This window comes from Anopheles moucheti, chromosome 2 (genome assembly GCF_943734755.1).
Source record: "Anopheles moucheti chromosome 2, idAnoMoucSN_F20_07, whole genome shotgun sequence".
NCBI classification, from domain to species: domain Eukaryota; kingdom Metazoa; phylum Arthropoda; class Insecta; order Diptera; family Culicidae; genus Anopheles; species Anopheles moucheti.
In genome coordinates this window covers 100,059,289-100,202,296 of record NC_069140.1, presented here as the reverse complement: position 1 = coordinate 100,202,296, position 143,008 = coordinate 100,059,289, and the positions used below count along the sequence as shown (strand labels likewise).

The window sequence follows — 143,008 nt, the reverse complement described above, 5'->3', positions numbered from 1 at the left end:
TCGTTAGTGGTACAAGCATTAAGGATGATGGGGATGGGACGCTTTATGATGTAACCGGTAGCGAAGGTACGAACGAAATCGATACCCTCGGCGAGGACGAAATGCTTACGCTAGATGAAGCAATTTACATGGAAGAGCATTAGACCAAGATCAACGAAGCGTAGGAGCGCAATAGGACATTATTCACAACTATGTTGTTAGGTATGTAAGTAGTAACATTCAAATTCCCAAACATGTACAGGAAAAATCAGAGTATGGAAGTCATAAACTAAGCATGTAAAACCTTTTGTTTGAATTTTGATTTTATACTGTGTGAATTGAGAAACAGTTGTATTGGATTGATTGGATAAAATGAACGGCAAGGGTTTTAGTATGGCACTATGAAATGGATCAATACATGTGAAGGCACTATGAGATATCCTAAAACAAGAAGAAAATCAATTATTTGACTTTACAATAATTTGTTAAGTGTTGAAACCTGTGAGTTGTGAAATTGTGTTAATTTCACATTAAATTGATTCCACAAAATGTCCACAGTCAAAATGTCACCCTTTATGTTGTCCCTTTGATGACACGTTGCATACGTTGCGTTGCATCATTCTTCCAACATTTTTCGCCTCTCTCTCTCTCTCTCTCTCTCTCTCTCTCTCTCTCTCTCTCTCTCTCTTTACCAACGTTTTTCTCATTTTCCGTATAATTGTGTGTCCCTCACAATGCATCTGTTTTTTCTTGCAATTGGACACAAGCATAAATCACGTTACACTTTACAAAAGCCCACCTACAATGGTAAAGCGCCATTTGACCCCCGAGGGGGTGAATAGTTCCATACACCGCAACCCCGCGTGGCGACCCGTTTCCCCGTCCAATTCTCGATTAGAAAGCGGTTCTAATTATGTAAATTTTTCTCCGTACAGGATAAATTTGGAAGAATCGAGTCGAAAACTGTAACGAGAAGACGTAATGCCTGTAATCTGATCCCGTACGGACCCGTTCATCCTTCATCCTTCCGAGATGTGCCGATCGTGTTCTGGCTGTCGGTCTGAAGGGAGGATCTACTCCTTTTGTGGTACATGTAGTTCATTATCCCGTTTTTCGTTCGGACGAGGCTAACGAGATTTCCCACCGAACAAAAGACATATTGAGTGCCGAAGGAGGGAAGGCACGGCATGTGCAACCCGCCGGATCATGTGGCGTTTCGTCGGTGTAAATTCATGAGCAACCCTTACGACAAATGGCTGAAAAACTGAAAAGTGTCACACGTTTTTGCTGGCCGGTTTGCTGAAGTGGTTTAAATATCCGGTCACCGTTGAGAACCATTGATATAGCTCCCATTTAGCAAAGCTATCAATTCCAGCCGTAAAAGCGAACAGAAAGGAATATAATCGGTGTAATATATTATTATCATCAAACATAATCACACAAAGGGAGGGGTAGAGCATCCGTTTTTTAGCATTCGCACAAACAAAATGCAATAAATGCAGCAAATGTGTCCGGAAAACGTGCAACCAATGCAGTGCCGTAACTTTATTGACTGCTCGCAGCGTGCTCTAGTGGTACGAATTTATCTAGCCATGTTCGCTCTCGTAATGTCGAGGATAATCACATCGAACATCCTCCAGTATCCGGAGCCTCACTCGTATATGCAAATGATTGCATGCCGGTGGGGGGAAAAAATGGCGGAAAAACATTCCCCTCGCACATGCACAGCACCCAGGACACATGATCGTCATAAATTACCGGCGTCCTTCTCATAACATCGGTGGAGAATTCGTGCGAAAACCCCGTACCCTTTGGAGGAAGTTTTGGGTCCCGGTCTCATCAGCATACTCGAGTACCGGGCCCAACCGTACCCACTCCCTTCTCGGTGACCCAGGATATGTATGTATGTGTGTGTGTGTGTGTTTGCATGTTCGACCCGGTGCACTTCCGACTCTTGTTCGGTTCGTACGCATCAATACAAACAGGCACGGCAGGGACAGACAGAGCGCCGTTTAGCTTTTGTGAGGTTAATGTAGCGTAGCAGTCGGATGTCGTGTAGTGGAAGTTTAAATCACTCGGCTCTACACTCGATTAGAGAGTCTCCGGAGGGCTTCGGGCGCGTCGATTCCTTCTGCACTTTGCACCGAGCAAAACGCATGTAATACCGACCGACAACCGTACCGGTTCCATTCAATGTTGCTGCCGGAATGGACGGGAAAGACACTCGGATTTTGTACGCGTGGGTGTGTACTCCATCTCCGATTCGCTCGGTAATGCCAGGACAGCATTTTAAGCAGTCGTGTTTGGGCACCGTGCGTTGCACTCGCACGGTTTGTCGGCCTTCTCAGCTGCAAACGGTTCCGACATGAGAAGAAGAAAGTCGTCCACGCTAGCGGCACCGTTTATTTGCATACTGATTTACTGCTGAATGTACTAAATGCTTCATCAGTGATTTCATTCTGCAAACCAAACTTGGGTGTGGAGGCCGCACGATGCGGTGCGGACGTTACACCGACGTACCGACGAGCAAACAATCAGCCAAGTGTGGATGTTCGGGTCGGTGGCAGCCATCAAGCAGAACTGTCCTGGGAACTCGTCCCCAGCTGGGATGGGATATTTTTGAATGATTGCTAAGATTAAACTCTTTGGAGGCTGGCAAAAAGCGTTCCATTATCACTCACTCGATTTTACCGCACCGCAACTGGACGGCCATAGGCCGTAGCAGTCGTAAGCATCCGGTAACTTCGAGCGCAACTTTTCCACCCCAGGAGCTGGGCAGGTTACGTAGGAGGGAGGTGTGGAATTTTGAGTGAGATTTATGATGACACGATAATGACACGGCATTTCATGCATCATTTAGAGATTCAAGCACATGAGCCTGCCAGAAGTCCCTCAGAGTAGACTTGATTATTGTGTGTGTGTGTCTAAGGAGGAGGAGGAGCGAGTGGAGAAAGGACTCGCTTGACATATGAGGTTATCTATCCCAGGCGTTAGTTCCCGTAACAATCGGCAACAGCACGAATGGTCGATTTAACACGTGCCTTGTGCCGTTTTGCTCCTTTCCGTACGGTTTACACTGACTACCTGTTCTTCAATAGTTGTGCTAGAGTTGTGGGAGCAATCCAGGATTAAATTTGGATCTGCATCGTACGCAGGACTGTCTGTCGACTGCTAAAGGATAACTAGCTAAGTAGAGCTAAAGGAGCCGGGTCAAGAGCTTCTCGATGTCGTGATGCCGAAATGAAGAATTACAAAGTTGCTGCAATAATAGTTAGCGGTACAGAAGGCTTACTTCGCTGGTGTCATTGGTTGCCTTTTTTGTTAGCAGCAGTATGGTCTTCAAGGCACACTTTCAGCTGTATGAGTTCCACATGTATGAGTTGCACTCACGTCGAGAAAGTTTGATGCATCACAAACCCGGAAACCCGCCAGTAATTCAACAATCAACCACGAAAAAAAGCTTCATTGCGAAGGCTATTGTTACGCCCATACACAGCATGCTAATCTATCCCAGCAGTGGCCCTGTCCGCCTGTCAAGCTTCCTTTTGATGATGTTTTGCAACCTCAAACCACCGGTTGTCGTTTCACCGTGCAACCGTAGAACAATGGGGCTTGTGTGTATTAATGAACGAACAAGCTTCACCGATTATAGGATCGAAAAGTTTTCGCCCACAGCAAAGGACGAAGCCAAAAAATAAACCAAAAAAAAACAAAGCTCAACCTGTGGATTTTCCTTCAGTTCGGGCCACTTCAGGTACGCTGGCTGCGTACGATCGGCCACCGTCGGAGACATTTCCAGGAGGTGGGCTAATGCACTTCAAAAGGATCCGGATGCGTTTGATGTTGCGCTTTGCCGGAGTGTGTGCTCTGTACCCGTTGGGAGTAATGTTACAACAGAGCGGTTTGCGGGTGGTCAGTCAGTTTGGTAGGCAATCAGCCCACGGTTCGGCATTCGTTTGTTTTATCTGTCCCGTGGTGAGATGAGATATTGAGTCTATTTGCCGATTACATCGAGAAGTACACGCACATGTCCGGGAGGTTTGAGGTTTTGTTGGTACAGAATCAAGCCTCCGGTTGTTACGTTTCGATTGGCCAAACTATCTTCACCGTTTCGCTGTTTGGGTCTTAGAAGAACACTATGGATCCTAATTGATACGGAATGGTTTAATGTCCAAAGGGTAGTTTAAAGGCTATTCAAACGGAAACAAAGATTCTGTTAAACGTTAGCACATTGGAACTGCATGCCAGAACCTCATTGTGTGTGATAAATAAACCCGAGCGCAAAAAAAGGACACTCCTATATAGATTAAGGGACAAGACCAGTCCTCTGAGGCTTGGGCGCTACCTGGAAAGAAGGGGCCCTTCCTGACGAATTCTCCTCGTTTTGTTCCGCCGTCATTGTGCCCAAGTGTTGATTTGAAAGGAAAAACCTTTTGTATCACTTTGGAAAATCGCTGCAATTACCTCCTGAAAGCGATGGCGCACTTTAGTGGTGCTCTTTGGGTGCTCTTTTTTTGGACAACACAACACGGCAACCCGAACTGTACCTCGCTGCAGCAAAAGAGCGCTCCTATGTTTTTGTGCCCAGTCTGTGCCATCTGTGGCATCTCTGGGCCATTCGAGTGCATTCAGGTACTGGCAGGCACGGACGGTCGATCAGTGCGGATGGAAACCGGGCAAGGTTAGACGAGACGCGCCCTGGCATATTGTCGGCAAATTAAATCAAATTAAAGGCACGCACGGCCATTTCACCCTTGGAGAAGGAAGAATGGTTTTAGGGCAAATCTCGGCAAATTGCAACAGAGAAGTCGATCGGATCGGTTTTAAAACTTCCAAGCAAGCGGACCCTTTCGTTTTCCGTCCTCCGTTGAGCGTGTTTCGTTACGGTAGGGCAGCTCTAAAATAGGGATCCGTTCCGTTCGGCCATTGTTTTCCCGGGTGCTTTGTGCGGGTGACTGCGCATTCTGTCCGATATACGGCCGTCCCATGTGAGTCCGTGTGTGTGTGTGTCATGACTTTCGAATGCGAATCCACCGGTGCATTGATGCAGTCGTGTATCCGATTCCGATTCGAATGCAATAAATTATTCAATTAGCTAATGTGAACTCGTGTGTTGCGATACCGCCACCAGCTTAGTACCAGCTTTGGAGACGTTATAATCCGATTGAGTTGTGGTCGCCCGATATCGCCCGCGGGCGTCGCGAATATGTTTTTGTTTTATTTAACCACTTTTCTCCCTCGGTTTTAAATCCAACACGGCATTTTCGGGTCATTCTGCGAGGGTTGAAGGTCACGCGAGTTCCTTCCAATATCTGATAAGCACGGGACGAACTTGATAAAAGAGGGGACTTAGTGAGAGCGCAGAAAGTGAAACGCTTCAAATTGAAAAACAACAACACCGCTAAAACCTTTGCGATGTCATCTACATTCTCGTCATGGTCACGCCAAACTCGCCCGGTTGGGTCGGTACCGCCTCCGGAGATGCGGCACGTGCCGTGTTGAGGTTAACGTATGGGCGGCCGATCGATTGTGGAAGCGATTTGTAACCGTTTAGGGGTGGTGCATTATGCCACGGCACGATAAGGCACGCGATCCGTCGGGCAAATCATCGAATTTACGGTTAATTTTATTTCCATTTCAATCATGTACCCGAAGTTATTCACTCCAATGTGGCTTCCCAAATAGACATAATTTTCCGCTGGCGGGATAAACGGATTCCAATTTCCGAATGCGTCCCATGTCAGACATTTCCACATTGCGGGGAGCACTTTTATTGGCAATTGGCGTACAGCGAGAAAGCAGTTTGTTTTTCGCGTGCAATTCAACCGACCGGCACAAATCGGACAGGAGTTACGCCCTGGGAACCGGGAAACACCAGCGGTCAGCAGAGTGGTGCAAAAGGTGGGAATTGTTCGGTGTTTTAATTGTGCGTCATTGTCTTGTTTGTTAATTTGTTCTGCGTGTTTGGTGTGTTTTATAGTCGCAAGTGGACAAAAATGTGTAATTCGCTACCAATTATCACCATGGTATATGGTATCCGAAGCCGAATGTTGCTAGGCGGCCCCACCCACATAACACGTGAATGGTTTTATATCTGGACACAAAAAAAAACGACAGAGAATGGAACCATGAAACACCCGCTTTATGATCCCCGAAAGCTTTCCGCACATGATGATGATGATGATGATGATGATGGAACAATAAATGGTGCACGGTGCACATCACATCCACACATGCTAAACACTTGTTTTATCGACACCCTATAGAATTTGCCCCCTCCCAGATATCAGAGATTTGCTCAGCGCCGGTAGCCGGTAGAGAAAGACCGGAATTTCCAGCGTAATGCGTTCTCGCATCCCAAATTGACGATCAAGTACCAGAATAAATGTTTGCATAAGTGAGGTTATGGGAGGTCCCCTGTGGTGACGATACGACACCGAATATTGTCATGGCCTGCTACGAGAACGATGGATTGACAGGGAGCAGCGGATAATGAAACATGCCAACTTGATCCAACATCGACAGTCGTCTCCAGTTGGAAGATAAAAGCGTCCCAAGGTGCTGATGAGCATCGTAAACTTGTTTTTTTTTGTCGTTGGATCTCTGTATCTTTTTCCTCTGTCTCCCCGTGTCTCCATTAAAGTGGACAAACTTTTCCCGTGTCAAAGGTGACTGAAACCATTTTGCTGGTGGAGTCCTTTTTTTGCGTGTGACCACATAACGCGCCGAGGCGAAAAGATAACACGCAAAGACTAGAGGCGCTGGTGTCGCCCGGAGGGAGCAGCAGATAAGCTGCCTAGACATCATCGTCGTCTAAGTTCGTCTCCCTTCGCTGTGAATCATCTTAACGAGATCAACCTACCGGAGGTCAGTTACTGTGGATATGTAAACATACGACGAGACGTACACGGGTGCGTTCTTATCGCTCAATGCCAGTGACAACAGACGGATGAATAACCGGACCGGGCATACGGTGCCATTTTTGCAACGAACAAAAAAAACGGACAACCTCTATTTGCAGTACTAGTCAGCGTGTATGTCCAAGCCCCACGTCCCCAAAAATGGTATGAATCATGTCTGGGCAGCCGGGCATGATTGGATTAAGATTGCATAATATGTTCCCACGTAGCTGATTAAAGATCGTTCACTTCGGTGGCTGCGTTTCGGCAGAACAAAACCGTATCGCGCAAGATGTGCGTCACAGCGTGTTCTAGAACTTTGCGTGCCCAAAAAAAGTGAGTCGGAATCCCCCACCAGATGCCGGGCGGAGTGGAAAAATACCACAGCCAAGTAAACCGAAACCGCGACGTTAAACGATTTCTGCTCGAGGACCGGCAGGGTAAAATATTCAATTATATTAATGCAAATGCGCAGTAAATCACTCCCCCGAGGTTTTGTTGTTCGGTGCCCCGTAGGTGAAGTGGATCGCCGTCGGATTGTACTGCGGTGATGTGATGATGTTTAATACTAGCACGTACCGGAGAGCGTCCTCTGGCGGGAAACGTGGGAGAAAATCATGACGTTCGGATTCGGATGAAAATGGCTCGTTTTATCAGAATCACCTGTGCTGTAATTACATCAGCTACCGCGGAGACCAGTTGGGATTTTCCCGCACAGCATCCGCGGGCTCTCTGCCTCTCTATGTCGCTCCTCCCCCACCCTGTTCTGTGCTGTGTACACGGAAGTAGTATTTGCACGATGTCTTTTCAAGCCCCCTCCAGCTCCGCTTCCGGCTGTGCCAGATTCCACTTATCTCACGCTCCCATAGGAATTACTCATTCCAGCGAAACAAACATTGGACTGATGAGCAACCTGGCGAGAAATGGCATGTGATAATGATGGTTGTCACAGCTTGTGCGCTTGGGATTGCGTATTTCTGAACAAGCAACACCAACAAAAAAAAACAGTCATTGGATAGAAAAATCAACGGATCGTCTCGGATAACAGCTCCTTTCAAGGATATGCGGTGGGACAATACACCGACGGTAAATGGATTGATTGTACCGTTAAGCTGTCGGAAGGCCATCCAGCATCCGGTTGCTATGTTGGCAGTGGTGAGATGTGCGAAGAAAACATAGCAAAGGATGCCACCAGCGGCAGCAGCGATGGTATGCGCGCGATGTGCGTGAGCGAGAGGCATAAATTTATGAATGAACGTGCCCGGGCTAGAGTGGGACGGGTGCGCTTTGTTTACCGGTTGCTCGTGAGGACGACAATCGGGTTTGTGCCGGCAATTGTGCCAGGGGTTGGAATGCACACACATACTTCCGCAACCGGACCGGCTGATTGCTTTTCGTACACCGCTTTCTTATCGTTGTGTGCGTGCGCATTTTTCCGATGCAATCGTGTCAAGGGTGTCAAACACCGTGTGTGGTTGCTCGGATCAGAAATGCACAGTACGTACTTACGCTGGGTAAATATGAACTGAATCGCAATATTCGTTTGCGGCTTTGCGGCTAGTATCTTCTTGTGTGGTTTGCCAATCGGTTTTGGTTTTAAACTGGCTTCCTTAATAGTATTAGGTCCCTTATTATTGACTGTACTACTCAGTCTCCCCTTTTCTCAATAAATATTAATTGTCATAAATTGTAGTTCTACTAATAAAACACTCAATCTGGACCAGAATCAACCTGAATCAGTCAACACCTGGACTTGGTATGTAAATTGAAGAAATATTCAATTGAACTGAAGAAGAGAATATAAGAAATATTAAACAGCTATCTTTTTAATAAATGCCGCACAATAACAACGGAAACGCAGCTTTGAAAGCAGATTTATGCTGAGACGGTTTCATTTTTACACACTTCATACAAACCTGAAAGCGAAACCCGCGTGTTAGCGGGCGAGTTTGACAACATTGCCATTACGCACTGCACGGTTCCGTTGCGCACAGCTCTCATCGGGCGGGTTTTCCATCCATCGTGTCAGTACGAAAAAAGCCTTGCGATCGAACGGACGCGCTCGCACGCAGTGAAGCTCCCTCATACACTTTCGTATCGTTGCTCACCATCAGGGAGAAAACATACGAAAAGGACGACCGAGTAGTCTTACCCGATTTGCCGCGCAATTTTTAAGTGTGAAGAAAATAAAAAACGCGAGTTTGCCTGCCAAGTACGAACGTATCCAGCAATATCCGACTACCGGTAGAGTGGAAAGTGTGTGAATTCGCTGTTAGCGTAGCAAAGGAGTCATCCCTTTGACGTGTGCTGGATGAAATTCTTATGCAAACGTGTTGAAACCCGATAACACACATTCTTTTCCCTAAAGTGGTGCGGTGCGCTATGCGTGCGGTTTCTTGTTTTGTTTTGGTTGGGTTTTAGTTGCCTGCGAGTAAAATAATCTGTGCGTAAAGTGTCCTGTAGCCGCCGCCAAAAGAAACGCACCAATTCGCTGTTATCAGAAGTGGTGGTGGAAAGCGTAAAGAAGCGATAAAGAATCATCGCCACTGTGTTGGTGTTCGCATGTGAACGAATATTTCGAATCCGCACGCAACGCGATAGATAATTCTCGGTGCGCGACAGTGGTGTGTGGTATGTTTTGCAACGGATCCTGTCCGCAATCGTGCTATCAATCTATCACCGTTTAGTAGGGGGTGCGTGTGTCTGCGTCAAAGCGTCTCCGGCACGGAGGATACTTGTGGATAACTTAGAAAGGCCGAACGAAAATGATCGAAAACTTCGAATCAAAGATAACGTTCGAAATACCGACGAATCTCGACTTTGACAAGCTGATCCGGGGCAACAATTACACGCTGTTCTGGCAGAACCTTCACCAGCAGCAGCAGAACGCCGCCAGCGGCGCAGCGGCTAGGCTAGCGGCGACGGGGACATTCGGCGGGATGGCTGACAGTGGTGGGTTCGGTGGGTTCGGCTCGTCCGGATCCAGCCTGTTCGGTGGTATTGACTACAGCAATGGAAGCAGCGACTACGGTCTGCTAAACAGCCTGCAATCGTTCGCTAACCGGGGCCGGGATGGGCTCGGCAGTGCCGGCACGGAACAGATGCTCGATCCGACGTACGAGCGGTTTATCGGTGATGTGTGGGTTGGCATCGTGCTGACGCTCATGATCCTGTCGTCGATCTTCTGCATGTGTTCCTGCTTCCTGTATCACAAATTTCGCCAGTGGCAACGAAACGGTAAGTGTAATAAATCAACCCAGTTTGGGCCTGTGGATCGGAATGCAATAACTGGGCAAGGTGTTTTACGGCTGGAAGTTTGGAACTCTATCTATCTACGGTGTGTACCTGCGAGAGTCACATTCCGTAGTCCGTGAGTTTTTTTTTTGCAGCAGCAGCAATGTTGGGAAAGTAATACAGCCTTCCGTTAGAGAAAAACTTCATCCCAGTAGTGGTTGGAAAATTGGGAAATTCTATCTATAAACTACCACTGCCTATTGCCAGCAGAAGGAACAACATGGCGATAAATCCTGCTTCTGCTGCACAGTGAGCTGTTTGAAACAAGCATCTGGACAAAAGTCCCCGAAGGCAGTTATTTCTATGATAATTTATGCTAAAACAAATATTTTCGTCTCAGGCTCTCGGAACTTTAACTCTCTATCCTCAAACTTCATCATCGGTGGTTGATGCCCTGGCAATAATGCAGGAATTTAATAAACTAACATGCAAATTGGTACATTCTGAGTTCTGCCTAATTTGCCTCTGTCACAAGAAGTTTCGAACTCTGGACTGATCAATTCCCACCGTGTGTACATTGAGGGCAAGTTGGACAGCGCTCGCACAGCTATAGCGTGTGGTCCATATGGAAGTCTGTATCCTAACCTCCCAAAAAACCCGTCCTCGTTGCAGGAATGTTGATTGGAATAGTATTATGAGTTTCCGAGGGTGGATTGGAATGGAAACACAACAGCAGGAACAACTGATAAGACGAGTTTGTCCTTTTTATCTCCGCAAAAATGGGCGCTGCACGATGTATGGGGTTCTATGGGGTTCTGTGCAGCGTCACAGAGACACACGCTACTCTTGGGAAGTGTACCTCAAGATAAGGTCCCGAAACTAACCAACAATTTGCTGTGGCGCAACACTCTCCCGGAGCGGAGCTTTACGGGTGCCGGGTTTTCCGTATTGAGTAGCGAAAAGTTGTTCGTACAAGGTACGCTTACTAGCCATGGTCCCTCCTCGTGGCGGTGGCTTATCAAATGTATCCTCCCAATGTCGGATGTGAGCAGCAACTGGAACCGTTTCCAACGCTCCAGTACGGTAAAGCCGGAAGCCACCGGAACAAACGGAATGACAAACACGAAACAAAACCTCAGAAAAAAGGAGCACCAGAACTTGATTGACATTAATTTAAGATAAACTCTGTACCCTTTAGAGCTATTGCCGGAGGGTGCTCTCCCTCCCAAAGCTCGGTATTCCGACACCGGTACACTATAGTGCGGAACATGATGCATGTCCAATAGCGAGAGTGGCCAAAAAAAAATCGGGACAGTCGAATCGGTTGTATGTTTTTGAGGTTACGCTTTACTCGATTACTATTTCGGTGTGTGGTGGGGGTTGCAGTTTATTTTTTGCATCTCTCGATCTTGCGGCGGTTTGCAATCGAACCCATTCACTCGCCGGTTCAAGTTGAGGTACTGAGTTTTGTTTTCCGCGCGAACGAACGGGAACAGGATTCAGAGCAGCACCTTCAGGCGTCAGATAGCGCTTTCGTGCGGAAGGCTCCGATAAATATTCGACGGCCAGGTGAGGGTTTTTGTTTTGCTCTCGCGCGCGCACCACAATCGCATTGCGAGTACGATCATTCAGCTGAACCACATCAGCTGACGGTGGTGGGCCACACCCAAAAAGCGACTGCGGGGCTGGAGCTGGTGGTGGCTAGGCTGCTCAATTATGCATTCGTATCGCATCCGTCGATGCCACCGCTGTTCCGTCTCGTCCGCCGCAGGATAAATATCGAAACGGCCAACCGGGTTGGGCAACGGATTTCGGTGTGGCCAAAAATTTTATTGATGAAATTTATCTCCCCCGTCAGGGCAGGGATGGCACGGCGTTGGGGTGAAATAGCAGCAACAACGAGAAACTCTTATTCGTATGCGTCGCGTATAACTTCCGCGTGAGTTCCGTTCGCCCACCCGCCCACCGGCGATCTCACACATGAGATGTTGTGCGAAAAAGTGGCAGCAACAAGAAAAAAAAAAGGTCAAACCAACCTGTTTCCACGCAACTAACCTTGGACACGGGGGTGATTTGTACGCTTTATCCACCCGTTTAGCGTCCGTCATTCGATAACGCAAAGCCGCGCAAAGTCTAATCGGTTCCCGTTTGCCTTGATGGGCGGCCACGTACGTGCGCGCGCGAACGTTATCGATCGATCGGTGGCGGCCACACACGCTAACGGTTCGAGCGTTTCGCGCCATAAATACTAATCGAATGTGTCAATTATCCTTCCGGGCTTGACGGTTTCGGAGCGTGCGGAAGTGTGTGTGTGGAGTATCCTTCGAAACGTCACACATTCCGGCCCAGCAGCCGGACATGCGTGGGTTGCGATTATGTCGCAAATGAAGATTGATCTGGGTACTCTGGAGCAGCATCTTGCCGGCAATTCTTTCGGCAATTCGGCACGATGCTGCCGTTACTCAATTTGTGTGACGCTTTTTGAGGTTACAGCACCGGTGTCCATTAGCAAGCAGAGCAGGCGAAAGAGTGACTCATCCTCCAGGAATTGGGCAGGACTCCGGTAGGTCCGGGACCATTACCGGTGTTCCATCACTCATTATTACCGTTGCCGTAGTGCCGTGTAAGCTCTGGTGAACTTCCAGTCACCATTCTTGAGGTTCCATTGCTCGCCAGCCCCGAGAAAAAAGACAATCCAATAATTCCCATCACTGGCCTGCACGTTTTCGGGCCGGGCCTGTCCTGGGTCCTGTGTCTCCGCAGTAAGAGGATGCGAACGATCTTCACCACTCAGCCATCTTGGCACTATCAAAACGAGAGGGTCTCTAAGCGTTTTGCTATCGCTTTATGTTCAGCCCGTCTGCCCGTCTTACCTTATTTTAATCCTTTTATCTGCCCGGGTCCATATCTCTCGCTGGTTGTTGGGCCCTTTTCTTCCAACACCATCGGTTCACGTCGTTTTTTTCTGTGTGTGTGTGTGTTGGTGTGCCTTTTTTTTGCTTCATCTCATCTCAAAGCGACGATTGCTCAAGCATCTACGCCTTCTCCGGAATGGTAATTGGAACTAATGGATTCCGTTCTATTTGGATTAGCTGCTTTTTTTGTTGTTTGTGTGCTGCTCTGTGTCCGTTTTCCACTCGCTGGCGTTTGTCCCAGGATTATGTGTGTGTGTGTGTGTCTTTTCCGGGCCCACGTTATCGGACAAGGTAAAATGCCTTCGGGTGGTTTCTTCGTTCTAGGCTGAGGTTCCTTTCCTTTCTAGGGTTTCTCGCATTGTTTGAGTGTGTTTCACCTTTCTTCGCGTGTTCTTCTCCACTTAGCCTTATGAAAGGGGCTTGTAATAAAATGTAACAAAATGTTATAACCTCTCGCTGCGTAATGGGAGGAAATTGATGGGCATGTAACCGCGTTCGGAAAGGTGTGTAAACGATCAAAGTAACAAGAGACACACAGGATGAGATCCAAGTATCCAAGTACTGTTGCGAAGGATAATGGTAACAATACCCCTAATATGTTTATTGGCTGTGTAGGGGAATATAGGGCATGAATTCTCTTTCTTTTCGTTCAAATATTATCTATAGTAAAATAGATAAATAAGTATATCCTTTAATGACAATCACAATTCCAACCTCCAGGAACTTTTCAATCCACATTCGGTCAAAACGCTCGAGTAGCTCGAGAGAGATGGCGATTGCTTCGATTCTTATCGATTTTTTTTATGCGAAAAATGTTCGAAAGACAAGAAATCAAATCAATTCGAGGGCCTTGCCGTTTCCATATCAGTTCGTGAGGGATTCTAGGCGTAGAATCTGTTACGCCCTGGAAACAGAGCGCGTTACAGTGTTGGCGCCATCGGGTGTGCTATCAGCCGATGGAGATTACAATCGGCAATCAGATCGATCGGCATGACGACGACCAGTAACAACCATGTCCAGGTACGTGACTATTACCACGTAGCGTGTGTACATGCCTTTCGACCTATTGGAAACCCATTTCGACCAACTGCCCAAATGAAGTTGCGTCACGGGGAATGGAGTTTGGACCCTGCACCCTTTGGTGACCCGGTCGAGGGGTTCCTCTGTGTGCTGCTACACCCTTGACCTTCGGTGGCGCAATAGGGCAAATCGTTTGGACATATGTTGATAGTTCGATTCGATCAGCTGTCTATTGGGGTACAAACAAAAAAGTACCTCGAGTTCCTTCATTCTCAAGGCATCTGCACACGTGGCGGACTCTAGCTGGTAGGGGTTCGCCGGAGGCCCATAGCCTACTGCTATCTGTTACTGTTACTTCCGGACTCTTTCCTATCCCAGCAGCAGCAACCAGCAACAATGACCGTAAATAATAGCAATTAGAACCGAATGCATCGGTGGGTCCCCGGGTGGTTAAATGACCTCTGGTGCGGGGTGTGTATGCCATTAGTAAGCAGCAGACTTCAACCTCATGAACAGGAAGTGGGTCATTAATCATTTCGCTGTGCACTAACCTACCTCAACCTCGGCCGGCGAACGCGTGCGCGAAGAAAGAAACAGTGTCCGACCAGCATTTTTGGTCTAAAGTATTTTGTGTGTGTGTTTGTTTGAGTTATGATCGTTTTTTTTTGTAGTTTCTCTCAAAAAAAGAGCTTAAAATAGTAGGGCGCCATCGTCGACGCGAACCATTTTCGGGTGATTAAGCAAACTTCAAATCAAACTACTCGAAACTTATCGAACGTCAGGAACGACGTGAAGGGTTTTTGGGGTGCCTAGGAATGTGCAGGGCGTTAGCGTTAAATAGGTGAAGGATAGAACAAAAGCCATTATGAGAAACTCCCTCCCCGCAAAAAAAAACCTAAAAAATAGGAAACTTCTCTGAAAGTTTTAATTCTGAAAGCGAGGGGTTTGTTTTTCTTTTTGGGCGAGCATTTCGTCCAAATGTCCTGCTGTTGCGTGAAAGGTGGATATGAAGAGCCCACTGAACGCAAGGGGGAAATACAACGAAATATTAACTTTCAACTTTATTAGTTTCGAAACAAAGCGAACCGGAATTTCGGAATGCTACCATTCCATCCCCGGGACACGACGAGAAACGTGGCGCCCGTTTGTCAAACGTCACCGATGCACGATCGAACGCGGCTGGGTGCCTTCCGTACCCTTGGCCATCATCAATTACTCATAATTTGTTTGTTATGATGAGCGAATATGTTTCGGATTCGCTTCCCTCTCCATATGAAACAGCGTCGGGACGGTGTTTTATTTTTTCGATTCCCTTCATTAGGCGGTGGACTTTTCGTTTTTTTTTTACTTTTTCCTGGTTCGTTTTGGGTTCGGACCGGACCGGAATTGACAGTGTGTCCGCTCTTCCTTTTTATTTTTTTCTTCTCAAAATTTCGCTTCTTTCCGGTGTTCTGTTCGGAATGCCATAGGCATTAACCTGGGGTTTAGGTTTTGTTTCGCTTTTTCCTTTGTTGATTCCAACCCACTTCCCTTCGTTCCAGTCGCACCGGAACGGCGAGTTGGAATTTTTCATCATTTTCCAGTTGACTTTCCGAACGGTAAGGACCCACGGCAGAACGGACGGGGGGCAATAAAAGTGGAGCACAGAATTTCATTCACAGTTCGAGCGGCAACTTTACCGCCATACCTGTGCGGACGGAAACGACGAAACATTTAATCCCACCGTGGTACGGTGTACCAATTTCTCGGTTTGTGGAAAATTTGTGCCAATTGTACTCTCGCGACAGCACGAGGGAACGTACTGCGGTACGGCACACTACTTTGCCAATAATTGAATTTGAGAGCTCAAATTGAGTCCCTCGAAGCGGGAAGAATGGAACGTAAACGATTGTGATGCAGGAAGGGAGCAGGCACTTGGAATTCGGAATTCGGAAATCAATCAATGCCAGTTCGGGGGGTTTTTTTCGCACATTTTCTGATCTACGAGAAAGTAATCAGACGTGGAAAGAGGAATTCCTCTCCAGTTTCCAGCGTTCACGTAAATTCGCGCTGTAATTGTATGAAAGAAACAACTAAAAAAACAGTCTCGCTAGTTGTTGTTTGTTTCCTGCCCGTTAGAATGCTTGTCGTTGATTTTTTGGTCCGTTTAGAACGACCAGTGTTAGAATGTTGTCAAGGCTTCCTTTGACTGTCACTCATCCGTTGCTACGGTGAAAAAGGGACCGAAAAAAAAATGCGCGATAAGAAAATGTTGGCAATCGGACGCGGTAAATTGCTTTCGAGCACAAATCGAGCGAAGAACGTTCGACTGCCGGATGGGGGGGGGAGGGATGGCCCGGTAGCCTTGGGTACCACGTAATCAACCACTGATGTTCGAATGGTGGTGGTATTTTGGATTTGTCCATGGCTTGCCGATTGTCCGGGCTTTGAAGATTTTGGATGAGCTCACGAAAGCTTGGCCTCAAAAAGCACTGCCCAACAAAGGTGTAGACAAACGAGCAAATGGCACCGTACGGCCAACGCTTCAAGTCGCCGGTTTCTTCGGGCAAATTGTTCCAGAACTGTTCCACCCGTTTTTGGCAACGAAAACAGACCGGAGTAGCCTCATGGCTACTGTGCCAAAGTCTGCCAAAAAGCGAACCGTTCGAAACGGGTCGACCGGGTTCATTATCGGCACACATACACACACACACACACACACACACCGGGAAGGAAGTGACCGGAACATATTTTTTGGCCGCACACCAGCCACAGACTGCGACAACAGTTCGCTGTCGACCGGGGGTCGCACCTCGGGATTGCGAATGCGCCAAACTTAAGTAATGACTATTGAACGGCCCTGCCCAACACTCGTTACAGACGCTCGTTTAATGGAACCGTCGACTGGGGAGAACCGGCCAACCTGGTCTCTGCTCCCAACGGAGCGATTGTGTTTTCTTTAAAGGATAGCAATTTAAAATTTTGTCGCAACGAAAAGAAAAAAAAACACTACCCCCCGAGCCTTCTCATTTGTGGCAGCGCTACGGTGCTGCTCTATTCGGTGGAAATTGATTGGCATGTCTGCATGTCCTTCTGCTGGACCGCGGAGTGCGGGTGTAGAGGTGGAGTCCATACAACCCTAAAGAATTCTCTAACAAACTTTCTTGGTGCGTTTCTTTTCCCTGCTTTAAAATGGTTTGCCGGGGAGGGTACTTTTAAAAAGGATACTGCCGCTGCGTCCTCCTGCTCTACGATGATGAAGCCGTGAATTTTATGGACGCTTTTTTGGGGCTTCAGGCCGGAAATTGCCTGGTTGGGTAACTTGGTAAGCTTGTCCCAAGTAGTCAGAATGCCGCTCGTTTTTTTTCTTTTTCTGTTGGGTGGCTAGGCACCCAAGCACAGGAAAAACGGAAACATTCCCACGGTGAAAAACGAGGTGTACTTCTGTGCAACGATTCGGCGAGTTCCAAGGAACACGCACACAGCGTGAAGAAGAGAAACTAAACCCGGCCCCGTGTCGGGTGACTTTTGGGGGGTAGGGAAACTTTTTCGACGCTGGCGCAACCTCCCGGTGGATGCCGTTCTGAGACGGTTTCGTCACGTCCGTTTTTATGGCCAGGGTGATTATGATTGACGTAGTTTTCTCCGGCCGTAGTTCGAAAGAAAGCCGTTCGAATGAAAAATGGCAATCCTAATTAGGCTCGTATGCCCAGGGCTTAGGGGCGCCAGGATCATGGTTGATTGAACTGAGACCCATTCGCCTCTGGGAAACGCTCCGGAAGTTTGGTACGAAAGGTACGTGTAATTTTTCGCATTCATTCGCTTCTCAGCCCCATAACAAAAAAGAAGGAACTCATATTACGTGTAAACCTGTGTATGACACCGAACCGAAACCGATTCGAAAGAAATGGTCCATGGAGCGGGCAACGAAATTTGGGATCATTCCGAAACGATTTTTCCCCAAAGCGACTCGCCGAAGCCTGCGTTTCGGTTAGTCCGGCCAAGAATGCCGGCCGCACTGAGAAAACGAGCCATTTTTGAGGTGACATTCCGGAGAGACATTCTTCACTGGCCCTTCTTGTTCCCGTTTTTTTTGTTTGTTGGTCGGAAACGAAGAGATCTTTTGCGTTGGCATTTTAACTTGACATTTTTCTTCATCCGTAGGCATTGGGAAACTGGGGACCAAGGTTGGGGACGCTCCTGAAACCTTGGACCTTGAATCCGTGAGATGCGCGGCACGTAATGATGGAACCGCTCCGTTGGGCGGAGGATTATTACGAAATGAATTCCTATTAATCCTCGCTGCTCTGCTGCTGCTGCTACTCGGCGGAACTCCGGAGGTGTCTGCAGGTGACGATGGAATGGAATGGAATTCGTTTAGTCCCGTGTTTTCGTGTCTACCGAGGCACATCTTAACCTATTAGTCACGGGCGTCACGGGAAGCGTCACAAAATGGTTGACGCTGAAGGGCAGTAGCTTTGAAGCCCCGCAGCAGCATCATTTTTCTCCGCAGACAGATGAGAAAAAGTAGTTGCTGGTCGCCGTGCTGCGGCGGCGCTCTGTTTGTCTGCCCTGATTGCATCTTTCTGCTGCTCAGCCTGAATCCCTTTATTATACGACACGCTACGAAGGTTTGACTGATTACACCTGAGCATCGGGAAAGATGCGCTGGGGATTAAGCAATCTCCCGCCGTCGTTCGTTCCGTGAAGAATGCACCGGTTGCTTGGATCGACTAGAGGCAAAGGTTTTGAATACGTAAGCCCTGCTTTTTACTCACCTTGCAGACGAACTCTAGCTCTTCGTGCCACCGCGTCCAAGAATCGATCAGTTCGTGTTGCGGTCGTTCAGCAATCCATTAGATATCTCGTCCGGTGTACACCGATGGATTGCTGCTGCAGGGATCTCCGTATATTTGCATTAATTATTGCACTCTCTGCCCGCCCCAAATGCAGCACCTCGCGATCCTCTTTTCTACTCCCTTGGGGGGGCGGGTGGGTTGTGTGTATGTGCGGTTTTTACGGTGATGGGTATCGCGCTCGAGCGCCGAGAATATCCGGACAACTTCGTTCCCGGGGCTTGCTTTTGTGAGCTGCGAAAACCACCAACTACCGGAACCACAGTAGCTGGGTTGTGTGTTCCCTTGTGCAGTGGTTGTTTCGTTTTCTGTTATTTCCCTCGCACACGGCCCAGTGAGGACGCACGGGAATGCACAGGATGTGGTTAACGGGGAAGCGCAAAACCCAAGCCGAAAATGGCGTTCCTTCGGTTTAGTGATGTGCCTTCATCTCCCCCAAACCGGAAGCATGTCTTGAGGTTTGATTCCATCGACCAGCTTCATTTCTTGCAAGTTTTTGCCCAGATGCAAAATAGAGTCGTACCGAGTCGTACCCTTTTCCCGGATGGGGAATGTTGGGGCAACGGTGGGGCGGCGGTGCTCTGATGAGAAAGTTTTGCATCCGTTTTGGTGCGATTCGAATGCCATATTCCGGGTGTATGGGTGAAATTCGATGCAATCTCTGCTACTCCGTCCGACAATGTTTACTGAGCAGGGCCGATCCGTAGTGTGATCGGCTGGTGTCGGAGGAAATAATCATGGCCGAGTACACACAGTCGTCTGGCGCGAGTGGTGATGATGATGATGATGATATCTGCTCATCATACGCTGTGCCATTGCGCTGACCAGCATCGTCCAGCATTTCTTCACCGTTCGCCAGATTACGGGTGTGTTCTGCACTTTGATTAACTTCTTTCTGCTGCCGGGAAACCCGCCGCTTCACTTCACCGCGTCACACACCAGGCCCAGATGCTGGGAATGTAATTTTCACCCAGGGTGATACCATCCGGAGCCATGGCCACGGGATGAGATTTTCTTTTGTTGAAATCGAACGAGCGAATAAAAAGCGCACAGCACAAAACGGACTTCTTTCTTTCTTCTACGATTTGTTAAGCGCCTCATCGCCGGATAAGAGTCCTGCTCGCTATCGTGCACTACATTTCGATGCGAGAAACACGATACTTGAGCACAACATCATCGGCACCGATCGGTCAGGTTGCCGGTCGGCGACGGTGGTGACGATGAAGATGATTCCGTTCCGTGCCGTGTGGCGAGATCTTCCTGTGGCCTCGAGTTACTACCGGTTGTGTTCGATCGATCGCTCATCGTTCGAGATTGGAAAGGCTTCTCGGGCGCGTTGGAACCGAGAAAGATTAGGTTTCTCCATCGATGATTCCTGCCACAAAGATTGGAAAGAGCATCGCTTCGCCACCCATTCGCACTCATCGCGATAAGGGAGGAGAAAGAAAGGAAAATTTCAAAATGTTCGGTTTCGATTGCGTTCGTTCTTTTCATCGTTGAGTTGGTTCCTTCTTTCCATCTGTGTCAGCAGGTTGCGCCGGTTATCCCGCGCCATCCGAATGCATTTTTCATGTTTCGTGTCGTCCGGGTGCAGTGTGTGTCCCTGTGCATGAGCAAAAAAACAAACGCTTGCGGTCTTGGTTGGAAACACAGTTGTGAAGGAGATCTCCGAAATTCGATTGTTTGATAATCTTCACGTACGGCGCAGCATATCGATACGGTCCGATCTTGGACCATCCATCGTACGGACGGGCAGGCGAACAGCTGACAGCAGATATAGCCGAGAAACAAATTAGAACACAGATGCACACCACCATCAGCACTGGCTGACAGTGCGATCCCTTTAGCCGAGGCGGGATCTTGTGTATCGAATTACGGATTAGGATTTGGCAGGAATTGTGCTTCCCCTTTGTGTACCCAATTGTTCCTGAACCTTAAAATTGAAAGCGTTCTGCTGTAGGTGAAACGATGGGTCATACGATGGCTGTAATCCAACATACGAAGAAATGGGGGTTGGGTTTGATGGGTTTTTTGAGTTCTAATCGTGCTGTGTAAGGTCGTAAGTGGATCTCAAAGCGGTTTAAGTTGAGTTTTAAAGAGAGCATCCTTGGAAAAGATAGGTAAAACTCTCCTCAAAGCGATTTATACAATTCTTAAAATTAATAGAAAGCCATTGCTCGGAGAAAAGGATCAAAATTGTAGACTTTGCTATAAAGGGATCGATTCCGTACGAAGAAATACGGTTCACTTAGTCTTAAAACACACTCAAAATATTCCAACATTAAGTGATTTATAGTGCCACTTTAAAAAAACACACGAAAAACGTACCCTTAAATCGCTCATTCCCAACATTCCCACCAAAAATCCGACTCGGGATATACGAGGAGGGCTGCAATCGTTCCGTGAGACAAACGAAACAAAACGTTTAATTCATCACGCAAGACAAAAGTATGTGGGACCATTTCTTTCGCTTGCTGTCCTCCCGATTTTCATCCTCCCCCCAAGGTTGGTGGCCATCCCTTTGCTCTCGTCTCTCTGCAGAAAACATTTATTGACGATGCACGGCACGAATCGCAAATTTATTTCGCACGTCCGCGACCACAGTATGTTGATGTCCCGATGCCTTGGCCTCCCCCATATATGATGGTGACCGGTTGGTCTTTCCCCACTTTTGTAACGTGCTATAAAAGTGCCATAATCCTGGAGGTAAATTGCGAGGCGGCTCCGGAGGATGTGTGGTGGAAAAACTATTTGAAATTCCAAATTGGTACCATCGAACGTCGGAAAGGGGGAGAGGGGAGGACACAATAGGTGTGTGTGTGTATGTGTGTGGGTTTATAAAATGAAAATTTGTCGAAAGAAATTGCCGGTGGTACGGGAGGTTTGCAGGGTGCTGCTGGACGCTAAATCAAACACATTGCATACCGTCCTTATTGGCTGGCAGGGTTTTCGGGAGGAAGGCGGCCCGATGACGTATCTGACGGCTGTGTTGAATCACGGCAATGGCCCGCACGGAACGATTGGCGCTGGCGCTAGCGGTCGCTGGTGATGAATTGGCGCGAAGAAGCGGGGACGAAATTTATGCTTTATGAATTTTAATCAACATTGTTTTCGAACGTGTATGTGGCAGAGGGCGCTGCTTTCGTCCTGTTCGTCCTGCTCCTGTTCATTGCCCAGTAGCTCCAGTTTTGCGGGATTGGAGGTGGAACTATGGGCGCAAAAGTTGGCAATAGTTGCAGGAGGACACACAGGACACAGCTATGCACAATGGCACCAGCAATCTCGAACGTTCGGTTCCGATGTTTCGACGGCTGCTAAGTATACACAGGACGGCCCACGACGACGAGCTCGGTCGGCGTTTGCTGTGCGCGCTGCTGTGTAAAGTCGCACCAAAAAGACACAGGCCCACAACAGGCCCTGAAGCTTCTGCCAGGCCTTGGCAAAATCAAACAGAACAGAACAGAACAACCAAAACGAGAACGCGCGCTAGCCGCAAGGAAAACGAGCCTCAGCTGTGTGTTGACTCCTGCAGAACCCGTACCCGTGAGCCCCCCATGCCCTGCGAGTGGCATGCCTTGTGGGAGGCTTTACCGAGTGGTTGCAAAAGTTTTTTATTTGCACACAAAAGTTGTCCTGATAAAGCAACAAAAATCAAAAGTTTAAAGCGCAAACGAACAAAGATACAAGGAGCCGCAATGAGAGAGCTCGTTGAAACGTGGAAAGCGAAATGTACAGGCCGAGATGGACGGCAAGCGAAGATGTTCAAGATGCTCCCACCGCTGCACGGCATCGGCAGCCACCCGAACGTCATCGGAATGAAATTATGCGCTGGGAATTATGGCCCCAGAATGGGCGAAAGACGGACGGACGGCATTCGCAGGAGGATAATAATTTGATTCATAATAAGAACCGCTCGTGCAACACCCGCGATGCCGATGAGTTTTGTGTACCTTGCCGTGCACGGATGAAGGCATCCGAGTTTTCTGGAAGACATCAAACTCATTGAAGCCTCGGGCGCGGGCCATCCAAGCCGGCACGAAGCAGGAGCACGGGTGCAACAGGTCGAATGCGTGTGAGATAGTGGCTGGAGATGGTCAGCTTCTTGCGTCTTGCTTTTTGCACCTTTTTAGTTCTTTTGTGATTCAACTTATTGGGTGATTTAATAAGTTGTGGCGCTTAGAGCTGTTGTGAGTTGTAGCTTTCCATTATAACAGCAGTAATTAGGAGAAACACAACGTAACTATTTTCGGTTTGGGATGTCTTAGGGCAGCCTCAAAATTCCACGGGCAATTAAAGTCAATCGAGAGTTGATTTGAGACCATCCAATCTCCTGAGACTAAAGCTGGAACATAATTCTCAATACAAATTCCTGAGTAATGTCTCAATTCCTGCGAGTTCTTCAAGGGTGCTCAACAAATTTCAACTCTAATTTAATTGAAACTATTTGCAAAGATTAACATTATCGATGCGATATTGTCAGAGCTCTTGTTATCAAGTTGGAATGCCCCAATAAAATATATTTCCCCATCAATGCAATGCTCCTACGCGCTTTCCAAAGCACCTAACAGGCTTTTCCACCATTCTTTCTCCATCCACGGTCTCCGATCGCGGAGCAGCTGCGAATCATTTGAAACATTTTTTCGGCCGATCCGTGTGTACATGTGTACGTGGGACGTAATGGAACAGTAAAAACACATCCCCACGATGATGATTATTATGAGTCCGGCAAACGAGAACGAGCGAACGGGCGATCCTTCGGTTGATAGGCACGCGAAACAATAAAGCCTAGGCAATCAAACTTTCCACCGAGCGATGAAGAAGGCGGACGCAGACGTTTAAGCCTGCTGCTTGGCCCGGGCCGTTGTCCGGTAAACAAAATGGTTCGACCTGGAAATTAATTTAATTTTTTCTTACACTCCAAAACGGAAAGGAAAACATCCGGAGCTTTTGGACGTGGAAGGGCCCACGTGCCGGTTCATCGTGGTGATGATGATGATGGACACTCGCCATCGGGAAGGACGAAGTGTTTTTTTTTGGGTAAACAGTTGTGGAAGCGGCAGGGTCGTCCGTCAACGGACCGATCGAGCAGGTTAAGATTGCAAACATTAATTTATTCTTGTTTGCGCCTCGTTTGTCCCGTGCGCCTCGGTCAACCTTTGCGTAAGGATAGTTCGTCTTTTGTGTGATGTAAGGCGCATCGGTGGAAACTTTGAGGCGCAATTCTTTATCAAATTAAAGCGATCGATTAGTGGATGCTGGCGATGCTAATTTTAACTGCTAACAGGCCGCCACATTAACACGCCGCGGCTTGAAAGCTGTTGGAGTCGCACAGTCGCCCAGCACGGTGCTAATTCGCATCGCCTAGATAATCCAACCGTCACAAGCGATGACGTCTCCGCACACATCTTGACAGGGTGTTCTAGATTCTAGCGTGCCCACTATGCAAACGGCTTGTGCAGGACGGTTTGCTCTTCGAATCACTTTCCAATTCCCAGCCCAGCGCGTACCTTCCCATTGCGCAATGTATGCGAACGAGTGACCCGTCTCCGCGTACGGCGCGGCGGTGAGAAGGATGATGATGGAAGTAGCGATGAGTAGCGGACCTAATCTAACTAGGGCCCTGCCAATCGGCATCGGAAGGCGCGCAAAACATGACTTCCTTTCGCCACCACCGATAAGCGACCGATCGGCCCATACGTGTGTTTACATGGCCGGCACTGGGAAGGGTCTGTTGATTTTAAAAGCTTTTTTTTGTGTTATTATTTGCTTGCTTACAACCCCAGTGCCGGTGGCCTTTTTGCGACGATTAGCTCCCAGCTGCGCTTGCGTCAGTGATTTTGCTTCTCGAAGCACGCGGAATATGCGCGGAAAGGCATCGTGGCATCCGCGTATGCCGCCACCTTTCACCTGGGCGCTGTGTAAAATGTGGCACTAAAACTAAGTAATGCACGGTAAAGTTATTTACTGTTTTTGTAATTTGATCCGATCGTCTGTGAAACCGTTAACCGGTTAACGAGCAACCTTTTGCCAAAGGCCGGCTGTACGCCTACCCAAACGTCAATGACTTACTGTTGAAAGTGTGTGTGTGTGTAAAGGGGGTGGTAGAGGGTGTTCGTCAATCGTCAATGCTTTTTTTATATTAAATGCACCACTGTTCATAAATAATGCATAAAGTTTTATTGACGCACCAAACAACGCAAACTCCTTACTTGCAGGGTGCGGGCGGATGTGCTGCGCAGGTGAGTGCAACGCATCGCGAACATTTATTCTTAATGCCTTTTTGAACCAACCGCAATGGGTCCTTGCTAAAAATCATCCTCCAATCAGCAGTTGCAGTATAAAGCGGACCCAGAACGAGCGATATGAGCTTTAAATTGTTGAATTTTGCCGTAAGTTCCCGATGCTTCCGGATAGACACAGCGATTATTCCGATGCGGTACAATATGGCCAGGATCGTTAAACAACGCGTTTGCGTACGATGCACGCACAAAAACCTTGAGCGTGATCCGCGTATGCATTTCCGTGATGTGCAGATCGGCGATGGCGGTGGTTTCTGTTTGTTTATTTTGCACCCGATTCACGCTACTGATCTCACATCACTATTAACCGGCTCGTAAATGTCGCTCGGTTTAGGTTTACATAATAATTTCCGAGACAAGACAGTAACAGGAAGCCAACCCGCTTGGTTGCCCCTAGCAACAGGGGGAAACCAGAGATGCAGAGATCCCGATGATGCTTGCCGCCAAGTGAGCGAGTAATTCTACTGTTTCTGTTTATGCGGTTATTGCGTGGAACACGGGTTGCTTTTTTGTTCTTTTTATTCTAGTGCGTCTTGACAGCTGTTTGTGGGTAGATTCAGAAGTGACAGACCTCGCTTAATGGCTCTGGAGTTAATGGAATGTTCGGGGAAGTGGAGCTGAGATGAGATAACTTTAACTTGAATGGTCGATTTTTCTTTTGTTACTACATTCGAATTAAATATCACTAGCTGGTTTATGAGAATTAATTACACAAATGTCTACTGGCTGAAGTCCTTACAACTTGAGGTATATTAGATCTTTCGACTATGGAACTGTACAGCTCTAATACTGTACAATTAGATAATACTTTTTTCGATTAGTAAATTCTTTTCTTTAAGTTAATATCAATGATATAAGTTGACTAAGCTGACAAGGCTCTTTTAGGAAATTTCCTGAGGCTATCGTGTTCCGGATACTGATCAGGTATTCCAAGTATATGGATTTTGGAGAAAGAGGTCTTGACTCTTGTCTCAACTCCCTCATTCAGAAGCTTACTTTTTCTGTTCCGACTTCGACCAGCTACGGCCATATAATGCATTCCTAATTCATGTTAAACGACGTATGTTAATTGGAAATTATTCTCATTATTATCAATCCGTAATGTTGATGCATAGACCTCTCCTCCAAGAAATCCTTGAAGAGTTCCAGGAATTCTGTCTTTGCTTGGCCAAGGCTCTCGAAATATTCGTTTCCAAATCGAAGAGTTCATAAATTACGCTAAGATTACATAAAATCTTCAATAATGAGATACGTTTTGGCAAATTCTTTGACATTTGACAAGCAGGAATGTCTATGTACCTCTATGTAACTCAGTGAAAACTATGTTCGTCTATTTGTTTGACCAGTTCAAGCTATTTTAACTTGAAGCCTCTTCTAGGTCATCTAACCTTTGCACAACTGGTTGTTTTTCCTTGTTCTACACGCCTTCAAAGCCTGTCAGCACAACACAAATGTTTGGCATTTGGCACAACTGTGCTCCAGCCACCAGCCACCAACCACCGCGTCATAATGAGCCGTGAGTGAGAATGTGGAGAAAATGGAGCGTCCAGGCGGTATTTTTTTTTTTCGTCGCTTTCCTCAGTTTCTGGTCGCGTCGTTGAAGTGAAAGAACGATTCGCAAGCACTCATTAGACATCGGCTGGAGAAGACTGGAAGGCGAGTGTGCATACGAAACGGTTAGCCGTGTTCTTTTGTGTTCAGTGTGTGGTTTTTCTGTCGCGCTAGATATACTTTCGCCCTTAGGGCCCTTAGGGCGAAAGTTGAAAGAAGCGGCCGTATTCTTAACCGTGCACACCGAACCGACCGACACCGAGCAGGAGCGTACAAGAGCTGGAAGCGGAAATGGAGATAAAAACAGAAGCAACCGGGAATGAAGTGTAGCAAATGACATATGCAAAGCTGAGGATGAGTGCATAAATGCATAAGTGGAGTTTGGGAGTGTGAGTGGGAGTGTGCCGCAGGAAGCGAGTGTGCATAAATGCAAGTTTGAGAGTAAAACAACAAGCATATGCATGCGAAACATGTAACATTGGATGGTGGCCCTAACAGAGAGAGAGAGAGAGAGAAACTTAAATGCAAAAAATACCATAAATCATTCAACCCCAGCAGCGCCGGACGGGGTGAAACGGTTACGCTGCTTGCAAAGTCACAAATCGTTAGTGTAATTGCGGGCGTCCCGGGTCCAGAAGCATCCACCGAAGCACGTGTGATGCATCTCAAGAAGAAGTGCAACGAAAACGCAACAACAAGCGCTTCCCAAGCGCTTCCGCAGAATTCCGTGCGATGAATGATCCATTTCGGAGTGAAATTGCTCCTCCCGTGTACTGCAGGGCGCGGTTCGGTAATGGGTAAAGGCACCGGAGACGACGGAGTGAAGTGCACAGTTGATGGCTTTATGCACCGAGGTTGTGTGTTCTCGCGGGTCCTCCGCAGGATGGAGCTAAAGTTTTTTCTGTTGTTGAATAGCATCCATCGTGTGCCATGCATACGCGAAAAGTTGCTCGGTCGGATGTTGATCATGACGATGATGACGATGATGATGATGATGTTAGCATCTGAAAGGTTGCCTCCTAACGCAATCTGAAATGTTTGTAATCATTCCCCCATTTTTTGGCGGACCCTACCGCACAGGAACATTCCGGGGATGCAAATCCGACGGTAAACATTAGTGACATTATTTGTCTAAATTTGCTACAGCTTCGAGGTTGCTCTTTTTTTTTTTGGGTTCTGCCACAGCAACCTTCTAACGCGCTTTATGGTTATGCTGTGCAATTTCTTTCTGCACAGTTGTGCCAATTCTTTCTGCCCGTGCCGTTTGATCCTGCCACCCCACCGAAGGGTCCGGTCGGTCGGTACGGACGGGTATTAAGGATTATGCGCTCGGCACCGAAAGGCAAAACATGTGTTACAATATTATTATTCTGCACAATAATAGCGCCAGGCGTGTGCGCGTAGGGCCGGTGGGCAGTTTTATTAACCATTATTTCGGTCACAGCAAACGGCTCATTTACCGCGAGCCTTTGATGCGTTTGATGCATGCGGACATATTGTGCCATACCGCACTGTGGAATTGTTGCTGTTGTTTGGTATGATCGTTTTTTTTCGTGGCTTTTTTGAGGAAAATTCACCGAAACACACAATCGTCCGGATGTGTGGCTGGTTTGGATGTGTGTTTTAGGAGAATAAGAAAGTGTTGTAAGTTTTGCGATTTTTGTAAAGAAAAATATTTGAAAAACTGATACAGATTGTGTTCTATAAAGTGCAATAATATTGCTTTTAAAGTTCCTGACTGTGTTTAGTAAAATAATATTTTCTTCAACTTCTGAAGCCGGAATTCGTTATTAAAGTAAAACTTCAAATGCTTGGTGCTTAAAGAATGAACTTCAAGTTTCAAGAAGTGTTTGTGTGTTATTAAATTATCTGATTATGAATTACTAAAATTACTAAAAATCAATTATAAAATTTGGTAATCAAGTTTTATACTGTGAGGCATGTAAAAAGATCCCACGTTTTCTTTGTTCTCAGGATGGACTCAACAATATCCACAAATTATCTGGGTGAATGTGTTATAACAACCACAATTCCTGCATTCAGCTGACGACTGAACTTATGTATTTTGCCCTTAAATTTGTAAATTCACTCAATTTTAATACAAAACCATTACTAATAATGTTTTTTAAATATGTTTTTGCTGTAGCAAACACCTAAACACTTTCCGATCCACCTAACCCACACATATCAATATCGGCTTTTAATAATCAAATTAAAATTGGGCCTTGTTTCGGGTGATGCGTCCCGCTGTTGTCCTTCACCACCCTCTCTTGGACGCCCTTCACTTTCCCGGTGTGCGAAAAATAAACATGCCAATTCGGACATGAAATGCCATCAACGCCATCGCGTGGTATCGCGTTTCTGGCACATCGCGTCCGGTTTTTGTTGACGACCTGGGCGACCGTTTGCAAACGTGTCCCGCAAAGGGACGAAGAGGCCACCTTTTTGGGTGAATTAAAAACAGCGGGGCAAGCGACAGTACGGGAAGGGTCATCGATTTGATTGGACCTGAACATGAGCGGGGGCATTGTGCCAACGGGGCGCGAGAATCATGGTGATGAAAATGGAGATGACCAAAATATTGTTGCACACGGTGCCACACGACCACCACGACCATCAGCGCCAGGTGTCACGGGGGTTCGCCGTAAAAGGGTTTTGACTGACAGTAAGTGTTTTGATAAGTGAGATTAACTGCTGCTGTTGCACGTGTGATGCCCACAGGAGTACCATTTCCGCCGTAGGGCACCACTCTCTGTGATGGCCGTGTTGACTCCCGGAATGGATGTCCGGTCCGTTTGGCAACTCTCGGCCCTCCGGTCCCTCGCTGTTTATTGTGCCCGGGCAGGAGATTGTTTTAACGCTTTTATTTGATCAGTTTTTGGGACAGTTATTTGACGATGACAGGACATCTGCACACATCTGTTCCCACATTGCCATGGAACACTTACAGCACGGCAGCAGCAGGACGTTTGATGGTGGGAACACACACCTGAGAGCGAATGTGCCACGGGGTTCTGTTTCGTCAAGTTCTCATTTATATTTAAAATCCATCAAAGCCCCCGAATATCCCACCATAACTGGGGAACGCACGCGATTTCCAGCGAAATTTAGCTCTCACAAGCAATATTGGGGAATTGGGGTTTGCCGTGTGTCCTGTCCTGCATCCAAAGTAATTGGATGCTCATGAAACGAGCAGTGTATTTCGTGCTTGGTGGAGGATTTATTCCAACTATAACTAGCTCACCAAACGAGCAATCTCTAATCGTTTTTTGATTGTACAACCTGTGGAATAAAAAGCACTCCGCGATAGCTTTAAATCCTGAATCTGTTTATCTGATAACAGCTCTTTACCGGATCCCAAATCCCGTCCCATTGATTTCGCTAGTGAGGTGTGATTCAATTACGGTTGTTATCTTTTGCATTCGCGCTGCACTGGTGGTCACGGATGGCAATTTGCAAAAATAAGCCTCGTTTCGTTACACTGCCGTTTATTGTAATTCAGTAGCCTCATCAGTGTTTGTCCGGGTCCGGGTGGAGAATTATAAATAAAAAAAACTTAAAAAGCACTTAAAAACTAGGTTACCCCAGCGACTGGAATATTTTGCAGAGTGGTGTAATTAAAAAACGGGCTTATTGAACAGGAAGGCTAGGGCGCAGGGAGCGCAGATGGGCTGAATTTGATGGCTGAGTGACACTCGCTTTTCAAAACGGTAATTGGAATATCATCAAACGCGATCGGTACACGGTACACTGCGCGGTCCCGTTTGTCTTCATTAATTCAAGCGTCCAGCCCGGGTCCGGAACCATTTAACCGAAATATTCAAATGAGATCATCCGCCGTGTTGCTGTGGTGGAAACCACAAGAGTCCCCCGTTTTTGAGGTTGGTGAAAATGGGAAGCAGCACGACGGTGTCCCCTCCGTGTACTACACGCTACACGTTAATTTACTCTTTTCGCTTGCCGCATGCTCAATTTGTTGGGTTATGGAGGAAAATTCTTCGGCACCAGCCCGAGAATCTTCAGCATTTTCCTACGCTTTTAGTGCTTTAGTTGCATTTAGCTGCGCCCCAGATCTCCCCAGAAGCGTCAGATGGAACCCTTTTTCCGGATCCAAGGTTTTCCCATACGATCCGCCCGCCACTTAAATCCGAACCCCGAAAATCCCAAATTCCAGACTCCGTGCGGTCAGGGACGATGGATGGGCTATAAATTTGTCTACCGTGAGCCGTGAGCAAACGAAAAATCGGGCCCGGCTGCTACACACGGGGTAAAATAAATAAAATAAAAACCGATGAGGAAAATCAGTTTTTCCGGCTGCGGAAAATGGGGACGGCACGGGAACGCGGAAACCCCGATCAACCCGATGCGTGTTTGTACACGTGTGTACCCTTTTCGTAAGCTCCCACGTGAATTTTCCGCCCGGGCGTTGGGAAAAGTTGAAAAGAATTTTCTCTTTTTCCACGCTGAAGCTGAATTTTCATGCTGAAAGCGGGTGGGCAAACACTCCGAATGCTGCCCCAACACCTAATCCCATCGCACCGAGCGTAAAGGTGGTGGCCGCGTTTGCTTCCAAGCAAAGCCCACCCTTAATCGGAATAGAAGATCATTTCCCTGCCTGCCTTGTCGCGGTGCAAAGGTTAACCGGTGGCTCAGACCCCCCCCCCTTTAGGAAGGTCCGTTGCGATTGCGGGCTACGCGGTGACAGTTTTAAAGCTGTACCGTGCACAATTTGTACCATTTGCAGGCTCTTCTTACGCTTACCGAAGTTAGTAGCGCTTTGGCGTGTTCTGCGCGGTTGGAGCAACCGGTGGATGGGCACGCGCCTCCATCGCGCCTATTAATAATGTCCCTCCGTGCCTTTCCCACCAGTTGGGAACGATGAAAACGAGACACCAAAAAAAGGAAAGGAACGAACGAACGCCATTTAGAAAAGGGGTTTTTCAAGAGATTCCTCCGAGGCCAAATGTAGATTGCACGCTTGTACGTTAGCGCGCCGGAGTTGTTGCGTATCTGGATGGAATTTTTTCGGTGCTAACGCGTCTTTGAAGTACCGCCACCAAGTGACATTTGGAGTTTCGCTTTTTTTTTTGGTTTGGTATTCTCTCGTTCTGGGCCGTGTCCTTGCGGGACATACCGTCTGGTGCGTTTGTGTGTAATGGCAGACGTTGCCGACTTTCTTTTCGAGGTGGTTCACTCTAATTTGATTACTTCTAGCCCCTCGCCGGATGGGCGGAAGAGATGATACGCGTATCGAAGGCTTCACTGGGGTGTCTACTTTGCGGCTGCTGCTGCTTTTGTTCTAGGAGTTTACCGTGCCGAACGGTGGCAGTACGACATAAAGTTTATCATATTTTGTGGATCGTACTGAGCGTTTCTTTTTTGTTCGTTGCGGCTTGTGTCAATGTGGGAAGCAACAGTGGCGTAGGAAATTGGATTACAGCGTGTACGCAGCAGCTGGCGGATAGACCGGTGTTCCGAGAGTTCCGACTGATCCTAGCCCACTAGGTGCGCTCTTCGTACGCACTCCGAGTTCTCGGGGCTTCGACATGATAAGGAAGCGAAAAATGGGAAAATAAGATTAGGACTGCAAAACCAAGAACTCACAGCCAAATGGGAATCATGGTTAAATGGTGATTAGACGGAGAGACATCCTGGTGCTCTCGAACAAAACACTCCGGTGATAAGAAATCCGGCATGGGCCAGTACATCAGCCCAAGGACCTATTGACTCCACGCGGGTCTGGCAAGTTATCAACAGTGTTTTCTTATTCTGGAATGTCCGCTGCTCCAAGGATGAATCATGGAAGGTGTTGGTGTTGATAACAAGATGTTTATTTGGAAGAACTTTGTGCGCCACACGAGGTGCGCAACCTTCATGCGTGTGTGCGTTTTTTGTCTACCGGAAATGCCCATGTCACCATGTGGAGTACTCCAGTATCTGACCCACTATCTTGTACCACCTTAAGCGATCTGTTTCTGTATCGTGACATCTGCTCAATGTCAATGCTGTCTGGGGACTTATTTACATAGAAGCACTGGCGCGCGCACACACAGAGCGCAAAGCACCCTCTTTAAAGGAAGTAACTTTTCTGGAGTTCCAAAAAAACGCACTCACACACACACACGGGACGGGAAGTTTTCCATTCAAGAGAAAAGAGAAACATTTTAACGAAATTAAACATATCCTTGCAGCAGGAGGAGCGCAATGCAGGTGGAAGTCCAGGGGGGTGGGTGGGCTTGATGCTGGGTGTTGATCCTTCCGGCACCTAAACCGTCGTCACATTCCCACTCTCCGGAATACGGGTAGTAAAGAGTAATAAGCCGAAAAGCCGAAAAAACCAGCAAGCAATTTGTGACTAAGTAATTTGGCTTCCATATTTTACAACTTTGTTTCGGTTTTATTTTATTTTTTGTGGTGTCCTCTCCGGGTGGTTTTTCTTTCCGTTCCTCTCGGTCCCTCTTTCGCCTGAAATAAAGTATTGCGGTCTTGTGGGTTTTCCTTTGTGTGTGTGTTCCTAAGCAGGTTCGGCACTGGCTGGTAAACCAAATACACTTGAGGTAAGCAGGGCTTTTGCTCGTTTTTCCATCGCCCCGACGCACCGCATCCGATGCAGTTTTAGGGTGGATAAATATTTAGAATGGAACTGAATAAAAAAAAAACTCCCAGCACTCCCGCGGCCCTTTGCGTCACGAGCACCAGACCTCTAATCCTTCGTTAAGGGTGGTGGTGGTGGGTACCCTTTGATGCGTTCAAATGAAACGGGAGGAATAAAAATTTCTTGCACGAGACTCGTCTTTTGTCGAATCTGTCGCACGGTGTAAGCGGCTCAGACGGCTTCTGGGGGTTGGAAATGGGGAAAAAAACATGGAACAGGGACAGGGAACAGGGGTCGCCGTTACATATCATAAGTGTTTTTTTTTCTTCTCTCTTCTGCCACTACTAACTCCCATTCTCCCGTCACCAAGCAGTCCGCTAACAGCCTTGAGTTCCAACTGGAATTGAACTACTTCTAGGGTAGTTCCTCGGGTCGCTACGTAAGGTAAATAATGGTCCCATGGACTGGTCCCCACCCCCTTTAGCAGACTGACTGGAAAGTGCCAGATGCCCTGCCGTGGCGTGTTCTTGCATAATCGTTCAGCTTATCACCTGAGCCCAACCGCAAACCGTTTTTCCTCCTACACAAACATGCACTCTGGATGCCACGCCGGATTGGAATATGAATGAGGCACGCGAACGGGTTATGATGCGAACGGTGGGTCATAGGAACATTTACCGGAACGAACTTTTCGGGGGTTTTCGGGCTGAACATCATCAGACACGCGCTGTGTTGACTTATCTCCTGTGCAGTAGTGTACGTTGTTGATGTTGTACACGTGTAGAATTAAAGGGTGACGCCGAGGAAAAGACACACGCGGACAGATTCGTGTTGACAGCTTTACATCTCATCTCAGAAAACAGAAAAAAGTACCTGGGAAATAGTCCCGCTGTATCACCCCCCATCCTATAATAGGTTTAAATCCTTTCGGGGCGGATAGACGACGACTCGATAATCGATCGCGGGTATGCTAATGCGGGAGAGATCTGGCGACCACGGTACCGAGAACCGCGTTCTCGGTTGTTTACCTCGCTAGTGGTTACGGTAAAGTTCAATTTTTTGCCGCCGTTAGAAATTACAACCCCCGTGTGTAATTACAGCGACGGACCGTTCAAGCCGCCTTCAAGCTGGACGTCCTTCAGCGCGTGCTTGCAGGTGCCAATGCAAGGGAGAACCGTTTATTTGTCATATTGCTTTTTAATAACGGACCCGGACAGCACATCCATCACGGAACTATGTACGGTGCCCATACAGTGCCGGATAGTGATAGGGGGGGGGATGGAAAAAAGTGCCTCCTTCTACTTCTGATGCGTTTACACAGCATCTCTCACGCTTCCCAACCCACTGTCAATACAGTCCGCATGATTTATCGACCAGAGTGTTCCATCCTCCGATCGCCAAGTGTATTTGCGTACGGTGAGGCTTAGAAGTTCGCGGTAATACGGAGGCCTCTAAAATATGGCCGTTCTAACGATTTTCCCCCCTCTTTCTGCACCACACCACCATTATCGATCACAATTTATCACAATGGCTCTCTCGCGATTCGGTCGGGAAGATCGTTCCGGATGGCGCAGCTTTCGGGCTTCCCGGAAAACCCGACTGTTGTGTTTGATTAAGCGATGAAACGCATTCAAAGACGTAGCCGTAAGTAGGCATTTACAGGATAATTGTTGCTGCTAGACAATTGCCCGCTTTGTAAACATGGCGCTCCGCGGCCGGAGGAGGATTAGGCGAAGCGATCTCATCCGGGCCGCTGCCACGGTCCATTTGTTCGAATTGATTCCGGTTCGGTTGACCTGGTACGGTTTACGGTGAATTGTGTTTTTTTGTTGTTGTTTGCTCGAGATTATCGATAAATTATACGCGCGTTCGCTGTGTTTGGCGGTTTGAATGATTCATTTATCTTTGATGGGGCGTGAGCTACTCATGGGCATTACTCAAGATTCTGCTGCACAGTGGGCGACGCACTCTGAAATTGGCTGTGGCCAGAAGTGAAGCATCCTTTTGATAGTAATGGGAATTATGCGGCTGAATATAATTTTGTAATAAATGTCCAGAAGTCTTTGACGTTTGATGATACGAAGTTTGCACACTGTGTGATCACCTGTTTGCTGTCCATGTAGTTCAGCGGATTAAATCCATCCAGGCACCAAGAATTATGCTGTCACATTGGAAAAGAAATGGTACTTATCCTCTGAATGCACCAATTCCCTGGAACACATTCCCGACTTAATCCTTGACGGTGTTAAGCTTAATTAAAAATCACCACCACGTACAAGACGCGGTACAGTTTAGTATCAGAACTTGCCAACCAACCACCACCAAGGAACGCACCATCTGGTGCGAATGAAAAGATCAGCTCCTTAAAGCGGGAAACCGCACCGGCCCGGAATCATCGGATGTCGGTGTACCATCTGTGACTTCCAGTGGCCTCGTTAAGGTTTTCGCGGTCAGGCGCTGGCGGAGCACGCAAATGTGAGTCATGCAATTTGTACTTGCGGCTTTCGTCGTGCGTTTTTCATCCGTTTCATCCAAAAATTGCCCCTGCTACCCTTCGCTAGATGGATGGCATGGAGGGGCCAACAGTGACCGTCATCTTTCGGCTATTTGGAACCGAAAAACCCTCCTAACCGGGGGTTAGTTTTGCGGTACACGCTTGCATGGTTGGTCGGGAAGAAATGTAATAAAAATAAAATTATGATCATCCATCTCCACACACGGAGGGAGAGGAGGGTACGAGACCGCAAGAAGCCGGCCAAGGAAAAAGGGGAAGCAATTTTCCCACTTTGCTTCCCAGCAGCAACAGCATTAAGGGAAAGAGAGCCCCTTTTGCCTGATGGTTGTTTTGTTTACCGCCTTGGCCGCTCGAGAAGCAATCACAAACTTTGTTGCTTTTTCCCCCTAAAAACGCACCGCACGGAAGCTGCTGCTGCTGCCAAGAGTCAGGCCGTGCCGTGCGAGTTTGTGTGTGTCAGCAAGTAATTTCTATGACCCATGAAATAGCAAACGCGTTTGCCTTCTCGGGTGCGTGTTCGCAAGCAGTTCGAAGGGATAAGATTCCAATGGCCTTACGAAGATTCCCAAGGAACGGCCAGACCGGCCGGCACAAAATTGGAAAACAAAAAGCCATCTTGTCCAAGGACCGTCGATGGAAGTGTTCAAGAGGGACGACGATTGCTATCCTCTTGTATCGATTCCAAAACGAGAGGGGATAAATGCTGTTGATTCATTCTCATTATGGAGTTCTGCCCTAACTCTAAGAGCGACCCTGGCGACGATTTCCGAAAGAAGGTGCGATGATGAGGTTTGTCACACATGCACAACAGGCAATCGATGAGGCGTTTCTTGAATAATGCATGGATCCGATCGATTGATTAGAGGAGGGATTGGACATCTTTCCATCCCTAGAGGTTCTTCGGGCGGCTCTCTACCACAGCGCCCGGACGCTTTCCGTCCCATCAATCAGGACGCGGCACGGTTCGTTGGTTGATGCAATTAAAATCTCTCAAGGAAACTAATTAATCTCCTCTTTTCAACCACACTTCACCAGGGTGAGGGGACCACAAGAACACGTCCGGCAGTGGACGTACCAGAGCCCCAGCTGGGCGGCAGCATGACTCAAGCCCAATTTAATATCCCGTATGGGTGGTGTTTCCGTTCCAACATCCCGTAAGGGTGCCGTTCCGCAGCGTAGAATGATGCAAGAGAAAGTTTTAAAGTTTCGGTATCGTAACTCATAAAAACACGCGAAAATATCTTGCCAGCGTACGAGATGACGCAACATCGGAAGGCTACGGGAAATTCGATCCACAGCCAGCATGAAGAACGCTTCTCTCGACTATGCCTACCCCACTTGGTATCATATTTTAATTTCAACGAATTTGGGCGATCTTCCAAAGCGCTGTTGCGATCCAGAACAATGTTGAAATAGGCCTCGTGCGTGAGAGAGAGATAGACCGATGGGACCGGAGTTTGCCCTTTAGTTTACGATTGTTACGGTGGTATGTATACCGTAGTTCCTTTGTAGTTTGTATTATTTTATTGATTACGTTCCGGATTTGGCGGATGATAGGAGGTCCGCTTCGGCCAACCAGAATAGCCGATCAGCTTCACTGATGTTCATCAATTGATTTGACCAACACAATTAGTGAAACTCTCCGGAGGGCTCCAGAGGGCTTTCAGTTGCTGCCGGTCTCTAAATTAACCACGTCCTACGTCCCGGTTCGAGGCAATCGACCATTGATTTATAATTAGAAATATGTCAACACAATCAAATTATGTAGATTTGGACTGGACTTTATTGGGATTTGATTGCTATCGATGGATTTACGCCACCGGATTCGGTTGGCTTTCGGACACTGGGTAGACCCTCCGGGGAGGATGATACTCGGCCGAGATTGTTCCCAGAAGCGGTGGCGATCGTTATCGTTTACGGATGTTTGGGTTTTGTCCCAAACACCGCGGGCACTCACAGAACCGTGTAGATCCCAAAACCACGTCCATACCACTTTCGTCTACGTGCCACAAGGCAGCGAAGTCAGCAAGCGATTCCCGTCACGACGAACGGTTACAGCACAGAACGGTTGTTTGGCGTTCTGTCCATCTGTGCCACTCTAACCGATCGTTTTGTGGTTAAACCGTGCGGTCTCTACCCCGCGATTCCATTTCCTAAGCTTTACCCGGGTACGTGTTTCCGGTTCCTCGATGCTTTTTGATGTTTGATTTATTGGCGCATACCGATGGTGACCGCTCCACCTGACTGTCGTTGTCTGGCAACGCGCCAGTAGGGATGGCTCACACGCGGTGCGTGCTGGTAGAGATAATGATGACTCTAAATTATTGCCGACAGTTATAGCCCGTTGGGCGCGGGCTTTTTGCGCGGCCGAATGAACACTTTACCCTCACGCACGTCAGCTGCAGTTTTGCTGCATCAAAGCGAGATGTAATTAACTTTGTTGGGGATTTTGGGGTTTTGTATCCTCCCGCTGACCCGGTTCGTTCCCGGCACTGCGAGCGAACAATTATGAGCGGGCAGTAAATTATGATGCTGTAAATTTTGTGCCTCACGTAGCACCAACTGTACAACAACGGGACAATGCACGTTCGTGGAGATTAGATTTACAGATTGGAAATAAATTTTACGCCAGGTTTGGTTTGGAACCAACAGGGCGAGGAAGCGACAGGGCTGAGCGAGGGCCCGGTTTATGCCCGGTTTCCGATGTACAGCCCCCGGAAGGATTTAGTTACACGTTTAATAACAGTTTCGAAGGAGTAACGATGCCAGTGCATAAAGTAAACAACTTTGTTTCTACCAGATTCATGATGCTTCGAGCAGAAAAATATCAATATTTTACTTACAGCAACTACTCGCGCCGCCTGTAACCGAAGATCTCGCACTGCTCTTCACACAAGTGGACTCGGTCTGTCTAAGATGGCTCGTATTCCTAACGACCTCTTATGCGTCTAGGGAGCGCAACCCGGGCTACATGTATCGGAAACGATGTTTTGTTTACAGCAGCCAGACTGCTGCAGCATCGTGAGAGTGGTTCTCACCTTCTCAAGTTTCACCTCACCCCCATTTTTGGTGTCCATTTTCTCACACTCACCGCAAGAAAAACACGCTTCCATTCCATTTCACTTGAACGTTCTCACCACAGGTCCGTCTTGCGAAAATTGTCCTCCCGGCTCCCAGGTTTTGTAAACAACGGATGACATTTGTGTCAGACACGAGGGCGATCTAAATCGAGGACCATCTAAGTCTGAATGGGAAAAAGAATCGTTCTATCGATTTTTCGCCCGTCCGCTGGAAGACACTGTGTGAACATATTTCCCAAGGCTTGCTGTGATGCTCGCCATGGCGGGAAATCGAACACCATCCATCTTGAAGTTCACAGCTCACAGCTCACAGGTGCCAGGAAAGCTCAACCTTGGTCATTAGTGCGATAGTTCACGTAGCTGGCCAGAAACGTGAACCTTCGCGATCAACCGAGTGCACGCCATTTCCTGTTCCTCTGCCGTGGAGTGCTTTTTAAGTCAATTGGGCCCTGCTTTAGGCTACAAAACGGTGACCGTTGGTAAAGAGGGCTTAAAGCAAAGCGTGGAATAAAAGAAAAAAAAATACGCAGGAAATAAATCCATCGCTACTGATGGGGTCCCTCTGCCCACAACAACTGGCCCAGGCTGTGTTGGTACGTGTCGGCCGGGCTCGGAAAGGATGGGCGCGTAGACAGATTAAATTAAAATAAAAATTAAATCCATCATAAAAGGCAGCAAACGTGACCAGCACCGAAACACGCGTTCACGTCCATCGTTGATTCTCATCCCTTTTCGCAGCCAGCCAGTGCCCCCGTCCTGCAAGATTAGCCCATAATAACAATATTGGCTGACGACGGCAAAATTGAGCGTGCCGGAGAAAACGGTGGACGGGAACGTTCCGAGGCGCAGCACCGAGGCAAGATTGTAAGGAAAATTATTTATTACACTTGATGTGACGTGAATGTCAAGCAGCAGAAGTAGCAGGTTCAAAGCTACCAAAAGGGACACTGTATGTTGCAGGCACTGTGTGTGTATTATTATTATTCATCGGAAGGATCGCAACACAACGGAGCGATGTAAAATGGGGGATGTTTTCGGTTGGGATGTTCGTGCCCGGATTGGGCACAGCAAAAGCAGTTCCGGCAAGTTCGCCCAAGAAAACAGAAGAGCCCCGTAAAAACGCTTGTTGGTTTTCTCGAGGATCAAAGCGTGTTGAAGCTGTAGAGGGAGGGAGGGGGGGATGCCATCGGTGGCACGAAGGTTAGGTCAGGCCAGCATAAAACGCGCGCGAAGAAGTAGCTACTTATTATTATGGCGCGCTCGATGGGGTTTGTTATCGGCGCGCTTGTATCGGATGTTACAACCTTCCCGGGGGACTAAATGGGTTGAATTTTCGTGGACAAGAGTAGGAGGAGGTAAGTGGTGTCGGAAATAGACGGGCAGGGGGTAAATATTCGTCATACCTTCCGGTTCGCTGTGCAAGGGGAAGTACTCGGAGGGAGGAGTCCTTGTGGAGATACATCCGGATATAGCTCGATAATATCCATTAATGGAACTCTGCTTCCGTGTCTGGTTCCGCGATGGAAGGAAGTCGGACCGGACCAGATTCAGGTCACCTCCAGCACGCACCTTCCCCGGAATGTCGGGGTAGCTGGTTGATGGGATGATAAATGAATTCCAGGTTCCGTGAAATTAAAAACGAAAATACTGACAGTCAACTCATTACGACGGGATCTGTACGCTCCCTAGTGGGGTTTTTGCATAAATATTCATGACCACTCTCCTGTACACCGACGGCTTCTCGGCCCGCTTCATCACCCACCTATTGTCCCTTGCAACACCACGGTCAAGGATGGGAGAAGGTTTCTTCGACATCTTCCGAAATTTATTTTCATCCCCTCTTTATTTCTTGTTTTTCCGTTTCTTTTTTTGGTCCGGAAAAGCCTTCCACAGAAGTCCCCTTAAAACCCCGGTTACCAATGTTCAGAGGACAAATATTTCCACCGCCTTGCACTGCTGTCACTTTTCGCGCCGAAAACGATGGCGTTGATGTTGGGGTTGGGGTGATGCTGCGTAGCGTTGGCGTGAAAAACAAAAACCTCATCCACGCGGGGTTTCCAGCCGACCCTAATCCCGTCGGGCGGTTGCTATGCGATGGAGGTACCTCCGGGGGTTCCGAGACGCTGCACACGAAACCTGTTGTGTGCAGCATTGGCCAACTCGAAAAACCTGTTACCCCTCAGCGTAACTTATGGTAACCACGCGAATAAATAACGCTTCGCTCCCCCAATTGTTCTATGCCAAGCGGGAAACTGTAGTAGTAGGCCATGCTCCTCCTATTCGTCGCGTCATTTTGCACTGTCAACAGGCCCGTCAGGCGCGTCAGGGTGGCACACACAACGGCTAAAGTCGAACGAAAATTTATTTAATTCCACAGCCAAGAAGTTGTGCGTCGGGGCAAAGACAAGGCGCTGCCGAGAGAAGCACTGCTTCGAAGCTACCCAAGCTGCCAGCCGTTGTCCTTAATTCTCGGAAAGACGGCATCTTTGCGTGCACAATACGCGCAATACCTTAAGCCACCCCGGTAAGCTTAAGACACAAATCTTGAACGAAAATGCGACCGTTGAGTAATCTCACCTTTTTACGTCATCTTTAGCCCACTGTCGGTTTGGTGGAAGTGGCTCGAAAGTTCCTTCGCCAGCCAACAATGTCGGGCCGGTCGGTGGGTTCGGTTGAAAGTTTTAAGGGTGGGGTTATGGGGTGCAGAGGACCGAGGACGTCCTTTTTGTCTGGAAACCCTCCTGAAACCGTGTCCTAAGTCGCGTTTGTTTACAGGCGGCTTCAGAAATCGGAAAGTTTGTGCCCCAACTCGGGCGATGCAAAAACAACAGCACGTGGACAATGCGTCCCCATCGCTTGCTTGTTTCCCGATGTGCTTCTCGCCCGGTTACTATGTTTTTTTTTTCGGTGCTATAAATATCGCTACATAATGGACGACGATCATCAGCAGTGAAATTTTATGGTAACTTCATGAAAAATAAAATCCCACCAGCCCGCTAGTGCTGCGACAACAGTCCAGCAACAAAGAAACTTTCGCCCTCGTCAGTCTTTGAGGTTTTGGGGTGAAGTTTGGAGCTGAAGGGTGTCCTTCGCAATAAGGATTCGCGTATCCCAACAAAGTCCCCGACGATGGAATATGGACGGAGTTTGTGGAGACGCCCCACAAAATTAAATACAAGATGAGTTGTTTTGTGTGTGTGTTTTTTCTCTCTCTTTCATTTAACATTTCCATTCCTTCAAGCATAGTTTTTTTTTCTCCATCTCTAGCCAGCTGTCTAGCTTTTGTTTTTGTTTGCAAAAAAAAACAATGGGGAAAAAGAAGTTGTTCTCTTCTTTATCATCTACCCGGGAAGAAAAATATTTCGAAATCGTTAAGCTATTTTTCCTTTCCTCTTCGGTTTTGTGGTTTTTCCGTGATGGAATTATTTGTTGAGTTAGGTTGTTTCATGCTTTTCTTGCGATGTACCAACAGTGCAGGACAAAACAAGCGCAACAGGTTGCTTGTGCTGGAAAAAGAAAGTTAAAATGTTCCGGTTCAAAGCGCAAATGTTAGCAGACAATTAACAAAAAAAAGTTTTAAATTAAGATTCGGTATTAAAGAGAAAGTATTACAATAAATCGCACACTTTTCATTACGCACTGTGTGTCCAATTTGTGTTCAAGCTTCAAAACTGCGCTGGAAGCATAAATTTGGCTCATCATATCGTTTCGTATTGGGACACAGTTTTCTTTTGTCCCCCGCCCCGTTTCCGTTCCATTCCATTTTCTTCCGGCCCCGAAGCACACGCTCCTCGGACATACGTCAGGGAAATAATCGGAAGCGTGTCATAATCCTTGGGATGTAATTTATTTACCTCCTGCTACTGCTTCGTGTACGCCCACACAACACGGCCATTTTCTCACACACACACAACCTCAGGTGGCCAGTGGATGTATGGTAGTGGTTTTTCCGTTTTTAATTTCGATGAATGGTGCAAAAATTAATCCGAAGCTAATCTAACAACCGAGGGGTGGACGACTTGAGACTTCGAAGGCTCCGGACCGTTCGGTTCGATTTCGGGGAAGATTGTATTTTCCGCAATTTTCAACACGCCACGGAAGGCAGGCCCAAAATTTATTAGAAGAAATTAAATTACAGCCAACCGTGCGATAAGCTGGAGTGTCCCCAGCCTTGGGTCTTGAATTCTGGCAGGGGAACTGAAATCTAAATTACTCATTATCTATTTCTAATGTACGGATTTCGGGGGATCGAGGGATAGATTCAACTGGCCCGTAGTAGGTTCGTGGCACTCCGGAAGAATAGAAGACAATTTAACAATAGAACCTCGGAGCACCAATCTAGATTGCGTTTTCCCTGTGCAATCATGACTGCCGGATCCGGTTTGGTACATTCGCAAGGATAAATAACGATCGAATAAAGTGAGCGCACAAGGGACGCACTTGTACGACAGTAAGGAAACATTTTACGTGACCGAACGGTGTCGGTGCAGATTTACACACCAGCGTGGAAAGGACACGGCACCAGAGGGATGGAATTTCGCTTCTCAAGCAGCCAACCCTGAATGCCACCCGATGGGGGTTGAGGGAAATTGTTTTATTTTTCATCATCACGTACATCATCGGTGGTGTGGCACCCACTCGAGCTTTCCTTGCCTTTCGCCAAGCTCGATTGCCATCCTACCGGAACTACAACTCTTCCGGTTAATTACTCACCGGCACTCACTTGCCCTCGTTGCACGGGAAAGTGGCATCCGTTCTGCTGCTTAAAGGGGGGGTGAGAAAATGTATTTATACACCCGTACGAAAGGCGTGAGTCAGGCATTTCCGGGGAAGCGTTAGCTAAAAACCTCCAGCAAACACCTCCAGTGCTGTGTTAAGAGGGTTTTCCAAAGGTGAAACCCAGCCGGGTATCCGATGTCAAGCGCTTTATAGGTGGGGTTTGCTCTGTTTTTAGAAAAAAAAGTGTTCGAATTACCCAACCGAATAAAAAAGAGAGAAAAATATCATTCGTCAACAACAACCCGGTGTACCGGCAGAAGTATTGGAATCAGACAATAGGCGTCTAACAAATTGATGGTTGAGCTGACTTTCTTTAATTGCAATTAACTGGTGAAACCGTACACTGGGTCCTTAATTAAAATTTACCACTTAAGAGACTTATAAAAATGTAAGAAATCTTCGAAGTGGTTTTTTTAGAAAGATTAAGAAAAATGAGCAACAATTGTTACGATGTTATTATAATTTATTCAAAACTCAACTGCATTCGTATAATTCTTACAGCAAAGTTATTAAACATCGCTTTTAAACTGTTTGTGTAAATTCATTCGGTGGGACAATTGAAGGGAAGTGTATTATGAGCAACAACTGTTTTTTTTATAGAATCATTAAGACTTGATTTTTTCTTTCGAACAAAATGTAGAACAATTTTATAATTCCCATAAAAAGGTACCTACCTACCTTTCTTTCAAGAGAAACATAACACAATTATAAATCATTAGCCAACACACCGACTGTGTGCAGAGCTGGATGGCTCAATCGTAAACTATCCTTCCCGGTGTCGTTTGTACCCGGGGGGAATATATTTGTTTAAAGAATTACGATTCCATTCCACAACCGTACATTACCCTGTATCGGAAGTCTTAAACTCAACGTGTTTCATTATTTTCGGTTATGCTAGGGGACACCGTCGCTGGTTAAAGTGTGGAGGGCCATAAAATAGAAAAACACCTGTTTTTCACGCTACCACTCCGGGAACCAGACTGTACGGTTTCGTACCTGGTGGCAATGAAATTGAAAAGTTATTGCAACAATGACGCAATCATAAGACACACACACACAAGGTGCCAAGGTGACGTCAGTTCCGAAAGGACGTTCGTTTCGCGTTGAGTCGAAAAGAAACAGGGAAAAACCATGGAAGCCTTTAAACTTTTTCGCTCAAACCGCTCTTTATAAGCGGGCTGTTTATGGCTTCCGGGATTGTTATTTTTTTTTGTTTGATTTCCTTGTAGCCGTTCCTTTTTGATGGTGCTCACCTCAATGATGTGTGATCGACGGAACCGTTTTTTGGTGTGGGCTTTTAAAAATTCAATTAATCCCGTTCCGTTCTTTCCGGCTTTTACGGGTTTCGGTAATGAGTCTTAAAGGTAAGCGAAAGGAGTTGAGGTTCCTGTGCGGTACGGTAGCCGGTTATGGGCCAGGTGAAGGTTGCCAAGGTGCTTCCATTGGACAATGAAACGAATGAGTGGGATAAACTAATGGGTGCTCCGAGAAAATGGGTTCATTTCCTTAGTTCTTTCCTCGACCAAAATGTCGGAGATGTGGAGCACGTGAGAGAGCCTGCCAAAATCCTTACGTTCGGGAAAGGACAATTCCCAGGGCGGAATCGGGGAGCTCAACTCAAGCACGGAAGTCTCCCCGCTGCATTGGCCGTGTCAGGATGGCATGCAAATGTAAAAGGAAATTAAACGCACCCGACCGTGGAGACGATTTAGATTAGATACATTAACCTAAAGGGCAGGTCGGACGTCCAACTTCCCGGCGCTGTGGTGCTCATAATGGTGAAACATTTGTCTACGACTCGCCCCGGCCACACTGTGTGGACTTTCGTGCCAACTTGTGCCATGTTGCGTGTGTTGTTTGGATCCAGCAGCACCGGATGTGATATGCAAATCAATGAAGTCAAACAATCCATTAGTGCGTGTACGTGAGTGCACAAGGGAGGGTCACGCGTAAACTAGAAACTTGCTCATTTTCCGCCCATAACATAACCGTATCCTGGGTACGGGAGGTGTTTGTTCACTATTATTGTGTGTTCAATTTCAGCAGCATGCATACCTAATCCTTCCTTCGAGGGTGATGTTTCGTTACGTTGATGAATCATTTAAGTGTTTGCACCGAAATTTCGGTGCGAAGGATTCCCCCGAAGCGCACACTAAATGAATAAAATAAATCCTCCGAACATGGGAAGATTTGTAGCACCATCAAGATCGGTAGCCTGCCCTGTTGTCGGGTTGCCAAATTCAGCACCGGGCACTGGGGATCGATGTTTGTGCGCAATAGACATCCATTAATCTTCACCCATCATACCCAATCAGCCGACCTCGTCTTCCACACCTATTCGCAATCAAGCCCGTACTCCGCTTCGGTCGAGGAATACAGAAAAAATTATTTACATTCTCATACTGCAATTTCAGCATTCTCCCCTGCCCGAGGCTAAAAAATGCATTTCGATAGAAATTCATTTCACTCGTGCAAATAGTCGTCGAATTTCGACGAAAAAGAACCCGAAAAAGTAACGAAAAAAAGGACCTCGTTTGAAGCCCGTCAGGCATTGGTAAAATTGGGAAAAGCACCATCACCACTAACAAAAAAAAACCTTCCGTTGCCAGGAAACCTTCACGAATTTGTTTGCACGAGAATTTTTCCCTTCCAAGTTCGATTGCGGATTCTCTTCGTTTTCCCGCCGAGAAAAACTCCACAGGAAGAGAGAGAACGAGAGAGAGAGAGAGAGAGAGAGAGAGAGAGAGAGAGAGAGAGAGGGGGAGAGAAAACCGAAGAAAAAATGGTTTCGAAACTTACATTTCCGATCAAAGTAGGCGAGAATGATTGCTGCGATGGTGGTGTATACGTGTGCGGTGCGCTTGCAATACATTTCGGGATTGAAATTCACCCAACGATATAAGAAGCAAAATGGGTGAGAAAAGCAAAAGAAAAGGGAAATAAATATTGCCTCGGGGAATCATCGGTATCGGAATCAAAATCCATTCACGGGATCTGCACACGCATCGCTCCTGCTGTTAAGGAATGGTGCTGCTGCTGCCGTTGTTGTTGGTGCGTACAGCTGCGTGCGCGTACGTATTCGTCTGTCAAACCATTCATTGTCATCTCCGGCAGCGCGGTCTGTTGAGTCTGGGTAGGATTCCTTCCATATCGCAGGTTTTTCCGAATTCGCCACGGCAAACGCCAGGCTCAAAATGATACATCCATCCATCGGTGTTCTTTTTTCCATTTCCAGAGTAACCACATCTAGCGCAATGGCAGGACAGACTTTCAGGGCTTTCCATTTGCTCTACACACACACACGCACACCCCACGCTGGGGTTGGTCTCCGTTTTATTCGATCGAAGTTTCGCGATTCGATGTGGATTAGAGATGTCGAGGGACGATAAATATTGCCTAGGCTGTTTTATCAGCCGTTCCCGCTTTCGATACCACCCGCAGCCTGAGATATGTGAAACTATTTTCCATTCCTAATGGAAAATTCAGCAGGGAGGAATCAGTAGTAACACTCAGTGAAGGAGAAGAAGAGCAAAAAAAAAACCAGGACCCCATTTCAAATGTTACTTCCACGGGCTATCAGACATTCGGGGTTTGCTCCGTGTGTCCTCCCTGACAGTGGGTGATTGAGCTGGAATCAGCTCCGGGGATGCGGGATTATGAGCCGAAAGTAAATGATGGTTTGATAAGAAAGACAAGACGTGCGCCATTGCGTATGGATGCGATAGGGGGCTTTCCGTTCGGGTTGTGGAGTTCGAGGCGGTAAGGAAGATGAATTGCGTACAGTTTGTTGAAGCTGACAAGGGCGCAAGGACGGCTTGGATGCTACGCAGACCTGCCTCTAGACGGAAGAGATGTCTCCATTCGCTTGGGTAGCCTTTAAAATTGGAAACTTGAGAAAAGCACCTGCACTGATGGGAATCCTGCCTCCCAAGGCTGCAGACGAATGCTCAGTGAACCGAAACGTACCACCAGTGCCGGAGAGGATTGGGAAAGAATGTCGCATGCCAGACAGCAAACCAACCGGAAGCCCCTGCCTGGCAGGCGCCCGTGGCAAAGACGATGGATACTGTGGTTTGAAGTTTTCGATACGCTTCCCCTTGAGCGCCGTCGTCCTTGCGGGTCGGTCGGTAGGCTTTGGTCGCTTCCATTTCGTAGACAACATCCTGTAATTATACGCTGCCATTGTGCCGGTGTCGTATGTACGTGTTTGCATGGCAGTCAGCCCACCAGTTAGGGTCTCTCAAACATCTCGGCAGCTCGTGCTCGGGCGGGAAGATGCTGGAACGTAACTACCGGAGTCTATTGATTGCATAATTTCACGTCTCAGTGATCAAGAATGATGCTCCGTAAAGAAAACCATCGGAGCCTTGATTTGTTCCAAAACGAGGAAGGGATTTGAAAACGTCCACTTGACAGGTCGCCGGAATCGGAAGTCGTTGAACTTTGCGCCGCTTTGAAGATGCAATGCAGCAAATTGCACATGGTAACGCTTCGACACAGTTGTCTCCCTCACCTGGTTGAATGTAATGCCTTTTGAAATGTTTTCGAATGTTTTCCAACAAATTCTTACCAAATGAACAACTAGTCCCTCAGGGGGTAACAAAACCCAACCCCTGTTCGTGTTATATCAAAGCAGGCCAAAACCAACCTAAAAAGCGTCACCAAGGCGATCCCAGTTGTTACTTGATTTAGCACAACTCATCTGCTTTTTTGTTTTGTTTGTGTGTCACCTTTCGGAGACCTTTTTGAATGTGGCAGGGAAAATGTAAAAAAGCACTTGTGTCATATTTGTGTTTTTATTTTTCCAGTTATTTTCCAACCGCCCATCCCAAGAGACTTATTTAATGGAGTTTCTATTCGGTTTTGATTTGTATCCATCGGTTGGAAGGTGGCATCCTAGAGCATCCTTTCAGTTTTGGGTCTTTCCGGGGTTGTTTTTTGGTGTTAGGTCGATAACCGCACGAAGCACGAAGGAGCAAAATAGGGAAGGTGTAATCTCGACAGCAAGTGCGTTGAATGAGAGCTTTTTTAACAGAAAAGAGATCATCAAAAGAAAGGGAATCCCTCTCGAGTTGTCGAAATGCGTGTGTGTGAATGGGCACGAGATTTGAAGTGGGTGTTTATAAACCTGTCGCCCAACCTGCGCGTACCTTTTCTGCCGAAATTCTGTGTGTGTGTGTGTGTCAAGGAACATAATGTTTTCTTCACGGTGAAAGACGTGGTTGTTTGTACCTGTCTTTCGAAGGGTTGGGGAAAAACACACGCCAACCCAACAAAATAAACGAGCAATGCTAATCGTTATCCCTTTCTACGGTTAGGTTTTTGATCACATAATCACGTCCGTATGTATGGCGGGATTTGGTGGTTTGGCTCGGTTTGGCCCGAAACGATACAAAAGAAGATAAATAAAGAGAAACGTGCGTAATGATCTGTACCGCATGTGTTTTGTGATGTTTTTTTCTGGGTTTGGAAAAGCCCAGAACTCCCTCCCCAGAACAGTGAAGGTCCCCTGCCGAGCGCTCCGGTCCCGTGCACGCAACCTGTCTCCCTGCCGTAACCTTATCCCATTGGGCGGGCGATTACATTTGAAGAGAAAAATACCATAGAAAAAGAAACACAGAAAAGGATCAAATCACAACCACGAAGGAGAGACAAACAACGTTGCAGCGGAGCAACTCGTAAAAAACCGTGTAAGTCCTCCGAACATCAACGGACGGCACCGGGCCCGTTTGCAGGGGTCGGTTAAACTGTCACGTCATCAAACTTTCAAATTATGGGCCAAACCATTTGCCGGCAACGGTCATTTTCATCGATAACGAATCGGTTTTCCAATGTTTTCTTTGCCGAGGCGAAGGATGGATGCCGCAGTTCGTGTTCGACCGATGGGTTCCGAGAAGGCCACGGTCCCAGTGTGGAAACGTCCAAGGCACACAGGGTTCAATTCGCGCATCAATGGATGTGGGTTTGACCATTGAGGACCTTCCATTGCCATCCGTTCTATGGCAAAGCGAGTCCCGCACCAAACACCAAACTGACATTAAATGTTGATGTATCAAACCATGCAATAGCGTGGCGTTTTACAACAAATCGAAAAGGATGGTCCTGAGCCATTATTTCTAAAAGTTTAACACCCTGTCTACAAAAAGCGAGTACTTACCATAGATCACCTTCCCGGCAAACAGAACAAAATCGCTGATATGTTAAGCAGGATCGATGCGCTTAACACTGATGCGATCAATTATGAGCACATGGCGAAGCTGCAACGCACCGACACTCAAACACAACACTAAAACCGACACTGAGATAATTAAACATACCCGGAACGAAAACAACACTGACACATCTATACGAATACGAGACCATTTGCTCCCTTGCCGCTAAGGAAGCGTGTAATAGAAAAATTGCACAACACATCACATCACAGCAACCAAACACTTGATTTGCGAAAGATTCGCTTGGTCTGCTAAGGTTGCAAACACTATGCCTAGTAGGCCTCTAGTATGCCAATATATGGATCACTCGACACAACCATTCTCCGATACAACACATCACTGTACCGGAGCATAGATTTTACCACGTGCACGTGGACTTAACAGGCCCACTTTCACCATCCGGAGGAAACCACTATTGTCCAACAATGATATACAAATTCACTCGTTTTTAAAACGTATGTTTCTATTTATTAGGGATAGATCACACAAGGTAACGCGCAAATAGAACAACTGCACCGGCAATTAAAATTTGCAACATTGTGCCACAACCGCCCGAAATTGACTGAGGCACTACCGATCGTATTGTTAGGATGAAGATCAACGATCAAGAGAGATAATGTAAAACAAATGATGAGCACGATAAGGTCAACGATAACAAAAGCAAATCGTACGCACAAGCAGAGTTACGATCATGCACGCATGGGGGGCTGCGTATCGATGCCGTTCGTCCCACACTCTCCCAAGAACACACTCCAGGCGCAGGAAGATTCTCTCCCGATAAGCACTACGACAGTGCCTGACCAAAAAAAGTACATCATACGATATGGTCGTGTGACCACAAGCGTAAACCATAGCAGTAAACAGCGAACTGCTCGATAGCAGTGCTGTTGATTCCTGAATCAAGTAATTGCGATCAAGTAACTGCAAGGAGTAAACTAATCAAAAAAACTTCGAGAGCTTCTCCATCTTTCACCTGCTCTACTAATGTGTCATCCAAAATGACTGTGGAGATCACGAACAACTTACCAGAAAACTTCACCAATTGGTCTGCATCATATCGCTAAGAAAAAAGGGCTAAATAAGGGATGTATTGAAGGGTTGGCCAAATACGAGCTTAAGACCTTGAGTTAATATTAAAGAGAGAGGCCCTATCGTAGGCATTTTGCTAGCAGTGAATATCCTGTTTTACACAATAATTTGAGCAAAGACATTGAGAGTCTTGGCACCGCGTAACCAGGCTTCAAGATGTCAAGTGAGAAAAGAAATCGCTAACTTTCACCGAATTTTTGCTATTTGATTAATTTACTTTGTAGTTTAAATCATGCGAAAATGACAAAAAGAAAAACTAATGCCTTGGGTACGGATCTGGACAACGTTAGCGGACCCAATCGCATCCGATTCGATCGGTTTACGCTTTACCGTATGCGTTACCGGTGGAAAACTACTGCCAACTCGTTCCCGCGCGTCATCCAACCTCGATTGAATATTAATGGATCACTTTATATGCAAGCTTGTTACCCGTAACAAGAAAAAAGAATAGCAAATAACTCTTGGAAATTTAAAAAAAGCCTAATTCGTTGATCGATTACAGAAGTTTGTTCTATTTTTTGGGTTGGAAAATGTCGCTGCACTTGAGAGAGAGAGAGAGTTTTGGGAAAAAGGGTCGTTTAAGTTTAATTTTAATAGAATTGTCCATCGGCGGGTACTATTTGGTGCCGAAGAAGACAGAATTCTAGATAGAACGTCGCAAACAGAAGAAAATCACCCAATTCCTGCACGTGGCAGTTTGTGTGTGTCACCTTCACATGGGCATGCTAAAGATCGCTATCACGCAACGGCCCCGACGAAGTTGCTGAGCGAAAGAAATCGATTTCCACTTCTTCCCTTTTGCTAATACGACCGTAGACATATCGATTCAGGCAGCCAGACGAAATTGGTCAACAATTCCTCGTCCATTCCGTCAAAACGGTTGGCGTGCAAAAATTCGTCCCCCGGTCACGAGGAGAAGCGCCCATCTTTAGAAGTTCTTCAAACGGGAATCAACTCGTTGTCGAGGTGAATTCTTTCCTATTAATATCCTTTTATTTATCCTTCAGCCCACTCCCGCTCTGGTGGCGTGTGTTGAGTTTTCGGGCGCTAAGATCCTAAGGCAGCACAATAAAAGGAGCCCTCCCGCTTCCAATAAAGCTCCCATTAAAGTAAGCTACTGCCGGACGCATTAAACCGTCGCTTCATTGGATCATGGCGTGTGGGAGTTTGGGGTGCCTTTTATCGGGTTGAGATTTCATCCCCCAACACCCACAGCGAGACGCCGTTCCCGAGCGGCAGGATCCAACAATGTGACGGGTGAACCGTAAAAAGGAAAACCGCCCTCCCCGAAGCAGCAGGGAAATGGGCGCCTTCGTGGAGGTACAAGCCACCGTCCATCGTTCTTTTGTGCTAAACTTCCTTGACGAAAAATTGCATTCAGTGTTCGGTTTCCTCATCGCTTCTTTCTGCCGCAGCAGAATCTTCCTTTTGTTCTCTTTTGTACCGGCGGTGTGTGTGTGTTTTTTTCTTTCTCGTCGCTCTTCCTCCATTGATCATGCTTTTTGGGAATGAAAAATGACCAACGATTCGTTTTCCACGGTGGCTACCCGTTGGGTGGCGAGAATTGCCTAAATATCTTGGTGGCGCTCGGCAAGGCATGTTTGGCATCTAAGTAGAGCATCTTTATTTTCCGTATCGGGCCTCGGGCACGTCTCGCAAAGGGGCGAAGCGAAGGAAGAAAAAACGCGGCAGTGGTATGCATACATCCAAGCCTAGGAGGGAGCTCACCGAGCCGTGAGGGAACGCTGGTGACCACGGTAGGTTTTAGTTTTCTGTTCAAAATGGCCAACGGAATGATTGATGCTTTCTCGGAAGCACCAAAAATCGATCCCGCTGCCTCCATTGTGCGCGGCGACGCGAAGCTGGGAAGAAAAGGAACTTTGTGCAAGAAATACGACACCCAAGGGTTGGAAGACGTACTTGGGAAATCGAGCCCACTTGGCCACTTTTCTTTTCTGGCCACGAAAGAGCGAGAGCGAGAGAGAGAGAGAGCGTGAACAAACGGGAACTCGAGTTGCACAGGCAGAAGGGAATAAATGCAACACTTGCAGGCGGGAAGAAATGGACACGCAACGTCTTCTTGCGCCATATGTGATGCACATTACATTGGATTAAATGGACGAATCCTTGGTCGTGCTTGCGTACGGGGTGTGCTGTTGAAATGAAAAGTGCTGACCGAGCGTCGGGAAGCGGGCGGCAGGTTCGACTGAAAGTGTACCATGTGGCGTGCGAAGGAACTTAATATTGGCACTCAACCGAAAGAATAGATCGATTTTATTCCCTGCCCTGGATGGAGATGCTTTGGCAGGAAGGAATCTAATCAATGCGGGGTCCGCTCGTCCAAAAGGGGGACAAATTTATGGGCGAACTTGAGATCCTGCAGTCGTAACTCGGGGTCGACTTCTGGCAGGCAGCTTGTATATTGATTAGGAGGAGTAATGCGCCGTATAACAACACGTATAACACTTTATCTTTTTATGTGTAACCCCGACACTAACCTTGCACACATTCTTTTCCTTTCGCTCGTTCCAGTGCTGACGGCGCGCTCGCAAACGCTGTCCTCGATGGACATCGAAACGCCACCACCGTACGATGCGGAATCCCTACCCAGCTACACGATCGTGTCCGGACTGCCGAGCTACCAGGATGCAATCGAGCAGTTAAAGCAGAAGCAGATGAAGTACTACGAACCGGTCAAAGTGCACCGGCCCAGCGTGATGAAGCTGTTCGAATCGCAGGATCTGCTCGGTGGGGCAGCGACAGCGCCATCCACACCGCATCCGGCCAAACTCGAGGAGATCCGGTACAACTTCGTTCGTCCGCTCTCCGTGCAGGAGCAAACGCTGCCGGAACCCACCACCAGCAGCGGCCAGTCCGGTTCATCCGATCAGCCGATGCCACCGCCGCCACCGTACAAGAGCCAAATATCCACCATCTCCTCCAACGCGTCGTCGACGCACGGTGTTAGCAGCATGGTGGTGGAGTTACCCGCCTCACACGGCATCCCGATCACCACGATACGTCTGCCGCAGAAGAAGCTGGACGTGTGTCACTACACGATCGAGCACGAGCGATCGGCCGGTGGACGCAGTTGAAGAAGCGAACGGCTAAGACTAGCCACCATGATATACACGCCAGCGGAATAGAACTATATACTACGCAAGAAAACCAACTGGATGATTACAAATCACTGACTGTGTTATTAACGATTAATTTATATAGGTAGTACTATTGTAGAGCTTCCTGCGAGTGGGAAGTACGCTCGTGAGAGAAAAAAATGAGATGCGCGCGTTATTGTCTTAGGTGTGAGCAAAAGTGCGGAGATATGCATGTGTTCATTTTCGTTCCTATAGTTTCAATCGCCAGCGTTTTTTTGACAGGACTGACCAGTTTCAGTAGCAGGGCGTTGAAAAATGCAGTCGATTGAATGTGACAACTTAACGATCCGGCTTCTTTTCTTCCGGCCACATCTATGGGTAAAGGCATATACGTAAACGAACCGGCCCGACAGCGCATTTTCCTTTGTTTTGCATTTTGTTTCTCCCTCGTAGGAGCATTTTTAACGAAACCGGAAGGAAGTTGTAGTGATAAAGCAATAGGTGTAAATCACAACAGTCCTGCTGGGTCCTGCACACTCTGCACACATTGTTAACACAGTTTTCGTTAGTGCCAGACCATGCTCTGAAGACGCGGACGAACGAAAAACTTCAGTCTAAGATTTAAGCGCATTCAAACTGAGACTAAATATATATGTGTGTTAGGTGTGTTAACGAAGCACAAAGTGGATGGTTTCTTGCTAGAGAATGTTTTAAAAGAAAAAGAAAATACCAGGACTATACTTATACACATTGCCATCAGTTCGTGAGCGAATCCGCCAGTGCTAGGTTATATGACTTTAATAGTTTGTAGAGAAACAGTTCATAGTCACCGCCGATAGAGATCAGAATAGAATGCAGAACGATATATATATAGATATATTTACAAAAAGGAAGATTGTTTTAAAACAAAATTTGAAAGCGAAAAACGAAAATGCCACAAAAACGTTTGTTTTGGTTCAAACTTTCCCAAAAGAAAATAACGGTTCAAGCGATTGCGAACGGAAGTGCGTGCGTGGTGTAATTGAAAAGTTGTTTCGGTGATTAATGGACGGAAACTTAAAAGACTCCCTAGCGTTTTGTTTTTATTAGACTTGTAAAACGTTCATCGAACGCAATAGGCACGTACGGTGTTTTATTCCATTTAGTAGCATTTTCGGAACCCATAATTGTAAAGCGAATGTTCAGGTTTTTTGTTGTTAGCGAAGGAAAAGTGAGTGGGTGTTTGGCCCATTGCTCATTCTCAACCAAACCACACAACAAGAACACCCCTGAAACCCTAACTCTCCACCACCAGTGTGTAAAACCAGGAAGCTCAATAATAAATTGTGTTTTGCGCGAGTGAAAATTGGATGCAAATTTTATGTAAAAACCAAACATCGTTTGCTGCTGCTTCATACGTGTTTCTTTTGCGAGGAAAGAAATTAGCTTTACGCTTGTGTTTTACAGGCTAGGCTAGCGTGCAGAATGGTTAGTTTATTTAGTGGTTTATGCTTTTATACGCCGATCGTGTGCACCCTTCCCCCCATTCCCGCAATGAGCTGACGAGTTTAAAGGCGGTGTGTGGTGGGTTTTTTCCCTTTTACTATTATCGTGTAATAACTGTAACCATTAAACCATGATAACGTGCCGATTGGGATGGGGCGCGACAGCTAGGAATGGGGAAATGTGGTAACTTTTAAGCTTGTCGCTAGCACCAAAACCCATCCTGCCCTTGTCGGGATGGTTTGTCGGGGATTCAGTTTTACAATCGACTAAAAACAGCAGCGGTGAAGGAAAAAAACGTCGAGGAAGCTTTTAAGAGCTTCTCCTCAAAGGCCTTGCGCCGCCCTTGGTTTGGTTGCCAAGCGTTTTATCGTAGCAAAACCGACAACGATGGTAATAAATTCGATGCCTGTATGTATGTGTGTTTGTTAGTGTGCTAAAAATGCGCCGAGAAATTCATACACACATTGTTCTAATGCCGGACCACAAGCGCGTCTCTTCCTCTCGGTCGTCCAGTCTGAAGAGATGTATCCATTTCAGAAGCAGCATTTAGCGGGTTGTTGAAAATGAAAAACTGTTCACTCGTGGACCACCGGCTACCGCAACGGTCCAGGGCGGGGATTCATTTCATGCAGGACCTAGGTTACGCTTGAATAGGAAAAATCAACGTTAGGTCGCTTGGAACTTGAGCGAGCGCTTTGTTCTTGCTTTTTTCTCTCTCGCTTTCTGTTTTCCCACAATTGACCGGTTGCCGTAGTTTATTGGTCATATTTATCCTCACGGTTGTTAGTCACTTGCCACTCGCAGCACCCTTTTCGGGCCGGGTCTGTGGGCGATGGGAAAAAAGGGTCAAAAATGGAGTGTTTTTATTGCTACCACACAACACCCTTCGGACTATCCGTATTGGGTGCACCCAAAATGTGTGATGCAGTTTTGCTAAAAGCTTTTTGACAGTGGAGGATCAATCCCCTTGGAGGCCCAGGGCGGAATTTTTAAAGGGGGGCCCATAATTTTGCTACGGCATTATCGGTGTTAGGTAGATGTACTTCAAACATGATTTAACAACACCAACAAAGTCTCAGAAAGACTAAAGATAAGAAAGATAAACGTTTGTATGCGCTAAGGAGAACCATAACGCCACTACTTGGATCACATTTTCTACGATTTACGTACATTTACGATTCCTGATTAGTCCAGCGCCTGCTACGATTTTTCGCCTAAGGTACAGTTTTCAATCGGTTTACTTTACGGAAACAATCAGAGAAATTTCTTAGAAACCTGTTTCGCTCATGTTGATGTTTTAGGCGATGAACAACACAATTGTTTTCAGATTTGCGAAACCAGGAAAGCATGTATTTCAAGAGGTGACACCTGCAGTGTGGAATAAATTTGCCCATCACTATTGCATTGCATACTATCAAACCCGTGAGAGCGATCGCTAGAGTGAAGAAGATGGATGAAACGGAAAGCATCCTTCATCTCGCTCAAACTTCCCGTCGGCTGGTACGAAATTCCGTACAAAACCTCCTGTTTTCAGATTGCCGATACCAGGAGAGCATCCACGGAAGAGGTAGCACCTAGTACAGCAATTTTGCTCGAAAACCGCCGAAAGGTATGCAATATTTAAACACTAATTTTCCCTTTGGTCGTGAAAAATTTCTTCGAAAACTATCAATTTCCGAATGTATAGTACCAGGAAAGCATCCACGAAAGAGGTAGCACCTAGTATAGCAATTTTGGTCGCAAACCGCCGAAAGGTATGCAATATTTAAACACTAACTTTCCCGTTTTTCGTGAAAAATTTCTTCGAAAACTACCAGTTTCCGAATTTAAAGTACCAGGAGAGCATCCACGGAAGAGGTAGCTCCTGGTACTGCGCCGTAAGGTATGCAATGTTTATACACTAACTTTGCAACCAACTTGCAACGCAATGCGCCGTAAGGTATGCAATGTTTATACACTAACCTTGCAACCAACTTGCAATGCAAGTTTGGTGCATGCAAGAAACTTGCAGCAAGATGGCGCGCAAGATGGCGCCCAACTTCGTGCTTGCATGCAACAAACTTGCATGCAAACTTGCATGCAAACTTGCATGCAAACTTGCATACAAACTTGCATGCAAACTTGCATGCAAACTTGCATGCAAACTTGCATACAAACTTGCATGCAAACTTGCATGCAAACTTGCATGCAAGAATTTGCTTGCAAGAACTTGCATGCAAGTTTGCATGCAAGCTTGCATGCAAGTACGAAGTTGGGCGCCATCTAGCTGCAAGTTTCTTGCATGCACCAAACTTGCATTGCAAGTTGGTTGCAAGGTTAGTGTATAAACATTGCATACCTTACGGCGCATTGCATTGCAAGTTGGTTGCAAGGTTAGTGTATAAACATTGCATACCTTACGGCGCAGTACCAGGAGCTACCTCTTCCATGCATGCTCTCCTGGTACTTTAAATTCGGAAACTGGTAGTTTTCGAAGAAATTTTTCACGAAAAACGGGAAAGTTAGTGTTTAAACATTGCATACCTTTCGGCGGTTTTCGAGCAAAATTGCTGTACTAGGTGCTACCTCTTCCGTGGATGCTCTCCTGGTATTACACATTCGGAAACAGGTAGTTTTCGAAGAAATTTTTCTCGACCAACGGGAAAATTAATGTCTTGGTCCTGGTACAATTTCGTTTATACTTTGAAGTCACTAAGTCGATATTCTTCTCTGTATTTAATTTATAACATAGAAACAAATGTTTTATATAACCAAGGAAGATATTTTTGATAAATTTTTTACGTTGTAAATTATTTTTTTTGCTATAAATTAACTTTGTTGTAAAATTTTCAAAAATCGCTCAATCGGCACAAATTTTTTGGGGCCCCCAACACGGCGAGGCCCTAGGCGACCGCCTACTCCGCCTACCGTTTGATCCGCCGCTGCTTTTTGAAATTGTTTTATTTTACGGTGGGAATGGATGTGGATTGTGTGTTATGAGTGGAAAGAGTAACGGTTACTTTTGAACGATCGAAGTGACCGTTTTTAAATAAGATTTTCCCATTGACAGATGACAGATGACAGATGACATAACAAATGAATAACGAATTAGTGAAAATTCTTTTCGGCATCTCTTAGTTCCAACCAACTTTCTCGTACACCCAATAGAATTGAGACCTCAAACTGACCGAACCCACCCATCAAGCTTCGGTAAGGTGGTTCCCGCTCATCCGTTCCCTTCCATTCCCCATGCCGGTCGTGGCACACCAACCCAAAACCACAAAACATATGCTGCTTTGATTGCGGTGCGTGGAAAACGAGTTATTTACTTAGGACAATGGGACGAGGTACGTGCTCAAGAAGAAAAATATTCTATTAGCATATCCCCAAACGTGGTTTGCACTCATACCCCGGTGCAAGGGAATGGCGCGTGGGAACCGAACTCTTGTAGCGTAAGTGATCGCAACGGATGCTCCCGGTTTTTGTGAAATGTACTTCCGAGTCGCACGGAAGTACTGGTTCCACCCGAAAACTTCCAAGTATCTCGTAAAATGGTGCGCAAATCGAAATTCTTCCTCCTGCCAAAGGGCAATTACCTTGTGGGTGGCCCGAGGTGAGGAAGGTGGGAGCATTTATCGGACAACGACCACCCCCGCCCCGGACAAATGGTCCCACCGTTGCAATTAGAGGAAAACTTTTGCACCAAACAAAAATACAAACAGCTTGCCAGTTCTAGCTGTTACTAGGAAGGGGGTATAATGGCGGTATACCCGGGAGGGGTAAAAAGTTGGCAGAGGACACTTAAGTTTTGGGAAGTTTTTCCACCGTGTTGGGTAAATTATTAGCAAACCTTGGGGTGAAGTTTGCGAGTTATTGATTGTTTGGCCATGATTGGCCTCTGCGGAACGGAATTTGGGACTGATTGGGGAGCGACTGGAGAACGGAACGGAAGATCGATTAGAAGAGTTTGAGCGTTTGAGTATTGTTTTCATATTCCACAAGTCTTGGAGATTTGGCGGAGGGAAGAATTGCTTCCGGAGATGAAACACAGGAAGGAACAGGTCATTTACGTGTAAATGCCTACACAGCTAATTCGCAGCAAAGTTAAGGTTAGGTCTTTAGAAAGTTTGTTTACTGTTTACGACATCTTCGGACATACGCGCATGCGCACACGGAACTTCGGCGCACTGTCAAAGACCGCAATGAAAGATCTTCTGCTATTAGTACCACATACTATAAAACACGCATGAGTGATCGATAGAGCAAGTAGCTCAGATGATGGAGAACAGATAGGAACATTATTCGATCTTCTTCAGTTTAGTCGAAAAATTTAGGAAATAATATCTCAGAGATACAAGATAGTCCAGCGGGTGGGTTCCTTAATTAGCATTAGCCCAGGGCCTCCAAAGATCTTCTACTGGAACTCCACTCCACAAGGAGAATGGATGCTGGATGGAATTTAGAGTTACCTTCTTTCGTGGATGCTTTCTTGGTACCAAATATCGAAAAAGGGCGCTCGTTTCGGAAAGGGCCCGTATAATTAAAATAGTTTATAATAATTGTAAAAATCTTTCTCTCTCTCTTCTTGGTGCAACGACCAACTAGCCCGATAGTCCGTCCTTGCTACGGGGGATTCATCCGGTTAGTTCTTGTGCAGACTGGCGCCGCTACCATCATCCCATCCCTTAATTGTAAAAATATTAATCCCAAAAGGAATCCCATTAAAGCGTACATTTGTTGAAGCTCTCAGTGATTCAATATTCAATTTAAATCCCATACACACAATTAGAAGTTAAATTGTACTTACCAGCTAAACAAAACATCGCCGCCAAAGAACCGCTTATTATTTACATCCTCAACCGGTACTGTTCGAATCGTACCCGAAACTTTCTCCAACCACAGTTCCACGGTCTACACAAAAGCCACCCGAACGAGATGGAGCTGTTTTCCGTCACTTAAATTATCAGCCAAGCAAGCACGCCTCCGTTTCACGCTGCGAAAACCGGGAGACGGTGGAAAACTTTACCTCTCCTTCTGGTCTGATCCTTCAAAAGCTCAAGTTGATTAATTTCCCTCGTTCGGCCTCGTGATCCGTCGTCTCTCCGTTCACTTCCGGGATGGGAGAGTTTTTTTCTGTCGTTATTTGCCCGTGAGTTGGTTACTGCTGAGTCTACTGGGTGAACTTTAATTGCAAAACGCGCGCCACGCGCCATACGAAACTGCGCTACCAGACCTTGCCGTTGGTTGCCGCAGTGGGAAATCTGGTCAGTTAACTGGTGGAGTTGGAGTTGCAAGGCGCCATACCGTAAAGCGCTCAGGCATCGAATTTTCCGATGGCTCGTTGAACGATTATTACACACCAGCGGTGCGGAAAACGGAAAAGTTTTGCTGCAAACGTTTGCTGGATTTTGTGTGTGGCGCTTTTTTTTTCTTCTCCTCTTGCTCCCATCTCTACTCCCCATTTCAGCTTTCCAGTCCATGCTTCTAACGGTTGGCAATGGCTTTGGGTGTTTTGGTGTGTGTGTGTGTGTGTTGGTTTTTTTTCTACTTTACCGAAGTTAAACCAGATGGAAGGATGTTTATCAGTTGCATCCGTCCTTCGCCGCAACGGGGAATCGCTTCCGGGAGCGTTTCATTAGGGTTTCAGGATTTCCAGCCACCGCTGGCGTGCGTTGTACTAAATTTGGGTAATTTATATAAGTTCCACGGTCGTCTGTCACACTCGTCTGTCGCTGAAGCGGATTAACTTACCAGATCCCAATGAGCAGGGTTGGATACACTGCATGCACTAACTGTCATCCGCATATCGTAGCAATTGGAGCCAAAGGAAGCAATACGGATCGAAGTAGTCGTTCATGTTCGCTTGTTTCGTTGTTCGCCCCCATCGCCAACAGTACAGTGGTTGCTGATTAATTAGGTGTGAAAAAGGCGAACGGTGATGAGAATGAGGGAGAGTTCTACCAGATTGATAGGGTTGCATCTATTAAATTCTGACGAGAGTTTTGTTTCTTCCCCCCAATTTCAACACCCCATCCCACCAACGTACCCAGCCCTTTTTAAAACCCCAAAAGAATTTATTCCTGTTTCTAAAACCCTCCCCATTTCTTACCATAACAATGGCCTCTCCCGGAATTCACACCAATAAATATACACCGCGTTCATTCTGCCACTGTAGTTCGGTGCGATGAGCTTCCTTGTTCCATGTTTATCGCACATCGTGTCTTTTCCCCCTAGGGGACCCTTCGTTTCGGGAGGGCCGATCCCCCTCGAATTTCCCAACAGAAAACCAACTCACCCACCGAGCGATGCAATCCCCCGGTGTGTTTACTTTACGATTAAATTTTATTTCTTTGATTATGAGATGAAATAGTGTAGTTTTATCTGCGCCATCGTACGACTGTGAAATGAATGAGGGGGAATAAAATCAGGACGGAGGGTGGGGGGAAGGTGGCACTACCGATGCCATTCGGAATTGGATGGGTAGGGAATGGCCAATTCACCCGGGTTGCCCATTTAAGTAGATGAGTTTTTGATGCGGACGGTTCAGGGTTGGGATCCGGGGAAAAATGTAACGACAATAATGTAACGATGAAACAAGCTGTTTTAATGTGGATTTTTGGGTTGAAAACAGTAGAATCACCGGTTGGACATGGGTCAGATCATTCCCAAAAATGCTATTCTTCCTCTGAACGAATGAAAGGTTAAAATCTATGCAGAAAGCATTTTATTGCGTATGTTTTACACTGTAGGAACTCCTGGTTTACATTGTAATTTGGAGCTTTAAGATAGTAGATTTGTTTTCTTTGAATTACTAAGGTTTGTTTTATTCGAAGAAATGGTCTCTTTTAGTAAATTAATTCTAATTTATACCTTGTAAAACAAATTATTCTTCTCCTTGATCGGCCCAGTCAACATGTATCCGAATCCGATTCGATTAAATATAAGAGCGTCTTAACAATTATTAATGAGCAACGACAGAATCTGACAGTATTTTCAATAGACACACCTTGCAGAATAGCTAATTTATTGTGATCTTTGAGCTACAATCATTCACATATCTTTCTATAAGAGTCTGGTCATTAATTCATCTATACCAACTGCTGAACCTGAATCTCTGAGGGCCTCTGAGGAAAACCTTCTAACAATCCTAGAAGCCGATATCGTTCCGGCTGGAGCTGCTCTGTATCTACTTCATATACATGTTACCTTACTTTTGATTCATAATTTCTCACATTGATGGCTACTTCCTAGGATTTTACAAATACGCCTGGTTCACTCCAAATATTCATTTAGTGTGTTGTGCTGTAAACGGTCATGTTTACGAAATGGGAGGCCTCCGTTGCTCTGCCCTGAACATTCATGTGAAGAATTTCAAGAGAAATTAAAATGGGAAAAGTAGATGGATATCAATAAAAGTATATTTCCAATAGCATTTCCATCCAGTGGCAAAAAAAACATGAGCTTTCATATTGGTAATTGATGATGCAAACAGAGCTTCGCCCTCTGCGTCCCAGTGCTTCCTTATCGCTATCTATTGGTCGAATGTAATCAAACCAAAATGATCGTTTTACATGATAAAAGAAGGGGAACAGCTAACTTTTCTGCGAAAAAGAATCCAATATTGAAAGCTGCTCGAAAGGATATTTTCCATCGAGATTACCATTTTGCCAATCACACTAGTTTGTGTCTACACGGAAGCCCCCCACAATCTTTCATGTAGATGAATCCGTTTCATATTAAACGAAGGATAATACATTGATACATACGAGAAGGGAGTGAAATTTCTTCAAAATATGCTCTCCTTTTCGAAACATCAAACTTTACAAACAACCTTTTATTCCGAAAGCATAACCAAATTAAATAACGAAGCAACAGAATTCACAGAAATTAGGTTATATCGCAGTGGAAATGTATTTCATACGAAATCAAAACCTTTGCTGAATGTTGTCCTTCTTCGTGGAAAATATTTAAACGATTTCCTTTGTAAGGAAAACTGCCGCTTTCCAACGAGAAAGTGACAGTGTTACGCAACAATTGATCTTGTTGTTGAATTTCCCGCCTTAACGCACGTTGCTAACCAAGTAACCGGCGCATTACCAACGAGATGCTTCCTGTTCATCACCCATAAGCAAAGTCGATTGTCATCAGAATTGACAATAGCGTTCTTGCTGAGAATGTTAAGCGAAGAGTAAAGAGATCTACTTATTCACTTTGAGTGAAGTAGCTGTGTGCCTTGCCCTTGGGGAAGGTACACCGAAAGTCCTGCCAAGTCCCCACTTATCGCTGCTTACGTTCGAGTGCGGAGATCTTCCGGGGCATTATTTTCTTACTCCCCTCCCGCCCAAAGGAATATGGCGCAAAGCCTGTCCAAAAATTACTCATATCATTGACTTCTTCTAGTGTCCCCTACTCGATTCAGGTGAATTTTCAACACCATTTGGGCAAGATTTGCAACGTAAAGGCAGCAGGATGTAGAATGGGATGAAAAATAGCTCCGAATGTGGTACTGCCGGAATCCCACCCTCCGAACCCACTCGAATACTGATGGCATGACGTGGCGGCACTGGGAAACGCTGACACACAAGCGGGCACACCGAAATTCCTTAAAGTGCCGTTCATTCTCGTGCGAGAGAGGGGCCCCTGCGTAAAAGAATGAAGGGAAAATCCAGACGTTCGACACCCATCCGCGAACGGGATTTTCCAAGCAAGTGGTTCAGAGGGGTTTTGTTGGGAAATTGCATCACCCTCCATTTAATGTCGTGCATAACGGCAGTAAACGAGTGTGCGGCCTTCTTTGGCGGGAGGGACGAAGTTTTTCATACCTTCAATCGAAACGGTTAGAAAAAATTAAACAAACAAACAAGCAGACAACAAAACGGCCCTCTGCCCTCCTCTATTCCCTCAACCCTCGTCCCAAAGGAACAAATGCGCCTTCGCGCAATTTAATCTCAAACGGTAGATCACTTTCGTCACACGCAAAAAAGGTAGGGAAATATCGGGAAAACCCCTCGTGACGGGTCGCCCTCTGCCCATCGACGTGTTGTGGGACGCGTTTCCATGCCCTGGCTGCTGGTGAGTAGCGCTAAAAAAGGGGTGCCATTCACGAATCGACCATTTCCCTTGGGCTGGAAAATTGCATTGCACTGCTCGGTTGCCGCTGGAAGCCGATGGAAATAAAGAAAAGCCTTCCGCATCATTTCATCGTGTCAGGGGTGTGTGTTTGTGTGTGCGTTGGATGGGATTTTCCCGGCCCCGTTGGCCCAGAACTTTTCGTTCATCGTTTCGCTTCGATGACGAAGTTTGCGCTCGCTTAGGGCCGTGAGGATGGTGACCACCAGCAAAACCCAATGGGAGTGGGTGGGTTATGTGTTCAGCGACTGGCAGAAGGCAGGGTGGTGGTTCCTTTTTTTATTACATTTCTTCTTGCTTCAAACGCAAGTGAGAATAATGTGGCTTGATCCCTTTTTAAATAACGCAAGCGAAAAACCCTCCACCGGTCTTACAATGTGCGTGCGTATGTGTGTCCCCTGTGGTCGGTGTATTGGTGCGTGCTGACTTCAGAATGCTCATACACGACTGGAAGCACAACACAGTAAAGGAATTATAGTGAAAGCGAGAACGAGAATGATTTTCACCATCATTCGTTAACGTGCAGGGAGGAAAATGATGAAAATTGCATCACTGTGCGAACGAACGACGGGAGGAGGAAAACTTTCCCTTACAGAATCGCTAGCGAAAGGAGGGGGAAAGTTGCCCGGGTGCATATCATTCTTTTTCCCTCCTTGTTCATGTCTTTACCACGTACAATGTAACGCAAGACACGGTGCGTTTTACAGTGATGTGCATTTGAATGTGTTCATCTTTTTAACTTACTTACTTACTTACTTACTTAGTTACAAATTTAATTATTTATTTATTTATTTATCTACTTACTTACCTACTTACTTACTTTCTTTCTTATTAACTAAATTATTTAATTATGTACTTACTTACTTACTTACTTAATTACTTCTTTACTTACTACATTGTTTTATTTAAGCCTCTCTTATAACTTCATCCCGTACTGTGCTAGTTGTGGCTTATCTTTCCCTCCTCTCGAGGTATGTCCCGCTAAACGGCAAGTGTAATAAATGCTGCTCACAACTGTTTACTCTTATTTTACACGGTACGAGCACACGTGCATATGCGGTGCGCATATGATGCGACATGCGGCCCACACACCCGGCCCCTCTTCGCTGCGGTGTGCTGCAATTCCATGTCCATGCGCGGTACATGGGGGAAAACGTCGACCCATGCCGAGGGGAAATGGCTGTGTTTTGTTATGCAAAATTTTATTACATTAATATCACTGAGTGCCTGCCTGCCGTGATGAATGTGCGCCGTCTGGTGTTGTCTGCGCGAGGTAGAAAAATAATTTCAATCTCAATAATCACGCCTCACCTGCCACACTATGCGTGATCTGTGCGGAACTTCAACGGGACTACACATTTCCTTTCGCTCTGTGATGACTCATGTGATTTCAATAAAATCTCGTTTTTCATTTCCAATCTGAACCCCGTATCGAAAAATGGCCAGATTGATCTGCTTTCACACCGACTCTGCTTGCTAGGAGTGCTACGAAGATTACGATCAGTTTCACATCCTTTTATCGAGCGTGTACTCGAATGAAAAATTGAATTTTCACCCCCATGCAGAACTTATACCTACACGACGTGCACTCCCAGAAGATGATTCTTCGTGTGTGTGCGAGCTTGTTTCCTTACCAAACTTTTTTTTCCACCGTAACATTCGCTCGAGGAGAAGGCACATATAGATAGCAGAAAAAAAATGGGAATTCATGTCACCAGCCCGCATATCCTGTGAGGCACTTATTGGAAGTAATAAGACGACTGTTGATGCGCATCACATCGGAAGCAAACAGCGAATGAACGGAAACCAATCAAACGGGCCTGCAACATGATAATACCAGCAGCATCTCCACTGCGAAGCCCTCTCCCAGGGACGGGGAACAATTTATGGGAAAGTTGAGACATCCGAACGAACCGGTTGCAACCCGGCGGACATGCTGTGGAAAAATGGTGCTAATCCATCGATCGTTAAATCATGCCGACTCGAATTAATCGTCTATTAAAGCAATTAAAACCCGTCCCGAATCCCGGCCCGCAACCGAACGTACCGAACGATGTGTAATTTCGGAACGGAAACTGAATTTTTAATTCAATTGAAATCATTTCATTCCAATTACGGATCGATTCTATTTCACGGCGGAAGATTTTACGAGCGCATTAAAAACAGCGTGACAATTCAATGAACGATTGTGGAGGAGTTGAAGAAATATGTGTGATTAAACAAAGGACTGCAATGCCTTCTTTATATCTGCTTGCATGCGTTGATCATCCATTTCAGATGCTTACGATTTCGATGAGCGATGAGCTTCTTGCCCTTAATCACATTCAGTCTTATCATCTTCTTATCGGCACAACAACCTTAAGAGGTCTGGGCTTGCCATTTCTGGCTTTTGTTTTACTTTATTTGCACTCTTCGGCTAGATAGTCAGTCCTGCGTACGGGGGATTGATTCGGATGGAATTTTGGACCGATCCTGTCGTGTGAAGATCGGCGCCGCTATACACCACCGAGCCGCCCCATTTTATCATCATCTTAAGTTACCAACATTCAGCTTATTCCATTTAAGCACCACATTTTATGTGTCTTGAGTCTATTGAGCAGACTGTTAAATAACATTCCTTCAAACGATATCTCGAATAGACATCTCATAATAGAATTAATCGCTACCAACAGTTGTGTGACGTTTCCACCGCATTCTGCATCCCTCGCAAACAATTACCATTATCGTGGATTATCGCAAAATCCACCTGAAAGCTACGCAAGCAATTCTCCATAATTTATGGAACTCTCCACGAACACGTGGCTACTAAACGTTTCGTGGCACCAGCAGCACCAAACTAAATCACTCGCCGTATACGCGTCCATCCAACTTCGGACACCGTACCGCAGTGGAGGATCAATCCCCTTGGAGGCCCAGGGCGGAATTTTTAAAGAGGGGCCTATAAATTTGCTACGGCATTATCGGTGTTAGGGAGGTGTACTTCAAACATGATTTAACAACACCAGCAAAGTCTCGGAAAGAAAGCTCCCTTGCGTACATCTCAGAGTTCTGTTGCGTAGCCCTGTAAATGGGCCTAGTAAACTAGTCTATATATAAACGTTTGTATGCGCTAAGGAGAACCATAACGCCACTACTTGGATCACATTTTCTACGATTTACGTACATTTACGATTCCTGATTATTCCAACGCGTTCTACGATTTTTCGCCCAAGGTACAGTTTTCAATCGGTTTACTTCTTCGGTAACAATCAGAGAAATTTCTTAGACACCTGTTTCGCTCATGTTGCGATTTGTGAAACTAGGACAGCATGTTTTTCAAGAGGTGACACCTGCAGTGTGGAATAAATTTGCCCATCACTTTTGCATTGCATACTATCAAATCCGTGAGAGCGATCGCTAGTGTAAGGAAGATGGATGAAACGGAAAGCATCCTTCATCACGCTCAAACTTCCCGTCGGCTGGTACGAAATTCCATACAAACCAGCGTTTTTCAGATTGCCGATACCAGGAAAGCATCCACGGAAAAGGTAACACCTTGTACAGCAATTTTGCTCGAAACCCGCCGAAAGGTATGCAATGTTTAAACACTAACTTTCCCGTTGGTGGAGAAAAATTTCTTCGAAAACTTCCAGTTTCCGAATGTATAGTACCAGAAGAGCATCCACGGAAGAGGTAGCTCCTGGTACTAGCGCCGTAAGGTATGCAATGTTTATACACTAACTTTGCAACCAACTTGCAATGCAATGCGCCGTAAGGTATGCAATGTTTAAACACTAACTTTCCATACAAACCAGCTGTTTTGAGATTTCCGATACCAGGAGAGCATGTCTCTCAAGAGGTAACCCTCAGACACTCAGGCACTCAGTCACTCAGTCACTCAGTCACTCATGAGTGACCGGCACTCATGAGTGACCGGCACTCATGAGTTACCGGCACTCATGAGTGACCGGCACTCATGAGTGACCGGCACTCATGAGTGACCGGCACTCATGAGTGACCGGCACTCATGAGTTACCGGCACTCATGAGTGACCGGCACTCATGAGTGACTGGCACTCATGAGTGACCGGCACTCATGAGTGACTGGCACTCATGAGTGACTGAGTGACTGAGTGCCTGAGTGTCTGAGGGTTACCTCTTGAGAGACATGCTCTCCTGGTATCGGAAATCTCAAAACAGCTGGTTTGTATGGAAAGTTAGTGTTTAAACATTGCATACCTTACGGCGCATTGCATTGCAAGTTGGTTGCAAAGTTAGTGTATAAACATTGCATACCTTACGGCGCAGTACCAGGAGCTACCTCTTCCGTGGATGATCTCCTGGTACTATACATTCGGAAACTGGTAGTTTTAGAAGAAATTTTTCTCCATCAACGGGAAAGTTAGTGTTTAAACATTGCATACCTTTCGGTGGTTTTCGACCAAAATTGCTGTACTAGGTGCTACCTCTTCCGTGGATGCTCTCCTGGTACTATACATTCGGAAATATTGGTGCAATTTCATTTATACTTTAAAGTCACAAAGTCGATATTCTTCTCTGCATTTAATTTATCACATAGAAACAAATGTTTTATATAACCAAGGAAGATATGTTTGATCAATTTGTTACCTTTTGAATTATTTTTTTTTGCTGTAAATTAACTCTGCTGTAAAATTTTCAAAAATCGCACAATTGGCACAAATTTTTTGGGGCCCCCAACACGGCGAGGCCCTAGACGACTGCCTACTCCGCCTACCGTTTGATCCGCCGCTGCCGTACCGAGGGCCGGTTTAATTTCAAATCCCGTGATCGCTGAGAATCGCTGGCATAGAATGATGTGCTGTAGCATTACAAAACATAAAGTATGTGATTAAGCAGAGGCACAACAAAAGCACAACATATTTCCAACCTAATTATCGGGTCTTCGGCTCATTCCGCTTATCCACGGAAGCTAATGAGCATCCTATCCAGCTGGAATATATGGGATAGAACTGTTATCATTGTGTAACTTTGTTACTGCGTTTTTTCGTCATTCGTTAGTATGAAAAGTCATTACTGGAAATTTATTGCCGACGTTTCGAGCCAAAAAAAACAACGAGATCTTACCACACTCGTTCGCTGTGTGCTCTTGATGTAATATGTGTTACGCATCCGGCGTTGCATATGTGCAGGCGGATAGTAACGGCACGGTACCGTAACGTCAAATTCGGTCGGTCAAAGTACGAACACTGTTTTGGTATAAATATTGTGTCCACTAGCTGTCAGTAGGGACAACCGAAATGAATGATCATTTCTCGGTTCGGAGTTTTCCGCTTTCCTCGGTTCGAGGGTGGTTGTAAAAGGACCGGTTGGCCCGGTAATGATGGTTAAATTTATGTAATTTCCCTTCCCGCGGCAAAAGAAAGCAAAAGCAAAGAGAAACGCATAAATCACTTGACAAGTTGTTATTTTTCCTCTTTCCATTGCGCTCGGTTGGCGCAACACGGCGAGAGGCGAAGCGTACGGGCAGGGCGAGGGAACATGTCGCTTTTCTGGTGGTATTTCTTCTGGCCGTTAGTAGCGCAGGCGGTCGCGTGAAAACTGCGCCTTTCATTACATTCCTCTCGCACTCTCGCACCATTCCGTTCTGTTACACCGCTCTCCACCAGCGTTGCATTCGACTCCCCGGGAAAAGTGTTTTCCATTTTCCGTGCATCGGCGGAACGGGAGGGAAAAGCCACCCGGAACAAATTAAAATTCGAAACTCGTAGGCTGACTCGGCTGATGGGTGACATTTTTGTCGTGGCCGTCCCTTTCAATCAGTCGAAACGTAACCGAAAGAAATCGTAATTATCAAAACAAAAGTCGAACTGTTACAGACCTCCTGCCGATGCCGGCAGCAGAACCAAAAAGAGAAAAACGGAATCGTTCGTGGCTTTTATTCGGAAACTGGAGACAGTTGAGCACCACTTCAGGTGGTGTAAAAAGTTACATATGTTTCCAATCCACCCTGTGGCATGTGTAACCTTACGACAGAAATGTCTTACATTACAGCTAACGAGATCGCTTTTGTTTGCCACCCCGTAACACGAGTGCGAGGAGTATAAAAGAGAGAAGTAAAAACGGAGGAAAAAACAACACCCGTCCGGCCTACGGTAACGTAAAACATCTTTCCACAGTACGGTCGGTTCGAATTAGTGAAGGTTAGGTTCGGGAAATCGAAACAAGATCATCCCGAACAAGAAAGAACGCGCAAACAGTTGTCGAACGTCCCTAACGAAGGGACACAAGCGATAACGGTTCCGGTGATCGGAGCAGTTCGCAAGGAACGGGAGCTCTCATCACGGTTCGACGGAAAGGTGTCCAATTCTGGATTTTGTGTCAAGGTTCGTGAAGTTAATGGTTTGCAGGTTGAGTTTGTTAACGTATTTTGACAGAAACATAAGCTATTGTTTAGTAGCTGCAGCACCCCTTTAGCTTCCCAATAAATTGCGATTGTCGCTTTGGGTTTGATTAAGACATTTCGTACGACCTGAATATGAAAATAACGATCCGAATGTCCTCCACCCTTAGTGCATGAACAGTTTCACGCTAAACGGTGTCATGTGTTTGCTCACTGTACCACAAAATCCACAACAGTAGACCACAGCCTCTCAACTCTCATCGCTGAACGTGACGTACAAGCCACACAACTAAGACCACCATCCCGTGCTGTACAATTTCCATGGAAACACTTTACAAGCATTTCCTAGAAATACCAACAGATAGTACAGGTTCATATATTGCTATTCTAATGCTTCTTGACAAGCGTCACGCCACAAAGGACCCGGGAGGCAACAAAAGGAAACACACCTGCCAAACGATTGAGATACTTGGCAGGATACAGATGCTATGCATAGAAGCTTTTGTTACAAATGAGTTGGGAATTGCAGTAAAAATTAAAACCAAACAAATAACACAGAACACCAGAGTCCTGGAACTTTTAAATTACCTCAGTAGCATTGGTAGTGAGATTTAAAGGTAGAATGATGGATTATTGAACTCACAACGCCTGAAAGTATGCAAATCACTGATGCATAGATCACTTTTTGTGTGCTACGAGGTGTGAGGAAACACTTTAGTCCCTTTTGAGTTGTTGTTGCAAAACATTACAAATGTAAAACCTTATCACGGATGTCTATCGTCTCTTCGTGAAATTGGCACCACTTTTAAGTGACATCGGATGTCTCTAACCCTACGACTAGTGATTGAAGGACGAAAACTATAAATTGCATACCTTCCAGGCGCATACATTCAATATTGCACGATCGCGGGAGTGTTATGATAACAATAAGACTATTAATTATCTTTATGTATTAAACAATAGTACCATAGATGTCTTCAAACATTGTGCGTCTTCTTCGTCGTTGAATTAATTATCTACAAAGTCGATCTATCTCATGGCGTTCGGTGTGCTAAGCGGAATGAGAAAAACATCCCTTACGGGTGCTTGACGCACGTCCTTGTAAATTGATGTCCAATTTGAAGCTGTTATCGCTGTTATGTACATAGTTAATGAATCATTTTAACAGATTGACGTGAGTATAATGTCAAACGGTTTTTTCTTCGTTCAAGAACTTTTCTTTCTTGCACTAGTCGAACGGCTCGCGCCATGTGACATCCCTATCGGTGTGTTCGCCTAAATAGATATTGATGACCTTAGCTTCTCCCTATTCTACCTACCAACTGTGTGTGCATAATGGTCTGTTACCTTTCCACTTCGGTATTCTTACCATGCGCCATTGGAAGCAATTCTATTAATTCCATCCCAGCCAGTCTAACCAAAGCCCTCGTTTCTCATTAATATACAATTCCAATCGAAAACCATTCATCATTTCCACCGCTCGGTTATGATCTTCGGGGGTGTTTGGGGCGGACATTGTCAACAGGCCATTCGGAACATGTGCACGAGAGCCTTTATGATAAATTGCCCGGCCAGGACGAGCGCAGGACGATTTCCCATGCGTCTTGAGTCACTCGCGTGCTACTGCCACCGAGGGCGGTAATGAGAAAATTGTGCTGTAAACCAGTCAATAAAGACCGTTCAAAGGAAGAAAGGAGGTCAGCTGCTGTCAAGTATTCCGTCCATGAGATAGCTGGGGAGCCTGCCGTATGTACATCTGGGTTTTGTAAACACATGCATTTGCTATATCCATGCGAATGAAAGTTTGCGCTTAATTAGTTCCATACGAGGGCTTGTACATGTCGTCATGGCAACGAAAACTGCCGGAACAGTGCCCGATCTCAGGCCAACCCAATGTACTGAACGGTGCAGATGTTTTTCCACTCGAATGCAACATCATCGCTCTTGAAAGCGACATCTAAAGCTCAACAAAGCGAACACTCTAGGTCCACATTTCTCCTAGTCCGGGGGTCTTTCCTACTAGGGTAGGCCATTTCCATTCATCCGCAATGCCTCATTAAGCACTGTAATCATGTTCATTAGTAGGTATCTCAGTGCACCGACGGGACCGAGTGAGAAATGACCTCGCTTCCCGTGCACAAGTTGACATCACGCTTTCGAACCAGCCTCCCCCAAAACGTGGCGAGGTCATGGAAAATTGTCCCAGTTTTCCCACACGGAGTGTTTCGAGGCCGTGTTTGGTGGTGACCAAAAACCAACGGGGTCGGTATCTTATTTCCAACACCCCATGGTCTCGTCGCATGCAGCAGGGCGGTATGGAAAAACGTTACCCCGTAGCCCACAGTCCTTAACGTCACTAACGGTTGACATACTTGACGGATCCCGGAAGAACCCGAATCGACTATTTGTGGTGGTGGTGCATGGGAATTTTTCAAAGCAAACGAAACAAAAACTTCCCTCATCCATCTTTTACGTTCAAGATCCTTATTGCCCCCTTACACAACGTGAGCCGCACACATTTTCGGTGCGTAATTCGCCCTGTGGGATTAATTAAGATGTAACGTGCACGACGGAGCGCTTTGAAAGACACACAGCAACCTGTGAAAAGACTGACGGATGCTGGTTGCTATTGGCAACCAAGGAAGAAGGAAGTAGTTGAGCAGTTGTTGAAAGACAGGAAGGTCCTTACTCGTTACTCATGTGACGAGTTTTCTCCGGGACCTCGGCGAGTCTCTCACGGCGGAAGAAACCGTAACTGCCGTGGGCCGCACGGAACAGATGTTGTTTGTTTGCAGGAGGGAAAACGAAAGGACCGTGTTCGTGGTCCTTTTTTCCAAGGCAAGGGCACAACAACGAAAAAATTCTGATGACAGGGGACGTCGCGCGCTCGCATAAGGGTGCGTAAAGTCTACAGCTCTCCTCAAGGAATCGTGACAGGATGAGGTTTGAAGTGAAGTGGACGCATGGAAAAAAGCGTACACGCATACATGAATGGAGCAGCATCGTCAACCCGGTGTGCGATGGTGACGGAGGCCAGAAGTGTTGTTTATTTTACCGCTTCGAGTGGTTTTGATGTGCAGTTGGGAAAAAGATTAGAATCCCTCTAGAGAAGTATCCTGCCAGCGGTGCTCCATACGGGCCTGTGCTGCCACCGGTCGTTTCAAGGTTGGTCCTAAAGGTCTTTCGGTAAGATGTATGCTGTTTGTGGCACTCTTTTGCATAATCAAATTTTGGTTACTATTTTTTTAGATCCCAAAACAACCTCTCATTGATAGGTTTGCTCCTAGAACAGAAAACGTTCTTCTTGGGCGCAAAATTCCCATCAAAGGGACTCGCCACCATCGCAGCAGGCAAAAGGTCTGAATAGGAAGATAATCCTATCGAGCGCATCTTCCTGGATGCCCCTTCGAGGCAGGTGAGGATTTCCACTGATTAAGTGTCTCTTTTCAAATGCCTCCAAACGGTGGCAGACGGTTGATTTAAAGGTGAGCAACAGAGAACACAAATCGATTCAATGGGAATGAAATTAAACCTCACTGTACCGATGCGTTTTTTACGCCTACAGGTATGTTATATGAGTACGGTTTCTTATGAATTTAAACCACCAAAAGACGCGGCTCGCCATGTTTGTTTGATGTTGTAATGTGTCGAAAGTATGCGAGCGTGTGGAAAAAAGCGCGTGATGCGTACGTTTCCGCGGTGCGTCGGGGATTAAGAATGTTTCAATTGAATTAATGTAAATACCTTCCTATTTCTGTAGCATGGTGCTCTGAACTAGAAATTCCAATCATTATCAAAGTGGCTTTAGGAAAAAAGTTCATACAATTCGTGGTGAAGTTAATGGAGATTTTTGATGAAGTTGATAACGATGTGTTTAATTTGGAGTTATATTCTCGTTGCCTGCAGGAAAAATACCGCTTTCTTTGTACCGATGCGATGGATTTCGAAGAAGAATGATTGGTAAATTATGATTTAGATCTATTAGTAAACTTCTGTTGTAAGATAAATTAAAGCGGATAATCGAAAATGATTTCGTATGCCTCAACAATCTATTTTTTTTCAAAACGAAAGATTACAGCTAGATGTTTATATGAGGCACTTTTTGTTTCATTTTTGTATATTGATTCATTTCGTCCGCTACTGTATGGAAACATCACAACAAACCGGTCCCTTAACGATTCGTTGTATTCTTCCCTTGCTTTAACGAAAGAAACGTCAAACGCACGCACGTTTGACATCAAAACAATCCGCTGCACGCAACACAAAACAGTACTCGCACGTGGGCACCGGGTGTGAGCGTATTGTGTCTTTATTTAATTACGATTCGGTTAGTTAATTCGACTGAAATGGATATAAAAGAAGGTAAGTAATAGTACAGCGCGTGTTTACCATGGAAACGTATCGAACTAACCTCCACATTCTCTCGTAGAAATCCTTCAGCGCTTGTCGAACGCTGAGCGTGGTTTCGCCGGCAGCATCGCCTATGGGATGAAGCTATGGAAATCACCCAGTTTCTACTACATGTCGAAATACGACATTACGTTTAACTATTTTCTCGACAATGTGGAACAGTTTTTCGACGAGTTGAACGCCCATGATGAGGCACAGTTTAACGAACATTGGCAGATCGTCAACAACTTCCTTCTGTTACCGTGCCCTTCCAATGCACTTCCTGCCACGGTGATAAAACGCTTGGAACAAACACTGCGGAAGCTGACGGAGAAAGCCACAGGCCGAAGGGAACAACTTCTGGAAAGTTGTCTAATCGTAACCTTCGATGTGAAGTACAAAAACTTTTACAAGTTTGATTTCTTTGCGTATGGTGATGTGCTACGGATTGCGCTGGAATACTATAAGAAGTGCCTGGAAGAGCCCAAATCCAAAGAGGAGGAAGAAAAGGTCGTTGATCGGATGTTGGATGACATTAAAATCTATCTCAAATCATTCTCGGACCAGCACAAATGGAAGAAAACATTCGACAGCGTCGTGTCACCATTGTCCGAGATGGTTCTGCTGTTGGAAAAGCATGGCATCGATCGGCGCAACGTGCTGCTGGACTTCTTTCAACAGGCGTACTTCACCAATGAAAACGTAACTACTTACAATCGCACGAAGCAAGACCAAAGTCAACAGGCATTTATGGGCAGCTTTGATCCGAGGCATTACCCACTCCACGTAATTGCGCTGTTGATAGAAGGATTTCTTCGTGCGTATCGTGATTTGAAGCTAGAAATTTTGCTATTCTTGAAGCACTACCTGCAGAATGTGTTTGTGGCCGAATCCCATTCCATCGTTAAGGATGGCCATCAAAAATTTGCCATTACGAAGTACGTGTTTACACTGCTGAAGAGATATTTCATCATAGTCGATCAGCAGCTGATGGTGGACTTTGACTTCATCGAGATTCTGACCACGAAGTTGAAGGAGCAGCTCGACATTTGTTCCGCTTCGGAATCGTTGATGCGCGATTTGTTCGACCTTATCTGCACGATCAACGAATACAACCCGCTCATTCTCGAGCACAGCATCGTGGAGATCGTGCTGAAGGTTATGTTTATTCGTAAAGATCCGGCGACACTGCACGCCTTCCAGCGGATGCTTGTATCGACCGTTAACATGTTTATGAAGCTAAACAAAAGTGAAAACCTTTGCGATGAACTGTTTATGAAGCTTGGCGATCATCTGGACGAGCATGATTTGGATGAGACGATACGAGAATTGCGTAAGAAGCATACCAGTAAAAGAAGGATTGACGATCAATCTTCTAATACTCCTTCGAAAAAAATGAAACTTGCTGACGGATTTTCCAGCCAGCCTGTGGAAGTAGAGTCCAAAAGCAAGAATGTGTTTTGGAATGTGTTGCTTTCCGGACATAAAGCGTCCCTTGAAACTGGACGGATGCAACACCGCGCTCAGTTTCATAACTTTTGGCCAGCATTAACCTTTGCCTGGCCCGATGCTGATGGTCAGTTGGGTGAAGCAATGAAGGAGTTCACAAAGCAACTGCTGACGAAGCGCAGCATTTCATACTGGAAGAAGTTCATGTTAACGCTAAACGACCTACTGGAACTGCCGGAACAGACGGTGAGCACTGTCTTCCAGATGGAATTGGCCCTGTGTTGGATGTGTTACTTCTTCGCTGGAAATACGTTGATTGAACATTCGAACCTCTTCTGGCCAAGGCTTGTCGCGAGCATTGAAGAGTTTGATCAGATATTGGGCACCATTGCACGCAGAATACTATCAGCAGAGGATCCAGAAGCTACAACGCTGTACGGCGCGTTCTTAAACGTGGTTTACTACTATGGAAATTATCGCCTCATGGTGCTTTACTATCGGCCAGATTCGATAGAGGAAAGCAACTATGGCAAGTTGCGGGCCTATTTGAATGATTCGGAGTGGCATATGCTCGAACAACGTGTGCCAGAACAGGACCTTCCCTTGCTGAATAGAGTGCTATTACAGAAACTTCAATTGATTTACTTTGCAGAGCAAAAGCAATCTGAAGAAGATGGCCAAGAGGAGAACACTTCTGATCACGAGGAAAAACAGCGAATAATTTTGAAAATTCTGAACGATAAAACTAGCGAAAATGTGCGTCCGGTTCTACTCGATCGTTCGACGAACGTTTGGTTTATGGGACTGCTGGATAAAGAACAGCAAAGAGTCGTTATACAGCGTTTGCTCGATCGTGCCTATTGTCCGCTAGAAGAAATCAAGTACATTCTACAGGAAGTATCTTTCAACCACGATTTGCTGGAGGTTTTCCTGTTGACAGCTTACAAGAAAATAGCAGAACTGTTAGCGCATTCGAACAAGTCTTCCATTCTTTCCGATTTATCCTTCGAAAATCTGCTTGAACAAGATGAAGCAGATATTGCGCCCAAACTAAAGCAGTTACTCGAACAGAGTGTCAACAATGTAACCGAAGAGAAGATCACCTTAAAATCATCGGTTGCAAGCGGTTTGGAGCATCTGTTAGATGTCCTGGATGAGATACGGCTAGATTCATTCGCACCGGGAAAAAAATCGATTCTGGTAGCTGTCCATTTGTTGCTGCTGGCTAATCTGAATGCTTATAGTTCGGAAAAGCTTGCAGAACGCTTTAAAAATCAACTCATAAGTACGTACACTTCAGTTCCGGAAATTCAGAAACAGATGATCTTAATCTTTTCAAAATTGTATTATCATTGCAGGATTTATACTGCTCGGTACAACGGCAAATATGTCCACGTTTGTCACTATTGAAACCCTTTTCCGATTGTTCGGTCTATCGCCGGTTGTAATAATCTTGCTGCAACAGTTGCTAGAACAACTTACGGAAGAAAGAAATGATGAGCTTAAATCCATTTTATCAGGGTTTTCGTATGAAAAGGATGCACACTTCGAGCTGTTGCTTCTCATATACAACCTGGAGCGAAGAGTATGTGTTGGATGATGATGTTTCAGCTAATTTACTTGTTGTCCTTTAATACAATTTCCACGTTATTTGACAGATTAATTATCGGGATCGTAAATCCACGATACCACTAGAGGAGCGGAAAGCTTTTCTGGACAACATTGTAACAGCCGTGGATAGTTATCTGCTGCAGAAGGATGCAAAAAAGTTGCGTAAAAAAGACATGATATGGTTCAACCATGCATTAAAAGGATGCTTAATCAGCATACGGCATAAAGCGGAACGTCAGGAGGAGCTTAGCGAGCAGCTGCATGAACATTTGCTGGCGTACATAAAACAATCGGTAATATACGTGATTGGTTGGATAGAAATGTTCTTTAATTAGCCTTAAATCTTTCCCACAGATGAAGGTGTTTACGTACAACTCCGATATGCTGCTAACCCGTTGTCTCATCCACAAGGAGTACCTTAAGCTCGACGCTGCACTGATGGGTAACATCGAACAAAAGTGCTGGGAAACATTCCTCTCGCTGATGCAAGAACGGATGGCAATCAAGGAGGATCAAGAGCATGGTATGGCACTGGACGAGGAAAATCCTGCTGTCAGTAAAACCGACGAACAAATGAGACGCATCGAAACGATCATAACCGCCCTCGTCGGTCATCTTTCGGATGAACAATACGTGGAGAAGCTGAATCTCCTAAACAGGGTTGACTTCGCCAGCGGCAATGATTCGTCGGTATCGCTCAAAATCACCATGGCCGTGTTTAACATCCTCTCCCGAAAGGGTCTCACCAGCACGGTCACGAAAGAAACGTGCAAAGTGTTTGTGCGTTCGTTTGCGGCCGTTGTTGCGCGGGATGTGATGGGATTGTGTGTGATGAATCAGCACCAGCGCGATCAGGATCTGGTCGAGATGATTCTCGAGTGTTTTGCGACCATCATTGCCAACCGCAAGCTGGCCCTATTTCCTGCACTGCTTGACTATGTGTTGCAGTTTCTGAGTGCGATCAACATCTGTAAACGGGCTTCCGTGCAGCAGGGCGAGGAGAGAGCCTTCTTTCGGTTGCATCGTTTGATGGGCAATGTGTTGTACTGGCTGCTGCAAGCACGTCCCAGTTACGTAGCAGCTCGGCTTCCCAGTTACATGCACGCGTACGAAGGATTACTGGGAGCGCTCATCTGCTATAAAGGCGATGTTGGTTTGGTAACAAGTTTGAACAGCTTCGAAATACTTACCATATCCGATCTGTTGCTACCGTTGCAAAGGTATGCTGAATCAACCGTATTGAATATTGATCTTGTATTAATGCAAACATTTCTCTCACCCCCATTTAACGCAGGATCGTTAATATAGCGTGCAAAAAGCTGCAGAAACAACTTTACGTTCTAGCACCGTACGTACTGGGCAAAATATTACACTCGATCGTACAGTGCAAGCGACCTACCACGGAGCACAACCGGATCGCCAACAACGTGTACAACGTTTGCTTCAGTCTGATGGCCATCTACGATTCGCATGCACCGGCCTACTTGCTGCGAACGATGGACGAAAGCTCCCGAATACTGTTTACGACCTTAACGAAACGGTACGAAAGACGCAACGGACATATCGGCTACAAAGCAAGATGTAAGTCGTAAGAAGTAAGTAAATGTTAGTTAAGGAATCCGCCAGGGGTGAGGCGAGTATGTAAATTACATCGTTGTGAAGAAGAAATTCTATATCCTCAAACATTGGATACGATTAATCGTATGTGTGTGTTGTTCGAATTGTTTTGAGAATTTCCTGTTTTTAACAAAGAGAATGAGAAGTAATCTAAATAAGAAAAAAAGGTAAATCTTACATTAATTCTTTACATTGCATTTGTTATCAACTGTTTGTTCGTTTTTTTGGTTTTATTATTATCGTTAAATAGAATATTGATTTAGTTAAAACTAGAATCCGCGCGATGCACAACTAATTTTCGTTTAAAATTCAGTTCGACCACATCCACATTTCAACTAGCCAGCCGCCCGGGGTACTGAAGGCCCCCCCTGCGTTGTTTTGCACGTCGTCCCTGCAATTACGTCTAGGATTTTTGTGTTTGGTTGAATAATGCATTAAGGTTAGGTATTGTTTTTGTGTGCCCACCCGCCAAAGATACGCCTAAAATGGGACTAGAGTAATCAGACTAGCTGTGCACTAATGATACTAGTACTAGGTGTAATTTTATCTACCTTTGCTCACCTCACCTAGAACCAAGGAGCGCGTGACTCTCGAACCCATATCCCCCTCCGGTTAAGAGTCTCTCACTATCTATACAGCTAATGGCTCGACCTGTCGTTTTTTAAAATAGTTCCCTACTACAATCTGTATTCACCTGAGCGAGGGCTTCCCTTTTGTTGTATGAGAAGGTATGTTAACTTAAAGCAAACTCCGTTAAGTACATCCGTTGTCCTCTGTTAACAGCTAGCTTTGTACACGGCGGTGTCGGCTTATTTTCTCTCTATCGCATATATACTACCCCGGTTGAACAAATCTCAAGAATTTTCCGACGAGCATCACGAGACATTTCCCGGGCCGTTTGAGTGAGTGAGTCATTTTGTCGCTTCATTGTTTGTTTTATGAAATATTTACTTACACTATCCGGTTCTCCACAACCCTGACCAACGAGGGCCAAGGGTTGCTCACGAACACACACACACGCATACACAAAATGGCTTCGATCCAGCCCATCCCAACTGCGGGACATTTTGTTGCAAATAGCCTAACCACCAGTAACCGGGGAGAATAATATATTGTTTTCTGTACCTTTTTGATGCAATGTTGCTTATCAGAAGAGCCGTGCGTGGGATATTTTGGACAATAATTACTTAAGCTAGTGTGCGGGACTTGCGCGGCCTCCTTCGGCATCTTACGACATCATCTGTGACTGGCCCGGTGCTTGCGTGAGGGAGTGATACTGCGGTGGCTGTAGCTGTTGGTTCGCGGTGGTCAGCTGAGGTTGTTGCATGGGGGATTGCTGTTGTGCCGATTGTTGTTGCTGTTGTTGGGCGGCAGCCGTGATTTGTGCTTGGTTCTGTCCAGCTCGGGAGGTACTGGGAGAGGTACCCGCTTCCGTTCCGTTACCACCCTGCTGTTGGCTTAGCTCCGCTTTCAATCGTCGGGCGATGTGCGATCGGGTATGCTTTCTTAGGTGATCTTTTCGATAGAAGCCTGCCGGAAGAGAATGGGTAATTAATATGCCATGCCTTAGACGACCTCCTCCATCTCCTCCACCTTACCTTTCCCACACTCCTGACACACGTGCCGCTTCTCGCCGGAATGGATGACAAAGTGAAGCGTCAGTTGCTCCTTGCGCTTGAACGCTTTCAAACAAATGGTGCACGCGAACGGACGTTCCGGGTTGTGGCTTTGCTTGTGGCGCGTCAGATGGTCCTTCCGCTTCAGTGCCGCGTTGCAGATGTCGCAGATGAATCGGCGCTCCAGATTGTGTCCGATCAAATGCTGCTCGAGCAGCTCCCGCTCCGGGTACGCCATCTGACACTCGGGACACAGGAACAGCAGACTCCCGTCCAGGGCCGTCCTGACCTGGATTTCGCCCGGCTTGGGACGGGGTTTACGCTCCTTCGGCGGTTTCTTCTTCTTCTTTCGCTTCTTCTTATCGGTGGTCGCGTCTGCTCCGGATCCGGCAGCAGCATTCGCGGCCCCACCGGTGGAAGAGGTAGCCGCCGCTGCTTGTACACCTCCGCCCGCTTGGTGCCCACCAAGACCCGCTTGGGGTTGGCCGTGCTGTTGCTGCTGCTGGGACGGCTGACCCGGATGGCCGAGAATGCTCGCGATGGTTTGTGATGCTGGCAGAATCATTCCCGCGCCATTATTGCTCCCGTGTCCACCACCACCACCAGTGCCGTGCGCTTGGGACTGTGCCTGTGACATATCGAGACTGGTGAGTGGATTCTGAGCTTCCTTCTTGATGTTTTCCGCCGAGTATTTCAGGAAGTGGTGCAGCGAGAGAGGTAGTGCACTGCCCGGAAGATGGGACAGATAGTCGGCGACCGATGCGCCCGGTGTTAGCGATTGCCAGCTCGGGTTTTGCAGCACACGCTTGCTGTCCGCCTGCTGCAGAAGCGCGCTGATGTCCTGACTAAGCTCCTGGGCACTCTGGCCGTTACTGCCGCCGGTTGAGCTATTGCCGACGGACGACTGATGGTACATGTTGCGCTGTTTGTGTTCCGCCACGTGCGAATGCTGGCTGTAGGGGTTAGTGTACTGGCCCGTCCCACCGCTGGTCGTCGTCGTCGGGATGGATGCATTGCCCGAACCCGCCGAATGACCGTTGTATTTGTTGGAGCCCGCACCGCCACCGCCCGCATTTCCGCCCGACTCCTGACTGTCCCGATGGAACTTGCCCAGAATTGGAGCATGGCTTTGGTTGAAGTGGGCCATGTTGACGTTCGAATTGATGGAATGGTATCGATTGGTGGAGTCGTGCGAAGTCGTCGGTACGCTCGTTACCAGCCCCGAGCTGGCAAACTGATGGATTCCCGGTATCGCACCGGGAAAGTGTGTCCCGAATGGTGAAAAATTCATCGCATCAGGCAAGGTTTTAGCTGTTTTAGATTAAATGAGACAGTTGAAGAAAGAAAAAAAACAAACGTAGGGAATCAATTTCACAATTCTTTTAACAGTAAGGTGACCTACATATTTTTGATACAAAAGAAAACAAAAAATATCCACCAATATTTTTCCAGTCTTGACGGTCGCAAATTAACATTCGCAGGAACAGTACACCCGGAAAAGTACAAGAGAAGGCGTTGGTTCATTCACAATTTTGATATGAATTATGTACAGTGATGGTCATATTTAAAGGCTTGTCCTAAAGTATAATCCTTCCGATGCTCAATTCTGAGCTTGGTTGTATTTTACATGGTACAGGCTGAACATCTTCTCTACAAGTAACTCCATATAATTGGATCTCGGCATCATATCGCCTGAATATATGCAATAACTATTTAATAAAAAAAACTTTAACCATGTTTTGGAAGTCAATTTAGACTTTTTTACATCGGGTTAATATTCGACTATCAATTCAAAGTTTATTGCACACTTCCAATCGTGCGCAACCAATAAATTCCAATGTTCCTTCATTACAGAAAAGGAAACCGAAATTTATGAAATATCCCATAAAGCCTGTTTCAACTTACTGAAGATATAAAACGGGAGTTTTTTAAGGTTTGCAATTAACAAACAAACGTAACAAAAGTTACGACAAACATTAATTTTCACTTGGAAATATTTCTACCAGTGTATGTTGACTTTTTCTCTAGCAGCGATATTCATCTCGCCCTTCCAGCGGAAAATTGGGTCCGTTTTTAGAATTCACCCGATGGTGGAACGGTGGTTTATGTGGGGTTCGGCTGGGAAGTGGGTTTATTGGAGGATTTAGGAAATTTAGGCCACACGCTTTTGTATCAACGCGTAGGCCGTACGGCGAAGAGTAGGCTTTGGGTAATATTTTGTTTAGGCAGGCATCCTCCTCTCCGTCGGTGTGCGTGCGGTTCCGGTTTGTAGTATTTCGCCTTTTTTTCGTCCTCTAGCAGCAAAGGAGCACGGCCGCTAGAGTGTGTGTGTGTGTGTGGCGGTGCCTGACTCGCCCAATACCGCGGTGCGCCGGTGCACACCACCAATTTTCCACGCTCTTGCCGTCTCGCTCTCTTGCACACTGCTAAATGGTTTTTGCGATTGTGTTCGGGTGTGTGCGTGAACGACGCGTGAAGGCATTTTCCCAACCCCAGTAGGCGGAAAATGGACGATGGAAGGAGAAACGCTCACGCACACTGGAGAGCGGTGGAGAAGATGGTGGACGCACCAAACGCGGGGTGTAAGGTTTGTAAGGGCAGAGGGGGTTGGGGGTTGGTGTTGTCGTTGTCGCTCCTTGCTGGTGTAATCTCCATTGGCAACACGAATGGAAAACAATCGACCCAAGTGTGCGAGCGAGATGGAGTTGCGTGGGCCGAAAATTCGACACAAAATGGTGGTGGAATGGAGTCGCCCTGTCGCCTACACATTGACGTGGACGGATGGATGGATAGGGCGGGCAGGAAGCGAAATTCACTTTCACTTTCACGTCCACCATGTTTGCTGCTGTCCGGGAGCGGTAAGGCCGTCCTTTGAACCCCTTTTTCATCGCCCACCTCGCCCCGCGGTCCTTTGCTTTTGGGGTTGTGTGAAGGAAGTGAAAATTCAAAACAAAATCCCTTTCCACGCCAGAAATGCGTCGTACGGTCATTGAGAAGTTCTTCTAGTTTTCGTGGAATTATTTTCCACGCTGGTGGTTGATGTTTTCGCCAAATTTGTGTTCTCACACCGCGTGTATGCCCACTTACCCCACGGTGCGTGCGACGTAGCAGTAGGCCGCTGTATTTCCCAAAGGGATTTTCTTTTTTTTCACTTCACCAACACTCGATAAATGCGTAGAAGCTGTTGAAGCTGTGACGTGGTACGCGTCTCTATGGAAATAGTCACTCGTTACTACGATTGCATGTCACGTTTTATTTATGTTTATTGTTTTTCTGCCGCGGCTGAGATTTTACTGCTTCTAACACTGTTTTTTGGTGCACTGTTTAGTTTAGTAGTTTAGACACTGGTTCTCCTGCTGGTAGGATTTCACTTCATCCTGTAGGAACTCCCACTCCCTATGGGGATCACAAGCAGTACGCACGAAAGGAGTGTGAACAGTGAACTTGTTGGCTGGTGTGAGACATCACTACTGGTCGCCACGCACGCATCCAGGAAGCGAGCCACCAGGAGCAGGGCCGAACCCGAACACGGGAACCCAAGAAAACACACACCACACCGCCTCGTCGCCTGCTCGTGTTGCGCCTGTGCCGCACGACAGCAGCTCTCCAGAATTATCCTTTTTTTTTTGCTGGTCCAACCGACACTTTACACACACTCACACTCTTCCCTTCGAGGGAGTTTCGATTTTATTCCTGCAGGAACCCACTGCACTGCTGGGAAGGGAGAACGAGGGGTTGGGGGAAGAAGGGTACCAATTAAATCCGTCAGGGTAGAGAAGGGAATACGAAGGCTCCAATTTCTTATCGATTTACGAGCCAATGAAATGGCACCTTTTTTTTCTTCCGTTGTTGAGGCGCTGGTCTATCTATGCAAAGGGGAGCACGATTGCAATTGCAGATATCGGAACAGCATGAGTCAACAACAATGCAGTTCTTCACGATAGGCACCAAAAATAACAACAAGCTGATTGTACGCAGCACGCAGTAGGCCGCGTGTTGTGTGTATTAACTAACAGTTCCACTCACCAACTCGCCAGCTATTGCTGTGCAGAGCTATTCGTCATTCACGTACCCGGTTGGCAAGGAACCGTGTATTCACCGTACGCGTTGTTATCAACAACTCACCGCCAACTTCGCGACCACCTACTTGCGCGCTGCTGTCGGGCTTGCTCAAACGTCGTATACGCACTCCGGGGTTTGGTGCGCCTGGGTTCTCCCAAAAAAAGGAGAAAAGTTCGCTCCTGTGTACCACACTCACTGCGCTGTACCACCCTGCTGCGGAGCGGATCCTGCGTACAGCATGTTTTGTAAACACTGCTGCCGTCGCCTACTCTGTTCCCAGACTGTGGAAGCCTAACTGCGCGCGACCCGCGTCCACTGCTCTCGCGAAGGGCACTCAACATACAAATCGGGATGGCGTTGTGTGGTGTGTTACAGCGACTCTTCAGTCTTGCCGTCTCTTTTGTGCTTGATTAAATTGATTCGAAAAAAAAAACAAAACGTAAATACAGGCACCACACGCACACCGACAGAGGGAATCCACCCTCTGCTACAACACGCTCCGGAAAAAGGATCTCGCACGATGACGACATTACGCGGCCACCGAGAGTTTTCCCAACACGCGTGTGCGCGCGCGAAACCCTTCACGGCAAACCGCCCCTGCAGCAGTTCCCTTGGCACATCTCACGCACCCACGTACGTTCGTACTCACTCACCAGCGCTTGCGTCTCTTTCCGTTTGTGCCGAATCCTTGCAGTGCGCCCCAAAAATAAACCGATACACCGGTGCCGTTGTGTGCGTTGATCACAAATTCATTCAGAAGTCTTCCACACCCTCTCGCGCGCGGTGGAACTTTTCGTCTTCGGAGCAACCCCTCGGGCGCGCTCGCATAGGGAAGCCTGACGTCAACGACCTGCCAACGACCGCGTGCGCGCGATGGTTCACGGTGGAAAGCGTGTGTAACGGGGACGGGCGCATCAGTAACGGGAAGGGTGATGGGCGATAAGCGGCAGCCGGCCTATCTTGCAACTGGCTGCGCTTAATAAGCCGAGGGGCTGACACAAACCGCGCGCGTGTGTGTGTGTCTGTGGGTGATGTTGACGATGCATGTTCTTATCGTAAATGCCAAACCCCGTGTGTAAACCAGAAGGCGCCCCCTCCGACATTTTAGATGCTGATGTGAGGGCTTTTTCAGATGAGATTGAAATTTGTGGGTGTCCGGAAGGCCCAACGCGCGCGCAGGGAGGGAAAATAGGAGAAAATGGGAAAAACCCGTCGTTACATACACGCGGAACCATGGACGATGCTTAATTTGTCACATTGCATTTCAATCGCACTAGAGCAGGGAATGGTCTGGCCACACATGCAACACTTTACAGAGTGACCTTTGTAGAATTCATGTGTCGCTTTGTGGGTCATTATCTCTGCGTCGACTTATTGCACTTACAAATGGTGTCATTGTCTGGCATTAACAATCTTATTATGATTCACCAATCTGATTGAATCTTTGAAATGAATAAGTGACTCTCGATGACTCCGCAAGGATTCATGAACTCGTTTGATTTCTATCGCTTTGATCGATCGAATTGACTTTTTTGATAGTAACTATTCTAGTAAGGATAATTCGTAAATAACATTTTGGCGAGGTTTATTCTGTTTCTTGGTGAAACGACGTATTAGGTCATTATGTCTGCCATAACTGGATTAGTGAGGGTAGAAGTTCACGTATCCACGTAGCTGGCTAATCAGTCCTGAGTGGGTGAAGAACAGTCTAAGGTGGAATATGAAACAAATTTAAATCCGCTGGATATTGAACATGATCACATTAAGCATTTGAGCAGCTAGTGGACAGACAAGATATTGGCATCGGTTTAAGAAGTTATCTTAAAAATAGCCTTTAAAATCAAATTGCATCCTGCAATGGCCGTGGTCTTAGCGTCCAAAATTGAGCTCTAATACTCTCTAATTTTATTTTATATTCATTTTTATGTAATTTGCGCGTTAGACAATGTTTGAAATTAATTTAAAAACCCTCTCGAGATGTATTATTGTGCCGCGCACTGTCGGAAGTCACTTGAGGGTTAAGCCGGAGTACCATGTGACAGCGGTTGTCAAATGGGTCTTGAAAAACATTACACCAGATGTAAACAAAGCCTACTTTTGCTGTGCACATTCAGGCACATTTAGCTCAAATTGAACAGGAAGATGGTGCTTTTAAACTACAGAATTGTCTTTATTTCCGGTAAGTCATCAAAACATCTCATTTTCGATTCAATGCATTAATTCGGGATTGTTTCCGTAGCGTTTCTACTAGTCAGCAATGTGGGCGCCTTTCGGTTCAAGAGTTTAGATTTCTATATGCAGCTTTGGAATGGTGAATTTTTCGCATCGAGCCCCTTTGGTGGGGGTAGTAGTGTGGAAAAGAGGGACGAGAAAGCTGAAAACACCAAGCCAGACATTACGTTCCAGGGTCAATCGTTGCAAAGCACACAGTACGATTACCTCACGTACCGGGACAAGGTGATGTGCTCTCTGGCGCAAACAAGCGAACCGGAGGATGGTACAAATCCGGACGGTAGTCGCAAATCTCCGTTGCGCGTTAAATGCAGCCCAGTGGAAGGAAATGGAACACTCTACATCATCACCTCGTTAAAGGACATGGTGAAAGGGCTACCCCACTATGGCAATTCGACCAAACGGAACGAGGTGGGCAGCTGTTTCTTGATGCTGTTCTACACGAAAACCTGCATCCACAGTGCGATGGTGGCTCCGCATTTTAATGCACTAGCACGCCACTTTCCCGATCTCGTGGTGACCGCGATTGATGCGTACAATTTTCACTTCCTGAACGGCGAGTTCGGTATCGTCGGGCTGCCGACGATTATGCTGTTCCATCAGGGTCGTCCCTTGGTGAAGTACAACGGTACGGAAATTACGCTCACCTCGCTGGCCAAGTTTGTGACACGCCACACGGGCATCGAACCACGGTTGGTGAATCAAAAGAGCAGCACCACGGTTCTGCATTACATATCGGACGATTTCAAAGGTCCGCTGTCGAACAAGGTGGAATTCCGCACGGATTACTGGCTGTACGTGGCGTGGGCTTTTATCATTGTTTGCACGTGCTACTACTTTTCAAAATCTACGCTGTACGCACAGATCATTGAGATGATCAAGCGAAACTGGCGAGAATCGGCTGCTCAGCACAGTTAGGAGCACTGCTTTGCGCAAGGGAATTGGAATTAAGTTCGTTTAGTTGTTCTGTTGCACTAGTTTTATTCTAAATTAAATGAAATAGACGTACTACATTGATTTGCATTGTATGTATTTCTTTCCATGATGTCTACGCAATACATATGGCCAGCAAGTGCAAATGCGTTGAGCATTTGGTGTTCAAACTTGCTTAGTAACTAATCAGGTAGGTATAATAATGGCAATACGCCTTCTCGTCTATCCGTGCATCCAAAATTAGTATTAAATAAATAGGGGCCCAGGTGCATAATATTGAAAACCAACAAAAGGATAAATCGGCGAGTAAAAAAAGAAAGTCAGCCCACGATCCTGCCAGGAGTCGAACCTGGAATCTTCTGATCCGTAGTCAGACGCGTTATCCATTGCGCCACAGGACCCATGTGTTGGTGACCCATTCTTAACACATTTTGTTGTGCTGTAATTGACATCATGTTTATGGTTTGTAATTACATAATTTTGAAAGCAGTAGTAATATTTGGCGACTGAAAATTACAATATTATCATATGAAATCATCAAACAAAAGAGTAGCAAAGAGCGATTGCTAATAATAAATAATTTTGAAAAGTTTTTGTTTGAATTGAAAAGTTTGAAAAGTTACATAGCACCCAAATATTACAAGAACGAAAATGAATAGCGATGTGGTATCACAAAAAAAATGGCCGAGATCAGTTTCTATCAAGTGCCACTGATCTCAGAGTGTGTGTTCCATCCTTGTCAAGGGGAGTGCTAACCTGCTCTCCTTTCAAATGACACGAATTTCTTGGAAATCACGGTTGTATATATACGGTAAAAATGAAATTCCTGTTCTAGTGATGGATACAATAGAACCCTACAACAGTTAAAAAAAAATCAAAATACAAACCAGCCGGTTACCGATCTCTGAAACCAGGAAAGCATCTTTCTAGGATGTAACATGTATGTCCCTCCAGCGTGCATATTTTGGTACATCGCAAATATTCTGCTAAATGGGCCATCACTATCGCATACTATCACCATACGTATACTTATCAACTTGGAATAATTTGGTGTCGTGTTGTTGTTTTCCATGCTAACATTAAACAAACACATATTTCTTCATCAATCTCGGATTATCACAGTATTTTGTTTGAAATTTACATACGGATTAATCGGCGATTCATCTTTCTGACAAAAAGATTAATCCGATTCGGTTTTTCACAGCAGTCCGTTTCACGGGAGCGTACGAATTAATCACCATAGATTTATTTCGAGTGCGCACGATTTTTCGGAGCGTGGAATAAATTTGCCCATCACTTTTGCATTGCATACTATCAAACCCGTGGGAGTACATTAATAGCAAATTAATACAATGAATCTTTCGTCAGAGTTAATATTATTCTCTACAGAAAGATTAACATTATTTTCATAATTAATTGTGTCTAGACGTACGGTCAAGATTGTCAAAATATGTCATCGCACAGCGGGAATGCTCTATGTAAAAGTGCCTCAATTTCTGAGTAAAATCGGCAAAATTTATTTAATTTTGCTCCCAAAACGTGTGTCTTTGTTCCACGATATAGTATAACAATTCCTGTACTGCCTAATTTTATTGATACTTCATTAAGCTTGCGCTAAAATTGCACCAAATTTGAAATTGAATCCGTTTTTGAACTTTGTTTACCTCTCCACGGCTCGAAATGAAAAGGTTTATAACTTCATTATTCATAAATAAACTTATCTGTTAGTATTTTTATAAATAAGAGAAAAGATTTTAATCGCATTATAATAAAGTTTTGAGAATTTTCAGTTTATAAAATGTCACTGTAATTATCTCTACGGCGGAGCCCAGGTGCGCGGGTGACGTGTATTATTTTGCCGCAAGAACTTTTTGGGAAATTTGTATCTGTTCTGTAGGTGGGATTGCAAATCGGCCTAAAAGGGGTCGTAATTCGTTTGTGAATTGGTGTTTTAGTATTTAATAGCGTACAGGTAAGTGAAGGCAATAAGATGAAATAAAAGATTGCTAATGATAAATAGAGATTTCCTAGTTTTTGGTGCTTTGTTTATTGAACCGTACTGCAATGTTTTCGTTTGCTATTCGGCCAACTCATCAATTGCTACGCTACACAAAACTTGCTGCGTTCTGTTCAATGTAGCGCATACTACCGCTTTACCTTAGTTTGTTTCTTCGTCATTTGCGATGTTGGGATATATTTAATGTAAGAACGAAATAATTTAGACCCTCCTAATTCATGCTCTTGTTCTCATTCCAATGATAAGAACAATTGCTAGAGAGTTCATTGAACTTCCTGTGATCTAGATTCTTAGTCGGTCGATTTACGTGTTTTATTAATTAAATATTCTTTCTCGTTGCAGTCTATTAGCAATATACGATGAAGGTGAAGGAGTTGCAGAAGATGGTGAATGTGGCCTGGTCGCCGGCCCAGCAGGTCCCAATCATGCTGGCCGCTGGTACGGCAGCCCAGCAGCTGGACGCTTCTTTCAATACGGCAGCTTCCCTTGAGCTGTACTCGATTAATTTGGCCGATCCCAGCTACGATCTAGAGCTGAAAGGCAGCCAACCGAGCACACACCGTTTTCACAAGCTGCTCTGGTCACCGTTGGCCGGTACAGCAGGAGAACCGGGAACTGCACCCAGCGGGCTCATTACTGGAGGTTGCGAGAGTGGTGTGCTGCAGGTGTACAACGTGGCACAGCTATTGGCCGGACAGAACGCACTCGTGGCACAGCAGGAAAAGCACCAGGGTGCGGTCCGAAGTCTCGACTACAACCCGTTCCAGCACAACCTGGTGGCGAGCGGTGCATCCGAGTCGGAAATCTTTATCTGGGATCTCAATAACACGGCTGTCCCGATGAGCCCCGGCGGGAAGGTAACACCGCACGAGGACGTGCAAGGGCTGGCATGGAATCGGCAGGTGCAGCACATTCTCGCATCGGTCTTCCCGTCCCGGTGTGTGATTTGGGATCTGCGAAAGAATGAACCAATCATAAAGTTAAGTGATACGCAGTCGCGGATCCGCTGGAGGGTTGCCCAGTGGCATCCGGACGTGGCCACCCAGCTATGGCTTGCCAGCGAGGAAGATCAATCTCCGACGGTACAGCTATGGGATTTGCGTTACGCTACGGCGCCGGCCAAAAGTTTCCAGATCCACCAGCGAGGCGTGCTGGGCTTGACCTGGTGCCAGAAGGATCACGATCTGGTGGCATCGTGCGGGAAAGATAATCGGATTATCTGCTGGAACCAAAACACGGAGGATCCGAACGGAGAGGTGCTGTCGGAGCTAGCCACAACGAACCAGTGGAACTTTGATGTTGCATGGTGCCCGCGGAATCCGGCCCTCATTGCCGGTTCCAGCTTTGACGGGAATGTTACGATCTACTCGATCCACGGTGGAGTGCATCAGCAGGTGCAGACGAGCAACAAGATCGCAGATTCTTTCCCGGGAATGGAAAACATTGGCCACGAACCGTCTCAGTCGGTTCCGGTACAATCGCAGGGCGTTAGTAACGATCTGAAGCGTCCTCCGTGCTGGATGCGAAGGCCTTCCGGAGCGTGCTTTGGGGTGAGTTTTCGAGTGCATACAGCGAAAGTTGTCGGAAGAATTAAGAACGATCATTTTGTCCAACATATTTTCAGTTCGGTGGAAAGTTAGTTACCTTCAACGGGAACAGCCGCACGGTCACGGTGAATCAGGTAGTTACCGATCCGGAGCTAATGGAACGATCGAACCAACTCGAACGAGTGCTGAATGAGGGCAACTTCGTCGAATACTGTCGCCAGAAGGCAGATCAAACGACCGATCAGCATTCCACCTTCATGTGGTACTTCCTGAAGGCTAATTTTGAAAACGATCCTCACGCCGAAATGCTCAACCTGCTCGGTAAGATGTCGGAAACCAAATTCAAAGTGCAACTGTAATATTGGTCCGTTTTCCGTTTGTACATAGGATATCAATCGGATGATATGGCGAACAAGTTCAAGAAGTACACCGTCGAGGGACCGAAGAATGAGGATGCGAATGCGGTAGATGGACTCAGCGATCAGATGGCCGGTCTAAGCCGAGTAAGTTCCCATTGGCCATGTGCATTCGGTCGCATATGCTCATTATATTCATGATCTGCTATAAGTTTCTCAATTCCGTGCGCAGTTTGCATCTTACATTTGAACATATCTGTTTTATTACGAATTGCCTGTAGTGCGCATGGACTATGGTGCGATTCGGTGCTTTCGGTTTATAGTTTTAAATATCGCTTGTTCACGGCATCATTAATGCAAATCACTACTGTTTTCTTTAACTGCGACTGCAATCGCTTGCTCTCGACCGGGCGCACCTAAATGTGCGTGTGTCTGTGTATGTGTGTCTCTAGAATAATTCAACCGAAACGGAAACCAGTACGGACGAAAGTACTGATCTATCGGTAAGCTACCAACTGCCATTGCCCTACATTGAAGTGTTTTGATTTTCGGTAGCAAAATTTAGTAGTCAAATGTTTCTTGGTTTGTTTCTATTGTTTCCATTGAAATATTGATGATAGTTTTATGTTTTATTTCGTTTATCTGTCTGTTCATTTACCGACCCGGTTTTCTAATGTTTTCATTCTTTTGGATCGATGCTTTATTTTGCACTATGCATTTCATATGTTTTTTGGAGAAACTTTTTAGTTATCTTTTAGTATAAGTTTTGCTAATTGTTATCTTAAAAAATAAGTTCATATTGTTAACAACAATTATCATCACTATCAGAAGAATTGATTTTTAAGAACAAACTGATTCTTTAAGAGAAAGCCAAATGCCAACGTGAATGAGTTTGCTGGATTTAAGTTTAATATTATACAAAGTATGTAAATAACCATTGACTTATGTGGATCATTGGAGTTCCAAGGAGTTTGTACATTTATTATGCTTCCATAGTCAGACACTGCAGGCTTAGAAATGATTTTGGCTGCAGAATCAAGTTAGAAAATCCATTGAAGACCTTCTTAAATAAATGTTATTAACATAATGTTCTATTTCACCTTCTTCACCATTAGATCACGGATAATAATGCGGTGTTCGACGCGATCGCCGCCGGTGGCAAACAGTCCGATTCAGAGAAAACCTCCACCGCCAAACAGAATGGAACCGGCGGCGAAATTCCGTACAAAATTCGGACCGGTCAGGATAAGGAGGGACTGATCTGTGAAGCACTGCTCACCGGAAATCTGGAGGCGGCGATCGAGTTGTGCATGCAGACCGGCAAGACGAGCGAAGCGTTGATACTGGCCATGAACAGTAAGTGATGCGAGATGGGTTTCTTAAAGAATAAGCTTCATTTTGTGTTTATTCGTATTTGTTTTAGGTGGCTCCGATTTGTTGGCCAAGGTGCAATACCGCTATCTGCACGACAATGAAAACTATCTGTCGAACTTAATCTCCGCGTTAGTGTTGTGCGACTGGACCGGTGTCGTATCGCAGTGTACAATCGACTCGTGGAAGGAAGCGCTAGTGGCGGCCATTACACACTGCAAGCACCAGATGCCGTTGCTTTGTGATCGTTTGGGCGAACGGCTTCAAAAGGAAGCTGGCAGCAATGTGGAACTGGCACGGAATGCAATTTTGTGCTACATTTGCGCCGGAAGTACCGAACGATTGGTAGAAGCGTGGCCACTATCCAAGGGTACACAGCCGTCAGGAGGTGATTTTGCCGGAGAGGAAGAGTTGGATAAAAATAATAACAGCAATCGGGACCTCCAAGAATTGGTGGAGGTGTCGATGCTGCTGCAAAAGGCTCTGGAAAAACAGGGACGTTCTACTCCGGCCGTTGGAAAGTTGGCCGATCTGTTGTCCCAGTATGCGAGCTTGCTGGCTGCCCAAGGATCGCTTTCATCCGCGTTAACCTATCTGGGCAACTCGACCGATCCAGAGATGGAGGAATTGCGCGACCGTCTTTATTATGCGCTGGGACACAAAACTTACACGCCGGTGGGTACTGCAAGGTCCCAGTATGCATCGCAGCAGCAACCACCCTTCAATCCGATGTTCCCCACGATCGGTCAAGCGGCGAAGATGAAGTCATACGGGCAGCCGGTACAATCGGTACCGGTACCGACGCTCAACACTGCTTCCACCATGCCCCAGCAACCTAGCTGGTCGACCTCTCCCTTCCAACAGCCCCCGATGGGAATGGCACCAGTAGCGAATCCGGTTGCTGCGCCACCCTTAGCCACAAAGCCCCCGGTGGGTCCGCCTCCGGTCGCCACCAACAACGATCTTACCCAACCTCCTCGTCCATCAAGCGTTAGTTCCCAATCGGGCGGCAGCACGCTCAGTCGGGCTAAGTACGTTCTGGACCCATCGGTTACATCCGGTTCGAACTATGGACAGCAAAGCTCGAACTTTTACAACCCCATGGCCTACCAGCATCCGCAGCAGCAGCCAAACGTACCGGCTGGTGGAGTGATTAATCAGCCACCGCAGCAGCAACCGAGCTTCTACAATCCGGCGAATGCACCGGGTCAGACAAACAACTTCAAACCTTTCACACCGGCACCGCTTGTGCAGACTTCTCCGTACATTCCCGGCATTTCCTCGCTGGATGTCAGCCAGCAGCAACAGCAGCCTGGTATGGGATATCCGCCTCCACCACCGCAAGGCGCCGCACCACCCATGGGAAATGTTCAGCGTAATCCAACGCCCCCGCCTGGTTGGAACGATCCACCGGCACTGAAAACTACCAGCAGGCCACAAGTGAGTGAACTGGAAGAGTCGAATGAAGCCGTTCGGATGTATAAAAGATCAAATGAAGCGTTTAGATTAGACGAGCAGGTCCCTCACGAATCCATCCGTTCCTCTAACACTACTCTTTTGCACGCTGTCGAGGGTGAACTCTATAATTAGGAAACTTTCTTTATTCTTTCTTTTCATCTTTCGATTGATCTTTCCTATGCACTTACGTCTGTATTTTTCCTATCTATGATCTTCCCATTCACTGATCATCTACTTCCACATTTTGCTTTGCTGGTTTTGTTTTTGTGTAAATACCGTCAATAATGTCTTTGCGTCGCAATTCTTTTTATCTTCCCTTCTCTTTTCTTTACCTCTTTCCTGCCTTACCTGTCTGAAATCTGTCTTGTGTCTGAAATCTGTACGATGTGTCGTAGTATTGCGAACAGTACGAAATGTCCGCCGTCCATGCAGGCACCCGACGCTGGCGCCGCATTATCGATTCGCACTCGAACGATCATTCGAATCGCTCTTCGCCACAGGTTAGCGAGAATGTCTGATCTTTTGTTTCGTTTCGTTGGGTTTCTTTTCGTTCTCTGGTTTTAAATCGTGTTTTATGTTGTTTTCATTTTATAATAACTCAATTTTCCAAATTGGTTTTATTCGTTACCTGTGTTTTGACATGGATTACAAACTTAAATGACAGTTTGAATGAGTTCTTGTTACAGTTTTCCTTTTTTTAATATTCGAAGAAGATATTCGTTACAGTGTCTTGAATATTTCTATTGCTTGTTGCTTTTATGTGATATATTTGCAGAATGATATTTGTTTATTGTGTCATTAGTTTGGAGCTTTCTAACTCTAACGTTTAAACCTTTTCACATAATTTATATTTCTAACTATCTTTCTACTCTTAACGCACTACATCTTTTTCTTCATTAAACTATGTTTGTTATGCTTTTCTTTTTGTATCATTATAAAACATTGCATTTTTCCTTGTTGCTTAATTTTGATTTACATTTTTAAAGTTAAGGTTTGATTTATACCTTGAGTTTGAGTCTCTCTTTCTAACCAAATGCAGTCCTGCAAAACGCGATTGGTAAAATAATTGGAAATTTATGCGTTAAAGATATTGTACAAAAGATTCTTCAATCTCCTTTACATTGTTGAACATTCAATTGCATTTATTGTGATTTGTTTTTGATACGGCAACTTTCTTAACTATCTTTAAAGTTACTTATGTTTTAAATTCCTATTCGTTTGATTGACGATTTATACGGCGGTTTAGCTTCTTTATGCATTACTCTAAGAACCGACTGCTTCCCATTCTGCAGCCATTTGTCTTTTCGAGTTCTGCTGCAAACGTCTTTAGTAGTAGTGTTTAGTGCAGTGCTTTAGTTCGGCTTGCCGTTCGATAGGAACCGATCGTCACCCTTTATTCCCAATATGGACAGCTTTCGCTAATGCTTTTTTGCCTTTCTCTCCCGTTCGATGTGTCTGTGTGTGCGATCTCGTTAACCTCTTTTCGCTCCAGCAGCCGAAAGTTGAACCGAATGCTATGGCCCCGATCACGTCACCGCTTCCGGCTGGTTTGGCACCGTCGAACGGATACCCGGACCCGAACAGTAACTACATGCAGGGAAACACTGGCCAGCAAGGTTACATGGCGCCACAGCCAACGATGTACAATCCGACGATGGGTGGTGGCCCAGCGCCGAACGCAGCCGGACTTCCGCCACAGTCGAACACGATCAATTATCAAAACTTCCAGCAAACGCTACCGACGGCATACCAACCGACCGGTCCGACACCACAGGGACAGGGTGGCATGTACTATCCGGGCCAGCAAACGGTGGGACAGCCGATGGATGGAGCGCAACCGGCCATGCAACCGGCGGTGCCGGAACCACCGAAGCAGAAGCCACCACTACCGGAGCAGTACGTGTTTATGCAGACAGTATTTGAGGAGCTGAAGAAGCAGTGTGTAGCATCGGCGGGAAATCCGGTAAGAATCCGATCACTATTTCTATCTCTTTACACTATTCTAATGAATAATTTCAATCCGCATTTACAGCAAACGAAACGAAAGCTGGAAGATGTCTCGAAAAGGCTAGAAATGTTGTACGATTTATTGCGGGAGAATAGGGTAAGCGACAATCTGCAAAAATGTATGTTAAAACATGGAAGTAACGTCAAATCCTGTTTTGCACCACACAGCTCTCACAAAACACGCTCAACGCACTGAACCAGCTGGTGGCCCTGATACAGGCCGGCGATTACGCCAACGGTATCGGGCTCCACACACAGATGGTATCCGGGCCGGACTTCTCCCAGATCGCTAGCTTCATGCCGGGCATTAAGGTGTTGCTGCAGTCCGCAATGCAACTGCAGGTGTACCTCCGATAGGCTGGGGGGTTGCGGTTTGCCGTGTTTCGTTTGGTGCATTTGTTTTTCGTGCGGACGTGGAAGAAGAATCGTGTTTAATTTGTTAGCACATCAACGAGTCAAATCTGACGATGGCGAGGTCGAAGCGAGTACCGAGGGAGGCGAGTTAGTACATTAATGCAATTGATACATAATAGGAACGATGAATACGTGTATAATCCCGTGCTACTGTTTAGTTTTTGATAACGAAATGAATAAACCTATCTATTTACATCGCTATGGTTTAATATACATATATATAGCTATCGACAGTATAATTCACGTACCAACTCGGCCTATTTTATTTTCTTACCGAAAGGGGAATGGCGCGTGTTGACGACGATTGTGTTAAGTAAAACGGCTTGCTCACGAAACAATTTAACGACTTATTGACAAACAGCTTTGTGTTTGTGTATGCGCTAATTGTTGTCGCCAACTGTAATCGTTTGGGATGATAATATCAAAACACGAAGCAATTAGTAACGTTCCGCATCAGATGTAATTGGTGCTAAACAAACGAGATTACATGATTATTTGTAATACGGGACTAGCTTAACGGCCCGGTTACGGCCAGGGCGATCGCTCTCACGGGTTTGATAGTGTGCAATGCAATAGAGATGGGCAAATTTATTCCACACTGTAAATGTCACCTTTTGAAAAACATGCTCTTCTGGTATCGGAAATCCCAGTAATCCTTTCTGTAAGCATGCTGCCCCGGAGGTATTATGATTAGAAGAAGGATATACATTTAAACGCAACTCAAACAAAATCAGGCCCAGCAAACATAGGGTAGGAGGTATGTGAATTGTTTTGTTCTCCTTAGCAAACAAGAGAAGAAAACCAGCAAGAATATAGCGAATATTCACACAGTAATTTGTTTCTAATGTGCGATCGTGAGGTTGCGAGGGTGAGGCAACTTAAAAGCAACTCCAGCGTGCTGGTCATAGAAATAAACACACCAAGGAGAGGAAACGTACATGTATCAGCAAAACCACCGCAAAATCGCTTCAAAACCTACCAGTTTAGTACCAGGAGAGCATCCACGGAAGAGGTAGCACCTAGTACAGCAATTTTGCGCGAAAACCACCGCAAAATCGCTTCAAAACCTACCAGTTTAGTACCAGGAGAGCATCCACGGAAGAGGTAGCACCTAGTACAGCAATTTTGCTCGAAAACCGCCGAAAGGTATGCAATGTTTAAACACTAACTTTCATACAAATCAACTGTTTTCAGATTTCCGATACCAGGAGAGCATGTCTTTCAAGAGGTAACATCTGGTACCAGCCGAGCAGGCACAAATCACGCGCCTCCCGGTAGTTGCAGTCCCAAGTTGTTGCATGTAAGATGTTGCACGCAAGATGTTGCGCAACATATGTTGCACGACACATGTTGCGCAACATATGTTGCACCACATATGCTATGCAACATATGTTGCGCAACATGTGTCGTGCAACATGTGTTGTGCAACATCCTGGTACCAGGCGTTACCTCTTGAAAGACATGCTCTCCTGGTATCAGAAATCTGAAAACAGCTGGTTTGTATGGGATTTCGTACCAGCCGACGGGAAATTTGAGCTTTCCGTTTCATCGATCTTGCTGAAGGTGTTACCTCTTGAAAGACATGCTCTCCTGGTATCGGAAATCTGAAAATCCGCCGATGCTTGCGTGAATGATTCAGCCTGGGTAAAAAACTCAAATAGTAAACAACAATATGTGTAACAATCACTGCCTTCACGTTTAACGTTTCAGCAGTAAACCGATGTAGCTGTTTATATATTTATTGCATTTTGCGCCCTACGTACGTACATACGTGTGTGTGACTATATAGGCTATAGGTTGTACAAATGGAAGATGCCACTCACAAGCTCAGACGACAACAAAACAATTTACTTGGTAGGGAAGGAAACCACAATTAAAAAAAGGGAATTAAATAGGAAACCGTTGCGTACATACATAAAAAAAGAACTAAACATAACTAAAACTAAACAAACTTTAACATATTTGCACGCACACACTTTTGTCTCTTTTATCTCCCCCGATTCCCGTTTGGCCTTTGTTTGGCAGCTATCCTGTCTTGTCGTGCTTCCTTTCCTCGCGTTAGCTATTGTATGGTGATTTGCGCTAATGTTATTTGGCGGTTCAGAAGATTCGAGAGAGATTTCACAGAGTGGGTGAGTCCCGGCCAGGGGAAGGACAGAACATTGTCAGCGGAATGATAGTAGTAGTAGCGATAGAATGTTAGCATTTGTTCTGTCTCGAAGAAACACATTAAAGCGTACCGGAATGAAGCTGTCTAGTTGGTGGCGGATCGGTTCGGTTCGATGTAGCTGCTACCGATCATCCGTAGGAACAGTGAGACGAAGTAGATCACGACGAGCGTCACCGCGGTAAGGCTTAACCAGCCGGTGACGGAAATTTCCGGCTGGGGTGGATGTACGTGATCCTGCAAACCGAGCCATCCGCCCCGTTCCACCAACCACCCGCTCAGATCCTCCTCGATCACGTCCGCCGTGCCCTCGATCAGCTGCTGCATATAGTCGGCATGATCCTGCCGTACGCAGTCGACCGCTAGTCCGCCGGCGATGGCAAACAATGAGATCACCTTGCCCCACGTAATGCCGCTCTTGAACAGATCCTTCGCGACGACGTGCAGCAGATAGCCGACCGTATCCGGTTCGGTTAGCTCGCCCCACGGTTCGTTCGAGATCTGTCGGCTCACGTTCGTGTACAACCGGGGATGCATCCGTTCCAGCTCCTCGCCCATCCCGTTCAGTATGGGCAGTGCTTCCCGTACGACCACGCCACCACCCACGGCCGAACAGTGCTCCATCGAGTTGCGCAACCGCTGCAGGATCTTCCGGTTGAGCAGCCCGGACCGTTTTAGCCGTGCGCGTATGTACTCACCGCACAGACATTTGCCCTGCGAAGAGAAACGATACGGTAGAAGAAACACATGAGTAATCAGCAGCAGAGCAAGCAAACGCCTTCCTTGTGATTAACACCTTCCGTCCTCGCGTCGTGCGCAAACGACCTTGAAAAGGCGCCGCCGCGATGGCGCCCTTGTTCTCACCTGATTGATAACGTCCTGGCTGGTGGTGAGATGGTGAATGGCGCTCCGTTTATTAGTCCAACCGACGACACTCGTGCCACCACCACCGCCGACCGATGCGGATCCGATCGCGGAAGCAGCTGCAACGGCGACGGCCACGATCGGTGATCTTGGTGATGGCTGATGCTGCAATCCTGTCGAGGAGGTGGACGACATCTCTATCGCGCTCACACACACTCTCTATAGCTCAAGCAGATGCTGGACAACAATAACAACAGCGAGACGGAGGTGCCAGTCGGTCATCCCGTGATTGTGAACTACACGCACGCGTTTTCGGTGTAGGAGGAATTCTGCTCAAGCTGAAGCGAGAACTGCGAGAAGCAAACAACAAGTAGAGCACTAATCGATCGTGGGTCCGTGTTGTACCGGTTTGCAAACGAAAACAACACTCGCCAAAGGTTACCTTCTAGGGCAACAGAAAAACCAACGAGAACTGTTTGCGACGGGCAGAAGTTGTGTACACATTCGCCGATAATCGCGATGCACAGCGATCGACTGTCTGAAAAAGGTGGGACCATCAGACCCCGTGCTGGAAGATTGTTTATTTTCTCGGCTTTGCAAGATCAACATGCGTGTGATAAATTCGTTCAGGTTGTGCAGTTTGGTTGGTGGTAATTTATCTTATCACCGAAAAGGACAAATTTGGAAGAAAATAATTTAAAAATAGTGTTTAATCGCTTTCGACAAACGAACCAACCACTTGTCGGATGTTTGTACTCGGTTGACGTTTGACGTTTACATGCTGCGTTTGTGTGCAAGCGCAGCTTGTTTGCAAGACCGGAATTCCCAGGCGACAAAGTGTGTATGCAAGATCACCTTGATAGCGAGCGGGAAGCAGGGGGTTATTAAGGCGCAATAAATTACGACAGAATGATTCGAAATTAAGCGAATATATTTGGAAATAAATATAAACCTAGCGTCTTTAATAGAAAGACGATCATAAATAATCCTATCACACAGCTTGCTCCCACTAGACACCGTACTGTGAAGGTGATCTCTTCCTGCGGTGGTCGCACCTTGTTCGCTAGACCGATCTGTAGGGACGAAACAGTCGCGAAATTGTACTCGGAACGCTTGGAAAGCCTGCCAGACCTACTCACCCATCCACCGTTTTCCGAGATCCAGGTGACAAGCTCATCTTCGATCACGTCCGCAACGCCCTCCACTAGCTTGGGCAGATAGTCTGGATGTCCCTGCCGGACGCAATCAACCGAAAGACCGCCGGCAATGGCAAACAGTGACACAACCTTGCCCCACGTAATGTCCGCCTTGAAGAGATCCCGCGCGATGGCACTCAGCAGCACCGGTGCCGTCTCGGGGGTTTTAAGCTCTCCGCGTCCGAACCGTGTCAATTGCCGCGCAATGCCATTGTAGATGCGTGGATACATTCGCTCCAGTTCCTCGCCCACCTAGAGAAATAGATCAACAGGAATCGTGGCTTCTGAGACTAGTATGGGCTTAGTGGGACAAATTGGAAGACACTTACACTTAATAAGGCCGGGAAAACTTCCCGCACGACATGGATCGAAGGTGTCCCGACAATGCTTCGGATGCGCTGCAGGCCTAGCTTGCGATTAAACACACCGGAGCGCTTCAATCGACACCGGATGTACTGGCCACACAGACACTTGCCCTGGGTGATGATGTCCTGGGAGGGTAGTACCGGTTGCTTCCAGCCGATCGTACTCGACAGTTTCCGTGTGACGACGTCGCTCACATTGCTGAGCCGTCTCCGGGCGGACAGGGCGGTGCTGGAGGCGGACAGGGACGCTCCACTGCCAATACCGTCCCGATGGCCGATCTCGGGAAATCCTAGCAGTGCCGTTGAGTGCAGATTGGCGGGGAAGCTAAACTTTCGGCGCGTTAGAATCGGCGCACTCAGTCGATCCATCGAGGGAAGGTTAGGTGTGAGGGAGCCACCGCGTTCTCCATTGCCGAGACGACTGCCCGCAGCTAGGTTGTCAGTGCTGAGGGATAACCGTCCCGGTACCAGCCCGGTTCCATTATTGGCAGGGTGTTCCACCTTCAGCAGACCGCTCGACATGACGTCACGCTGGAAGAAGGCGAACAGAACGAACACATTGAGGTGATTAAATGATTGAAATGGAAAGAAGGGACCGATCAAAGCATGCCAAACACGTGACATCGAACCCGGATCTTTGCAAAAGGGCCGCCTATGGACAGGATCAACATTAAGGAAGCAAAAAAAAAAAGATAACACACAAGATACACATCTCATCGACAGCTTGTCGATTGATTGATCAGGGAGGAGATTCTCGTAGTACAACTCCACACGGAGGAAAAAAATGAAGCATATGACGAACACGCGCCTCGGCCTTACCATATTTGTGACCTGAACAGGGCATGGCAAAAAAAAACTGATCTCCCTTCGGTTGGGGAGTGTCATCGATGTTGAAGTTTATATGCTGACGGTAACATAATCGCCAACTGGTGCTCGTCAAGGTGGGGTAGAGAGAACCATTGGGTGGAAGAGTAGAAACATACCCAACTGTTCTCCCACTCCGTGCGAAGACCCTTGTTGAGCGAGTTCCCATCGTGTTTGATCGGTCGTTGAAGTCGTTTCGATCTCGATGTTGCTGCTGCTGTTGTGAAGACTTTTGCCCCCCCCTTCGATGGAGATCGATCGGTTAGCGTGTTAACCCTTCGATGTATTTTGCTGTCGCGATCGTGATCGAGTAAATAGTAACGCCAGTGACAAATTAAAATAATTTCAGCGTCATCAGCTGATCGTATCGGTTGGAGGTCATCCACAACTTCACACAAGTTGATACTCGCAAGTTGAGCAACGAAGGGTTTAAAGCTCCATCTAGACGATAAAGCGAGGATCGTGACGATCGGTGGACGGGGAAAGTTTTGCGATTTGCACAATACCATAATTGTGACCGATGGATGACGGTACGGATGGATGGCGTATCGTACGATACCGTAAATTGTTGTTCGGTTTTGGCACGTACACGCACGTTGGCTGCTGCGCCTGTACGGAGAGCTGACAGTTAGCCGTCCCCCCGGTAAACGTGTGGGATCGCATTCGGACATGATTGGGACATGAATTCCGAGCCTCATTCGAAGCCGATGGATTGGAATTCGATGAAGATATCCAGCGCTGCAGGTTCTGCGTAGTGGTTAACTTAGCTGGTGGCTAAAAAGTACAACAGCACATTGTTTTCGGCAGCTTATTGACTCTCCGTGATCGATCGATCGGTTGTGGGAGCTCGATTACAAATTAATTTGGTGATGTGTGGATGTGTGTTACGCCCTCGATGGCGGCACCCGGGATGCAATGAAATGGGAAACGAAATGAGGTTAAGAATATTTATTGAACACATTCCTTTCCGATATTATCCCAAAAACAGGCACACAAGTGAACACAATTCCCAGAATCTGTCGTAAAAAAAAAACCGCAAAAACACGAGCACGAGAATACTTTATTTTGATTGGTTCTGACAGAAAATTTATGTAAATTGCCTTGATCGAATGGCCACCCAATCTTTCCGGCCCGGTGTTTTAGTCCCCCGGGAGTGAAAGGTAATAAAGCCATGCATGTGCACCAGAAGGACTCGAATTTCAGCGTGACCCAGCGAAGAAGGAAAAGTGTTGCGAACCGTCTCGGCAAGCGCTTATTGAGAGCAAGTTATTGAGTTACTTTGGCATTGGCGGACGTGTTGTGCAAAGTGATATGCGAGTGCAAGGGGTGCAGAGTTTGATGGAGCTGTGCCGATTGTTGTGATAAAAGTCAATCAGAAGGTGAAGTTTAAACGATGGGCGATCTGAACTTTATGAGAGATCGAGTTTGGTTCTACATTTCAGAATAATTTGGAAACTCACGATCAGGCATATAAAATAGATTGTTCAGAATAAGAGCAACCCCTTTTAGAAGCCAACCAATGAAATCAATTTGTCCGCTTGGTGGAGAGCCCCGTCACATTGCATCGCCATAAGCATAAAACATTCAAACGATTTCCTTTACCCATTCCGTTCCGTTTCGCATTGAAACGCTCGATCGTTAACCGTTTGTCGCCATAAAACTCGGCTAAAATTCATTACACCGTTCGCTACGGAAACGTGTGGGAAATGGCTGGAATCCTTCGGGTAACAGCAAAATCCCGTTCGGTTCGATGCAATTAAAGGCCCTTCCCCTTGCCAGGTTGCGCTGTACCCGCCCGGGTCACTCCTCATCAGCGATAAAGATGTAATTAAAACAATCCCCGTACGAAGGCGGTTCATCCTACGCACAACAGCGCTTTTCGAGGACTGAGGACCCTCGGAAATGGTCGGTCGAGTCTGCTCCATAAAGAGAAGACACGGCAATGCGCTCGCCCGCCCAGGTGAAGGATGCGTGAAAATTGAAATGTTTTGTTGCCAACAAACAAAAAAAAAACAGCCGACTCGGTGCCTGTGCCCTGGAGCAATTAAGGTGTACCGACGAAAGGGGCGTAAGATTGGTACCAGTACGCCTTCTTCGGTCGTATGGTGATGAGATGCTGCCCGCGGATACAACGCGTGATACGCCCCAAGTACATGCGATCGCGACTGATCGTGTGTTTGTAAAGCGCATTTTTGCATTTAAACATTGCACCGATAGCGATCGGGCACGAATACGGGAGAGAGAGAGAGATGGGGAAGTGTGATCATTTTCTCTCTTTCTCTCTCTCTCTCTCTCTCTGTTGCACTCTTTTACTGATTGTTGTTGTAGATAAACCTGAACCCACCGTTGGATGTTAGAAAATGTAAATGGGTGGAAAAAACATGGGTGGTTTTGCATATTCCGTTCGAGGCGGTATTGCTTGTCAAAGGTGATCGTATTGTGTACTAACATTTGTAGAAGATGAAGAAAAAACAAGAAATAAAGAAAACACACTGGTTCCTTAAAATGCGAGCCTCTGAGAGCTGCTCTGAGATGACGGACGACAGAGATCTCTTCTTTCGAGAGTTTCGAAAAGGATCGCTTCAGCATGTCTAAGAATTTTTGATCAGGCCGGGCTGAATATTACAACTAGAACTTTAACCATCCCATGGACCTTCTTTGAAACTTTGCGAATGATAAGTTCATATATAAAAAACGGTTTTTCGTTTTCATCTCGTGTATGAAACAGTTCAATTTTGGCTGTCATTGATTACAAACACAAATAAAAAATTGGTGTGGGTTGTGTTTAAAACTATATTTTTTGTAAGTTGTAGATTATAAACGAATTTATTTATTTATGAGAAGAATGAGGACACGCATTTGGGCAAGACAGAGCTGACTGATGCGTTCGATTTTGCATGAAGAGCTGGATAACGAGCCGGCTTGTAAACCAATTTAATGATTTGACAGTCACAGTAGGCGCTAATTTGGGTTTTTGCAAGATTGAGCTACTTTGTGAAATTTCGATCTAAGAAAAATCGCTGCATATATATTTGCACGGTTAGATAAATTAAATGTAGAGAAGGATGCACGAAATTGCAACAGGATTTCGAAATTGGCCTAGGCGACCGCCTACTCCGCCTTTCGTTTGATCCGTCGCTGATACGAACAATTTGGCATAAGAGCAACGTAACGGAACGCATTAAGCCCTTATCGCGAGAAACCAAATTCGATAAAGCCACAACTAAAACAAAACATTTACCAGTGTACAGATAAAACAAGGCAACAAATTACAAAATCACTTAACTGTACTACACACAAACGGACGCATATCATTATCGCTTTTACCACCTGCACGCGCGTAGAAAGGATGCCGCTTACGCCCGGCGACCACAAAGCCACCGGCAGAGTACACCTATCGGTTGTACCGATATGTTTATTTACGGTACGGCAATCGCAAGCGAGTCGCCTATAATTATAACATTATTAAGATTTTATCACATTTTAAAATGTTGCATACGGTGGCACGGTTATCTGGCGTTATTAATCTGCACGCGAAGCAGAAATTATGTACCGACAGGATGAGTACATGCGCCCGCGTGGAGCGCTGTTTTTTTCCACTCATGTTCTTCGCCCGCTTGGGGCAACTGCTCGCGGACATCGGCATGCGTTCGGTGTTACTGAACGCATGTATAGATTAAAGAAATCGTTTATAAGAAACATTGAGGCAAGCCATACGCAACTTGAGGACCTTCAAGAGGGGGCTGTAGTAACAAACAAAAGTGAGTGAAATAATAAGTACGATTGAATTGTAACACCAAATCCGGTCGAGGATGGTCGGTAGTACTTGTTTTTGTTTTTTGGTCGGATTTTGCACCCATTGCAGCCATGTAAAAGCGTCCCGTATCTTAATCGAACATCCATTAGTGTCGGCTAGAGGTGAAAAATGACTGTTGGGACTGCATTGGGAGGAATAAAAACGCTCGAGCTCGCCACACAAAACAAATAAATAAAAAAGCGGTCAACATTGAGAGCGGGAAACGTGGCGAAAGGGCATGAATTGAATTGGCAGACGGGCGACGGGCGTTTCGATTCCGACCGGTAATTGGTGTCCAAGCGAGTCGTTGATAGTGATCGATTGAAGAAAAAAAAAACCCAGACGCGGTCTCTCCTACCATACCGAGGACCGCATAAAACCCAACGCATGATAAAAGAAGTGCCATTTATAATGCGGTTCGATGTGAGATCGATTTATTTTTTAAAAAATGCTACTGTTTTGCCACGCTGTAAAGAGTGGCCTTTTTGTGGGGTGATATAAAAATTCCAGGAACACAAGCAGTGAAAAGTCACGCGAAAATCTAATTGCCGAAAACAATCCACAAACACATTTCACGCCACATCACGAGCTTCATTTTGCCAAAAAATTAACATTGCAACAGCCCGGGGCAGTGGAAATGCGTGCACTTTGTTGTCAGCGGCAGACAGCGGCCACCGGTGAAATGAAAGTGAAAACTCCACGCATCCATATTGTGCCGCACGCAGGGAGAAACGGAACTTGTGCTACACTCGCGCACCCATTAATGCACCTTTTCACCCGGTCACGATCTCGATCTGCCGCGTGTGATCGTGTTGGTCAACATTTTGACGTACGCACGCGCTTTCGCGTACTTCCAGTTCCTGTGGCCAACGAGCGTTTCCTTTCGTACGCACAGCATGTGACCTCGGCCACTGCCACCTTTCCCCTCTTTCCCGCCACCGTTTTTGTCACAATCGAAATAAAAACTGACCACAGAATGCTTCAATCACGATGCGCGATCGGATGGAATTGTGGCACGGGGTTCGTCGCTTCGGTTGAAGTCTTTCGTTTCGTTGTGGAACGCCGCTTTGACCGCTGGGCCCGCAAATCCAGACCGAATCGTGCCGTGCGAGGATGATTAAATATTCTTACACGCCAAAAATGAAAACAGTGTCACCTTTGCTTTGGGGGGAGGGAGATGTCCACGTCACGGGATGTTCCGAATTCTGGGTGGGAATTGTAATAAAAACCGTTGCACACCGAACGGTCGGAGCTTAGTTTCGTTTGGTGCAGTTATCCTCGCGGTTGAACAGTGCGTGGACTTTTCGGACAATTTCTTTCCGTCTGTGGAGATGCATTCTAGTGCGTGGTGTGTGATTGTTGCCACCTTACTGCTGTGTGACGTTGCCGCACCAGATCCAGTGATCGGCAGTGGAAGTGTCTTCTCGGCTACTATCACGCGCGCTTTAGTGCCTCCGAAAAGGGATGCGCTGCTGCTGGGCACCCGATATGGGCCAGTGCTGCCAGAAATAATAGTGAACCGTGCACCGACGTCCACCGTTCCACCGCAACGGGATTCAGGTGACGCAGGGTCGGTGGGGTACAACTATGATGTGCCCGCAGCGGGATATCTTCCACCGGAGTCGGTTCCGTTCGCTGATGAACCTCCTGCACCGATTCCACCGTCGGTTGTGAACAACTACCTGCCTCCCGCGTCCCAAGACGAACCGTCCGCCGATGAGCCAGTGTTTCCACTGTCCCCTCCGCAAGTCATCGGGGACTATCTGCCACCCAATGAACCGCCGCAGCGAGATGAAGTGTTTGTGGTACCCACGGCGACCCCGACCGTTCCCGGCTACAACTATAACGCTCCAACGACGTCCACCTTCGCTCCGCTAGGCGATGAAGGGTTCGACGACGGAAATGACCCGGATGGTGGATATCGGTATGATCCACCGGCCAACATCTACATTCCACCTTCTTCCGGCGGCGTAGGACGTTCGCTACGAGACGATCCGACGAGCCTCAGAGCACCGATAAGATTGCAGCTGAACGAGCTCGCCTGTCTGCGCAACAGTGGCGGATACTTCCGGGCGTCGCTGACCGTTCAAAGTGCGATCGAAAGTGTCCCGCTGGTGGATGTCGAGAACGATGGCGGAGATCTCAGTGGGTGCGAGGTGCGACTCGATCAATCGCGACTATTGGTGGACATTGCGTGGCCCGACTTTGGCCGCTGTGGAGTGATACCGTGCGGCCAAACGCCTACCAGGGAGCTGTGTTTGCGGGTTCGCTTTCCCGCCATTGCCGGCATGCGAACGGCCGTCGATCCGGTGCTAACGCTACAGTGTCGCATACAGCAACGGATCGTCGCCAGGACACACTCGGTACGGCTCGGTGTGGCGGAGGATGTGCAAGCCCGTGCCGGAACCGGGACGGCTTTCGCTATCGGTGGTTCCCAACGACCGTTCAGATCGCAGCTGGGGATCTTTCGACGAACGAATGGTGGTGGTGGTGGTGCGTTTACCAGGGCTTTGCAGCCTGGAGGAGCGGTCATGCTGGGGGAGGAATTGATGCTGCGGACGCAGGTATCTGCAGGTGATGGTGCGTAAAATTTAGCTGACCTTGATGTTCTCATCAAGAGTGAGTTAGTGATGAGATGCTTGACTTTTTCCCAGGATGGAACTTCACGAGACTCTCCGAGGTAGTCATGCAACGGCTTTCACCCACCGGAACCGTACTCAACTCGGCCTCGCTCGTGAACACCAACGGATGTTTGAACCCACTGATGCGTGCCATCAGTCCCGTGGCGCCAGTGTTTGAGGCTCCGCTTGGGTATCGGTTAGGGTTTCGGGCGGCCATGTTCCAGGGAATGCGAAGCGGCGATGAGATGGTGCTGCGCGTACGGATTGTGGGATGTGTCGATCGACGGGAGTGTCTAGTGGTAAGAATCTAGCTTCATTTACTTCTACCGACAGAATGTCCTTCGCAGGCTATGGTTTATATGTAACATGTTGGATAATAATTCGATTCGAGATATTCTTAAAGTATTAACCAACATATCCCTCATCTGTTGTAGGACAATTGCCAAACAACTGCCCGTTCCAAACGAGACACCGAAAATCCCGCCACCGAAGGACACGAAGCGAATGGGACGACTCCAGCTTCCACTACCACCACTACGACACCATCACCTCCACTGGCCGAAACAGCATCGATCGCCTTCCGTATTATGCTCCCGCCCGAAGACGCTGCCTCTGCCGACCCTCAGGATAATCCAACCGCTGGCACGTCCCACTCACTGCTCTGGATCACCCTCGGCACGACGTCCACGATCGTGCTGATCGTCGTCGGTGTGGTAGCGCTGGTGCTACTCACATTGCGCCACAAACGTCGTCCCAATTACGATGAGTATCGAACGGATTAGAGTCTACCGGATTAAAGACGTGACGACGGTGTGTGCTTGGTGGTTGGGCTAACGCATTGCATGCCCGGTCGATGAATGAAAGCGAACGTGATGTGAATGGACGTGCCGGTGCTATTAGTTGATGCGCATTCTTCAGTTTCGCTTTTTTAATAAGGTTCGTCGCTTAAAGAGCGTGTGCGCGAGTGAGAGAGTGCTGAAAAGACGAATGAAGCGACGAACCTCGATCGCTTGGGATTTGTGGAGAGAACGTGAAAAAAGTTGCCATTCGCCACCGTGAAACGGGTAGCTGTTAAGTGAGTTATTAAAGTCACTCCGATGCCGCCACAAATGCGCATCACATATGAGCATCGGTAGCAAAAGGAGCGAACAAACGCAAGAAAAAAAAAATGCATCAGCAACAGAGACGTATAAAACTGACCACCGCGCTTCGCAGTTTTGAAGTTGCTTGTGTTTTGTGCCACTTGGCATATTGCTAAAAAAAAAGAAGCTAGAAGAGCTACGAAAAAAAAATTGATTCCATTCTCCAATAGCCATGACGAATCGAACGGTAGCAAACTGTAAGTAGATGGTGAGTGAGACAAGAAAAAAATCCCTCCCCCCCTCAAACACATAATACCAACTTGTGGCGTTGACTTAGTTGCAGACTGTGGGCATAAAAAAGGGACAGAAGGGCCCATGCGGCAAAGGCTTAATGAAATCCGCTGGGAATTCCTTCCACTGCGTCCGATCGTGCAGTTTTTGCTGAAACCACTGCATGGACGATCGTACCGAACTGCAATCCGAACTGCAACTGGATCGGTGACCGGCGGCTTACCGTCAGTGGAGTCGTGCGTGAAGCATTGACACGACCCGGCGGATGGCACATGAACAAACAAACAACAACAAAAAATGGTTATTTAATTAGGTTATTGTTGCCCAAGCAGCCCGCCCGGTGGGGTGGCTCAGTATTCGCGTATGATTAATTATTTATTGTAAATTATGAAACCGAAGGTGACAAGTTCTTTTGTGATCGTGTGGCAAGAGAGGAATGCGTTTGTGTGTGCAAATATGTAGCGAAGCTTATAGGGCTTATGCCGAGCGGTGTTATGTCGTGGTGCAATAAAATATATATATATGCGTGTGTATAATTAATGAAGTTGTTTCATGTGCAGTTTAAAAGGGCGTGAAAAGTTAAATATTGATGGATAGTAGGGAAACATCATTCGTTGTATTGCTATAACTCTTTGGGGGTTGAAGATCATAGTGAGAGAATTTAGATTTGTGATGTTCTTGGGTTTGATCATGTTAGACAGCATATTCTTCGATCTTGTCGATCTTGTCGGTGAGATCTTCGAGTAGTTTTCTTTTGTGCTGATACTCCTCGTTAGGTTCTTCATGTGATGCAGCATACTCTACGATCATGTCGATTTTCAAGCAGTTGATCTTTGGTGGAACTTGATTGAAATACTTTATTAAATCTGAGCTCCACAGAAATGAAACTGACATTGCTATTAACAGTACTACATCCTCTTCTTTTAATAATCCACTAGCTCCCAATTGAAATATGATTGCTTTTATAAGCGGCACATCCTTTCGGACATTCATAATAATCATCAGACACCAGGCATCTTGCTTTTCTAGCACCATTCATCTTGCTTACTTTCGGATGACAAACGTTCATGCCCGGTTAAGGAAGCAATTTATTTACGGCCTTTTCTTCTGCCTCCTGCATAGCATCCTATTGAGTGAAGGTATCTTTTACATCACCGCACGTAGACTGCCGCCAAAAAAAAAACAAAAAAATCCTCACAATGAGCGGTGAGGCTTTCGGGTGCATAAATTTATGCTAAAAGCATCATTATTATAAACACAAACGCAATATGCAGCAGAGCCAATGTATAAAAGCCACGCAGCTCCGCTGCGATGGAGGGTTGATAATTTTTCACAAGTTTATTAATTACAAAATCAAACAGCCGTCGCCATAAATCGTGCTGCCCGCTTATGAATAAATTATTGGTGGAGCGATCCCCCGTTCGTCTGCCATAACGGTACGGGCCCGTTGCCCGAATACATGTTGATGCGTTTCGCATGCTTATGCGGCTGGAGCATCATCGATCATGATCGGGAAGGGGATGGGGAACACAAAAATACCTATCAATAAAAATCACCCTCCCCCACACGTTCCAATAAATTTTGTCTACGGCACAGTGTTGAATGCGTCATCCGAAACCTTTAACACTTGTTTCGTTTTTTTTGGCCGGCTGAATGCTCACTAGCTTTTAAATTGCTTCCCCCAAAACCAATGGCCGGCGAATGGTGGTTTTGTTTTCGACGAACTCCAGTTTTGGCAGTTGCGATTGACGCGATTCCGGTTCGTATTTTTTTTTTGTTTTGTTTGGTGGTTGCCTCAACTTCCGATGGAGCTAAAAAAAAAAGGATAAAACTCACAGCTCCACTTTAACGACCTCAACGGATTTCCTTCATTTGCGTGGGGAAAGCAAAGAAAGGGACGAAGAAGAGCGGAACCGAAGAGGGTGACAGGGTGCAATCGATTCCGTGCAGTTGACAAACGGAATTGCAATGAATCGCGCACGCCACATGCCACCGGTGGGGAGGGCCGTGGATTCGGGTGCATTCGCCCTGCAACAGTTCGCATAACTTATGACGGTTGGCTGTCGTTGAGTAATGGGCTCGTTTCTATGATGACAAGCGCACACGCGTTAACAAACCCCGTTTTACACACAACGGCTACTCCTCCCCCCGGGGTGAGCAGTTGAAGGCAGTGGTGCTGCGGGATTGAATGGAAGTTTATAAATTATGTTTCTCGTCTCGCGTGCGTGTGCTCGACTCACTCTTCAAGCGCCGCGGTCCCGTTTTCCAGTAGCTGCATTTAGTCATCATTATGAGGAGAGGCTCCAAACGGTGTATATAAACGCAGAACTGCAGAAGGGCAGTCAATTAATGTACCAACTATTGAATCGATCCATTCCTCGCACGGTTACCAACCTGGGGTGGACAAACAGATGGATTTTTTAGAGAATCGCTAGTACATTATACAAATAACTCAGACGAGAGTGATTGGAAAAAGAGATCAGTTGGAATGAAGCTTGGGAAGTATTGGGTATTTATCTCAGAGCGGCTTCTCCATCAGAGGAAGCCACCCCTATTCAATCTCTCCAGGTCTTTCGTATAAAGGCAGCATTTTACCAAGCCAAGATTTGGGCCCAAGCCAAGCCAAGGGTTAACCGATCACCATGTCGTTGGTAACACTATTCTTTGTAACACATTGTAACACATGTAACACATACATTTGTAACGCTGTCAAAAGAACAATCAAGTTGTCGAATGTAACTATGCGTGTTATACGTTTCCATAACATTCCCATTCAATTCCCAGGATCAAATCGATTAATACTTATACACTTACGATAGTTAAATGACTCATTCATGTAAAAGAGGCGATTGAATTCAAATATATTGATGGGGAGTCTCTAATTTGGTAGATAATATTTTGCGGAGCAGAAAATGTGGCGATAGCCAAGTTGGCCATGCCAACCACCATCAATCAACCTGTCGGAAACTATATAATTTACCGCACAAGACATCTTTTCATACGCAGAAGTAGACGTTTGTAGACACCGGTCTGGGACCGATCACTCCACTGTCCACATTTGGCACCATCGCGGGTTCTCCTGGCCGCTACCGGGTGTAGTACATCCGAAGTACAACGAAAAACGCGACCCATAAAGCGGCAAATTATGAAATTAACGGCAACAAACTCATATCTTGTCCGATCGCACACGTCCATATTGGGACGTTCGGTCGTATCTCGTGGCTTGCGATGCCGATGCCTGGCACGGTTCCTAGTTCTAGGTTATGTTTGAATCCGAGCGTCACTCACAGCATCCGCTTTGGGCGACATCTAAACAAAGTGTTTCCCTCTTTCGTGCGATGGGCGATCGTGTCGCCGCGATAAGCAACCGCACACGAAAGCGAACGAAAGCCTCCGGGATATCGATTCTATTTACATCCGAAATGTACACATCTTGCCCTTACCCAACATGGCGTGCTGGAACTGGCGGTGGGTTTGGAGGACCCTCGCTAGTATGTTGTAAAGTACGCGAGAGTAGCTGCCGGTTACTTCGTTACGCTTCGTCACGCCGACTCTCTTTATGGTCCGGTGCATCGATTCCAACGCTCCGGGTGCAACTGTAGCAGTGCACTGGGCGCGTGTGTGGAGAGGGAATAATTTATTGCTTCTTTCACACGCTTGCAGGTGTCGTGTTTGTGCATGGGGCAGATTGTGACTGCAGATTTTTGAGGCCGAAGAATGGCAACCGCGAACCGGCGTCGGGTGGACGAAATTATCGGAAGGCAATCAAATTTATGTAGGCTTGACAATTTTGATTGATCTGTCCAGCCCGGTCCAGTGCGCAGAGATGCAGACCGTGCGGGGTAATATATAATTCCGTTCCGGTTTTAATTGTGGAGTTCCTGTCGCTGGCATCGCTGGCGGCATTTTGTCTGTGTGTTGCCATTTACAGCCAGCGCGCGTTGCGGTTGGTTTGTTGCGATGAAATCTGCACCCAGCGATATGACAGCTGACAGATGGACGGGGGCGAAAAGGGACGCAAAACGCGGTGTCTTCGGGGAGTTCGGTTCTTGGCCGCGGCCGTTAAATGGGCTTATCTTAAGCGCTCATGAGTTGTTGATGACCGGGACCGCTTATGTAGCGACATCGGTTCCATTCATGTCGGTGGCGTTTCTAATTGAACGGTAAGGATTTATGTTTGGCGAGATAACATCACACACACATATGACCTGTCGGTTGTAAGTGTGATACCCTCGGGTTGTACAAGTTGCACTTACGATAACATTCATTGTACTAACTATTCATTGTCTATAAACATTTTGTTTGCATTATTAACAAATAATTATGATTAGGAAAGATGTAGAAAGATCTAAAAAATTGTTTTGTCTGTTATTTTGGCAGAATTTCACGCAAAGATGACCCACATACAGCATAGATGAATAAGAAATATTGTTATAGTTTTAGTTATAGTTATAGTGTCCGCTTTATTGGATTCTCGAAGGGAACTGTAAATCGAACGGTGTTATGAATTCCACGAAATTATCTTTATTTATCTTTAATTTTCCCATTAATGTATGTTTAAACAATGAATGGTAATTTGGCACCGAACAATTCGACTAATGAGCTTAGAAAGTCTATTTGCATGCATGAACCGTACCTCCAAGCTTGTAATGTTTCATCGTCACTATTTATTAGAATGTAATCCCTTGCATACAACCCCCCTGGCTACACTACTTCCAATGCTTCCAAATGCCTATAATTAAGCTACTTTACATCACTAAACCAAAACCGATCGGCAGGTCCCTGCAATCCACCTGCCAGCCCCGATCGCCAAAGCAGCACCGAGTGCGTGTGCAGATGTAAATAAATCCCGTAGCCCGTAGTCCCGGTTGCGTGTCGCATGACCGGCGGGTAAATAAATTATTTACAACTCTTAATTGACTTAGCGGATAGTTGATGTAATTAAAATTAATTTATTACACACATACGCACACGTTCCCTTTTGCCGAGGTCCCTTTTTTGGGGAAGCGAGCGCCTTGGATCGCGTGACAGCGTACACAGCTTCTTGCGGTCTGTTCGCCGATGTCCCTGGAGACCTCATTGCCACCTTTGGGTTTGCGGTTGGAACGGGAAGTACATTCGGCGGAAAAAAACACGGCGCAAGATGCTCTACCGAGCTCCTCCGATGGAACTTTGTGTTATTGCTGCCACGAAAGGGACTGTACTGGGTAGTAACTCTCTGGAGTCGATCAAAGTTATGAACCGCAAGTAAATGACGGTCGATCGAGCTGATGAAGTTATGACCGCGGGAGATCTACCGTGAAGTTGGGTCTCACGCAGCCGGAAGACCGCCCCTAGAGAGAACGCCCAGCACGATGTCACCAAATGAGGTTGAAGCGCTTTTTTTTCGCGGCACGATTTGCCGATCGTTTCGGTTGGTAGGATGTAAGGTGGTACTTTTTTTTCGGCTCCTCACAGTCATCGAAACGGCCAACCGGTCAATTGACGCGATATAAATTAAACATGAGAAAATCGATATAAATTAAGCATCGCTCGACTGTCCGGCACGCTCGGCGGTGCTCCGGGCTTGGGCGGTGAGGTTTTCTCACGAAGATGGATGATCCTGAACCGATGACGGTTATGGAGAAATACCTCCAATGGATGGGATCGGTACGATCGGTACTTATGCGGAGTTGATTAGCGAGAAGTATGAAACAGCTGTTACAGATAAGGAGCGTATAAAAACGTTGCTTAGCCGTGTAATTAGTATGCTAGTGATTGAATAAATTCACCAGGAATGGAGTGCATGTTAAAAAGTCGTTTCGTAGGGTGTTTTTTTGTTGTTTAGTTTAATAATTATATCTTGTGCAGGGGCTCGTATGTTATTTGTATGACATATGTCTTGTCGAAAAACACAACCCTTAGACATCTTTCTTAAACATGGACATTGATATAGGTGATGACTACACTAATTCATAATTTCATTATTTCATAATTCATCATAATTTCATCCCAATTTCATTTTTATTGCTAGCCTTGGTACAACATTGAGAAACTGCTGTTTGGAGTCATCGTTCTCGGCTTGAATAATATTTATTTTTAAACGGAACGAATAGTTGATCCTAAGAATGAATATTAGGCGTAGCAAATAACAGTTTTTTTTCTTGTATCTCCTTATATGTAAACTGTCTATTTTTATCTAGCTTGCATATCCTTCGAACCAGCTCGTCACACCTCATTGGCCATCGATTATGAGGCATCCTCAAACTAACCGCATCAAACAGATGATTTGTGCGGATGGGAGCCTCTAATTGACACCTTTTGCAACACGACATCATCACCAGCACCGCGGCCACTCAAACGGGTCCGTACGATTGGCACCTCCTTGGCCAGCATACAATTTTACGATCTCCGCTGGTGTACGTCAGCTGCCTCTCGCGAGTATGGCCATTAGGTGCAATTTTCTTAAACGTGCTAATAATGCTTCGCGCGTCGGCAATTTCGAATATACGCACGCGTGCTCACACCCGCGATCCGGGACCCAGTAATCAAATAAAGTAATTATAGATCAATAATTTTTTACGACACTTTAAAGATCACGTGTGCGGTGCGGTAAGGGTTTCGGGTGGGCCTGCTGTGGTCATCGAAATTATTGATTCTCAAACCGCGTACTTTGAGGAGCGGCAATATTGTGGCCAAATGCGGCACAGCGAGGATGATCGTCGAGCATCTTTTGCGGAGTCGGGTCGGGTTGATTGGAAGGACATCTTAGAGAGCGTGCGAGCGCGTGTGTGTGTGTACTGGACAGCTTTAGCGACACGGTTACGCTAGCGTATAATTAAGGCGTCTGTAGGAAAATTGGTTTCTGATTGCTACCCTTGGATCGGGTGGGCTTGTTACGATGACGGGAAGCGAGAAGCCGATGCAGAAGGAGCGAAAAAAAAATGGACATTTCCTTTAACAGCGTTCACGGCAAACGGTTAATTAGCGGAGAAATGTTTGCGCCAAGCAAATGGGTAGGGGGACATATGTTGCGAAGCATAAAATGTATTATTTCAAGTTGGGGTTGTTTAAATAGTTTATCGATTGGTCGATGGAGAACACATTTTCCAATATTCATAGGGAAGATAATTCTACATTAGAAATTTAGTTATTGAATAACAGGTGAAGAAGTTCAGATAGAATCGCGATTATGGAACTGAAAATAGATAGTTTAAATGTCAAATAAGTTGTATGATTATTTTAAAGACTAAAATTATTATCTTTTAAAATACTAGTTGCTCACAGCAGGAAAGAAACTATTGGATCCACCCTTAAGCTCAACGACAAGAAACAAACCACAATCCCGCTTCTAGAATGTCCCCGGCAGCCCCTCGCGCACGACCACACCAAGCAATCATCTCGTTTAATCGTTCGACGGATTCGTCGCAAATGATATGTTGCGGAAGATGGTCGTGTCGTTGGCCAGGGCAAAAGTGCCAATTGATAAGTTATGTTTCGCGAAAAGGAGCATCGTCCTCACCAAGCCCCCCCCCCCGCCCCCCACCCCACACGCACACACACAGTTCTGGATGATTATAATTTCATTAGTCGATCGAGGTGCAGGAGCATGAAGCAGAGAAGCGGTCCCGGGGCGGGCGAAATTGGTATTTGATTCCACGCGTTTCGAAGACGGTTTGGTTTCAGCGGCCTCGAGTTAATTGATTTTGCAACGTATCGCATGCAGTTGGAATTAGTTAAGCGGGACGGGTACGTCCTGGGTGGATTAAAGCAACGACGTGGTCACCGTACAAAGAAAGGCCGTTTTGCAACATCGCGCTAAAGGTACGTTTTACGCTATGCTTGAATCGCACAATTACACGCCATTTAAACGCTTATCACTCGAACCTGGGCCGGTGCAAGGAGAAGGAATTCCTTACCCCCTTTCTCCAACTCCCCCCTCCCCCCGGCCAACTCATCATCCGAAGGTATCATCCTTGGGCTGATGGCACGCAATGTACACCGGCCAGCGAGTGGCGAATACGAAATGAGACTGAGTTCTGCAAACGTGGCCATGGCCATGGGGAGTAAGGGTACCTATCGGCAATGGGGCCGGCCCGTCCTTGGGGTCTTGCTTTATGGGCTTAAAAATGTGCAACTTGAAATAAAAAGGACTGATAGGCGTTGCGAGCTGTGGATGCCACTGGTGTAATTTATGGCACGTATGTGCTAGATGACATTGTACGTCGTGCTTGTTACGCTGATTAGCTATGAAGTTGCCCATTTGCAATGTTGTACTACTTTTAAAGACAGTTTTTAGCAATTGGTTGGCCATTGCGCGACGAGTTTTGAAATTTATTTTTCTATAAGAAAGAGAACATATTTAATTCGTCACAATGGCTTCCAAGTAGAAAGCATTAGTACGGAAAAAACATGCCAATTAAAACAAAATTACTCTTCGGATGAAAATTCTTTAAATAAAAATCCCGACTGACTTCACCCCTAATCGATTGCCTCAGAGCGAATGTAGATATGCAAAGCGTCTCACCGCATCATCCCCGAAACCTTAATTCCTCCATCAATGATGCATGCGCAAATCATCGAAATTTAATGATATAATTTCATGCTGACCGACCAACCCTTTCCATCGACCGATCCCCTCCGCCGCTCCAATCGGAAAGAATCGTCAAATGGCACCAACCAGCGGGAAACGGCTTTTCGAGTGCTGGTCCAACCGTAGTACCCCGTCGTTCCGTTTGTTTCTGACCGTAATCGAATTAAAAAACATAAAACACCGGCACGGCGAATGGATTCGCGGATGTCGCCTGTTGATCGTGATAATTGACACAATGATCATTCGGTTAAATATTTAATTGGTACCAATTACAAACGTTTTAAGGCCGTGATTATTTAATTTGCCACCGAACGCTGTACCGCGTACGGGATGGTAAAGTATACTGTGGTGCTGCAATCGGGCGGTAGCTGTATCATTTTACGTACAAAAATCGGTAGAAGTCGATCCAGAACTTCGAATGTTCGAAACGCAGTAGGCTTTAAATGGTACCACACGGTGATCCACCGATGAGTGTGACGGGTCAGTTGGTTCACATGCCTCCCCCTCCCCCGTTTGGTGTATGTGGTTAGTAATTTGATTATTTTTGTGATAATTTGTTTTTCACCTTCCGGTTGCCACCTGCCCATCAGCACCATCCGCACTTGGCTGCGAGTCAAATCCTCGCAACCATTACGTGACTGTGGCTTTTAATATTTAAACTCGATTTTCAACCCCAAATTGAACTGTTTAACACCTGCATCCGCTGCGATTTGTATCGATGCACCAGTCCTGTGTTGATTCTGTTTGCTATCTCTGCCATGTTTAGACTCAGTCGGTTAGTATCCGGCACGGCGCAATTATAAACCTTCACTCACTCATGATATCCGAAAGCCACAACTAAACAGTTTTATTCGAATGCGAATAATGCGCTCTCATTTTTCGTTTATCCTTTCGTTCCGTACTCTACCGTACATGAGTGAGTGCATTGTTCTTTAAATAGTCAAACAGCCTGTAGTATTAGGCAAAAAAGTACATCAAAAATACATAATTCATTCCGCATCGTATGGCGAATGAGAATGATTCTCATATGGGGAGGGTTATTTTTCATTTCAATTAAAATGGAGGCAGGGTCCAATTTTCCATCTCGGATCGATTTTTGGGCTGTCCGATATATTTGCCGATCCATATTGCCAAACCCCGGCACTATCTGTTAATTGGACGTCTATAATCGGATCGGCAGGCGAAAGCGCATTTTAGCCCGCGAGGGACATACAAACTGCAGTGGATGCGGTCAACTATGGCGATGGAACCGTGAGGGAGGGGATTGAAGAGAATGCATTCTGTGGCTCCATTACTATAGCGGATTTTATAGCGCAGTCTTCCATACTGGATGTGGCGTTTTACCGAAACTAATAGATTTGCGCTCTGTATGACAATGTATTACGGGGGAAAATAAATATTTTGTTGGATTAAAATGGTAGCTTCGCTCTAATAAAGCCAGTTAGCACAACAGTCAGCACAACACATATTCAACACAAAGGCAGCATAATGCATACTCAGCATAAAACATAGCGCAACGTATATTCCTACAGCAATGATCGCACTTCATAAACAGATCGCGTTTCGTAAACAGATTGCGCCGCAGCGTAAACAAATTCCCGTGCAGCGTTACATCGAACAAAGAGCATAATCGCGTTGACACCAAGAGAGCTGACAACGCGCATTCAACATAAACATCCGTTTCCAAGATCAACCGGCATCCACGCAAAACAAAGCAAAGGCAACATAGTTCCAGTTGAGCATTCAGACGAGGCAGTTCTAGTTAAGCAGCCAACCAGTGCAGGTCTGGTTAGGAACTCAATAGTGTTAAGACTTAGTTTTAAGTTTTAGTTAATAAAAACATATTTTTTTATGGCCAAACCGGCCATGTAAAAATTAACTAGCCCGTTTTGGTTATTACAATTTTGCCAACGACTCGACCGATAGTGCGATACGAACGATGCGAGCGATGATGTTGATCGATGTGCGTTTGCAATGCAAATACGTTGCATGCTGCGTACCGTGAGTTCATTTCAACTGACCATGTAACCTTCCCTTGAGGAGTCACACATTGTGTGAGTTGCGTTTTAATTATTCCAACACATCTCTGCCATCAACATCATCATCATCATCTGGCGACGATGGGAGGCCCACGTGGACACTCCGGTAAAAGTTGCTCTAAATTGGATTGTTCGCAATGGGCCGGGACCATCGTACACATCGTCTGTCCATCAAAGCTGGATGTAATTCAATTACAAGTGATTTTTCCGTGGACAAGTGAATCTTGCTATCAGATGAATGATGGATTAAAGTGATCTTGGGAAAATGGACAAAGTTTTTAATTAATTTCAGTTTGGGTTTCCTGTAAGTTTCATCTGTGAATGATTAAAATATCTTTAGCATACTGTGAACAGAACGATACAATATCGCTTTTTCTGCATATTCTGAGCTCAAACCACAGCTTAGCGAATCAAACCTTCTGTTCTTGGAATTCACAATTACAACCATTTTACATTGCTAATGATAGAAGTTTTTTTTTTTTTCATTGGAAAGTGTAATCGTTTCGTTCATTGAAATCATAATTCTGACATGAAACAGAATTCAACCACATCGGATTTAGCATATTGGAACCAGATAAAATGTTTCTTCTTCGAAATGAGTCTCCGTGCGGATGTTCCAGCGAACGAGCGAACGAGCGAATGGGGTTTCACATTCAATGTGCATGCATCAGGCGCTCCATTTTCAGAAATAGATGCGAATTGTCATTACTCATCAGATCCACCCCGTTGTTGCCCTCCCCGGCACTTGCCCTCTTTACACCCCGATAAAAACAACAGCCATGCGGGGTGTCGTTCTCGGTAGTCAACTGTCGACAGCGTGCCGTTTGAAGTTGACTCGAACGTTACAAACCCCCCACCTCGCCATGGATGCAGGTCAACGATAGTGGTAGTTTTTGGAGCATGAGAAACGGGACCTGTATGAGCAGCCAAGCGCTTCCATAAGGACGGGCGAGGATAATGACCCGTCAAATTACCCTCTGGCCGGGAATGTGTTTTCGATTGGTGGTTGAAATTACCCGAATATGAAAAAAAACGACGCCCAGCACGAGATAACAAGAAAGCATAAAAATCCATATGTTAATGACGGCTAGATAAGTGTGGTGACCACGCTGGTACGGTGCCACCGTGCGGTACAGTTTATTGCACTGTCCTAGGGTCAATTCGTTTATAAAGCGATAATTCGAACGATAATTTGTGTACGGCTCATAAATTTACGGTTTAACTTCTGTTGCGACCTTGCGATGATGGGTGGCGCACACACCCATCTACGTGTGCGTGCCTTATGCTGTCCCGGTTGCATTACAGAACCCGTCCCACGCTGTGTGACTTACGCCGGGGCACACCGGGGCTCGGGAGCGTTTTCTTTCGCGTTGTTTGTTTTGGGTTTGGGTCCAAAACGGGAAAGATAAATTTGTTCTCGTATCACCGGTGAACGGAAAAGTAAAAAACCCCGCACGGTATGTGTCCCGCTGTGAGAAAGCTACAAAAACTTCGCCAACTTTACCGGTCCGACTCTCGGCAAGGGATATGTAATGATAATTGTACGAAAAATCGAAATCCCAACCAACCGAACGTTGGTGTTTACTCGCTGCTTACAGATATGTTTCCAACACCGCAACTATCGAACCACGGCTGTATCGGATGTTTACGTGATACAAATAATTAAAACATGCTCGGAGGTAAGGGAAACCGAAATCGTTCCAGTACGCAGCAGTCAGCAGAGGTCAGTAGGTTGTGGTGTGTAGTGTAATTTGGGAATGCAAAAATTCCTGCACCCAACCAACCGTGACCGTGCGTAAGTGTGTGGGCAAACAAATGGTGAACAACGCACGGATGGAAGAAAGAGTTATGGATATTATGGCATTATGGCTGGCCAGGTAAGTGGATGACAAATTTGTTTACTAATCATCATCGTTGCTCATTACTTCCTACTCATGAATGTAATTATGAAGCGTGCCACCTTGACAGAGGGGGGCCATCCGGTAAAGGCTGATAGAAATGTCAAGAAGACGTTGAAAGATGACAGAAATGGTTGGAATGTCTACGAATGAGTTTCATCTTGACCCAATCTAGGAATATCAATCTCTCTCTTGTCCTTTAATGTTATTTATGGCTAAATAAAGTGTCCTCTGTATTGTATTCTTATAAGTTTGTTCAAAATTATTCAGAATAACATCAGATGTCAAAGTATGCAAGGCAAAAGATCTGATAATACTTAAGCTACAGTCTCTAAAAACGAAAGCTATGTATTTAAAATGTAATATTTAAGTACTATTTATGCGAAAAAGTGAACTGGGATCCACTACAAATTGTATATTTTTAGTTGTTGAGATGAATCCAAAAGAATACCAGCCGTTTCCTCCAAACTCAACCCCGTGCTAATTCTTCACCCGTAAAGCACTATCACACCCTTGTGGGATTGACCCATTTATACCGTTTGGATTGAAAATCAACAGGAAGGAATATTTAAAATTGAATTTAAATACCATTAGCGACTCATGGGCCCGATTTTACTTGTGCTGCATACTCTCCACGACGATTGTTCTTAATGACGTCAATCGGAGAGCCGGCATACGGTGTCTGGGATCTTCCCGACCTAGCGTTATCTGGTTCAAGATAAACTAGCTTGAATGTTACGCTTACACTCCAAAATCAAAAGCAACCAAATCGATTGTATGCAAAGGAGGCACGGTGTTTTTCGGAATAATTTGTTGAATTTGTACCGCGCAGAACCTTCCCCCAGAAGCCGGATGAAGGAATTGGATAGAACTTCTTACGTCACAGCCCTCTAGAGGGGGCCCGAACGTCGAGCGAAACCGGTTCCAGTTCCAGCGCCGTGTGGACAGATCAGAAACCTTATTGTCATAAATTTCTCAGCTGTGTCCTTGGTGGCAGATCGTAAGACTGTTTTTTTATGTTGGTAAATTTATTGCTAGCTTTGAGGCGATCTACGAATGGACGATTGAATTGGGCGGGTTTGTGATGGGCCCAACCGTGGATCTCTCATCCGGTTGTTGATGATGGTCTGGGTAAGGCAAATAAAGTGTACAAGCGTAATGATGATCAGCCTGTGACATGCTTGACTGTGTAACGCGGCTGGTAGAGACTTCAGAATCACGTCATCTTACCGATGCTTTATGTTTCATCGCTCGATCGCGTTGTCTACGGAAGACGTGAGCCGATTCCGGTGTGCCACACGATCGATCATCATCGGTGTGGACCAATCGATCCGGCGAAGGTTCAACCTGTTTGTAACGGGGTGCATCACACGCAGGCTATGCGAGCACATCCAAATTATGGCAAATTATTTTAGATTATAATGCTAATTGCACTCGGAATCACCACGCGGTGGCCCTGGTGATAATCGAGTTGGCGCTCGCATGAGTGGATCGATGGAGGCCCTATCCTTCCAGCACTTACCGACCGCTGGAAGATGTGCTGGATTTATATTGTGTATAAATCATCACCATAATGACACCTGCAGCAATAACGCCACACCGCTGTTGAGTTAGGTCAATGATGAGCGCACACATTACGGTGACGGGTGTTGAACGATGGGAAGATTGTTCTTTAACGAGCGATCTGCTCCCGCTCCGAGCAGACGTCGCTCGTACGGAATGTGAAAACCCTGGCATCGAATCTCGGAGTGTGTCAATTGTGCGATTTGTCTTGCACCGTGCATCGTAATCGTTTGCTGATGCTGAAGGTTAACTACGCGCAGAGAAGATGGTACACACCTTCATGCGCCACTCGTTGACAGTGGAAGAATTATATTTAATTATAACATTTTTCATAACCATTTACTATAATTTAATTACATGCAAATACCTATCATTACGCATGTAAATTGTGGGACATGTTGAGATTCATCGCTGATGGGGAGTAGTTGTGATTTACAATGTTGTTCCGTACAGCGCGCGCAGGAAATATCTATCATCAGGCAGAACCGTTTCCGTTTCAGAAAGATGTTCCTTTGAAGAGTGCAAAGTCTTTAAATTCTTGGCGAAACTTAACTGCTGTTTCGGACCCGGACGATGTTCCATTCACGATTGATTCGTTTGCCGATTGGTTCGAAGAATTCCTTGGTGCTTCTGTTGGTGGGTCTGTTTCGGCACGAATCTGTTGAAATCTTGAATGGCTATGGTGATAAATCCGGAGGATACTTTCCATCTTGAGGTTCAGTTGATGTGCTTTCCAGGGGATTGAACAGTTTTGGATGAAAGATGATTTTGGATGCCATAATTTGTCAAGGCCTACTTCGTGTAGTATGGCGGTAATTTTCAGATGTCATCAGAAACGAATTTATACTACTACAGTTGAAGAGTTGAAGTTGATTTTACGGTAAGTAAATTCTCATCTGATGAAAAATGTTTCCACGTTATAAAATTATTGTGAATATCTTAGTAGATCGGTAAAGATTTATCATCATTACATAAAATCAGCCAACGGAGTTTGCTCATTTTATAGTAATTAATTAACTGCATTGCTATTTTTGACAATTTGTGACATTTTCTTAAATTCCCGCAGAGTAGCTCCATGTGGTCTTTGTCCACTTGGTCGAGAAAGGAAACCCACAAACAGCACACAATGTCCAACACAACCGATCAACCAATTCATCGCACCCCGTTGCTGGACCAACATGGTACGATGAAAACGCCCGGAAGGTAAGCCGATAAATTAAACTACCGATAAACACGGTCATCGTATGTCCCGAAAAGAATGTCCCGAAAGCGTTTAACTGCATTTCGGGGTGCTTTACCGAGGGCAAAGAATTAAGGAAAAGGCCAAGAAACAGGTTTTCGCCAAGAAGGGTGCACTGCCGTGCTTGATAGTAAATGGGGAGGGTTTTCTGTTTCCTAAGACGGCTAAACGAGGGAATCCTCGGTACCCGGGGTGATTTACTCTTAATTGCTTTACCCCTTCATGGTACGTATTAATCGAAACGGAGAAGTAAGATTCCTTGTTCCCACCGTAACATCGAATATCGCACGGAATCGATTGCGTGCTGGTTGAGGCCCGCTGCTCGACGGATAAGACGCCCAAGCGTACACCAAGTGTGCGCCCGGCATGGCCCGTTTGGGGCGGAAATTTATGGACACACGGCATTAATTTCGATGCCGTTGCAGTTGCCAATGCAGCTGCATCACCATTGTAGCACGGAGTATAAAGGAGCAAATCCCGAACCGTCTACACGTGTGTGTGTGCGTGCGTGTGCGTAAGGTAAAAGATTCGCTCTGGGCGTAAACAGAGCCGAACAATGAAGCTATTTTACCGAGCATAATATTTACCTTATCCTTATCGGCTTTCGTTTATGAAACGTATGATTTTATTAAACGTATCCTGCTGCTGGACACGATGGATCGATGCGGTGTACCAGCGGACCGGTTGGTAGATGATTGTCGAGAGAGATAGAGAGGCCGAGGTGGGTTCGCGCACTGGAGTAATTCAGATTGTGGAGAAGATAAAATGGACAAGAAAGGTTCATCAATAACTCGGCCAATATGTTCGAGATGTTTACTTTGCGTGTTAATATGGTTCCATTATGAGATGATGATCCATTGCCGGTCTACAGCGGGTCTGCAGCAAGTAAATAGCGCTTTGCGATTATTTATGGTGAAAGCGTATGTACTAGTGCATAGTTTAGATGGTGAATTTGATATTTTATGTTAGTAGCCGTGTTTATAGATTAATGTCCCAAGATGGAACGATATCATTATTAGGCAGTGATAGTTTGAGGTTGAATCTAATAACGATCTTTATCTTTGCGATTGATTTGTTAAGTGATGATTTAGTAATTTTATACCACAGCGGCCAGGTAACATAATGGTAGTGGCGCTGGTCTTCCGAACGGATTGGACCAAAATTCCATCCGGACCAATCCCCCGTAGCAAGGTAAAATAAGTCTAGTAAGCCAGATACGGCAGACATGACCCCTCCTAGTAGGTTGTTATGCCAAGAAGAAAGATAGTAAAACACAACAAAATATGTACTTATGCTTAGAGCATCTTGTTAGTCCTTAAAAGTTATGTTTTTAAAGTATCTTCGATAGAAGCTGTACACCAAAGATTGCATTATATCGGTTTGCAATTATGTCACAATTACGCTGCAACGACAGAATGCCGGTGCGTCTTCTCTCCTGTACCGGGCCGTTCGATCCACAAATCGGTTAGATGGAATGTCGTTCGAAAGCGAAGCCGTGAAACGAGGTGACATCGTGAGCTAATGGGTGAAACTCGGAAAAATCCACCTCTCGCTGCCCAATGGAGCCCTCTAAACACACACACAGACAGCGATTGGTGAGCTATAGTTTAAATTCAATTAACATTTTTCCACGCACAAATGAACCCAGCTCGACCGGGAGAAAAGCGCACCGAGGTGGGCACGTCGCCGTCGCCAAAAAAGAATGCTGCGCCAGAGCTAGAACCGAAAGTGGAGCCCTGCGTAAAGGCTGTTGGTGCCGATGGTGCCGATGTGAAATAATTTAAATTGCACAATTGCCATCACTAAAACGGGGCGAGTGTGAGCGCGAAACTGGAGCACCGGTGAAACCCCTGACCGGGCCCAAACGAGAGGGGTGGAGATTTTTCCATTTTTGGTAGTTGGGAAGGAAAAACACCAACTCCCCACCGGAGTCCGGTTCGAGTGTGGGGCCGCCCTGATGCAGCCAAGGTGCAGCGGATTATAATGATCGCGACGGCTAGAACCAATCAAAATGCTTGCGCACCGGTGTGTTGTACCGCCCGGTTACACCTTGCACCAATACCGAACGTGTTTCTCGATCGACCGAGCCGTTCGGGTATCGGTTAACACAGGGAGGGTTGATGTTTGGCGTTGCATGTCGCTGGTGCGTTGCATCATGTCACGTAGTGTGAAACTTTAATGGTCCAATGTTGGCGCCTCATCAACGGGTCGAGTTGAATACAGCAAAACGTCGCTTTTCCGTACTAGGGTTCGGTTTAAACATGTTACTTCAAGTGCAGAGATACACGACACTCCACAAAACTTCATAATAATTTAAACTACATTATATATATAATTATGAAACATATTTTATCTTTGTTGAAGTCATAGTGACCCTTTAAGAATAAGAAAACGATACCTCTTCTCCCATTTTTGCTTCGCCAAAAATAAAATAACAAAACGATTATTCGATAATTCGTTTGTTGTTGCGTATTTATCAACATCGCTGCAGAATGGCGTTAATCGGCACCACAGTCCATTGTTCTTCGCCCATAAATCAGGACGCTTTCGGCTCTTTGCCGCTGATCGCGATGATCTTTACCCTTTTTGTTGCGAGATACTAATCGACACGGTCGTGCGCCGTTGATCATCATTAACAATCGGGTTGGGTCATTTGTTATGTGAGAAAAAACAAGGAAGGATACGCTGTGTCGGCCGGATAAAATCGGTAATGATCGTACCGGGCAGGCAGACATTAAACACAGCATCCCTATATGCCTTTATGCCGGATGCAATCGCATGCATTGCGGGTCGACTGTTCCGAGCCGGTGGCTACTGCCACGATAATGTGAGAAACGTGAGATCGTGCGCATCGAAGAGCCGGTGCATTCTGCAGCGGAGGACAGTGACGATCGCACTGATGAACGGATAATTGTTACAAATGAATGGAGTTCGGTTGTGCTACTTAAAGGGCAGTGCGGTAATGGCGACGGTGTTTAGGCAACAGTTCGCATCGTTAATTGCGGTTTCGAGCTGCGCCGGGAGTGAAGTCTGATATCGCTGCGGGATATACCGAGCATCTGTCAAAACCGTCATCACTCTCTTGAGTGCATCTTCCATTATGACACCTTGCGGGACTCCGGTAGCACCGCACACTAGCGCGAACGCATCAACCTGTGCATATTTATTTAAATTACAACGCCTGGCAGCATTCTTGCCCCTCTCCCGGGCGGCCTCGCTGTGACTCGCGTTCCGAACGGAATTGTTTACTTTGGTTCAAGGTTTCGCGGTATCGATCGATCGTAGACCAATGGGTGAGAATTGCTAAACGGAACATGAGAAGTGAGCAAATCGGCGTATGTGTCACATGCAGTGGCGTCCCAAGTGGCAGAATGCAGCCCACTGGAGCACCACTTCCAGCTCACACGTGCGTTGCCGGTTCGATGCGGGGAAGCGCGACCAGGGAGCGACCTTTCCAGTGGTAAAGCAACAGTTATTAAATTATGATTGCACGTGCTTGCATATCTTGCACCGCACATGGGCACACATCTTTGCCGGTTGCAAATGGAGAGCAAAGCTCCTTTCGAATGAGACCGGAATTAAGGCTGCTTGAAGATAAATAATACAAAAAATGATACCCATTCCACGCTCAGGACAGCTTAATTTCGCGAAAAAAGTGCAGATCGCGCCATAATAACGGTGGAACTAATTGTGCAACAGCTTTGCGCGCTTCTGATTGCGTTGCTTCTTGGCAACGTCAGGTGCTGTGATTGAATGACATTTTTATAACTGAAGGCGCGATTCGAAGGGTGCCCGGGAACGGTTTCGTGTATGAGCGCGCCCCGTCCGTCGCTTCTTTTCCATCTTTTCGTTTGATGTGTTCCTTTTGCGAATTTGATACCGATGGAGGCGATTGGCCCTAAATGCGTTACGCTTGTATGGTATGGTGTGGATTCTCCGGCTTTGTGCTTGTCGGTTGTCATACAAACCGCAGAATGACAGATAGCCTTCAAGTCACTGCGGTGTGGCGGGCAGAACATTTAAACCGCAGCAGTGTCATAAGATGCAGGCGTCGAAAATGCCACAAGCACTGCACGTGTGGAATGTTGAAGGCGTTGCTTTCTGATTTAGTGCGATTACAGATGATTCACTCCATTTTCCAGTAAGTACAGCCTCAGATCTCTAGAATAAACAATCTTCTTCAAGTGATAATTTCTAACAAGCATTAAAGATCCTCAAAATAAAATGTATGTCATTAAATATTCCTTTAAGTCTTGAAACAGATAAATTTTAAACACGATAAATAGTATTATACATAATTTCGGCAAAGTAGTCACGCAACCCCCATACGACTAGACTACCTGTCACGCACGTTGCGTGTGGTGAAGATGGTGAACAATTTTCACCTCTTTTTGACATTCGCAAGTGGCCTAAAGCAGTGATTACTTGATTGAAAAATAATAAACACCGTGAAGGTAGCTTGAAGCTTCATATTTCGTTTTTCGTTAATTGTCGATATTAACGGGGACCCTCTGCCCCCGTGGTTTAGGCTGCCGATCGTGAAATGATAAGAAGTCTTGGGGGCTGTCGGTCAAGTGGCCAGCTGTCACACTTCGGGTTTAACTTAAACGGGCATAATTTAAAGCTTCCCGATTGCGATCGCGAGTGACGGGCAGTGAGATGCTTTCGGTGCGTCGTTTTGTTGCTTGTATTGTGGCAAACAAGAGGCCCTCTGAGGTTGCAACGAGACGTGCAATGCAATTACGGCGCTTATTAATGCAAGTGTGAGCGTAAAGTGACGACCGAAGAGGTAAAAAAACAAACCAACAGCAACATTGACATAAAGATCTCTTGATGATCTCCGTCTTCTAAAAGTCCGAGCCTGAGGCAGATTGCTGGTGAAGCTAGCTTGTTGAGCTGTTAATGAAGCTGCCAGTACTGCTGCTACCGCTTCACACAGCTGTGTTTATACTTCCTCGGCAACACTTCGGTAAGCGGCACCAATCATACGTATGTTTACGTCTCGAGCATAATATTTGCCCACGCTAAAACGCATTTAGGATCAATTTACAGCCAAATGTGCGTCGAAAATTTACTCCAAACAAAGTGGCCCCGCGCGTTGGAATGAGGTTGGAGGTTATTGCTGTTTGGTGCGTGTGACGTGCGTTACGAGACGCTTGCTGAAGCGTGTGGGATGGTACACATAAATGCAGTCCAGCACGACTGTTCCCGGTGGGAAAAAATTATAAAACGAAAAAGGCCACATTCGTGTTCGGTTTTAATGTTGGAACGTTATCCACGCGGCTAAAAACAATCAGGTGTCATATTTCATTGAACTTTAGTGCTGGCGAAGGTTAACAGTAAAATATGCACAGGAAACATCCCGAATGCGCTTTGTGATACAATCGTTCAATCGTTAAAGCGTCATTTGGTTCGTTTCCCTCCCGTTGTGGCAGGATGCTTTTATAATGTCCATCCGGATTTTACCTTCTGCCTCATTATGTCGCCGAGAGAAAGGAAAACTGTTCCCACTTGGCGTGAAACTTTCTACGGGAAGATTTGCGGCAAATAATAATGCAAGGGGAAGAAAGGTTTGTTGCTGTAATCCTCATCCAATCCAAAGTTATGTGTTGTTTTCGCTATCACACTGCACATCGGTTTCGGTGCATTTTGCGAATGCTTTTTCCCTCCCTTTCTTATGTTCTATCATCTTCGTCAGAAAAGTTGCGAAACGTCTGGAGGGCTGACACTCGGGATTGTCCTTGGTGCAGTCGGGACCGATCAGCATAAATCGCTATCTGATGAAGCTGTCACTCAAACCACTTGCCACTTTGTCATCACTTGGTGTCAAGACGTTAGCAGCACGAGGAGAGAACGCCCCAAAGGAGACACCTTTTGCGGGGACGTCTTGACGTTAGAAGCTCAACTTTATCACTTCACGATTAATCATGCAATAGTTTTTGCTCTGCCAGTTGATGGGACCCCGGCTAGAAGGAAGCCAGTGGGTGGGAAAATATGCCTCCCTTCGAGAGAGTTGGCTTCAAAGTGAAGGATTATGACAAATACGGATAAGTGTGCATTGCGATGAGCTCAAAGGATTAATGTACTCGATACGATGTGGTGGAGTGGCGGTGAAGATACACACCGTAATCAAGCAGATAGCAATAATTTGTTGTCGTCGTAATGGTGATTAGCTTACAGTCACTTACCGCTTTGATAATATGACGCTGTTGCTCTTCAGTTCACTTTGTTTGCTCACTCGGTACTGATTGTGTAACTGCTACTCATTCAGCCGGGCGCAGCCTAAACAGTGGCTGCATTATTTAGTAACTTTAGTAACACGGATCATTTAATTACGCTTGCATCGAGCTGTTGTTGTTGCCTTAGCAACGGTCACTACACACACACACACGAAATGGGGATCCTTTTGATGTGGTGGTTGTGGGTTTGCTATTTTTGAGACCACATACTACACAACACAACACACGTCCATATCACAACACTGTTTTCGGTACGCACGCACAATATTGCCTCCCTTTATTTGTCGCGCATACAACTACGCCCCAATGCGGGTAGAGGAACACCGTATCATTCGGTTACACATTAACCCAGAAAGCACCGAACAAACGCAGTGGCCTACTATGACACTGTGACGGTAAAGATGCGGGTGGTAATTTTAGGCCCCAACACCCAAACACACACACACACACTCTATCGTGCACCCTTCACGTGCAGAACGCGATGGCCATTTGCCTTCTTATCACTAGCGTGTTCCGATCAGCTAGTGTGTTCACCGCACAATATGCAAAGGGACACACACCTGTTGCACAACGGAACGGAATCGGAAACGCAGCACGTTGCTAGGGAGCGAAATCAACCGGAACCACCTGCGCCACTGCGCACACACTGCACCTGATGTGCGAACTACGCGGCTTGCTACGAAGGAAAAGCCGATCTTCACAAACGGCACGCACGGAACGTGGCGCGAATGGGTAACAACGCAGAAAAAAGATCTTCCCTTCTAGTTGGCGAACGCGGCGCGCGTCTTATCGGCACGCGTGTTGAACCGAAACAAAGCGCGAAAGAAAAAATCCGTCCCCGGTGTGTGGTGTCGGTGCGATCGCGTCAGTTCTGTGCACTATGGGCTGTTTTCTTTCGTCGAAGGCCAAAATGGAAGTTACAACGCGAGAGCGCAATAATAATTCTATTTGTGGAAGTACATCCTGGCAGTATTCGTTAGGAAATTGATTAGCTATCGATTGTTATTAAATTATGCAGCCTCCGTCAGTAAATAATGCGTTGTCCTCCTGCAGCGAACGAAGGAGGACGCAATCATTACGATTAAAATATTGATTGATTGAATATGAAAAATATAACGAAGTACTTTTAAACATTTCTTGCTTATTATAGTTATTACATATTATTACACACTTATTATACACTATTTATTATTACACTATTTTAATTACACTATTATTACACTTTTTCCGATTTTTTGGTGTATATATTGTAAATTTCAACAAGCAGTAAGTATTTTATTTATTTATTTTAATTTATTTATTTATTTTGGATTTTGGACTCTTGGATTGGATTTATTTTAAACTCTACCACGTAAGTTGGCAACCAGCATACCCGGACATTCCATACATTTTGTATAGAGCATGACGTTTCGCTTCTGCTTCTTTTCTTATTGTTTCGATTCAAATCCAATGGATTTAAAATTTAAAACGAATCGTTAGTTTTATCATAACACAAAAAAAATATAATGAATGAATCAAATAGATTTAAGATATGCAAAATATACGAACCAGCTGTTTTCCGAATCCCGATACCAGGAGAGCATGTCTTTCAAGAGGTAACACCTTCAGCAAGATCGATGAAACGGAAAGCATCCTTCTTCTCGCTAAAATTTCCCGTCGGCTGGTACGAAATCCCATACAAACCAGCTGTTTTCCGATTCCCGATACCAGGAGAGCATGTCTTTCAAGAGGTAACACCTTCAGAGAAATCGACGAAACGGAAAGCATCCTTCATCTCGCTCAAATTTCCCGTCGGCTGGTAGAAATCCCATACAAACCAGCTGTTTTCAGATTTCCGATACCAGGAGAGCATGTCTCTCAAGAGGTAACACCTGGTACCAGCCGAGCAAGCACAAATCACGCGCCTCCCGGTAGTTGCAGTCCCAAGTTGTTGCATGTAAGATGTTGCACGCAAGATGTTGCATAACACATGTTGCACGACACATGTTGCGCAACATATGTTGCACCACATATGCTATGCAACATATGTTGCGCAACATGTGTCGTGCAACATGTATTGTGCAACATCCTGGTACCAGGCGTTACCTCTTGAAAGACATGCTCTCCTGGTATCGCGAATCTAAAAAGAGCTGGTTTGTTCGGGATTTCTCTCCAGCAGACGGGAAATTTGAGCTTTCCGATGCTTTCCGTTTCATCGATCTTGCAAAAGATGTTACCTCTTGAAAGACATGCTCTCCTGGTATCAGAAATCTGAAAAACGCTGGTTTGTATGGAATTTCGTACTAGCTGACGGGAAGTCTGAGCGTGATGCAGGATGCTTTCCTTTTCATCTATCTTCCTTACACTAGCGCTGGCTTTCACGGGTTTGATAGTGTGCAATGCAATAGTGATGGGCAAATTTATTCCACGCTGAAGGTGTCATCTCTTGAAAAATAGCATAGTAGTAATAGAAAAGTAGCTTGATGCCCCGGAGGTATGATTAGAAGAAGGATATACATTTAAACGCAGGTCAAACAAAATCAGGCCCAGCAAACATAGGGTAGGAGGCATGTGAATTGTTTTGTTCCTTAACAAACAAGAGAAGAAAACCAGCAAGAAAATAACGAGAAGTCACACAGTAATTTGTTTCTAATGTGCGATCTTGAGGATGCGAGAGTTAGGCAACATAAAAGCACTCCAGCGTGCTGGTCCTAGAAATAAACACACCAAACAAAGGAGAGGAAACGTACATGGCAGGCGTGAAATAAATCTGCCCATCACTATTGCATTGCACACTATCAAACCCGTGAGAGCGATCGCTAGAATAAACTAGGCGTGGCATAAATTTGCCCACCCCACAAATTTATTCCATGCTGAAGGTGTCACCTCTTGAAGAACATGCTCCCCTGGTATCGGAAATCTGAAAACAGCGGGTTTGTATGGGATTTTGTTCCAGCCGACGGAAAGTTTGAGCGAGAGATGGGGATGCTTTCCGTTTCATCGATCTTTCTTACACTAGCGATCGCTCTCACCTCTGCATCACGCCTTTGTATATGCAATCTGCATCACGTCATACAATGTCGTATGAAACCCAAGACACCAACCAGGGCAAATGCCAAACAACCCGAAAATACCCATATAGTCATCATAAGCATGCAGCGGAAATGTGCAGTAAACGAACGCTTGGTATTTTATTTTTAAATTTGAATTGAAATGTTTTTATTTTGAAAATAATTTTAGTACATAAATCAGTTTTACAATTCCCGTTCCCTTCCTTCCCATTGCATTCTCCTTCCTTTTTATTCCTTCTTTGATCCTTCTTTGATCTTCTAATCCACCTTCGTTTCACTCTGTGGTGCGCATCCGCTTTTAGTTAGTTTGTCTTCCAATCGAACCAATCGGTTGCCATTAATAAACACGCTCGCACACTCGGACGCAATTTTCGGCATTTTCATATGTTTCTTTGTGTTGCAGCTTTATGAACACACGTTTTCCAGCTCGCACGGATCTGCGGATCAGAATGCTACCGTTGCGTTCCGGGATTTTCTTCTCGATTACTTGCTTCACTGCATTCACTATTTGTTACCGACTTGTTTTTTTTTTTTGTTTCATTTCCTTGATTTGTATATTTTTTTTGTTTCTTTTAGTTTTTTTTACTCGATAAGTAATGTCATGTGTGTTTTGGGTTAGATGTGTTTGAGTGTTTGGTGTGGTAAAGTTTGTGTAATCTTTATTTATACCTTGTATGCAAGTTGTTCACTTACACTCAATTTGTTTTGTATAATTATTTTCGTTTGCTATTTTTCTTATGTTGTTTTTTGTTTGTCTCTCTTATTGAATTGTTTTTTTGACCCGATTTGTTTGCTTTTATTGTGATGGTTTTTTGTTCTATGTTTGTGAAAAAGTAGAGTGTATAAAACCAAAAAGAACACGCAACCATTATTGTACTATTACTGTATGGTTACCGTAGCATTTGGGGTGGATTTACTGTATTTTGTTGAAAAATAGTACGTAAATTAATAGGAAACGAGGGCGATTTTTAAACGATGAAAATTATGTTGTGAAACTAAACGAAAGATCAGTATTAGTAAAACATTTTCGCTATGCTATGCTCACACTAACAAGAGAGCACTGAAAAATGTGTCTGTTTGTGTTGCGATGTTTAACTTCCACTTTGTATTTTCTTCTTCTATATTACCGTTTCATCTTTATCGAGTGTGGTGTGTTGTTGTTTTGTCTGCCTCTTGTGCCTCCGTTTAATCACTTTTCACTTCGTTTTACTTTATTCTTTCCGTACGACGAGATTTGATAATATAGTTTCATAATTACCTTAAGAGTAAGGAATTACTACACAACTAATATAAGTGTTTGTTTTTGTATGTATCGGTATGTGTGTGAGTGTGTTTTCTTATTTACTTGAAGTGTTTTCCATGACGTTTTTTTTGTTGCATGCCTGCACCGTCAGCCGTTTGGTTTTTATTCATTAATAAAAGTGATGTTTTGTTTTGTGTTTCTCCATCTGCTACTGCCTCCATTATCAATTAGTTTACTTTTTATCAACAACAATTTATTTTTAACATTATTTTATTACTTTTGTAATTATTTTTTCCTTCCCCCGTCACGTTCTCCCCCACTTCGATCCGTGTACATCCACTTTGTGATTGATCGCTTTACGCTTCGGGCGATTTTGGGATGCCTGAACCATGGTTAGGGTTTCTTTAATGTCCCATACACACCATTATTCAGTGTTGGTTTGTATTAGTTAGGTCACGTTGCTACTATACTTTTGGAAATTATTACTCACCTACAGTTGTATCGATTTTAATGTTTTAATCGCCGTTTTCTGCCGTTTTTTTTTGTCCCGTTTGCATCACTCATTAACGGTGGTTTTTACTCGTTTTACTGGACACTTAATTCAACTTTTAATGCAAACATTTGCCGTGTTACGTGTTTTGTTCTATTTCGTCTCATTTCCTTCCCGTTTTTGTTCTTCTTGTGTTCGAGTCCTTCGTTCGTAACGTTTTGTGTTTGTGTGTGTGCGTGTGTGTGTGTATATTGTTTCCGCTTGTTGTTTCCTTTTTGTTGTGGTTACTTCCTTTGCAAACATGGAGTAGTGTGAAATTGGAACCGACACGCACCATCTCGTACCATATACTTGATCTAGTTACGGTTTTAAAAAATTTCTTTAGAACTATCACAGACAAAGTGATGAATGCACACGTGTACTGTATTCTGCTTCTTCGGTGTTTTTGTCTTTGCATTGTTTTGTTTTTCATTTTCCTTGCGTTCTCGTTCGCTTATTCTGTTTCTGTTCGGGTGCTTTTGTTTCTCTCCTGTTCGATGTAAATGTTGGTGTTGTTTTAGTGTGTGCGTGTGTTGTTGTTTGTTTGTCGTGTGCTTTTATATTACTTCTCATTTCTTTTTCTTACTCTGCCGCTTCCGCTTTGTCTCTTAGCTAGTCCAAATTTCGTTGTATTTTCTCCTGTCAAACAGCTTTTGTGTGTGTTCACTACCTTTGGACTTTTGTTTCTCTGTTTTCCTCTTTGCTTTAATAATTGTTTTATTTTTGCAAAGACTAAGTGTAAAAGTAATTTTGACTGCTTTCATTCACTCTTCCTTGTAAGGTTTGCTTTAATTTCTTTCCGCCGTTGAAAACATCGTTCACATTGCATCACTTGCACACGTTTCAGGAGAATATTATTTATATTTGTATATTATTACATAGAGTTTGCCGATTAGACCACTGATGTTTATAAAGTTTCCGTTTTGTTCTATCTGTCACGTGGGTGTGTTTGTGTCGGACTGTGTGAGTGTGTGTTTGGAGAGTGTTGGTTTTGTAGTTGTTATAATTATTTGAACCTACAATGCACACGTCCATATTCTAAACCACTACCGTCACACGTCACCGTCACCGTGTTTGTAAAGAGTTTGATAATAAACTGCTGTTACTAAAAATCTTACCGCTTACTTCATCGTTCTGCTACTGAAACGGCAACCATCTTGCCAACCGGAGTCAAATTCCTCTATTCATTTTAGTTGATTGATTAGAATATTTGGTTGATTCGGTAAATGTCACACTTGATGCATCGCTACCGCTAGAACAAGAGCCATCCATTCACGTGGTAATTGGATGTATCGTCAATGTGTATTTTCTGTGGCGTGCCTTTACTTATCCCTATGTACAAATAAACGTCTGCACGTGTTTGTGTTTCGATTTCACTCTATGGTTTGTTTGTTCATCGTTTTAAATTTTCTAAAAACTTTAATACCAAAAAAAGTGTATAAAACATTTGCACAAACACCAAACCCATGCAAGAGAGATGTAAGTGAAGGGTTACAGTGCCCAGTGGTGTGTAGAAAAGTAAAACCAGTAACCCCGTTGTTATCAAAAAGAAAAAACAACACAACTAAAGCCTGTTATCACGCTGCTCACAGTTTTATCGTGGTAATGGTACGGAGTATCCTTTTTTCTGTTTTGTTTTATGTATGTGTGTGCGTGTGTGTGTGTTTGTGAATATTTGCGCTGTGTTTTCATTTGTTTTATGTCACTTTAAATATATCACAGTATTTGCTGCTTTATTTGTGTGCTTTGGAATTCTGGTTACGGGATGGGTTAACAAAACGTAAAACATACGCTAGAAGAAGTAAAGCATGATGAAAGCATGTAGAGGGATATTTTGGTATGGAAGTAAAATGAAGAAAAGACAAAACAAAACACGAAATTAGAACAACCTTTAGTGGTTTCGGTAAATCCTTTCATATCTTTATTATGCAACTGTATTTTTGTTCGGTTTTCTTTGTTCTCTAGTGGTTTGTGATTTCGTTGAGTGAGTGAGAGTAAGTGTTTATTGTTGTTGTTTTAATATTTTAACATTTTTCTTGTCGTTTGGTTGTGTGTGAGTGTGTTTGTGTGTGTGTGGTGTGTTTTTGTGTTTTCAAATTTTATTGTAAGTGAGTTTGTATTTTGTGTATAAGTTAGAATAGTTTTCCTTACACGGGTAACAATAGTGTGAGTGTGTGTCACAATGTGTTCCCCCATTTTACTTGGGAGGGATCTGTCATTAGTTCCTTTATCTGACATTAGTTCTTAAAATATATATTTATATATATACGTGTGTGAATGTGGCTCTCATTCCGTTTCGTCACCGTGTGCTTGAGGGGCTAATATTTCAGGTTATTTTTTGCGTTCTGCTACCGCTTCCATGTCCATGTCTCACATACACGGGACTTGACGATATTGTTACTTGTTTCCATACCGTTTAGTTAATTAGTAATAATAATAAAAATGTATCTCCTAGCTATCTAAAAATATTGTTTTTTTTTTCATTTCCATTCACCTTTTCCTTCATCTATCTTTAGTTTTTATCTTCTGTTGTCGAAGGTTTGTTTTCTTTCGTCCACTTTTCATGATGGTTTGGGGATTGCTGTTCTGTTCTTACCGGGCCCACAAACATGCTTCTGCGGACACTTGTGTGAGTTTGTTTGTTTTCCTTTTAGGAAGAAGGATAAGTTGCTCATTTTTGATAGGGAAAGGTATGAGTTGTAAAATAAAGAACACAATTATGGAAAACAGTTGTAAGGTAAACGATAAAAGAAATAACGAAAGTAATGTTAAGAGAAGAATTACTTATATTCGCGTTTAACGCGAATTTTACTTCCATCCGTTTTCGTATTCGCCCGCTCTGCTTGTTCCGGTTGGTTTTCCTTTACTATTCTGCCTTTTCCCTTCTCTCAGCCGAAAGATATGTTCACACTCAAACGTAAAACTATTAACATCCAATCTCTCTTTTGTTTCGGTTTTATCACGATGATTTGGAAAATTTAAAATAAAACATATCAAACACTTTTTCCTACTCTCTGCATCCCGCCGCTCCGTCCATTTCCTTCCCTTACGCGAGTGTATTGTTTTTTGTTTTCGTTTGCTTGCACCTTGATTTGCAACGATTTAGTGTTTTCGTGTTTTTGCTTCGGAGTAATTTTCATAAAACTCTCCATCAATCAGTCTTCAGACAAATCATATTTGATTCCAATCCCACGTGTGCCTTCTCGCGCCGACTTTGGTTCTCATTATCACACACACACATGCACATACATACAAACATGCTCTCTATCTCTCACTCTCTCTCTCTGTCATTCATAGTTTCGCTTTCTTACATACTTCATACTAAATTTTATATTCCGTGTTTTTTTCTCTCGTAGTAGCACACTTGTTGCTCACTCATCCCTTCTGGTTGCCATGGAAACATGAAACAACGAAATGAAAAATCCCCCACAGTACTGTCACGCTGTTCAAGGCTGTGAGGCAAGAGCAAGCGAAAAGCCCTGCATGCAGGGGCTGGCTGCGATTGGGAAACGATTTTGATTGAATCGGAACTTTCGGGGTGTTTTTGTTTTGTACAAGCATTTGTCTTTTGCTGATGCGGCGAAGCAAGGCGCGAAGCGATTCGGTTTCTTTCAAAGCGAAAAACGGTTTTTGTAAAATAATTTTTGGGTAAACAAAGGGCTTACGAGCTAGCTGAAAATAAAACAAAGGAAACAAATAATGGCGAAACAGAGGATAGTAAAGAAATAAAGAGAAGCTTAAAGTAACTAAATGGAACAGGAAACAGGCAATGATGCGATATGCTGATAGGAGGGAGAAAAGGATGTCCCAAACATCACCCGGTAGAAGGAAAAAACAGCAGCGAGGAAAGAAGCATTGCCATATCTGCTATGCTGCGGCATGTATGTGTCCCTGGAATATTTGCTCGTGTTTGTTATTGACTTTACTTTTTAACTCTTTCTTGCTTTGCTGTTCGTTTCATTCGTCAAATATGTTACTTGTGATTTTGCAAACTTGATTAACACGCTTTCTCTCATTGCTTTGCTTTAGCCGTGAGTTAGAAAACTCACAAACTGCCTACATTTCCTAACGCAAGAAGAGGGCACTAAAAGAAACTAACAAATTTCTCATATTCACTGGAGGAGTTTGTTCACATGTTCGCTCACACGTTTGTTTTCAAATTTTTATTTTACCTTCATTTGTTCGTCTCTTAAGGTGTATGCTAGTGTTGTGTAGGTATGCGTCACAGCAGTATTGATTTACATAACATAATACATACAAAGTGTAGAATGAACAAAGATACTGAAACAAACTAACTAATGTTGAAAGAATGGGTTATGAATACCGAACAAACAAACCTTTGCCATCGCGCAAAGAAGTACAAAAACAAAACAACAATCAGAAGAAAAAAGAGATTAGAATAAAGTTCTAACAATGATTTAAATCGCACTGATTTAATTATGTAATAACAAACAATAAACTGTCATGAATAATTAACAGAGGAGAAATTATTAAGAGGAGTCCAGTTTAAAGAACATTTGAATAAAGAAATTGGACCATTGGAAATGAGATAATACATAGAGAAAATGAATGAGTTGAAGAAAAAAACGTGTGCTAGAGATCACCGTTTCAATGTTTGCCAAACGCTACCCCCCTGTTGTGTGTAATGGCCGATTTCTCTTCTCTCTTTTTTCTTTATCTACTATACTCTTCTAAATCGTGTCGTGCTGTGACAAAACACTACCCCACCCCTGCTCCACTACCAAGTTTTCTTTTCCGTTTTTGCAATTTGTTTTTTGTTTTGTTTTGTTAAACGTTCCTTACATTTATATCAATAATAGTTTTCGCAATAATCATACTCAATAATGTACAAGGTATATAGAACATATAAACTATATACTTTTATCGTTATCGTTGCTCCAATAGGACGTGATTTCTTTTATATCATTTTTAGTAATAGTAGTAGTTGTTGTTGCTGTTCTTTTTCATCTTCTTCTCTGTTTATTTAATGTCCGGCTTTCTTTGAGTGTGGTTCCTGTGTGTGTGTGTCCCCAAGAGATTCTCGATTGCGTGTATCTGAATCGAATCTTAGATGCACGTGTAACGCCATTTAAAAACAAGACTTTTCCTCCAACACTTTTCCATTGACGCGTGCGTGCGTGCGTGTGAGAAAGCAGTAAAAACCAAGCGCAAATACAAGCGCAGAGTGAGAGCACATACTGAAGATTTGTTTTCATCTGCATTACCAGAAACCAATTTTTGTGTTTATTGCATTGTT

The 143,008-nt window shown here is 45.7% G+C and overlaps 9 protein-coding genes and 2 non-coding genes across 13 annotated transcripts in view; 6 read left to right on the top strand and 5 right to left on the bottom strand.

Annotated features, from left to right (window-relative positions):
* Window positions 1–268, top strand: part of LOC128310821 (zinc finger protein 883-like) — a 2,123-nt gene extending 1,855 nt beyond the window's left edge. Inside the window, exon 2 of the mRNA XM_053047543.1 lies at window positions 1–268. This exon is cut by the window's left edge and continues 1,627 nt beyond it. Within this exon, the coding sequence (XP_052903503.1) occupies window positions 1–143 (143 nt within the window). The 3' untranslated portion in view covers window positions 144–268.
* An 8,850-nt stretch (window positions 269–9,118) lies between these two features.
* On the top strand, window positions 9,119–55,432 carry LOC128296846 (protein commissureless 2 homolog). The gene is made up of 2 exons (XM_053032348.1): window positions 9,119–10,115; window positions 53,535–55,432. The coding sequence occupies exons 1-2, from the start codon at window positions 9,644–9,646 to the stop codon at window positions 54,095–54,097; spliced, it is 1,035 nt and encodes a 344-aa protein (XP_052888308.1). The 5' UTR covers window positions 9,119–9,643; the 3' UTR covers window positions 54,098–55,432.
* A 19,967-nt stretch (window positions 55,433–75,399) lies between these two features.
* LOC128310136 (uncharacterized) lies at window positions 75,400–80,278 on the top strand. The gene is made up of 6 exons (XM_053046697.1): window positions 75,400–75,415; window positions 75,483–78,176; window positions 78,250–78,476; window positions 78,550–78,795; window positions 78,857–79,722; window positions 79,797–80,278. The coding sequence occupies exons 1-6, from the start codon at window positions 75,400–75,402 to the stop codon at window positions 80,092–80,094; spliced, it is 4,347 nt and encodes a 1,448-aa protein (XP_052902657.1). The 3' UTR covers window positions 80,095–80,278.
* A 172-nt stretch (window positions 80,279–80,450) lies between these two features.
* LOC128297375 (zinc finger protein GLI4) lies at window positions 80,451–83,026 on the bottom strand. The gene is made up of 2 exons (XM_053033005.1): window positions 81,718–83,026; window positions 80,451–81,649 (listed from the first exon to the last, which is right to left on the bottom strand). The coding sequence occupies exons 1-2, from the start codon at window positions 83,024–83,026 to the stop codon at window positions 81,348–81,350; spliced, it is 1,611 nt and encodes a 536-aa protein (XP_052888965.1). The 3' UTR covers window positions 80,451–81,347.
* Window positions 83,027–87,869: 4,843 nt separating this feature from the next.
* LOC128297718 (thioredoxin domain-containing protein 15) lies at window positions 87,870–89,028 on the top strand. The gene is made up of 2 exons (XM_053033408.1): window positions 87,870–87,976; window positions 88,037–89,028. The coding sequence occupies exons 1-2, from the start codon at window positions 87,940–87,942 to the stop codon at window positions 88,945–88,947; spliced, it is 948 nt and encodes a 315-aa protein (XP_052889368.1). The 5' UTR covers window positions 87,870–87,939; the 3' UTR covers window positions 88,948–89,028.
* Window positions 89,029–89,290: 262 nt separating this feature from the next.
* Trnar-acg (transfer RNA arginine (anticodon ACG)) lies at window positions 89,291–89,363 on the bottom strand. The gene has a single exon. It is a non-coding gene; the product is annotated as a tRNA-Arg (tRNA).
* Window positions 89,364–89,637: 274 nt separating this feature from the next.
* On the bottom strand, window positions 89,638–89,740 carry LOC128299943 (U6atac minor spliceosomal RNA). Its single transcript, XR_008287321.1, has one exon. It is a non-coding gene; the product is annotated as a U6atac minor spliceosomal RNA (small nuclear RNA).
* Window positions 89,741–90,827: 1,087 nt separating this feature from the next.
* Window positions 90,828–98,371, top strand: LOC128310887 (protein transport protein Sec31A). Of its 3 annotated transcripts, XM_053047630.1 has the most exons (10): window positions 90,828–90,934; window positions 91,322–92,529; window positions 92,604–92,847; window positions 92,914–93,029; window positions 93,998–94,238; window positions 94,306–95,693; window positions 96,107–96,211; window positions 97,204–97,674; window positions 97,744–97,815; window positions 97,887–98,371. In XM_053047630.1, the coding sequence occupies exons 2-10, from the start codon at window positions 91,339–91,341 to the stop codon at window positions 98,073–98,075; spliced, it is 4,017 nt and encodes a 1,338-aa protein (XP_052903590.1). In that variant the 5' UTR covers window positions 90,828–90,934; window positions 91,322–91,338; the 3' UTR covers window positions 98,076–98,371. The 3 variants fall into 3 exon arrangements, with proteins under 3 accessions (XP_052903590.1, XP_052903592.1, XP_052903591.1); XM_053047632.1 differs by lacking the exon at window positions 96,107–96,211 and having other exon boundaries at window positions 97,207–97,674; XM_053047631.1 differs by lacking the exon at window positions 96,107–96,211.
* Window positions 98,372–99,811: 1,440 nt separating this feature from the next.
* Window positions 99,812–101,911, bottom strand: LOC128310246 (bcl-2-related ovarian killer protein-like). Its single transcript, XM_053046838.1, has 3 exons — window positions 101,606–101,911; window positions 101,164–101,513; window positions 99,812–101,013 (listed from the first exon to the last, which is right to left on the bottom strand). Exons 2-3 carry the CDS (start codon window positions 101,356–101,358, stop codon window positions 100,387–100,389), a joined length of 822 nt encoding a protein of 273 aa, XP_052902798.1. The 5' UTR covers window positions 101,359–101,513; window positions 101,606–101,911; the 3' UTR covers window positions 99,812–100,386.
* A 172-nt stretch (window positions 101,912–102,083) lies between these two features.
* Window positions 102,084–132,982, bottom strand: LOC128300605 (bcl-2-related ovarian killer protein-like). The gene is made up of 4 exons (XM_053036734.1): window positions 132,879–132,982; window positions 102,689–103,255; window positions 102,303–102,611; window positions 102,084–102,236 (listed from the first exon to the last, which is right to left on the bottom strand). The coding sequence occupies exons 2-4, from the start codon at window positions 103,244–103,246 to the stop codon at window positions 102,084–102,086; spliced, it is 1,020 nt and encodes a 339-aa protein (XP_052892694.1). The 5' UTR covers window positions 103,247–103,255; window positions 132,879–132,982.
* Window positions 108,716–110,787, top strand: LOC128296994 (uncharacterized). Its single transcript, XM_053032531.1, has 3 exons — window positions 108,716–109,964; window positions 110,039–110,304; window positions 110,440–110,787. Exons 1-3 carry the CDS (start codon window positions 108,716–108,718, stop codon window positions 110,785–110,787), a joined length of 1,863 nt encoding a protein of 620 aa, XP_052888491.1.
* Window positions 132,983–143,008: the final 10,026 nt, after the last annotated feature.

Coding starts and splice junctions, on each gene's coding strand:
- LOC128297375 (XM_053033005.1), bottom strand. CDS start 83,026: ATGAATTTTTCACCATTCGGGACACACTTTCCCGGTGCGATACCGGGA. Junction 81,650..81,717: donor GTGTCAGGAGTGTGGGAAAG/GTAAGGTGGAGG, acceptor CTCTTCCGGCAG/GCTTCTATCGAAAAGATCAC.
- LOC128310246 (XM_053046838.1), bottom strand. CDS start 101,358: ATGTCGTCCACCTCCTCGACAGGATTGCAGCATCAGCCATCACCAAGA. Junction 101,014..101,163: donor GCCAGGACGTTATCAATCAG/GTGAGAACAAGG, acceptor TTCTCTTCGCAG/GGCAAATGTCTGTGCGGTGA.
- LOC128297718 (XM_053033408.1), top strand. CDS start 87,940: ATGGTGCTTTTAAACTACAGAATTGTCTTTATTTCCG. Junction 87,977..88,036: donor CAGAATTGTCTTTATTTCCG/GTAAGTCATCAA, acceptor TTGTTTCCGTAG/CGTTTCTACTAGTCAGCAAT.
- LOC128296846 (XM_053032348.1), top strand. CDS start 9,644: ATGATCGAAAACTTCGAATCAAAGATAACGTTCGAAATACCGACGAAT. Junction 10,116..53,534: donor TCGCCAGTGGCAACGAAACG/GTAAGTGTAATA, acceptor CGCTCGTTCCAG/TGCTGACGGCGCGCTCGCAA.
- LOC128296994 (XM_053032531.1), top strand. CDS start 108,716: ATGCATTCTAGTGCGTGGTGTGTGATTGTTGCCACCTTACTGCTGTGT. Junction 109,965..110,038: donor GCAGGTATCTGCAGGTGATG/GTGCGTAAAATT, acceptor ACTTTTTCCCAG/GATGGAACTTCACGAGACTC. Junction 110,305..110,439: donor ATCGACGGGAGTGTCTAGTG/GTAAGAATCTAG, acceptor CATCTGTTGTAG/GACAATTGCCAAACAACTGC.
- LOC128310887 (XM_053047630.1), top strand. CDS start 91,339: ATGAAGGTGAAGGAGTTGCAGAAGATGGTGAATGTGGCCTGGTCGCCG. Junction 93,030..93,997: donor AGATGGCCGGTCTAAGCCGA/GTAAGTTCCCAT, acceptor CTTCACCATTAG/ATCACGGATAATAATGCGGT. Junction 94,239..94,305: donor GTTGATACTGGCCATGAACA/GTAAGTGATGCG, acceptor TATTTGTTTTAG/GTGGCTCCGATTTGTTGGCC.
- LOC128310136 (XM_053046697.1), top strand. Junction 78,177..78,249: donor CTTTAAAAATCAACTCATAA/GTACGTACACTT, acceptor TTATCATTGCAG/GATTTATACTGCTCGGTACA. Junction 78,796..78,856: donor TGGCGTACATAAAACAATCG/GTAATATACGTG, acceptor TCTTTCCCACAG/ATGAAGGTGTTTACGTACAA.
- LOC128300605 (XM_053036734.1), bottom strand. CDS start 103,246: ATGTCGAGCGGTCTGCTGAAGGTGGAACACCCTGCCAATAATGGAACC. Junction 102,612..102,688: donor TTTTCCCGGCCTTATTAAGT/GTAAGTGTCTTC, acceptor CTATTTCTCTAG/GTGGGCGAGGAACTGGAGCG. Junction 102,237..102,302: donor TCTCGGAAAACGGTGGATGG/GTGAGTAGGTCT, acceptor TCGTCCCTACAG/ATCGGTCTAGCGAACAAGGT.